We start from the raw sequence: 129011 nt of genomic DNA, 5'->3' as shown, positions 1-129011 counted from the left end.
TAGCTAAACAATTAATGTTTCCCCTCAGAATGTTGTGAAGTAATGCAGACCTTCTGATGAAACAGATCCCTATCAACACCATTTTTTTCCAGGACTTGGGCTTGACATCAGGGCCTGGGCACTCTCTCTTAGCTTTCTCCTCAAGGGTGACACTCTACTGCTTGAGCCACTGCTTTTGGGTGCTTAAAGAGTTAGAATTAAGTTGGAAAATAAACCAAAGATGTCATATTTTAGTCAAAAGAATTAGACCTAGTGTGACAAGTGGCAGTGGCAGTCTCACTAAAGCCCTCATCTCTTTAGGTCTCCTCTGACAGCCAGCAGCTCTCAAGCTGGTGACTCCCTGCATCCTGTGCCTCTGGGTTTCCCTATGATGTGCTTGAGTACGCTTCTATTCTGTCTTCAGTCAGGATGCCATATTGACCCACATGGCTTTGTGAACGTAAAGGATCCCAGGAAAATGTTTTATGAACCTATATCCTGTCACTGTGGAGAAAGAAGGCTGGCTTGCTTTCTTTCTTCGCCCCTATTACAACCTGATCTCAATCCAGGAGTACGGAAAAAAATGGACTGTTGGTGTAACACAGCGAGCATAAATGGAATCTCCTTGAAATCACAAAATCCAAAGCTAAAAGTGGATCAGCCCTTCAAAGTACAGTAGAACCACTCATTATCTAACCATCCCTGAAAACAAAAGGCAAATGAAAGAGCTAAAATTATTGTCCACGGACTGGGCACTGATGATTTCATTTCAGACAAGTTAGTCATGCACAAGTCTAAATAAAATACAAGCCACAGACTCTACCAAACTGCATACCTATTTACACTGAGTTCAACGCAGGATGTGGGTTGATAATCCTAGTTCTGAGGAGGCTGAAATATAGAGGTTAATGGTTCAAGGCCAGGCTGAGAGAAAAGCCCACTAGACTGTCTCCAAAAAGCCACCAGAAATCAGGGCAGGAGGCAGAACTCAGGATGGTAGAATATAAATTGAGCAAGTAAGCATACAAGCTGAGCAAGCTCAAGACCCTGGGTTCACCTCCAGTACCACAGAGAGAGGGGGCAAGGATGAAAGAGAGAGAAAGACAGACAGAGACAGCAAAAGGGAAGGAAAGTGACACAGAGAGGAAATTTAGATCAGGGGTAATAATGTCTTTCACCTCAGCTCAGTGCCCAGCTAAGCTCAAGTCAGATGAGTTGAATCAACCTCATAATATTCTTCACACAGTGTGGGTATTTGTGATCCAAGTAGAAATGTTTTTGTCTGGAACTAGGGGAGGTATCTCTATGCCTCTCCAAGGAGATGTCTCTAGGGGGGTGGGTGTTGGGGGAGTCGGCATGGATGTGAACATACCAAAGCCTTAAGAGCAGAGGGGTTTCTGGGCATGTGCTAGGCTTCCTTCTTACCAATAGCTCTAGAAATAAGCAAAACAGAACAACCACAAAACAGAGATAAAATTTGAGAAATCATTTGTTTTTGTTTTTGCTTTTGTTTTTTAAGTGAAAAGTGAGTATTCAAATGAGGGTACTAAAACCAAGCTAAAAGGAGCCCACAGAAACAGTTTATGGGTTAGTTGGAGAAATCAGCCAGTCTCCTCCTCAGGTAAGAACTGATAATAGAAATAACTTCATTTAATTTTCTTTAAATAAAGTCCTGGCGTCCTCTAGTGGGGAGTTAGAGCATTCCTATGTCTATAGCCAAGTGTGTTTTTCCCAGAGGACATGTGCTTTTGTATCCACTTTCCTTGAGTACCATGCTTCTTTATTACATTTTTAAAAAATCTCCTCTGCTTTAAAGGCACATCCTATTAGTCTCCATAAGTAAATAACAGGGTTCTGTATTGCCCCAGAAGTAAGGACAATTACTCTATGTCTAATATACTTTCACTTCAGTTTAATTCCCACAGTGAAGAAAGCATTACACAACTTTTAAGTACTTTCTTAGAATGTAATTTGTATCATTTAAATGCCAGTTGGTCTGGCATTTAAATAAACTACCACTTGAGAAGCAATTCAAAGGGTTTCCCCCACATTCCTTTAGAAAGTTCATTAGAAATTATGTTTTCCATTGACCTGAATAAGACCTGATAAAGAATAATTCAAGGGGTACTCCTGAATCAGCTCCTCTGTCCTCCAGTACACACACACACACACACACACACACACACACACACACACACACACTCACACAAGAGTGTGGGTTTTTTAGGTGATCTGGGAGCTTTGATAGAGTCGTTAGATGAGATTTAATGATCGCAATTATATGCTCTGAGTAGCTGCACTTCACAGAATATCCCATCCCACAGGAAACACTGGACGCCTGCCTTCTGCTGCGTGAAGACCTTTGACAATCCTCAGACATCAGCTACGTGGCAAGGAGGAGGACTTGAGTGGGTGTTGAGGCACGAAAAGAAGCCATTTCCGTTCTTTTTAAAGGGGGTAGGGGCAGGAGATGGAAGAGTGTTAGAACAAGTCTTTATCCAAAGGATAATTTCAATGATGAAAGAAAAAAAAACCCTCAAATTGTGGTATTTGACAGCAACAAAGGAAGAAAGTACACAAACCAAAACAGATCCTTTTTTTCCTGCAACATAAAAAATCAGCATAAAATAAAAGTCTGTGATCATTTCCTTCTGAAACTTTGAGGAGGAAGGGGAGGCCGCCGGGGGGCCTCTGTCTGCATCGCGCCCTGCAGTCTCCCCCACGTCCGGCGCGGTGGGGTTCAGCACCTCGGAAAGCACCCCCTCTCCTTGAGTGGGGATTACGCATGCTCCTAGGAGCCGGCTGCTGTGGGTGCAAATAAAACTCGGGGAACACGCCCCTGATCGCTCACCATCACAAGAGAACCGCAGCCGAGACGCAGCAATCGCTCCACACCTCCAAGCAGTGGGAGCGGGAAAGACCGAACCTCGCCATCTCCGAAACAACGGAAACCTCGCCCAGGCAACAGCAGCCGCCGAAGCCCACCGAGGTGCTGGGGAGAATAGGAGAGGACCCAGAATCTCGCTCCTGAGTCGCCAGGTGTGTTTGGAGCCAGTACCTGAGCGCCAGCGACCCCGGGAGCAGGCGAAAGGGAGGCGGTGAGTCTCAGCCCTGTAGCGGAGATCGTGAACTTGACCTGAGAATCCCTGGACACCAGCTTGCCCCTTCCGCCCTCGGGGCTCTCCCCTCTGGAGCAGATGGAGCTTTACTCCTGAGCCCAAAGTAGCGTTCCGTGCGCGGGACATCACGCTCCCCCTCCTTCACCCCCGCCCCCCGGTTTTCTAAGCTTTATCTTCCAAGGCTAGGTTGAAAGCTGGGGTGCTCGTCCATTGCGCTCTCCTGGGGACCAAGCTCCCCCTGTTCGATGATCTCGGGGTCCTAGAGCACGCAGGCGGCTCCTGCAACCACCATGAATAAGACAGCTGGAGGCGACAAGTTTGCAGAACTCTTGAGGCTGATCCCAGACCTTCTGGAGCCGCCTGCTAACACCAGCGGCAACGCATCGCCACCAACGTGGTGGCGGGAGCTGGGGCTGGAGTGGGCGGACGGCACGGCCCCTGGGCAGCCCCCGGGCCTCGCCGGGGCGGGGAGCGCAGACCCAGAGTCCTGGGTAAGGATCCTCCTCAGCGCCGTGTACTGGGTGGTTTGCGCCCTGGGCCTGACGGGCAACCTGCTGGTGCTCTACTTAATGAAGACCAAGCAGGGCTGGCGCCAGTCCTCCATCAACCTCTTCGTCACCAACCTGGCGCTCACCGACTTCCAGTTCGTGCTCACTCTGCCCTTCTGGGCGGTGGAGAACGCGCTGGACTTCAAGTGGCCGTTTGGCAAAGCCATGTGCAAGATCGTGTCGGTGGTGACAGCCACGAACATGTACGCCAGCGTCTTCTTCCTGACTGCCATGAGCGTGGCGCGCTACCATTCGGTGGCCTCGGCTCTTAAGAGCCACCGGACCCGAGGGCACCTCCGTGGTAACTGCTGGGGCGAGGGCTGGGGGCGCCCCGGCTGCTCGTCGGCCACGGCACTGTGCGTGTTGATCTGGACGTTGGCCGTGCTGGCCTCGCTGCCCAGCGCCATCTTCTCCACCACGGTGAGCGTGCTGGACGAGGAGCTGTGCCTGCTGCGCTTCCCGGGGCGCTGGCTGGGCCGGGACGGGCAGTTCTGGCTGGGTCTGCACCACTCGCAGAAGGTACTGCTGGGCTTCGTGCTGCCGCTGGGCGTGATCAGCCTGTGCTACCTGCTGCTGGTGCGCTTCGTCTCCGGCCGCCGCGTGGCGGGCGTGGAGGCGGCGCCCACCGCGGCCAGCGCGCGCAGACGCGCCAAGGTCACCAAATCGGTGACCATCGTGGTCCTCTCTTTCTTCCTGTGTTGGCTGCCCAACCAGGCCCTGACCGCCTGGAGCATCCTCATCAAGTTCAACGCCGTGCCCTTCAGCCAGGAGTACTTCCTGTGCCAGGTGTACGCCTTCCCCGTGAGCGTGTGTCTGGCCCACTCCAACAGCTGCCTCAACCCCATCCTCTACTGCCTCGTGCGCCGCGAGTTCCGCAAGGCGCTCAAGGCCCTGCTCTGGCGGATCGCCTCGCCCTCCCTCACCAGCATGCGCCCCTTCACCGCCACCACCAAGCCCGAGCCCGACGACCAGCACCGGCTGCAGAGCTTGGCGCCCTCCCCGGCTGCGGCCCAGCCCGACGAGCTCTACTACCCGCCCGGCGTGGTGGTCTACAGCAGAGGGCACTGCGACCTGCTGCCCAGCAGCTCGGCCTACTGACCCGGGCCGTGGTTGCGTCTGTCTCCATCCGGCTCGGGAGCATAGAGGCCGTGGAAATCCGGGGAAGCGAGGAAGCTGGTGACCCAGTGGAGATCACCATCTCCGCAGGCCACGCCGGCAGCCTGGCTCCACTCCGTTCACTGTCTGCGCGGGCAGACAGGGAGGAGCTGAGAGACGCCAGGAAACTGGGGGCTGGAGCCAAACGTCTGGGGGGAAAGAGTGATCAGAGGTCCCAGGGGAACCGGTGACGCTGTGGTGTGGTTTATCCCCTTGAACAGGGGACACGGTGACACGGTGAACCTGCTCAGGCCCGGCACCATCTCTGAGCACAAATGTCACCAGGGCTGGGAGCGGCATCACCACAGACAGGAACTGTGTGGTGAGCCATGCTCCTAGTGAAACCGAGCAGGAAGTGTCCTGGGACGCCCACCCTCCCTCTGGTCTGCTGCAGCTGGTGAACTGGTCCAGGGACGTCGCGAAACACTCTCCTGAGAGCGAGGGTGACCACAGGCCTTCCCCCCCCCCCTTTGGGAATGCAGATGTCTCTGGGTCTGCTAGCAGAGGGGAGTGCTTAGTGGCTTTCCACAGACTTAAGAGATCAAGGAATATTGAAAAAAAAATGAGCAGGGGCTTCCTGTAGACCAAATTTCTGGAAGCTTAGGTCTGACTTTTCAAGAGGGGCATAGGATGAGAAGAAAGCAAGCCTCAAGTAAAATCTGTCCCAGTAGGAAAAATAGTCCAGAGAGGCTGTGCTGAGCAGATCAGCAGAATTTTAGATGTGGGATCCTTTATTGGGTTAGATGAGGTAAGAAATAAGAATTCCCACAGACTCCCTTCACCAAGTTTGTTTTTATCTAGAGTTCATATTGAATGGGCATGATTCGTTTCTCCTAATCTCCAGTCAGTGAGCCTGTCTCTAAGGACTATCCACATATCTCATGCCTGCTCTGTATTTGTAGCAGTTATGTTATTATGATCCCCACACAGTCCTTTCTTCAGGTTCTTCTGAGTATGAAGATCAAACGTCAATCTGCCCATCTATCTGCCAGTATCCAGAGAGGTGTTACTGTTTTCTTTGTCAGTTTGTTTTGAGGTCAGGAATCTGGTAATAAAGGCACCTTTTGCTGTGAGTATTTTAATACAATAATCATTAGAAACCTATGTTCAGGTAAGGGATCTAGAACTATAGAACTGTTGCAATATTCCTGTAGATTTAAAGCTCAAAATGTAGGATCTAGATGTCTGCCATTCCTTGTCCCAGTTTTTGGTAATATAATACTAGGCAATTACTCAACATTCATAAACCTTTTAGCAAAACTTAAAGCTGTCAGACTTCAATCCTGACATGTATTAAGAAGTCAATTCTTTTATAAAACAGTGCTTCTGTTACAAATTAGTCATATCTGCCTTTCTTTTGCATTTGAAAAGAGAAGTTCTTGGTATTAAATATATAAATCAGGCTAACAAAGATTGATATGTAAGGCTTCTAAATCTCAACAATACAAAGCAAATGGAGTAAACAAAGAACAGTGAATTTACTTGCAATCCTCAAATAGACTCCTACTGAGGGATTCCTGTTAAAGTAACATGCTATTTCAATGTTGGCAAAAACAAAACTTGTGGATAGCTAAGGATTCTTTGGGCTGTGTATTAAAGTATATGTTTCTGCTATTCTGGGCATTAGAAAACTAGAAGAGAAGGAAACTAGAGATAAGGTTGTCATGAAATTGTCTAAATACAACTAACAGTTGCTGACAACATAGCAGGAGGGGTCAGATACTTAGATTTCTTTCCACAATCAAGATACAAGAATCGACAGGAAGAATGGATCAACTGAAACCAGCAACTGCTGAGCGAATATTTTAGGCCATATCTGTACTGGATACTAAGATTATATTCATGAGCCACATAGTCCTAACTTCTGCTTTTAGCAGGACAGACAGGCAGAGATACAAGCAAGATAAGACAGTGAACAATGAGGTGGATATCATAGGGAAGCTAAACATGCAATGGAAATTAAAAGAAAAGATCAGTTCTGCTCAGGAATCAGAAACTTTGTGGCCATAAAAATACTTCAGAGGGGCCTAGAAATATGGCAAGATTAATTTAGGGGCAGGGTGAGGAGGCAGATATAACCTGTGAAGCCAAAGTAATATGATGGCTGAAGGACCATCACTACTGTGGCTTCTCCTCCTACAGAATTTCAGCAGAAAATATCTGATTGACGTATTTGGGACAGATTTTTTTTGAAAGATAGAACATGTCATTGGTAGCCTGAAAACAAATGCTTAAGTCCCTTTGGGCAATTAGAAAGATTTTTTTTTTTGGATTGGATTCTGTTCACTCATTTAAATCATTATGAAAGTGAGTTCAATTAGCAAAATAGTTGCATAGTGAATCTAACTGTGAATGTACATATGTGTTTCTGTATGAGAGAGGGAGAGAGACAGACAAGACAGACAGGCAGGCAGAGACAGAGAGGGAGAGAGAAGAAAGAGGGGGATAGAGGGAGAGAACTGGGGATGGAGAGGGAGCAAAAGAGGAAGAGAGGTATGGGAGAGAGAAAGACAGAAATCAAGGTTGTTAAAGCTCTCTTCCTTAGCCCAGTAATCTACACAATGTTCCAAAGATGGATGCTTTCTCTAATGGCTCCACTTATAATAAAAATCTGGCAATTACAATACTATATATATATCACCATCCATATGTCAGCCACCTGGTGAATAAATCAATCCCACAAAAGAAGTCATCAATAGTGTTTTGATCATTTTTGGGTTTGATTAAATATGTCTCCCTCTTCCCCACTGTTTACTGATGGCTGTTTGTTTGTTTGTTTGTTTTTAAATCACATTATGGAATGGAATCAATATAAGTAAGGAAAGCAGATTCTGACTCTCCTATGCATGCACTGAGGGGCAATGCAGGTGATGCATGCAGCATAATAGGGTGTCAACTGCAGATGCCTCCCCCCACCCCACTGCAGGCAGACACAGCTCGTGTTGTGCATGCCTGGTGTGAACAGATAACCCCAGCAGAAATCAGAAGACAAACCATCTACCAGGGAGATTCCAAAGGTGCAGAGATTCAGAGAAGTTGGTTGCCGGTCTTGAATGTCATTCCTCAGAGCTTAGGTTCAACATGTCTTTATTGAACTAATCCACATATCTAACAAAAAGTGCCACAAAACAACAGCCGATCAGTGCCACTGCAGAGGCGGTGATTACCACCACTATGACACTCCCGGCTGTGTTGACCAGAAAGCCTAGGCCACCTCCCACCAGGATCTGAGCCAGCTGTACCATGCAGGTGAGAGCAGCGCAGTCCACGCCCTTGCCTCGCCCCCTGCTGTCCAGGTCTCCTCCCTGGATCTGCTGCCTCTGCAAGGGAAACACAGGAACAGCTGTTGATTCAGAAGGAGCTGGCGCCTTGGGCCAGGGGTGGCCTGTTTTCTGAAAAGCGCCAACAATAAACAATTATGGGTCACAAGATCTTAGTTTGAATTGCTTGGTTTTGCTGTTAAAGTATGAAAGAAATTACCATATGTAAACAAATTGCATTCTAACAATCTTATGGCCACTTGTGTTTGAGTTCATGTCATTTAAAAAAATTTAGCACAAAGTATTATTGTCCTTCTTGGGAAAAGTTTCCATCATGTACAAATTTTAAAGAAATTCTTTGCTCGTGGACTATATGAAAACGAACAGCAGCCTCCTTTAGCCAGTAAGCTATAGTGTGCTAAGTACTAGCTAATGACTACTACTAGAATATTCTGCTTTCTCCCTTTCATTATCTTCTTTTTCCATGAAAAAGTCTTAAGTGGTTAGCATATGTAAAATTATCCCTTTCCAAGAAGTTAAAAAGAAAGGAGATGCAATGCAGTAGGAAAAAAAATCAGTAAAGAACAAATTCCATTCTTTCTCTTCCTTAGTGTTCAAAATTCAAACATTTTCAAAAGGACTTGATATCATTATAGACTTAGAATCCACCAAAATAATTTAACCCCTTCAAAATAGGATTATTTATTTCTAGTTTGGTTGATACTTATTTGCTCTGAACTGGTTTGTATTGTCAGTTACTGGATGAGTTGTAGTTATTGGATGCATAAGCAGGTCAGCTTTAGACAAGTTTCTTTGTATTTAATTTAATACTGTATTCTCATCTGCTGTCTAGGTGTATGGATTATCATTATTCTAAGGAAGCAACAATACTAGCTGTCAATTTTGTCAGGTAGGATTGCACAAACGCAATCTTGTTTAATTTTCTGACTTATTTAATTATTTAGTAAGTTGTGGGGTTTGAACTTAAGGCCTGGACATTGAACTTAAGGCCTGGGCACTGTCCCTGAGCTCTTTCGCTCAAGACTAGTGCTCTATCACTTTGAGCCACAGCACCACTTGAAGTTTCTGAGTGGTTAATTATAGTTAAGTATCTCATGGAGACTATTCTGCTCTGGCTGGCTTCAAGCCATGATCCTCAGACCTCAGCTAGGATTATAGGCATAAGCCACCAGCACCTGGCCTTCCTGACAAATTTATACAATGAGTATTATTCTTATTTGTCTAGTGAGGATATGGAGGCTCTGAGTGTTTGAATGGTAGTTTTACTACTATTAAGAAAAATAAGCATTGTATAGAGAAATGCATATAAATTTTCAAATAAGTTAGAAAAAACAGATTCACACTGCTTGTTTTTCATTTTAAAATACTGTGAATAGATATAGAGCGCAAGCTGGAATGATATTCTACCATGCTGGGGGAAGACAGAAATAACATACTCTTTTCTATGTCATAGTGGCTACTGAAGCAGGTGAGTGTATCACCTTATCTAAAATAGACTTCTTTTTAAGAGCTATTTAGTAAATAAATCAGTAGCCCCACTAGTGCCACACAGTGATGGGAGAAGCAGAATTTAAATCCAAGTTTCTCTGTGCCCAACGCATGGGCATGTCTTTTTCCTCTAATGCACTGGCACCCATGTCTGTCGGTGATGAACACAGACACCATTACTGCTTTCCTTTGAAAAGGTGTTCATTCCTCTCACAGCTCTGCTGTGCAGCTTCACTGATCACACAGGATGATGATGCAAGAGAGGTTGGAATTACAGTCACACAGATGCATCGTGTGTGTGTGTGTGTGTGTGTGTGTGTGTGTGTTTTGCAGTTCCTTGCTGAGATAGATTAAACTCAGTTATTTCTTTAGTACCTAGCTAAGGAAGCACAAACCTATTTGCATGGAGAATGAATTGCCCATTTTGATAATAACAAATGATCATTTTGAGAACAGTCCCCATCTTGGTGTCCTTATAATGACTGTTTCAAGCCTTGCCCTCTAGTCTGAATGCTAAGCTATAGAAGGGAAAGACACCCCTCTAGGTAGCAGGGTGAGGATAACCACCTAGGATGCTAACCTTTCTCCCAGCACATTTACTAAAGCTTGCGTTCCCTGAAAGTATTACTTAGGAATTTTCTGCTCATAGCCCATAGCCCCCCGAAATTCCATCACACTCTTCATCAGGCATCACTGAGTAGCCTTTTCCTCACCAGACAAATGGAAGTAGGACTCAAAATCTGAAGCTAATCAGGGCTCAGCGCAAGGCTTGGGGCTGGGCTTGTGTTACTGTGATTGGTGGGAGACATCCGTCTGTTGTTGTAAGAACCCTCACTTTCCAGCTTGGCTCCTCCCTTTTCTAGGAAATCCCACGCCCAGCCCCACAGCTTTTTGGTGAGTCAGGTTGTTACCCTGGGCAGATAGGTTCATGAAGTACACACCTCCTTCTCTTCCTCTTGGTGGTATTCGGCGAGGAGGTTAAAGGGCACTGTGTACAGGGTACTGGACATTACGCCAAACAATGCACATAGGACCAAGGTGGAGTAGACATTGGGGAAAAGTCCAATGAATCCGGTCCCCAAGCCAAACAGCAAATACCCCATGAAGTAAAGCCCCTTTAATCCAATGTAGGATACCAAAGCTTTCTGAAAGTCTGTGGGGGGAAAGAAAGGGAAAAATTACAGCTGGCAGTGCTTCACAACATTTAATAATTTCAGACAACCCTTTCTTTTGAAGATTCACTATTTTAGGAGACTTCCTTTGGTACTGAGTCAGGAACAAAAGAATCTCCTTATCAGTGAGTTGAAAGCAGATGGCTTTGGGGATCCGTTTTAAATCCTTTACATAAAAGACCGCTTGAAATTGCCTTGCTAGGCTGATTTTCCTTTTCATAGAGGAAGACCAGACACTGTTTAGCAGTCAGCTAGATAGCAAAAGAGTGTAAGCATGGAGGCTGAGAAGCACACCTTGGCTATGGGACACTGGGGCTGTAACAGGTAGAGGAAAAGCCAGGCTTATTCTAATTAGAGATGTCTGGTCCACTAGGAAGAAAATGACACTACACCCTTATCCTGATCTGGCACTCAAAGTCAGGATAAATATCTAGATTTTATAGAATGATCCAAGTCATTGATTCATACCTCCTTAGCCCCCACTTGAGTATATATACAGATATATACATATATATCAACATTATATATATATATACATATTTTGATGATGATGATGATGATGATGATGATGATGATGATTAGAGGGTCTTGACAGTTCCCCATAGCAGGCTCTCTTACTGCACAAGTTTCTTTTATGTTTGGTCAGTTGTGGGTCTTGAACTTGGGGCCTGGGCACCGTCCCTGAGCTCTTCAGCTCAAGGCTACCACCCTATCCCTTGAGCCACAGCACCACTTCCAGTTTTCTGGTGATTAACTGGAGATAGGAGCCTCATGGACTTTAGTGCCCGGCTGGCTTTGAACTGTGATCCTCAGATCTCAGCCTCCTTAGTACCTAGGATAATAGGCATGAGCCACTGTGCCTGGCTACAAGTTTCTTATTTTAATTTCTTATCACCTCAGCTTTCTTACCTGCAAAATAAGAAATCAGCCTGCCCAATGCTGAATATATTTTTTAAATGCCCAATTAATGTGACTGTTGCTCTTTCAACAACTACAGATTGGATTATAGTTGGCTCTGGCAGGAAATATGGTTTGTTCATGTAAATGTAAGCGTAGAGCATTTCTCTTCTACTTCATGCTACTGGAACACATAAACCAAAGAATTAACAACAGACAGTTGAAATGTGTCTACTCAGGGAAGGACCTGAGGATTATTATGCTAACTGAAAAAAAAAAAAAACAACCCCAGCCTAAGGGAGAAAAATGTCTCCCTTAGAAAGAAAGAAAGAAAGAAAAAAAGAAAGAAAGAAAGAAAGAAAGAAAGAAAGAAAGAAAGAAAGAAAGGAATGAGGGAGAGAGGGGAAGGAGGAAAAGAGAAAGGGGAGAAAGGAAGGAAGGAAGAAAGGAAGGGAGGAAGGAAGAAAGGAAGGGAGGAAGGAATGTCAATGTATTTGGGGAAAGGAACTCCTGGAAGGAAGGAGAGCAAGAGGAGAGGGCAATTCAAAATATTTCATATTTATGTATGAAAATAGAAAAAGGAAACTTGTTAAAAATTGATTTGGCATTGGCAGGAATGAGAGGGGAAAAATGGGGAGAGAGTAAAGGAAGAGGTGATATTGTCCAAAAATAAATGTACTCTTTATATGACCTATGCAACTGTACTCCCCCTGTATATCACGTTTATAATAACAAAAATTCTTAAAAAGATGTGAAAAGAAGAGGTGACAAGAAAAGGAAATAGAGGGCATAAATTGTATCACATTTCTAGACAGACAGATAGATAGATATAGATAGATAGATAGATAGATAGATAGATCACAATGAAATCCCATCATGCAACTAATATACCTTAAGTAATGAAAGAAATATTCCATAGCTATTCAAATAATTTCTCAACTAACACCTCATAGATAAGGTCTTTGTATTACATTTGAATCAATTATGAAACAAAACACTGTCTGAGGTCACTGGATGAAAGACAAGCTCTGGAAATGCCACTGTTTCTCTATTCAAAGCATGCTATGCCTGCAGTGCTGTTGCTAAGGCCACGAAGAGAAGCAGTGCAAGGCTAGGTCAGTTTCATAATAAGCCTTGACAAGCCTGTTTGCTTAATGATTGTATTTATGCCGAAAAATGTAACCTCAGGTATCTCAGTACTTAAAAGCTACCATCAATACCCAGTTCCTACCCATGCTGTGTAGACCAGCCAAGAAGTAGGCAAAGATAAATATTAAAAGATAGTTTAACACATAAGTAACTTCAGCACAAAGACTGAAAGTCTGCAAACATTGCTTTGTTCAGGAGGAGAAAGTGCTAAATCTCAGAACCAAACATTCCTCAGCACCCACTGGGTCTGACACCCAGTTGAGGTCACGACCTCACATAGTGTGTGAGTGGGTGGGGCTTGGACAGAAATGATTGATTTGAGCATCAGCCATTGAGAGCAGCACACGACAGGAGAACTGGATTTGCCTCAGTACTCAGTATTGCGATTCCAACTGGCGTTCTGGTGCTTGCTCTACAAAAAAGAGCTTAAAAATAAGCTTTCCTGCCATCATTCCTCATGCCAGTATCTATGATGACCTGCAGAGCTCTGTCTAGATGGAAATGCTGGAGCTGAGTCGGGTGTCATATGATGAGTTCACATTAGAGGTTAGTGGAGTGTACTCTAGAAGTGAAGGAATTATTTGCTTCTGTTTAAAACAGGTTAGAGTGCAGAAAGGAAAACTTGAATGTTTTCAGAAGCTCTATTTTCTCCATCTTTTCCAACATTCCCTTCCATTTTTCAGGAAACCTTGACCTACTGGTGAGTTCCTATGCTAAATCATCACCGGGGGAAATGACACCTAGAATTTGCTATGCATATGGACACAGTGTGATCCTTCCTACAGGAATATAATTTGCCATATAATTAAGCCTGTTTGTTGTTGTTTGTTGGTCATGGGGCTTGAATTCTGGGCCTGGGCATTGTCCCCGAGCTCTTCAGCTCAAGCCTACTGCCCTTCCCCTGGAGCCACAGTGCCACTTCTGGCTTTCTAGTGGTTAATTGGAGATAAGAGTCTCAGTGCTGGACTTTAGTGTCCCGGCTGGCTTTGAACCATGATCCTCAGATCTCAGCCTCCTGAGTAGCTAGGATTACAGGTGTGAGCCAACACACCGGCTAAGCCTGTTGTTTTAAAGAGAAGAAAATTGGTAAAGACATATAAAATCTGGGCTCTGTTGGGCCAGTGACATCCAAGAAACACATTTGGGAAAGGGAGACTTACAGGAATAAAGTGAAGAAAACACGGAGTTGATGCACAATCCCCAACATCCAACCTCTACTCCTCTTTCATAGATGAGAAATTCGGTGGAGTTGTGCATGCTGTACGGATCTCCATGGTATACAATCTGAAAGGGAAGGTTGGATCTGTTGAGCCACAAATTCAGTGTGGTAGGATCCCATTTTATGCGCTCTGGTTCTCCACTCACATGCCCGTCCAAGGAGCCACTGAGAGGTACTAAGCTCCTTCTGTCACCACCAAGTCATCTCTTCTTCAGAAATATTTGAGATACAGAATGCCATTGCATCAAGTCTAAATGCCATTCCCCTGAATCTTTAACACCCTTCTTCCACCAAATGTCTGGTCCCCATCTGTCATAGGCAATTCTGCCATAGTCAAGTTTCTGATATAAGCAATGGGCTTCTGATTCTTCTCTATGAGTGCCATTTTTATTCTCAGGGTATTATTTTCAACCTCTTCTGTATCTCTTCAACTCCTGTTCACCCTTCAAATCCAAATGATACTGTATTTCCTTCATGAAGCCATAAGCCATACCGGTGTTTCTCTATTTGCTGTATTTTATCAATATTGGTTGGTCACATGATGTCGTCTAGTTATATACTTCTAGAACTTGTCTGTAAGCAAGCTCCTTGAGGGTACTCTTTTGGTATGCTCTAACTGGGCTCATTCTAGAGGCAGTCCAGGAGGAATCTTAACAGTCACTACTCAGTGGATTCATGGGTGAGCCAATGGATGTTTGCAACGGCCAGTTCCTTACCTGCCCCATGAAGTCTGTGAAGAAGAGCATGTTGGACAAGAAGGCAGTCCATCCGATGAGATGGCTGACACACAGGCAGCGGTAGTGAGGAGGCATATGGACCAGGGCCCTCAAGAGGGACCTCATAGACATTGCCTTCCGAGTCTGAAAGAAAACATGCCACAGAGGTGTAACTTTTGGTATAGATATCCAACCAGCAACAGGAGCCAGTGCACACAGCTCCGTCACTTGCCAAGCACACACAGTCACTTATTTTTGAACACTGAACATCGGCTTCTGTGGAATGGATTCATGGAAGATGTCCTGTTGAAAAGAAATGCTGCTTAGAAGTTTCAGGTTCCGTGAGGACTTTCATAACCAAAGGGCAAAAGATGAGAATGGACCCACATTCAAGATGAGATTTGGACCCACATTTAAGAGATAGACAATACCTTTTAATAATACTGATATTCAAGGAAATAGTTCAAAGATGGAAACAACTGGCCCTTAAATTATTATTATTATTTTTTTTTTGCCAGTCCTGGGCTTGAGCTCAGGGCCTGAGCACTGTCCTTGGACTTTCTCAAGGCTAGAGCTCTACCACTTGAGCCTCAGCACACTTCCAGCTTTTTTCTATGTATGTGGTACCGAGGAATCGAATCCGGGTCTTCATGCATGCTAGGCAAGCACTTTAACCACTAGGCCAAACTCCCGGTCCCAAGGACCTTAAATTATTTTAATTCTTAGATTTACTGACTCTGATAGCATGATAGCCAGATGGCTTTCATGATCTCTACCCCTCGATGTTTCCCCCGACAAAGGGATTTTAAAGTAATAGTTCAGGTTACTGATTTGTTGGCCTTGAATCTAAAGAGAGATCCCCTACATGGCCCTGGCTGAATTACATGAGCCCTTGAAAAACAGTTTTCACCAGCTGGTAGCTGCAATGAGTGCTGGAGAGGTTTGAAGCACGAGGATTACTATGAAGTAAGAAAGGGCCACATAGAAAGTACTGGAAGTGAATCTTAGTAACTGAGAGCAACTCCTAGCCAATGACCAGCAAGAAAATAGGGGCCTCAGGGAACTCAGGGAATTGAGTTTCACCAACTGTTTGATTGGACTGGAAAACATTTTCTTTCCCAGTTGAGCCCTCAGATGGGAACACATCTCAGCTGACATCTTGATTTCATACTTGTGGTACTCTGAGTAGAAAGAAGAGCCTACCAAGATATCTCACCCACAGAACTGTAAGATAATTAATGGGTGTGATGGATGCTGTTTAAAGTCGCTAAGTTTGTAGTAATAGTTATGCAATAATTGAAAATTGATACAAACAGCAGTCAGTCATCTCCCAGCTCTTGGCTAGGTGCCTGCAGCTCGCTCTTTCTTTCTTTCTTTCTTTCTTTCTTTCTTTCTTTCTTTCTTTCTTTCTTTCTTCCTTCCTTCCTTCCTTCCTTTCTTTCTCTCTCTCTCTTTCTCTCTCTCTCTCTTTTTCTTTCTTTCTTTCCTTCTTTTTCCAGCCCTCCCTCCCTCTCTTCCTTCCTTCCTTTCTCTCTCTTATCCTTCCTTCCTTCCTTCCTTCCTTCCTTCCTTCCTTCCTTCCTTCCTTCCTTCCTTCCTCTCTCTTCTTTCTTTCTTTCTTTCTTTCTTTCTTTCTTTCTTTCTTTCTTTCTTTCTTTCTTTCTCTATTTCTTTCTCTTTTTCTTTTTCTTTTTCTCTTTCTCTTTATTTCTTTTTCTTTTCTTTTCTTTTCTTTTTTTGTCAGCTGTGGGACTTGAGGCCTGGGCTCCATCCATGAGCCTTTTTGCTCAAGGCCAGCACTCTACCACTCTGAGCCACAGCTCCACTTCCAAATTTCTGGTGGTCAATTGGAGATAAGAGTCTTGGGGGCTTTCCTGCCTGGGTTGGCTTTGAACCATGATTCTTAGATTGCAGCCTCCTGAGTAACTTGGATTACCAGCGTGAGCCACTGGCATCTGGCTTAGCAGTAACTGTCCTTACATGGGTTCACTCCCATGTGAAAAAGCCGTGTATTGAGAATAAATGCGAACAATGTAAACACAGACGTCTGAATAATGAGTATATTCCCTCTGGTCTTTAGTTATGAGGAAAGCAGAGGCTACAATGATTTGTTTCAGAAATCATGAGAGAATTAACCTATTGAGAACTGCTTTGAAATATGAAGTATAAAGCAGGCTTTAACATCTTGTCATACAAAAGAAGAAAGAAACCTTCGAATATTAAGCAGTAGGCTAATCTGAAATATAAATACCTGAAATATAAATTGAAAATATAAATACCAACTGTGGTTCAGGGATAGGTCTTGTCAGTTTCTTATGTATTCTGTATCTTGACACAAAGAAAATGAATCTTAGTGAGTGTACTTTTAAGACAGGCTCCTGAGATTTTCTTTTAATTTAACTCTAACAGTATATTATTTTATAACTCTTAACCTTTTATTAAAATTCTACTTACTTCTTTGCTATAGAAAATTAGATTTACACATTTTATGTTTATTTTATGCTTGATATTTCAAAATTTACCCATCTTGTAACCTAGTATAGAATTATTACTTTTCTCTCAAAGTCAGGAAAAGCTAAGTAGAAAGATTCTGCAGAAAGAACAAATGCTCTAACTTCTATGCTTCAAATTAAAAGATTTATTTTCATGCTCCTTCCCCTCTTTTTAAAAATATACATAAAGAAAATTAATCTGGCATGCATACATTCAGTCTCATCTTACATATCGTTATACTTCTGTCTTATACATAATTTTCAGCCTGCTTTCATTGCTAATCTATTTTTTCTTTCTTCCAAGAGTAAATATTAGCTTCCAAATTTCTCCTAATATTTCTGTAAAAGCTATGAATGTAAATATTCCAAGTTCCATTGGGTATTTAACTCAGAGTGAAAATTCAGCTGGCATCTTACCTCATCAATTCTCTTGGCAAAGCCCCTTCAGTGGGTCTGAGCCCCAGGAGTCTTTTTACTGCATAGACTCTGCATTATTGTGAGCTGGAGACCCAAGGTGATGAATTCGTAAGTGAACAAGGCACATTTGCAGGAGAACAAAAATGCCACAAATATATACTAAACTGTTTAAATGTTTAAAAGAAAAAAATAGTTTTGGCATGGAGGAACTGGAGATGGATTTTATGGATCCACTTTGAAGCCTAAAATAGTTCCGGCCATTTGTCTGAATTATAAAGAAAAATCCCAGTCCTCAAATTGCAGAGCCACCCCTCACTTTAGAAATCAGTAACTGAGGAATAATGACTGCCTTGGCCCTTGCCCTGCTATGGGGTATATTTGCAGATTTCCACTACTTAGCTACAGACCTCCCAAGATGTGCATTTGGAAAGAAAGTGCCATTTGTTTGGCTTTGAGCCTGAAACTTTTTACTCTGCTTTTAATGCCTTTCTTTTGTTTTGTTTTGCTTTTAAAGACACATAACAAACTATTTATAGCCTACAATGTTGCATATGTGACACATAATATGCAGCTTGTTGTATTTTTGCTTATTATTGACTTATTAATTCACAGAAGTTATACGTGTTTCTGATGTGTTATGCAATATTAAAACGTGCATATTGTTGAATGGCTAAATGATACTAACAGGCGCTACTTGATGCTTTTGTTATTTATTTCTCATTAAAGCAAATTTCCAGCATCCATTACATTAACTGTACACTAAGTATAGTCATCTTGATGGACTAGAGACTCATTGAAATATTTCTTCCTGACTGAAATTTCTGTACACCTTGATCAACATTCCTTCACCTCAAGTTGCAACTGATGTATCTGTTTTCTTATTAACACGCCACCCAATACTTCTTTTTTTTAAGTTTTCACTTAATTACATTTGATCCTAGTAACATCTTCTGAGTGGAAAGTGTATCCCATGCTGGTAATTCTTCAAGGGAGAGTCACCATCTATTACAGGGACAGTCAACAAGTCATGATAATCTATCAAGGTATTTATCTACTTACAACTAGTAAAAGTTTATCTTGTTTTGTTCCTTAAACTTTGACTTGTTCTCTATTATTCATATTTATTTATATGTTTGTTGTATAAATGTGCTAAGGCTGAATGGGTTAAAAAAAAAGAAAAAATAGCTCTCAAGACAATAGAATGCTCTCTTCCTTGTTTGCTGTGTGATCAAGAAAACAAAAAGGCACCATCCCTCTAATCTCTCCATTCCTTCCCGTGCTTTCCAGCTGTAAGAATATGGCAGTCTTCCTAAACTGGGAGCGATGAGTGGAATCGTGTGAATAGATTATCCCCTATCAATCAGGTGGCATGGTGGAAGGCAAGCTGTATTGCTGGGGGAACTAGACTCCAAGACAGCGATGTCCACAGCATGAGGCCTCCTCACAACAGACCTCCTTAAGTAAACATTTTGCCAGAGCAAATGTAAATATTAGCCATGCTGAGTTTTGCATTTGTATTAATTTTGAAGAGATGCTTAAGCAAATGAATAGAGCAAATAGTACTTGAATTAAAAAAATGAACCCTAGCCATATAATGAATGATTGTTGTTCTTAAGGTACTATGTTATCTCTCATCTCTTTTGCTGTCCCTTGGTTATCTCATATTGTTACAGTATCTCACTTTGTTACCTGATATATTGGATATATTTGTATTTGGTTATTTGAAATTGGATAGGGAAGGGGGGAAAATGATGAGGGGTGTGGGGGAGGGAAATGGGGACCAAGACAGGTGGAAAGGTATCAATGTATATAAATTAATGCACCCTCTGCCTGGCAAATATCAGGTAACCCTTCTATTAATTACAATAAAAATATATGAAAAAATGAACCCTACAGACTTCTAGAAAGAGCAGTTAGATTACTGCTTTTATTTATGCTCAAAATTGAATAAGCAAAAATGAGATTTTTCTACCGACTATAAGCAGCAAAAATATTCCTTAAAATACTACTAAATGGGGTTTTAAATGTTAGAAACTACTGAGCTAAGTACAATGTGGTATCCAGTAAAATAACATTAGTGAGGGAAAACACACTGATGAAATCTAAATAATTCTGCTGTCTGTTTAATACTATTGCACTAGTATTAATTTTCCAGTTTCGACAAATGTGTGTGGTTATGTAAGCTGTGAACAGCAGGAAATGCTGGTGAAGAACAGACAAGGACTCTGTTTAATATCTTTTTAACTTCAGAGTAAATCTAAAATTATTTTAAATTATATATTAAGAACCTAAAATAACACAATTGTAATGTGACAAATGGCAACCTGGTGGGAGGAGATAGGCATTCTTTTAGTCATTACAATGTCCTGGTGCCCAGAACATTGGGTCTGGATGCAGTCACTAGTATTAATTGACTGAAAAAATAAATGACCCAACATACAATGTGGCTTACTCTGATAATCATTATTCTCACAAACAAATTCCAGTAGAGGACATAGTTCATACCACAGTCTTTGCTGCATTCATCAACAAATACTAAATGGAACATTGGTTGCCAGCATGCTGAATGGAGGAAGACATCTAGAACAGGGAGGAGTCCAGACCCCATCTCTGCTAATTTTTCTTTTTTTTCACTCTTTAAAAAATTTTATACAAACACTACCTAGATGAACTGTCATGCCTGCTATCATAGCAACTGAGGAAACAGAAATCAAAAGGATCATACTTCAAGAGCAGTCTAGTAAAAAGTTTGTGAGACCTCAACCTTTCCAACAAATAAGCCAGGAGAGTGCATCAGTACGTGCCTGTCATCATGGTGCGGGGGGCGGGGATGGTTGGAGTGTGGCTCAGTGATAAAGGACCTGTATAGCAAGCACAAGGCCATGAGTCCAAACCGCATGCAAAGATGGAAGGAAGGAAGGAAGGAAGGAAGGCAGGAAGGAAGGAAGGAAGGAAGGAAGGAAGGAAGGAAGGAAGGAAGGCCAAACCAAACAATTCCTGAGGTCTTTCTTCCCCAGGACATCAAACTTACCTAAATTTTAATTTTTTTAATCAATGTTATTTTTAATTCTTTAAAAGAAATTTTAACTTTTAAAACAATTTTTAATTACTTAAAAGAAGTTTTAAGATAAAGCAACTTCTGTGACTATTATTTGTAAATCACTGGATTACATGTTCTCACCTCCAATGTTCTACTTAACTCAGAAATCTGCTACAAGGGATATAGCAACTATCTTCAATTTAAAGATGAAAAACTGAGCTCAGTGGGTTAATGGACCAAAGATCCCACAGATATGCTGATAAGGAGCTAGCAAGTTGCCAGAGATTAATATCCTTTCCTATAAGTAAAAGAAGTGTCAGTTGAGTGGATGACTTCCCATTCAGGGCAATATTCATTGTCTTACTTGCAGATTTGAGTTGCCATAAAAGTAAGTTCTGGCCAGTTGTCTAAGCAGGCAAGCAGAATTTATGTTTTCTACTTGAATTATATCCATAAGGGAATGTGGCATGCTCAGCAACAGAATAGAAGTTGAATATAGAATCATTCCATCGTCGCAACACCACTACCTGGATCTTTATAGAGGAGAAGTTACATCTTGTACAAACCATTACTGCTTGAGATAATCCACGCACTAATTCATTCAGGAAACATAATGGGCCTAATTCTCCCAAGATCCCTACTGTTTACTACTGTTGCCGACATTTTTTAGGAAACCCTAGAAACTTTGGTCACTACTAAACACACTGTCTTCTCCCAGGTTTTTTTTTTTAGCCAGTTTTCCTACAAACTTCCTCGCAACTTGTATCTCAAACTATCAATATCCTGAACTGATTATCTCAGAGCTTTCACACAAGCTCCTAATTGGCAAACCCAAAGATTGACCCAGTCCTCTGACCACTCCTGACTGAACTTTTTTGCAGACGCTCACTGTATATTCAAGGTCATCACCAACCAAGGATACTGCCATCTGGAGGCATGCATTTATAGATTACAATGCTAACTTAAACTATATTCTGGGCAGAGGATGCTTCCAGGCTTTTCTTATGGTCTAACCTTTCACAACTGGCATCCTATTTTGATGCTCTGAAATGAGTAAACAGAGGGCAATATACCTGAATTATTTTTTGAGATATAAAATTTTCATTTGAAGGGATAATAGCTATTGGATTTTGAAGATTCAACTAGACTTTACAAAACTCTTCACAAACAAGCAAATAGAAGTTTAAAAAAAAAGAGGAAGAGCAAAAGCAGGACTATGTTTCCCAAGTCAAGAAAAAAGAAAGTGCCTTTTTACCTGCTGGGTGGTTGTTTTGATTTTCTGTCTGCACATTAGCAGTTCTGGATTTACAGAATCATTTCTAACTTTCTCAATGGAGCCATACTTGTGCATCCCATCTGACGACAGTGGAGGATCTCCAGAGGATTGCTGTGGGACTATATCTTTTGCAACATCTCTAAGAGAGGCTTCGGGGATGCTGCATAGATGAATAATAAGGCTCAGAATGAGTACCAAGGCTGAGAAGAAGAACATGACCTGGAATTCTGTGCCCAGCAGTCTTCCCAGCTTCAGATGGGCCCAGTCTATGGCACCTAAAATGTAACCCAGGGCGCCTCCGAAACCTGGAAAGCAAAGAAGAGCTACATTAGCATATTTAGCAGACCTCCTTCCCTTTCTCTCATGTACATATCCTCCTGCTTCAGAAGAAAAGCATTCTGACGGCAACAGGGGCAGCTGGAGATGACTGGAGAGACAGTACAGTGAGAGGCTGAGATACCACCAGTCAGCCAGTATTCAGGTCCTGACTCTACTATTTCCTCATTATGACCCTGGAGTTCCTCAGCTGTAATGTGTGAACATGGTAAGCAATCTACTAGTAGGTTCATGATTTGATAACGGAGTGCTTGTCCTGAGGGCAGAGCCACAGGACATGCTTCGTCAGTTACCACTATCAAAATACTCTGGCATTTCCAAACTACACTATACAACTACTTTTTCACTTAAAATTTGACCTGAAAGAGTCCCAAAGAAAATTAATTTTAGGCCAGGCAGAGTGGCTCACATGTAATCCAAGCTACTAAGGAGACAAAGATCAGGAGAATCTCAGTTTGAGGCTAGTCAGGGCAAAAGAATGCCATGTCAACCAACAAGTCTGGTGTGGTGGCACAAGGCTGAGTCCAGCTACATCTGCAGCTATAGAAAGGAAGATTATATTCTGAAGCCAATCCTAGGCAAAATCATTAAACTTTACCTGAAAAAAGAACTAAAACCAAAAGGAGTGGTGATATGACTATGTGCCTAAGAACGTGAAGCCTTGAGTTAAACCTCCAGTACTGCTTGGCACCAGAGGCTCACGTCTGTAATCCTAGCTATTCAAGAGGCTGAGATCTGAAGATCGTGGTTCAAAGCCAGCCCAGGCAAGAGAGTCCATGAGATCCTTATCTCAGAAAAAGCAGGAAGTGGTGCTGTGCTCAAATGGTAGAGTACCAACCTTGAGCAAAAAAGGGACAGAACCAGGCCCTAAGTTCAAACTCTAGGACTGGCCAAAAAAAAATCTCAGTGCTAAAAGAAAGAGAAAAAAAGAAAAGGGAAGAAAAAAAGAGGGAGGTGGGGAAGGGAGAAGGAAGGAAGGGAGGGGAGGATGGAGGATAAAAGAGTAAGAAGGAAGGTTTGAGCTCTAACAAAAATACAATACTTAATTGTTATTTATGTATTATTAGGCTCCTTAAGGAGATACAAAGCAAGCGTGGAAAAAATCACCGCGATCTTTCCTGTGGTAGAAGCTCATGGTGGTACTTGTTTGCAACTATAGAAATAAATCCACACACCAAATCTGACACAGATCTGATCCCAAGAACACAAGCCGGACTGCAATTTCTATGAATCCTAATACTAAGAGTTATATAAAATACTGGGAGAATAAATGATTTTAGTCACTTTATATTCTGTTTAATTGCAACTAACACAGAGACTATGTACAGGTGTCCAATTAACTAATAAATGGATTTTTAGAATAAGGCATTATTATTTATACTGTCTTACGTGGTGAAGTGTTTTGAGGCAGGATTTTAAAAGGCTGTACAGCCAATAGAAGGCAATGTTCTCTGGCAGTCAGGCTTGTGTAATGTAGTTATGGATATGGGAATATACATAGTAGAAAAATTGTAGATACTGTGCATTGTTCAGGGTCTGATAGGACGGAGAGGTCCCTCTGAAAAACGCCGGCACATTTATAGGAACTGATAGGAGAAATCAGTCCTCCACTGTACAATGAAATAGCAATTTTACATGATAAATACAAATATGAGGATTCATTCTAGTCGATGTTGATTTGAACAACCCAGTCCTACAAAAAAAGGATTTGCCACTCTGGCTATATGACTGGTAATATTTAGTTAGTGGTAAATAGTTATAAAAGATTCAGCTTTGCAGATGGTAACCATAAATAAAACAGTGCCTCTCTTAACTGTTAACCCATGTTAACAGTGGGAAGAGCAGGTAAATAAATATCTATTTCACTAACTGGTAATAAATCATAGTCAGGAGTGTGAATTGAACACTCAAAGAATCCAGTGGAGTTTTATGGAGTGTTTAGCTGATGGTATCGAGATACTTCAGCTTATTAATTGTTAATCATAGAATTCCTTTTAATAGGCAATAAAGGCCATACAGTTAGAGGTACCAATGGGTCCAAAAGTTTCAGAGGAGAAGGGTGCTTGAAGATTAAGTCAAAAGGTTCCTCAGCTTCAGTGGTTCCATGATGGGGGATGACGGGGAAGAAGAGGGGATGCAGACTGTCCGATGTCAAATTCCATCTCCAAGCTTTCTTGCGGTGAGATCTTGGGTACCACTTCTCTGAGGCATAGGAGTTGAAGTTCTCTTAATCTGTTTTCTATAACAAATCCCTGAGGCTCTGTACATAAAAACTAATTCATATAGCTCATGATTCTGGTGGCTAGAAAGTTCAAATGGCATGCTATTTGTGTCTTGCGGTGGACCTGCTGGCTGTAGCTCACAACATGGCAGAGAAACAGGAAGTGATACAGGTACACAAAGAGGGGGTCAAGCTCACTTTAATGTGATCCCACTGAAGACCAAGCTTCTAGCGTATGAGCCTTTCAGACATATGCTCTCCTAACCACAGCAGTGATACATCTTTGTAAGAATTCAGTGAGGGTGTAAGTAAAGTACTGCCACAAATAATGGCAGAATTAGGACTCACTTCCTAGAAGAACTCTAATTGAGAATTCCCCAGAAATAGGAGACAACTGCTATCTAGAATTAGAATTTGAACCCATTAAAATTAGAATTAGTATATCACCTCGTGAACTGAGACCCGAGTTGACTTCTTGACTCTAGTATGGAAAAAGAAATGTATCTCAAACTTCAGAAGAGTAAAAATTGCGAATGCCTTTAATAATAATAATAATTGCAATACCATTCTTAAAAATGTCACCTTAAATCTTAATATTCACACAGTCTCATAGGCCATCTTGTTAAGACATGGGTTCTGATATTGTGAAGGTGCAGGATGGGGTTTGAGACACTGCTTGTTTCAAATTCCTCATGATACCAGTGCTACTCTTGGAGTAGCTGGAAGCCAGGGAGTTTCCAAAGGCCTGCTCCCCCACACCATGACATTTCTGGGGACAGGGACATTATTATCATGGGAAGGATGAGCAGTAACTTTCTACTAGAATGAAATGCAGCCCTATAAATCTCAAGGTTGATTTGCAGACATACATATGGTTTTACTAAGTCTTTGTAGCTTTGTGCAGAAGTTACTCCTGTGTTTTAATGACTTATATAAGATCAAATAGGTTTTATTTAGCCTCGTGTTTTATCTTTGTAAATCACATGCTTACATTTACACACACACACACACACACACACACACACACACACACACACACAAAGAACTCACCTCTATGTCTTCCTCCATTAGTTCCTTCACTAATCATTAGATAAAAATCTTAGCATACCATTTCTTCTCTTAGAGAGGGGGAAAAATAGACAAAATTGGTTTGTTTGTCCCAAAGCTATGGTGGAATGTAATTATAAGTTACTACAACAACGATATAATGAGATGTGTCTCAGTGGCATAGTGGTCTAAGAAGGAAATTCTTCTAATACAATATTAAAATCCCAGAGGCAACATTCAAGTCAGATTTATTGATACTTTCTTATAGGACCAGGGCCAGTAGAAGGCTGTAGGAAATCACTGACGTCTTTCCTCTTTGCTTCCTCTACTTAAAAAGATTTTTATCTTCCACGATAGTCTCCCCCACACAAAGCTTCCTCATCTTAGCTGTAACAAAAGCTAATAATTTTTATCATTTACTGCACAAACATCTGGATAGAAAACTGCATTTATTCTATTATCAAGATCAGATTCGTTTGGGGATCTGGGCAAGCCAAAACCAGTGTCCAGAGGGCATCTGCTCCCACATTAGATAACAGCTTTTCATAACAAGGGCCAATTGGTCCAGCTAGCTTTGCACACACCAAACCAGTGTGTGTCATCAAACTCAAGTCAGGGCCAATGTCACAAGAAAAAATTTTGGCATTAGCACACAGATGTCCTCTCTCATAACATACGGTACAAGTTTAACAACTGCTCATCCTGCAAAGCCAAATGTATTTAATCTGCAACAAAAACTACACTGGAAACTAAGAAATCCAGAAAACCAAGAGAACCCCCCACAAGTCTCTCTTTGTCTCTACCACAAGTCCATGTTGGCTTCCCTGTATAAAGTATGTAACTTACAAGCCCAATCCCCCAGTGGTGACACAACTCAAGAAAAGAAAGCTCTCAAGGGCTTGAAGTGTAACTTAAGTGGTAAAGCACCTGCCAAACAAGTGCAAGACTTGGAGTTCAAACTAAAAACGCAAAAACAAATCACAAAAGAGAATATTTGTCTGTCTATCTATCTATCTATCTATCTATCTATCTATCTATCTATCTATCTCCCTTAGCCATCCAGAAGCTGCAATTGTTAGTATTTGCTAGAGTCATGGTTCAAGTGGTTGGACATCTTCTTAAAAGTGAAAGGTCCTAAGTTCAAATTCCAGTACTGCCAAGGAAGCGGGGGAGGCAGTAGACAATTATTTTACTTCTAAAGGAGGACAGACTAAAGAGCCGCCTGTCTGTCTTTGGGGCTAATATGGGTCATTTTGACTCTTTTCTACTAGTAGAAGACAATAGCACTGAATGTGTCTGATGAGGTCTGGTAACTACCTATCTATTACAACCTGGACAATTAACCTAAATATCAGATTATCTATGTGATTTATTAGAAATTGGTGAAGCATCTACTTCAGCCAAAAACTGTGCTAGATGTTTGAGATACAGCAATGAACAGGACAGACAGATACCTGCCCTCCTGGAGACTGAGAATACAAGGAAAACCAATCCGAATGATACACATACTGTGGTCAAAGAGGGCAGCATACTAAAGCTAACCTGGCATTTTAAATTTACAAAGCAACTTTTAAAAGTTAGTGAGATCATATATTAAAATGTTTTCCTCTGCTTCTTCTTTCTACCTCAAAACCTAGTATTTCCTTCTCCCTTTGGATCCTTCCTTTCTTCCTTCCTTCCTTCCTTCCTTCCTCAAGGATGTGACTACAAAGAAAAGAGAAATAGGAATATTTTCCTTGTTTCTGAGTTTCTAAAGCCCTATAGCTCCAAAGACATTGACTGTAATTTCAGTAGAAGATGTACTCTCCAAACAAGATGGCCCCAAAATCACTACTACACTGTTGGTGGGAGTGCAAACTTGTTCAACCACTATGGAAAGCAGTATGGCAGTTCCTCAAAAGACTAAACATAGAGCTCCCCTGTGACCCAGCAATTCCACTACTTGGCATTTACCCAATAGTCCATAAACAAGGACATACTAAATCCACTAGCACCACGATGTTCATTGCAGCACTATTTACCATAGAAAATATATGGAACCCAGATGCCCTTCAGTTGATGAGTAGATCAACAAGATGTGGTATTTATGCACAATGGAATTCTATGCTTCTGTCATAAAGAATGACATTGCCCCACTTGTAAAGAAATGGAAAGACTTAGAAAAAATAATATTAAGTGAAGTAAGCCAGACTCAAAGGAACATAGGCTCAATGGTTTTCCTCATTTGTCATAATCAGTAGAAACCTTGGGCTCTCCTAGCAGAGATTTACAATAGAACAAAATGTAGATTCATAAGGCCATATAGTATGATGTTAAATGAAAGGACCTCCAGGATATAGAAACAAAAGCCATATAATGAGTGATTGTTGTCCTTAATGTACTATGTTATCTTTCATCTCTTTTGCTGTCTCATGGTTATCTCATATTGTTACAGTATTTCTCCTGGTTATCTGATATATTGTATATATGTGTATTTGGTTATTTGAAGTCGGTTGGGAAGGGAGGAAAATAAGATGAGAGGTGGGGGTTGGGGGAGGGAAATGGGGACCAAGACAAGAGAAAGGGTATCAATGTATGTGAAATAATGCACCTTCCATCTGGCGAATATAATGTAACCCTTCTATTAATTACAATAAAATATATGAAAAAAGACTGCCCACAAGAAACAGAACATCTATGATAAATGCACACATATTAATGGATCACTACAGCAGTGGTGGTTCTGCTCCTTGAGATACTTACCAAGGTTTAGAGGGGAGAAAACAGGGTGCAGATTCACCCCCAAGTAGCTATCATGTGGCCAGAGCATGGATTAGATTTCGAGTTTAGGAGTCACACCCAAGTCAGACACTTAAAACAATTCTTTCTACAGTGTCCTATCATCATCGATGCAATTCACTAGAAAAATGTGCAGAAGACCAATGTGAGAACTGTATCTTTCGAAACTACACGTGGACATGATAAACTAAACAGGACTCTACGAATTCCCACAGTGAGATCCAAGGAGGATATTCTTAGGAGAGGAGGGCAAGGATTCCATATCTATGTGCAAATGATTATACAAAATTATTCTTATTGAAATGAACTCTAAGAAGTAGAAGCCAGGGGTTGGCTTACTTTACTTTTTGCAGTTCTTTTTTTTTCTTTTCTTTTTCTCTTCTGTCACCATATTTGATTTCTGTACATCTTTTTTTCCTTTTTCTTTTTTTGGCCAGTCCTGGGCTTGGGCTCAGGGCTTGAGCACTGTCTTTTGACTTTCTCAAGGCTAGAGCTCTACCACTTGAGCCTCAGGACCACTTCCGGCTTTTTTCTATGTATGTGGTACCAAGGAATCGAACCTGGGTCTTCGTGCATGCTAGGCAAGCACTTTAACCAGTAGGCCAAACTCCTGGCCCCTGTACATCTTTTCTTGTACATAAGTTTATCTGATTTGGGGAGCGAGAGGGAAAGCACAGAAACAGAGGGATAAAGGATGAAGTCAGTCAGCAGTGATGCTCATTATGTGGGAAATGAACTATAAAACTTGCAGAAGGGAGGATCAAGAGCGAAAATAATGGGAGATGATGAGGGAAGGGGTGATACGGTTCAAAAGAAAGGCACTCAATACCTGACTTAAAGGCTACTTAGGTAACCCCTCTATACATCAAGCTTAAAAAGTCATACCATTCTTACTTAAATAAAAAAAAAATGTGCAGAGAGCATTTGAAATGTCCTTGCAAGAGATACCATATGCCCTGATTCCCTGAAAGTTTCTAATTTGTGCTAATGTGCCTAATGTAATAATAGTTCCCACAAAAGCAATCACCATAATTATACCATCATTTTTTTCCCCACAAAACCAGGTTTGTAAATGGAGTGTTAGTGATTATTGCTAATCCAGTTCAGATAAAGTTCTTGAAACTTCCCGTTTTCTGACATGAAGTCTGACTTTTGTTTCTCTTCTTGCTTAGAGATTAGAAATGGGTATAATTTCAAGTCACTGATTGATCTGCATCTGGGGTCATTTGTGGCTACCTGATGTTAATTCTTGTCAGTTCACTGAACTAATGCTTTCAGCTCTGGGTTGCAGCAGTAAGGTTAAGGAAGTACTTTACAAAATGCTTTAACTCCTCCCAGTGGTGATCAGGAAGCATGGAGCATATATGCTGGAGGTTAAAAAAGTTCAAACTAAAAAACCAGAGGCTGGGAGTTTGGCCTAGTGGTAGAGTGCTTGCTTAGCATGGGCAAAGATGGGATTCAACTCTTCGTTACCACATACACAGAAAAAGCTGGAAATGGTGCTGTGCCTCAAGTGGTAGGGCTCTAGCCTTGAGAGAGTCCAAGGGCAGTGTTCAGGCCCTGAGTTCAAGACCCAGAACTGGCAAAAAAAAAAAGAAAGAAAGAAAGAAAGAAAGAAAGAAAGAAAGAAAGAAAGAAAGAAAAGGAAAAGAAAAGAAAAAAACTACTCAGAACTAGAAATTACCAGCTAGGTAGGAAAGCCATTTGGAGCCATTACAAATCTCAGTTCTCCTCTCTTCTGTCCCAATTGCTGTGGTAACCCGCACTAAACTAGGTCTGTCCAGCACAGATGCATGTGGACCTCAGGCTGTTTGAGGGAATTGCCATAGAAAGGAGAACATTCAGCATACACATTCTGTACTTAGTGGAAATGATGGACTTATCTGATCTCCCTCATAGCCAGATGGAGAACTCTGAGACATGCTTCTATAATGCTCCTCTAGGGCTGTGGTAAGGTGGAGGGTGACCAAGTAAAGTGGAAATCAGCTTCAGGAAACCTGTCATTTTCTTCTTCTTGCATTCTGGAGTCACTTCACAAATAAATTGTACACAAGTCTTTTTCAGGGCTCTAGAGGAATCCAGAATAAAACTGAAGTTATATCTTTGGTTAGCTGGTTAGTTGGTATGTAGGTAAGTTGGTTGGTTGGGGTTTACCAATCAACTACCATAACAAGCTGTGTGACATAGCATTGGTCACTTTACCTATCAGTAACAAAGCTTGATCATTTGTAAAATAAGGATGTTGCAGAATATTAATTCTACGAATATTCAGGAAGTACCCTTCATATTCCAGCACTATTCATAGAACTAGTTACAGAATAATGAATAGGAAAAAAACAATTTCACAGCAAGTGCAGCATTTACAGATTGGTAGGAAAAAGATAAATAATAAGCAAATAACAAACAACTGAATATGTAATACAATGACAAGCAATGATGAGTGCACTTTTGAGGAGGAGTTCTGTGATCAGAGGTAATAAAAATGTAAGGAGTCAAATCAGGTTGACTGATATACAGAGAAAGGGCTTTCAAGTAGAGAAAAGAATGAGGGCGAGCCCCTGCCAAGGACATTATGTTAAGTCAAACAAGTGAAACATTATGTTAATCGAAACGAAAATGATAAATATTGTGTGATCTCACTCATTTGTGGAATAGAGTCTCCAAAATGTTATATGGCAAGAAAACAGAGAAGCCACACTTTGAGAGGTCAGTCGGGAGTCTTTATTAGAAGGCTAGTGACCACAGGAAGACTTTTGTCACAAAGGCCTGCAGTTCCATGAATCCATTTAATACTACCAAAAAACTCTGCCATGAGAGCAGGAGAGGACAGAAAGTGCAGAAAAACAGTATTGACAAATCGGATCAGCTTCGATGGAGAGCTGAAGTGGGATGATGCCATGTTGACTGGAGGAGAACCAGGAGCCAGGACCCGAGCAGACAGGAGACACGCGGCATGGTATACCCACACCTGAGCGGTCCAGGCCTAAGTAGTGTCTTGAAGACAAGATGGTGTCATTTGAACCCCTGTCATCCACCAGGTGGCCAAGATGGCACCAGTTACACTCGCATCCCGACTTCATTAAGTAGTCACTAAAGGCTAGGCAGGATAAGGGGTGAGAGAAGAGTTAGCAAGAGTCAAACTGTAGTTAGATAAGAGGAATTCGTCTTACAGTACAGGCAAGTAATAGTATTCGATAAAAATGTATTATATATTTCATAATAACTATAGAGTTAAATGATTCTCAGCACATAGAAATAATGAATTAAAAAGGTGAAAATGTTTTGATCACTACATGTTGTTAATTCTCCTGATTTAACTACCACATATATTGAATATACAGCCATACCAATGACATTGTTTGTACAAATATTGTAAGTCAATTTTCAAACTAAAACTGAAGGGGAATTGTTCTTTCCTCACTGCCTTTAAGGTTCTTTAGGGGCTGGGTTAACAACATTTAACTGGAAAGGAGATGTAAGCTAGGAAACACTAGCTATGTTGTCCTAAGTCATTCTCATCACTCACAAGCTGAAATTCCGGTGTCTTTGGGTTTTCCCCTAGCTACATCCTTTTTGAGCCGCATGGATGAAGAGATGTGAAAATTTTCCACAGGCAGAAACTTCAAAGAGAATCTAGTTGATGAAACAAAACTACTCATCAAAAATTATTCATGAATGAGAAGGAGATAAAACAGCCTCAGTCATGAAAGGTGGTTCTTTTCTACCATGCAAAAAGTTAGGTCAAAAGGTTCAATGTCTCTGCTTTTTATGTGAAACTCGTTTTCCTAGTCTTCAGTTTGTTTGCCAATAAGAACATTTTTTTAACATGGTAGTATTTTTGTGCATACTTTGAAGTATTAAAAAAAACAGAAAAGTTCAAAAAAGGTTGAGCCTAGCAAGTTTCTCATTCTTCCCCAAACACACAGGGGACAAGTCTGTCATTGAGCCATTCATTATAAATATGACTATTTTCGGCCTGAAGGTGATGGAGGAAGTCAATTGAAATATTTGGTATTTTGATGTTTCCTTGCTCTGGGTTTGTTATCTTTTTCCAGGTCATCGATAATCACCATCATGTAGAGTCATAGCCTATCGGGAAACAGTTTGAAAACTGCTGCTTTGTCTGAAGTAAACCAGTAGAGCCAGGGATTTCCCATGTTCCCTTGCTCAGAACAGCAAGGTTTGGGGGCCAATTTGGAAGGAATATGCTTGGTTAGAAGCTTCTGCCACAAAGGAGGAATTGCCTACCAATGAGCATGTATTTGGACACACTGATTGGTTTCAAGGCCTTAGATGATTCCTAAAGCAAAGGACAATGGTGTGAGAAAACATGGACATATTCACCAAACCCAACCTGGCTGCCAAGAATGGAGAGATGTCAGTTAATTTTAAACAGAAACTGGAAGAATGAACTATCTCCCAGGACCCAGCCACATCTTTTCTAAAGGAATGAATACTATCCAAATATTCTGAAAAATATTTTAGCAATGAACCCTTTGACACTTTTAGAAATATTGGATTAGAACTATGGCTTTGCCACAAATAAAAAGAATTTCAATTTTACTGGGATGATCAGATTCCTTGGGTGAATGCTACTTGCTTTAGATGAAAATCAAAATGGGCCCCGACACTGAATACACCCTTGTCAGAAAAATACTTGCTTCATGACTCGTTGTCATCAGTTTGCCAAGTCCATGTACACTAAAAGATTTTGGCAAGCAAAACAGAAGGATAACATAGAGCACTGTCTGCTAGTGTTTCACTACACTTTTCTTTTTTGTGGGCCATGGGGCTTGAACTGTGGACCTGGGAGCTGTCTCTGAGTTCTTCAGCTCAAGGATACACCCTACCCCCTGAGCCACAGCCCCACTGCCTGTTTTCTAGAGATTAATTGAAGATAAGAGCCTCAAGGACTTCAGTGCCCGGGCTGGCTTAGAACCAATATCCTCAGCTCTCAGCCTCCCGAGTAGCTAGAATTACAGGCGTGAGCCACTGCGCCCAATCCCTACCCGTTTTAATGTAGTCTTCCATTCACAGAAAGAATGCCTCAATGAGTTCCAGACCTTTAACTTATCTAGAATGCAGCTATTGACATTTTGAGAAATAATAGAGAGGGCAGAGGATGAAACAAGAAAAATAAGACTAGCATGAAACATCTTAAACAGCAGGGTGATCTTCACAGCTGTCCCTGCGCCGAGCTCATTTCTGGGAGTAAATACTAAAGAAATGAATCTGCATCTATAAGTTTATATGGGTTTATGTACAAAAAGCTCAGCATGCTGCATTTTGAGTCATGTGGTAGATGTTTATGAATAGTGTAATATTACAGTATTTGTAGACATGATATATAAGGAATAGTTAGTTATGGTTAAATAAGACCACAAAGTAGAGATTGATGTTTTTACAAGAAGAGACATGGGGGAGTGATGTATGCACATGCAAAGAGGAAAAGCCACACAGAGACAATAAATGAGTTAGTAGTAAAGGAATTAGGAGATTTAATGTTTGAGAATGATAGCTTGGATATTGATTTTAAAACTAAGCACATCCTGGCCTGCTGACATGAATGCAATAATCTGTGAGAAACAGCATAAGACACTGTTTATCTGAAGCCTTCAACGACTATAAGAAAATGAAAATCTGACCACCCAAAGCTAAGAACTCCGCCAAAATAATGACACACAGATCAGTCTCTGGAAGTTAATAGCATGTAACACAGTTTTTCAAGACTGACCATGCCTTCAGAAGCAAATAAAAATGTGAGGTGTTAGGATCTCAGAGCAGAATTCTTTCTGGGGTCTAACCACTCTCCTATCTAAGGGTATACTTTAACCTTGTTTTTGGCATTTTAAAACATACTCCTGCTTGAGCCTACTCTGTGTCTGTCATTGAATTCTTTCTCTGATGAGAGTAAAAACTTTCAGAACCCCAACTTAGTGATCCAAATCTGGTAACAAGGGCACAGCCAAAATGCAGCTGACCTCATAGCAGGATGCTTCACCAGAAAATAACTCTGCCAACAACTTGATGTTGAAATTTTCCATCTTCTGGAATAGCAGTCGTTTAACATAGCAGCCAAGAGTGACTTTACAGACCCTAGAGGCTACAAATTCAGGATATAAGTGTGGTCCACTGAAGCCTAACTCTTCCTGCTTGTCATCTATCTCTCAGACACCTTTACATCCACTCTTTCATTTAGCTTTTGTGCTTTGATGATTTTGTGGATTAAGCCCAAGGCTAAATTAGATAAAAGTCTCCCATGACTCAATTAATCTGAGCAACTTAGAAGATGAGAGTTAGAGACCTTCTCCCTAGAAAACTGGTGAAAATCTCAGCGCAACTTTGATCTTCACAGGAAGAAAAGTGGAGGAATGAGCAGACCAGAACCTGGGGAAGAAAGAATAGGCTCATTTTGAATAAGAGCAAGAATGAGTCAGATAATTTCCTTCTTGAAGAAGAGAATGCAATGGTAATAGACTGTGGAACCTTTGACTCCTATCTAGAAAAAGGTTTTCTTTCCTTTTCCTCTTCTTTTTTAAATCCAGTAGCCATAAAGGGATGTTGGCCAATAAGCAAATGAGTGCTTTGGTTAACTCAGAAACTATCAATGGCTCCTTGAATGTAGAAAATTATAATAAAAAACCAGGTAAGAAAGAAGTACACAAGTTAGATGAGATAAAATCAGAGTGTGAACTAAAGTAATATCAAAATTGCATGTGCTTGCTGACACCACATCATAGGCTGATGCAATGTCCAAGTGACTACATTGTCGTAACCCCTGCCATGTGTAAACCTTGATAAAATTTCTGAAATACAGAGGCTGATAATGGTAGTATCAGAGGCAACAAAACAGAGTTTATTTGGCCTAGATTAACACATCTATAAGCTGGAAAAATGAGAGGCCACATGTTCCAATTTTTAAAGCAATAAACCTTCAGTCCATTAGGCTCAAAAGCCAAAATGTTTCCCATGTCTCTGTTGCAGTTAACTTTAGTAAATATGATAAATCAGATGGAACTACACAATTCAAATTAGGAAGGTCCCAGATTCTATTCTAGCTATTGGTCATAAGTAATGTATGTAAATACTTCAATCTTTTCTGTCTCAAATCAACAGGCTGAAATCACAAACATTCCAGGAAAAAATATGCTGAGTTCTATAGTTCTGATATTTCTTTGAGGATCAATTTCAATCCTGAAATGGAATGCTCGGCATCTCACTAAATTTCGAAACATTTAACAATTGATTCTGACAAGCCAGCATATGCCACTTCTAATACCCCTATTTCTGAGTTCTAATACCTCTGTTTCTGAGGCTCCATATTTGAAAATGGAAATTCTGTCTCCTCTATAGATCTGGATTGAGATCAGTGAAAATACTTAATATGGGATTATTAGTAGATAGAAACCATGAGATAAATATTTGTTCAATAATATTTACTAAGTACCTATTAAGTAGCTGACCCTGTTCCAAGAACTGAAGATTTGGCAGAGAACCAAGCAATGAGTCTACTAACCTGGAGAAAATAAACAACAAAAATAGATAAATGACAGATGGTAGACACACTAATAGATGCATGATAGATAAATAAGACATAGATAGATGGATAAAGGAGAGGCAATGATATTGATGCTGATTACAATGAAGACATATAGACAGTTTTAGTTAAAAGTGGTAGGCACTGGAAGGAAAAATCAAACAAGGTAAGAGGAGAAAGAGGAGCAGTCATGCCATGTGAGCTATGGTAGTTATGGTAGCCTGGGATAACTTTACTGCGGAGAACCTGAGTGGAATGGAGGATTAAGCCAGGGAATTACCAGAGGAAAAATGTCCCAGAAGGAGGAGAGATCAGAGTGGAGGAGACACAGGTGTGGAATACTTCAAGGACTGAAGCACACAAAGAAGACACAGGGGAGTGGAGAAACAGGCAGAAAATTCAGTGAGAATGCAATCCCAGGTAAGTAAGAGAATAGAGTTGTGAGTAGCAGGAACAAACTTGAGACAGGGAAATTATCTCAATGCCTCGCTATGCTTTAAAAGGGCCCAAATCCTGCCATCAACCTCTAAAACTTGCTTGGTTTGTACTATTTTAGTTTTTTAGTTTGGTTCTTAAGACCCAATAGTACTTTATAATATTTAATAAGTTAACTAAATCAAAAACAAATTTCTGGGCTCCTCTCCCATTTTGGACCCACTGAATCAGCATAACTAGAGGGAAAGCTCAGGAACCTGGATTCATAGCAAACTCCCAAGTAAGGATGCTGGAACATTACTGATGTCTGCAAGATCCACTAAGTTCAAACCAAAGTGCAGAGGCTTCTTTTCATTTTATCTTTAATGACTCCACAAAGAGTTCTAAGAAATCTCTTGTGTAAACTTCCTTTTCAAAAACTCTGCAGCCCCAGTCACAAGCTGACTTTGTTTAGAGAAAGGCCCTGAGTCACACAGCCCTCACAGACCTCATGACGGGAGCATCCCATCAACTAATGCATTCATTCAAAGTTCATGTGCCGAGACACTGGATGGCTTCCATGAAGTATCTCCTTATCTAGAGAAATGGAAAGGTTTTGAATATTCCCTACCTGTAAAAAGGGCATGGTAGTGGAGGCCCCTCTCCTTGTCCTTATGGGAGCAGACATCAAATAAGTAGGCTTTGATGGGCCCATCAATGAAGTCAGCAGCAAAATCAAAGAGAACCACACCTATCATGGTGACACTTATGGCCCACACCAGCTTCTTCCTTGGGTGAACAATCAACGCTAAAAGAGAAAAACATTGGTCTCCTAAATCCTCTTTAGAATGATGCAATTTTTTTCCATTTCATCCTAATTTTCTCTAACCAAAACATCTCCCACTGTTTTCATTTTGCCTTGAATATTTGTACATGGCTTTGGGGAGGAGGTCAGGGGAGGGAAAGTGGGAGAAAAACATGGGAAGGGGTATCAGTGTACAAGAAGTAATGTACCTACTACCTGACGAATGTAACTGTAACCCTTCTATACATCACCCTGGCAATAAAATTAATTATTAATCAATTAATTACTTTTAAAAATAAAAATGGCTTGTTTTATCAGGTTCTAAGACTATGCCACTATAGAAAGAAAGTCAATGGTTATCTCTTGTAATGATAAAAAAAACCCCACTGGATTCTATACTTCTAAGTGAAATGTCTGAGATGTGAGTTATAGCTTTTAAATAAAGATGCATGTGTAATTCTTGTTAACAGTTTCAACAATACAGAAAAAGCTGAAGAAAACACTTCAAGTCACATCCCAGTGATGCTTATCCTCTGAGACATTGCTTTATGTACTTTGTTTTAGACTCATTTTTTACTTTATTTTCTTCTTTGTATCTCTCTATATTTAGAAAGAAACTAGTGCATACTACTTTTTAAGTTAGGAAAGAAGAAAATATTTCAATCTGCTCTCTCCACTCATATTAACATAAGTTCCAGAAGACAATTCATTACCTGCAATTCTGCAAAACAGGAGAGGTTTTTCACTAACCATTCTCTATAATTCCAGGCTTCTGTAAACTATTCCTTCTCTAAACAGTTCTAAATAAATGGACATATATAGCTATTTACTGCATTTTCTAACTGCAAATTTAATACTATTGCTTCTGCTTAAGCTCTATTTAAGTGTTCTCTGCTTTGCATAAGATAAATGCGAGTACTTATGGTCAGATATTATGCACTTCAGGATGTACAGCTCCAGCTCTACAGCAGCGCTCACCTCACATGCAGTGCTTCTCAAACTCTACCACATTTAACCATCTTGTTAAAACACATCAATGGTCTCATTTCCTAAGAGTCTAATTTGGTAAGTTAGAGGGGCCTGACGATTTGCATTTCTAACAGACCCTAATGATGTTGATGCTACAGGTAAGGGGGCCACAATTGGAAAAACCCTGGCAAATGAGATCACATAGTGATCCGCAATCAGCTTTCCCCATGTGTTTACATTTCAGTTAAGGATGGGATATCTTGTAGGGTTTTTTTTTCTTTTTTCCTTTTTTTTATAATTCATTTGGTTTATAGTTATTATAGAGGGAGTGTACAGAGGGGTTCCAGTTATATGAGTCTGTAATCAGTGCATTTCCTTTGGTGCAGTATCTTCTGTTCCCTCACTCTTTCCCAGGCCCTCCCTCCTGTCCCCATCCACCATGTGTATGGTTCACTTTCCTCAGTGTCTAGTGAGCTCCACTGAGGCACTTTTTCACCCTTTTTCCCTTGAGTTCTGTACCTTTCCCCTACCCTCCCAAAGATATACTCGTGAATATACCATACATCAAGAAAAGAACAAATCAAAAAACATAAAAAAATTAAACTATATATATATATTAAAAATATATCTATTGCTTCCACATCTTGGAGCTCTTTTTTATATATGTATATAATTTTATACAAAGAGGCACATAGGCATTGCACCTTTGTGTTTCTCTCTTGAGTATCCTCTTTTGATCTCCCTGTATGTGACTATGTAGAGTCCTCACAGTTTTTGATAGCTAAATAATATTCATTCTGTGAATTTGCTGCCATTCATGTACGTAGGTTTTTGTTACCTTCTCAGAAGTTATTTTTTAACCCAAGGATAGTATGTAATATATGCACACATTTTTTAAAGTTCCAGTATAAAAATCATTGAAAAACAAACCTACCCTTCCTTTCTAACCTCCAGTCAGAAGGAAATAACACTTACCAGCTTTTTATTAATTCTTCCAGAAACATCATATTTATGCATTTATCTCTTAACCATATATAAATAGTTCCTCCTTATTCTGCTTCGTAATTATCCATTCTGCTGACTCAAGAGTTCATGGCCTAAAAATATATGCCTTTCTAAACATCAACACATTTTTTTTTCCCGATATACCACCACCATTAATCATTGGCAGCTGATTAATGGCTAGCAAAAGTGCTTTGCCATTCCGTTTATCATCATTCAGAATTTGCAATGCAAAAATATGCCCTTTAACTCACAGGCTGATGCCCTGTCCTCACTGAGAGGCAGAATTAAGCCTTATTTGCCTGGGAGAGGTGATTTTAAGTGCGTGGCACGGATAGAGCCATGTGGTAGCTGGACAATTCAACAGAACGTGCTGCCGGGGTGTAAGGGCTCAAAACCTTCCACTGATACCCAAAGGAAACTTCAGTTTCATAAGGCAGATCAACATTCACAGCCCCCAGTGTGGCGTCCATCCGAAGCTGGAGACCCGTTGTTCCAGCCGAGTCTGGTCCCCTTCTGCTGCAGGAGGCTTACCTGAGACCACGGCGTCCCCGTTGAGGTAGAGGGTCAGGCCCAGGAGCATGAGCAGGCCCAGCGCGAGGATGTAAGGCCTCCGGCGGCCCCAGCTGGACCGGCAGTGGTCGCTGGCCGAGCCCACCACGGGCTGCAGCAGGAAACCCAGCACCGGGCTGAGGAGCCACACCGTGCTGTACAGGCTCTTGGGAAGGCCCACGCTCAGCAGGACCGGGGTCACATAAGCTGCCTCCACGGCGTAGCAGAACTCGCGGCCAAACATGGCCATGCTGTGCATGATGAGTCTCCCCGTGGGTCTCCTGGGTGGCTCCCCAGAGCCAGCAGGGCAGCTGTCAGCCAGGGACTGGTATGTGTGAGTGCCACTCTGCCCAGGCCCACCCATAGCCTCTCAGTCAAGTAAGTGCCTTCCTGCTTGGTCCTCCGGGTTCGAGCTTCAGGCGAGCTCTGCCATGGAGCCTGGCTGAGCAACCAGCAGAGGTGGGCAGGCTGGGGGAGGGGCTGGAATTCTTTCATGCCTCCAAGATCACAAGTTATGATGAGAGGGAAAGGGGGCCGGGGGAGGGGAGTTGGCACTGGGCAGCATGACAGAGATTAGCTGCTGTGAGCCTCTGGCTCTTTCCAGTGGTTCTGCCTTACTCTTTCTCCTCTGTCTGTCTCTCTTTCTCCCTTCTTCCGGTTCCCCCTCTCTGTATGACCCATGATCACACACACATAGCTCTGAAATGAATAAAAAGCCTTATTGCACTTGGAGTCAATGAATTCTTTTACAAACTTTAATAAAAAAAAAAAGATACCGATATTTTCTTCTCCTGACAAGTTTTCTATGCATACAGCTCTGAAGCCAAAGAACTAGATTTAAAATGGAAGGTGTTATCCTTCCTAAATGATCTGTGGGTCACATAGTACTTTGCCATTTCCCATTTTCCCTAATTGCACTTAATGAATTTTCTAATTAAGACAGTTCTGTTTGGTCAGCTTTGCTAATTAGCCTTTGACTTCCTTAAAAGTAAAGATCAGGTCTATTATTTTTACTATGGTATCCCTAGAATAATATATGGCTCCTTGTAGGTCTTCAATATTTACTAAAGGAATTATTGGATGAATAAATACAATACCATCAACTACCTAGTTTGTTCAGATATATTCTCTCCTGTGCTTTTAATCTTATGAAACTACATTTCTCAGGCTTCCTTGCCCTCTGACTTCCAGGCAGAATTAACTAGGGGAGTAAGAGGGGAATAGTGAGCAGAAGGAAGAATCAGGTGTCCTCAGCATGAAGTAACTTTTGGCAGTGGCTATGCCTCCTAGATCAGTTCCTCCACCAGCAGGCAACCTTGGCTTCAGGGTCCCAGTAACACTACCTTAGTTCTTGTAGCCATTGGAGTATTCTTTGCTTCTGTGTCTCCTCTGGACTATTTCTGCTCCTTTTACCGGTATAATTCTTTATAGTTCCCTCTGTTTTAAAGGCTTCGAGTCATATATTCCTAGGACTTTGAGCTATGTAGAAAGTTTTAACAAGAGAAATATGGTCTTATAGAAAAGCCTTAAAATGACTCAAGAGAGAAACTTGGAGTCAGAGTCAGAAGGCAAGTAGGAAGATAAGAAGGAAGTGAGGGAGGGAGGGAAGGAGGAAGGGAGGGAGGGAGGGAGGGAGGGAAGGAAGAAGGAAGGAAAGAAGGAAGGAGGGAAGGAAGGAAGGAAGGAAGGTAGGTGGGTAGACAGGCAGGCAGGCAGGCATGCAGGCAGGCATGCAAAGCAGTGACACCAGAAGAGCAGACAGGAAGAGAAGTAATTCTAGAAGACAGGTAGGGGAACTAGGCAGTAATCCAGGGGCCCCGAAGGAAAACAACCGAGGCAGTACACAGAGGAGGTGGATCCAGAGGTGTAAGCTAGAACTACTAGAACTTCAATATCTAAATTTATTTGTTTAAAATGAGTGTGGCCACTATTCTAGAGATGCAGTCATGAGTACCATGTCCCAAGTCCTTCAAAAGCTCCAATTCTCTTTTGTGTGGAGGTAGAGGATCCAATATGATATGAATAGGAATAGACAGGGTGGAGAAAAGTAAAACAGGATGAGGAACCATCCTCATTTTGTAGTGAGATGGCTGTGTCAGACAGGGTCAGGAAAGGACTCTCCCTGAGTGCTGTGAGCACTGGGGTCAGCGTGCAATGACCCATCCATGAATTCAACCCAGAATTATAAAAACAAAAAGAACGTATTTGGGGCTTAGATATTGCCCTTGTAGAAAACGAAGATTCAGAGTTCTGAAGAAAACAGATACTATACAGGGATTTTCATGACAAGGGAATTCCACCAACTCACAAAGCAAATTCCTCAAGTGATATGTAAAAAGAAACTAATGCAGAGAAGTCATCCTCACGAAGCTGTACATCAGTGCACTACAGGATTGGTAACTAGGGCTACTTCTAGGTGACAGTGAATTTATTGTTTGCAAGTTCAAGGGCACTTCAAAAAATAGTAATGGCTTTACAGGCCTTGGCCCAGGTGAAAGGCTGACATTTTCTCCTATCTAGTTAAGAGTTCACATTTCCGAATGGACCCTGACACATGCTATGTACTGCACCTTCAACATCTCCTCACTCTATATTGAAATGCTCTTTAAAATGTGGAGCTTAGGAAACGAATCCCTCCCGAACTTAATACACCAACTATAAAAGGGGCAAGAAAGCTAAGAAGAGACTTTCTCAGAAGAAGAGGTAAGAATGGCAAAGAAACATGAGGAAATGCTTATCATCCTTGGCTATAAAGGAAATGCAAATCAAAACAAACTTTGACATACCAACTCACCCCAGTTAAATTGGCCGACATTTTGAATTCTAACAACAACAATTGTTGGAGGGGATATGGGGAAAAAGGAACCCTACTGCACTGCTGGTGGGAATATAAACTAGGACAACCACTATGGAAAGCAGTCTGGAAGTTCCTTAAAAAACGAAACATAGACCTTCCCAATAATCCAGCCATATCACTTCTAGGCATCTGCCCTGTGCATCACGAGTCAGGATACCATCAGGACACTGCACAGCCATGTTCATGGCCAAGATATAGAGACAGCCAAGATTCCCCACAGGGAACAGAATTGGGTGAAAAGAGCAACAGTGGAGTTCAACTGGCTACACTAGACATTGATGAAACTGGACTATGCAACTTGGGGTGGTGGTGAGAATGAGGGAATAGGAGAGCATGAGGAATAGGTGACACTCTGCAAAAGGAAAGTGTCATTTACAGATGTATATACAAGTAACTCTGTGTATAGCACCTCTAAAATAACAGCAAATTGGGGGGAAAACACTTGCTGACTCACTCTACCCCACTCCAATGTGCCTGAGGCGGGGGGGGGGGGGGTGTAGACAACCCTATAAGATAGAAGCATCCTGAGTTCAATAGCAAGATACTATCTCAAAAACAATAAAAAAGTTAAACAAAGGAAGTTGTCTTTTATCATGATTTTCACATGGTTAAGCTGAGAGACTTCCAGGGCAGAGAGACACTAATGGAGATGGGAGTGGTGGGAGATAGGAGAACCCAAGCAGACGTTTAAATTGATGATGGACAGAAAGCTCATTGAGGAACAAAGATACAGCACAGCCAGGAGAGAATAGGCCAACAAGCCTCAAGAGGAACCCAGTGCCCAGCAGAGCAGTCTAGGGGAAGTTTTCTGAAAGAAACCTCGAGAACATTTGCTAACATTCAGATACTAATAGAGTAATTTCATTTCTTCTGAAATTAAAAGGGTCAAATTTTTCTAAGAGCATTCATTTTGATAACCCGTAAAGCTAAAGATATTCCAATGCATCAGAAAATGCTATTTAAATGACACTTAAAGAGCTTTCTTGAAAAGAAAGTTACAAAAAAAAAGTTACAATCTTTTTTTTTTTTTTTTTTTTTTTTGGTAGGATGAGGGGCTTGAACTCTGGGCCTGGGCACTGTCCCTGAGCTCCTCAGTGCAAGGCTACTGCCCTATCTCTGGAGCCACAGTGCAGCCTTTAGTTTTCTAGTGGTTAACTGGAGATAAGAGTCTAAAGGTCTTTAGTGCTCAGGCTGGCTTTGAACCGGGATCCTCAGATCTCAGCCTCCTGCGGTAGCTAGGATTACAAGGCATGAGCCACAGCACCTGGCAAAAGTTACAATCTTAAAAGCAGAGTTTATTTCCAGAAGGTAAAGACTTTATTTAATAGAAATATATTACACTAATAATTTTTAAATGTTATAAGCATTTTAATATCAACAAAATATGTTTTTTCAAGTAAAAGGCAGGAAAACAGCCACAAATTAATATTAATTTTTAAAATCATGCTGGAGTCATGGTTCAAGTGATGAGTGCCTGCTACCAAGAATGAGGCTCTAAGTTCAAACACCAAAGTTGATAAAAACAATTTTTAATTCTAAATTAAATACTGATAATCGTTCTTGGAATGCAATCATGAGTGTAGAATCAGTCTCCAGTTGTTCCTTGATTACAATAATTGATCACCACACATACAATTGTATGAATTACTGTCCAGTGTAAATGTGACATTCAAATTTAGTTCCTAGAAGTTAGAGTTTCGTTTTCATCTTATTTTCAATGACTCTATCTGAGCAGAGCTGATTGATCTCTTTCTGGCTGAATCCAATTTCTTTAAGTATCTCTTCAGTGTGTTCTCCTACCAAAGGATCCCTTTTGGCAGAAGGGACAGCCGGGGTTCTGGTCAGCAGGGGTGCAGGACGGGGACTCACATGCTGCTCCTCGTTGGTGATGAATGAACCCCGTTCTCTGTTGTGACTGTGATGGATGACCTCTTCAAAGGTCAGTACAGGGGTCACACAGGCATCTGTGCCATCAAAGATCTTGCACCATTCCTCTTTGGTCTTCTTTGCAAATGCCTCTGCAAACTTCTTTTTCATTGCTGGCCAATCAGTTGTGCTCATCTGGCTGGGAAGTTGGTCAAACTTTAGTCCAAGTCCTGAGAGAAAAACACATTTTTTAAAATTGTTATGCTTTGATGGGGGAAGGGGTGACACTGTCCAAAATGATATGTACTCATTGCCTGACTTTTGTAACAATAGCCTCTCCATATAACATCTTTATAATAACAATATTCTTTTTTAAAGTCCATAATTTAAAAAAAGAACTAGTAGCATTTGGGTAGAGTGATCATATTCAATGTAACTGAATTTTGAGCTTGCCATCATATCCAAAATAAGATGTTCTGTAGGGTTTCTCAAATAAGAGAAAAAAAATTTACTGTCTGTTTGAAGTTGGAACCAATGGCCAACAAAAAAAAGAACACAGGGATGAGGGCAGCCAAGTGGACTTCAAAGCAGTTGTCACTGCTACATGTCATTTACTGTCATTTCAGCAAAAGGAATCTGTTTTCAATGGCCTCATTTCTGAGAAAATGATATCTCTAAGGTTTTCACAAATAAAAATTTCTCATGATAGAATTATCTTTCTTACTGAATTAAAATCATTCTACCTTTTATATAATGTGCCCAAGCCCTATAAAAAATAACATTTGAGCAATGTTACACATAGCTATCTCAGCCAAGATAAATAATTACATTCAAAATTGCAACCCCTAAGTACAATCCCTTGCACTTTTTGTGAAGTAAGAGCTTGACAGGGCCTAGTAAATGGGTAGGCAGCCAAGACTAAGATTTTTAGTCTTCATGCTGCATGAAAGCCTATCCATATAACTATTATTTTTCAATAGTTAATTATAAAATAGGCTTTCAAATTATTTTTTCCTACCTCTGATCTGATGTAAATGATCTAAGCATGTCTGTGTCTCTCTGTATTTGATTCTACCTAAGTAGAATCAGGCAAAATTCTCTGAGTAGTGGGTAATGTTAAGTAGAATAATTTCCTCAAGTTTTATCCAGGTTGGTTCATGTCACAATTTCATTATTAAAGCTTCATAATATTCCACTTTATGTGCACACTACATTTTATTTATCTATTTATCTGTCAATGAACTCTTAAACTGTTTCTGCCTTTTGGCTACTGTGAATAATGTTGCTATGAATCCAGGCTTAAAAATGTATGTTAGAGTCCCCGCTTTCAATTCTTTTTGATTATATGCCCAGAAGCAGAATCCTCAGATATAATTATATAATGATTATCAATATAATTACATAATTAAATTTTTAGATTAATTATGATAAATGTAATTCTACATTTCACTTTTGAGGTACTGACATATCTTTTTCTACAGCACATAGCCATACAGATGTTTTCAATTCTCTGCAGCTTTGCCAATACGTGTTATTTTGTGTATTGTTCTTAATAATATTTTTGAATTAAAAAACTTTACAAAGTTTCCAATTGCTTACTTGATTGTACTGCAAGTCTTAATCCTCAAATGTCAAAAAATTCTCACTGTTTTCAGATTTATTTGCCACACAAAACAACAGCTGCACAGTACAGTGAAGTTTGTGTTTTTTAAAAACAACTTGTGTATACATGGTTAGTTACGGAAGAGCTAATCTGCAGTACAACCTCAAAAAAAATCCTCAAATTTAAGAGTATATAATTAGTACCACTTGACACACACACAGAAAAATTCATTATTAATCTGGAGTTTATGCAGTAAGTTTGCCTCAAGGAGAAGTTAAAAGTTAAGATATTATTTATACTACAATAAAAGGAAAATAATGCCAGGACATTTTGGCCTGGACTATGTGTATTACATAAAAGCTTATTTAGCACACCCTGCCCCCTAAAACTGAGACTCCTTGGGAACTCTGAAGAGAGCAGGTCAAGTCAAGGCTACCACAAAAGGTCAAGGATATAAAGAGAGGGGATCTGAAAGAATCCAAGCAGTTTGAGCACGGAACGACACCAAAATGTGTTGCATTTGTGGATAAGATAGCAAAACTCACTGAAAGCTGTAGATAAGGAGGGTAGTAGGGACTGGGAAGAGGAGAGTATACAAGGGGTTAATCTGATTAAAATACTGTATTTTCATGTGAGAAATACCACAGTGACATTCCTCTGAGCAGTTAGCATACACTGAAAAAAATGAATGGGGGCCGGGAGTTTGGCCTAGTGGTAGAGTGCTTGCCTAGCATGCACAAAGATCCGGGTTTGATTCCTCAGTACCACACATGTAGAAAAAAGCTGGAAGTGGTGCTGAGGCTCAAGTGGTAGAGCTCTAGCCCTGAGAAAGTCCAAGGACAGTGCTCAGGCCCTGAGCTCAAGCCCAGGACTGGCAAAAACAAAAACAAACAAACAAAAAAACCCTGAATGATAGGAATGTAAAACGAGTCCTTCCTATAGTGTGACGGGAAAAGGTGAATGCGGAGGCTGAGGGTATGTGACCAAGGTCAGAAGACTGATGTCCACCTGTGAAAACGGAACAATGAGGCTTGTTGAGAACAGTTTGGCAAGAGAGTGAGGGGATGGAGGAGAATGACAGAGACAGTGAGTGTGTCAAAGTGCATTGTAAACACGTATGGACATGTCATAAAAGAAACCCCCCTCTACAACTCATTAATGCCAGTACAAATATGGGGAAATATGAAGAGGTTATAAAGCTTAGGCTCAGGAGTAAAAGAGTTTGAACAAATAAACTATGGGGGGAAAAGTCTAACATCATTTTAATATTTTTGTGATGTTTATTTCTTGAGGTGGAGTATAAACATTAAAAATGGACAATCATATATTGTAAAATCAGAGGAAGATACAATAAAGAAAGGAGATCACGTCTGGAATAGCAAAGTAGGACCTTCAAACATCTGTGCCCTTTTTAATAGCAACGAGAACAGAAATTTAAAGAAAAGACTGTCAGATGCAACTTTTCCATTACTCTTCCAAGCCTGCAACAAAACCTAAACACATCTCAATAAGGTGTGTCCAGTGAAATTTGTGGTGGTTCCACTCCTGCTCTCTAGATCTTGGCCTTCTGCGTAGCGAGGATTAAAGGTGTGGGCTACCAGCGCCTAGCTACTTCAGTATATTTTATTTTATTCTATTTTGTTGTGCTGGTTCTGGGACTTGAACTTGGGGCTTAGATGCTGTCCCTGGGCTATTTTGCTCAAGATCAGCTCTCTACCATTTGAGCTACAGTTCCCTTTCTGGCTGTGTGTGTGTGTGTGTGTGGTGTGTGTAAATGAAGATAAAAGTCTCACAGTCTTCTCTGCCCAAGTTGGCTTCAAGCACTACTCCTCAAATTTCAGCCTTCTGAATAGCTAATATTACAGGTATGAGCCACCAGCACCTGGCTCAGAAGATACTTTGAAACTTCTCAGGTATTAAATTATCTGCAGAGGGGCCGGGAGTTTGGCCTAGTGGTTAAAGTGCTTGCCTAGCATGCATGAAGACCCGGGTTCGATTCCTCGGTACCACATACACAGAAAAAAGCCGGAAGTGGTGCTGAGGCTCAAGTGGTAGAGCTCTAGCCTTGAGAAAGTCCAAGGACAGTGCTCAAGCCCTGAGCTCAAGCCCAGGACTGGCAAAAAAAAAAAAAATTATCTGCAGAGGAAACTTCAAATTCAAGCATATCACAGGGACAAATAAGACCAGTTCAATTATTGTATTTTAGGAAGAGATGCCAAAATTTCCTACTAACTGGAGCAGCATACCATGAAGACAAGAATTTTTAAGACAAGTAAATGACAGAGGCAGCAAGCAACCACAGCACTGTTCAAAAGACTCTCACTAGTCCAAGCCACCCCATGCTCAAGTGACATCTGACACTATACCATAACATAGATCTATTGAAGAAAAGGAGCTGGTGGAAATGGCTGGGCACTTGTGGGGAAGAATAAGAAAGATCCTGGCATATAAGTACAAGATAACTATCCATCATTCCTGGTATGAAATGTAATAAAAGCACTGAATATCCATCCCTCAGAGGAGATCCTTTAAAACTCTGAGTTATTTTCTAGATAGAGGAACTGACCCACAATACACTGATCATTAACATTGATTAGAAAATCAGATATGCATGAACAGATATAAATTTTTAAAGGTCCACAAATAGAAGCTAAATAACACCCACAGAATAAAGGGAGATGAGAGCATGGAGATTACCAACCTTCAATCATCAGCTTGTAGAACTTGGGTTCTATAGCTCCAACAGCCATGTAGTGCCCATCCAAGGTCCTGTAAGTTGTGTAGAAAGGTGCCCCACCATCTAACAAGTTCTGACCTCGAGGCTGTTCCCACAATCCCATTCTTTCAGTTTTCCACAGAAAAGAACTTAGATACGCTGCGCCCTCCACCTTTGAAGAAGCAGAAAACAATACAAATCCAGGTAACTCTAGAAGTGAAAATCAAGTTTTAATGTCTATTGAGAGTTTGTAACTTGAGGGTAACAACAATGTTTATCTTTTTTTTTTTTTTTTTTTTGGTCGGTTAAGGGGTTTGGACTCTTGGCCTGGGCACTGTTCCTGAGCTCTTCAGTTCAAGGCTACCGCCCTACCCCTTGAGCCACAGCCCCTCTTCCTGTTTTCTAGTGGTTAATTGGAGATAAGAGTCACATGGTCTTTAGTGCCCGGGCTGACTTTGAACTGAGATCCTCAGAGCTCAGCTTTCTGAGTAGCTAGGATTACAAGCATGAGCCACCATGACAATGCTTATCTTGAAGTACAACTTTATCCCCTCCAAAAAAGTACAACATGTGTCAAAAATCTATAATTTCTTTAGTGTTTCCACGAATTGAGTTAGAGGGGTTTGGTAATAGAATGAAAATTTTCCGATCAAGAAACATTTTGAGATTTAGCATTACTTTTGTTCTCAACTAAGACCGGTGAAACGTTGATGACTTTTGAAACTACATAAAGGTATATTGAAATTTACTATATTATTTTTCTGTATATTAAAAACTGCCAAGAGCATACTCCCCTAGCATGCACAAAACCCTGGGTTCAATTCCCTGGAATCTCAAAAACAGAAAAAGCTAGAAGTAGCACTGGGGCTCAAGTGACAGAGTGCTAGCCTTGAGCAAAAATTGTCCAAGGACAGTGCCCAGGCCTTGAGTTCAAACCCCAGGACTGGCAAAAAAAAAACACAAAAAAACTGCCAGGATAAAAAGTTATAAATATATCAAAGGGATTTTAAAAATCTATCCATCTTCTGATGTGCAAATACAATTTCTATAAACAATATTCAAAGAAATGTATCTTTATAGGCAAATAAAATTGCAGGTAATTTTAGCTTTTTCTAACTAGATGCCAATCCCAAGAAAACTGTATGTCGGTATTTACTACATCCAATCTTTAATGATCACTAACAGGGTCACTAATAAGCATTACCAGTATGGGGGCAGGTGCACAAGCATGCGCACTTCTCACTGGTGAAGTAAGATGACTGGAAGGCATCTACAGCTATGGTTACTCAAGACCAAAGGCCAGGGCTCTGGCCTCATACACAGGAAATCTTCTGTCCTCACAGATTTTATAATTCTCAGGATTCTAATGTCAAAGGTTGATGATTGTTGTTACTTTACTGTTCCTAGGGTTGAGTAAGCACGGGATTTCTCAGTTACTGGCCGTGGGATGAACACAAAGTGCTTCTTTGGGTTCATCATGTTTTCTCTTTTTCTTCTGTCTTGAAATCTCAGGTGTGCCACACACATACACACACAGAGTGACATATATATTATATATGAAGAACATGAATATGTGCAATGTTTTAAATATATATTATGTTAAATTCATAATTAGATGTGTGTTAGACTAAATTCTGACACAACAAAAACTCAGCTCATTCACTTTCATTGCTAAACTCATTTGCCTGCCTATCCACTCCTCACACACTGCTGTTCTGTCCTGTCCCCATGGGACCACAGAGTCACATCTGGTTCCCAGATCCTTCAGATGATGCCAGAATCTGTTTCCAGTCTCTAATCTTAAGTATTCCACCTGGCTATCCAAGAGTCACTGTAGACCTGAAATGAGCAAGCCCGAATTTCTTTTATTTTAAGACAAAAAACAAGTCATAATGATAAACACAGAGTGTCTTCTCTGGGCAGTGTTTTCACAGTGAACAACATATGAATTCATTTAATTTTCTAGTAGTGCTGCAAATATTATTATTTGTTTGGTAAAAGAACTGAAGTATAGAAATGTTTAAATGTTGTTATCTGTTTTATAAAAGAAGCTGAGGTGTAGAGAATTAAATCTTCCTCTCACGATCGCAGCTGACAGATGACAGAGTGAGGATGAGGGAAGCCAGAGACTGGCTATGCTGCTGACCACGACTCTACAATGCCTCATCCCTCTGCAGTCGCAGTCTTCCCTCAGGAGACGAGCCGGCCTCCATCACCTCATCTGATCCATAAATCCAGACGCCACGTTTGATTCCTTCCTCCTCCCTACCTGCCAATTCACCACTGACTCCCCATGAATTTACATCTGGAATATCCTTCAAATCTACCATGAGATTAGAGATGAGACACAGAGCATTCACAGCTAACTCTGCGGGTGACTGCAATAGGATATTCTGATAGTTTGGACAATGTGAAGATATTTGAAAGGAAAAGACACCTTTGCTGATGAGAACCCCAACTTGAAACCTCATTTGTCTCTTTTCTTATTCAGAAGGAGATTTGAGACAGCCATGTATCACACTCAAAGACAAGCAGCGGGCCGAGCCCTGTTCCCAATTAATACCTACCATGTTCGCATCGATGACCTGACCTTTGCCAGAATGTGTGCGTTCAAAGAGCGCCAGCATGATGCCCAGTGCACACATGAGGCCACCTCCACCGAAGTCTGCCAGGAGGTTCAATGGCGCATAAGGGTTCTCACCACTTCTGCCAATCCTTGACAAAACACCTGCATGTCAAAATTCAGTGTCTCTTAAATAAAAATATACATCTTACAGGAATAGACAATGTCTAGTCACTGATCTGAGTGAAAGTATAAAATGCTTTTTTAAATTCAAACCCATGCAAGTCTACTTTTAAGCAAGCTTTCCCTTCAAAGAGTCTCTCATGCCTATTCAGGAGCTGAGGTCTGAGAATCGAGGTTCAAAGCCAGCCTGGGCACCAAAATCTGTGAATCTCATCTCCTATTAACCACAAGAAAATCAGGAATGGCACTGTGGCTCAAGTCTTAGTGCCTAGCCTTGTGCTGAAGAGCTCAAGGACAGCGCCCAGACCCAGAGTTCAAGCCCCACCACTGAAAAAAACCTTTTATTCAAAACCTTTACCCCAATTAATATTCTCAAACGGTATAGCCAAGTTTTCATTCACTAATTTTAGGGGGGGAAAATAAAAAATTAACTATAAATTTTTTGTGTGGATTTAAATAGATAATGCATTTTCATTCTCACTAAAAAGAGATGTCCGAAAAGTCATATATAAAATGATTCAATTTTTTAAATTCATGCAAAAAGCAAAAGCAAATTCAATATTCACTTACTTTCCTCACACTTTGAGTGAATATTCACAGAAAATATGAGATTACTTGCAGTCAGCAACATACTGTTCTTGGAACTCTGGAATTAGGGCATCCTAGGACATGTTCTCAAAGGGAAAAATCCTAGTAAAGTAACAGTGGGACCAGAAAATCATGGGCTTTATCTAGTGTCCACAGAATTGGAAGACAAGGACTCAGAAAATAATTCTTAGGAAACAGTATCTGAATTAAATGATATCAATGTTTCCAGACTAGAGAGTCTATTTCTATTAACACAGACTTGCTTGTATCCTTATAGGGGCTTCACAAATGAAAACTGACTTCACAAATGAAACAAATAGCTTTTTCTAATGACCATCTATTAGTTCTCAGACATGTTGAGCTGGAGGAAAAGCTTGAGAATGACTTCTAAGAATCCAAATCAACCACCATGCACTCCTCATTAATTCTGGTAAGTAGTTAAACATTCACTATTAGAAATTCTCTATGTAGGGCCAGGAGTTTGGCCTGGTGGTAAAATGCTTGCCTAGCATGCACGAAGCCCTGGGTTCCAGTCCTCAGTACCGCATCCACAGAAAAAGCAGGAAGTGGTGCTGTGGCTCAAGTGGCATCGCTCTAGCCTTAAGAAAGCCCAAGGACAGTGCCCAGGCCCTGAGTGCAAGCTCCAGGACCAGAAAAAAAGAAAAAAGAAATTCTCTATGTAACTCTAAACATGATTGGGAACATATTTAAAATGTAGAAGAATTGTTTTTCAACACACCTGACAAAGCCAAATAGTTGATGTCATGGCCGGCACACTTAGAGTGGCTTCCTGACTGGCCAAATCCGCTGAGCCTGGCATAGATGAGCTTTGGATTTTCCTGTAGCATTATGTCTGGCCCAAGCTGGAGGCTTTCCATAACACCTTAAGAGAAATAGCACAATTTTTTAAGACTATAAATTAAAGACAGGAATGATCCCTTCTCCAAAGTTACCTTAAAATGGTACTCTTATCAGTAATACTACTAAAACACTCATTGTAGCTTTATGAAACTTGCTATAAATGGACAGATTTTCATTAAACTTTAATGAAGCTCTAGAGAAACTAGGAATCCATGGAACATTCCTCACTATAATAAAGGCTGTGTATGACAAACCCCACAGCTAGCATTATACTTAATGGCGAAAAGCTAAAGCCATTCCCACTAAAATCAGGAATGAGACAAGGATGCCCACTCTCTCCACTCCTCTTTAACATAATATTAGAATTCCTAGCCAGTGCAATAAGGCAAGAAGCAAGCATAAAGGGGATCCAAGTAGGGAAAGAGGAAGTAAAACTTTCCCTCTTTGCAGATGACATGATTCTGTATTTAAAGAATCCTATAGACTCCACTCCCAAGCTGCTTGAGTTGATTCAAAACTTTGGCAAGGTAGCAGGGTATAAAACCCTCAAAAATCAACTGCCTTCCTATATGCCAACAACGAGAGGGACGAGGCTACAATCAGGAAAGCAACTCCTTTTGCAATAGCCTCAAACAAAATAAAGTACCTAGGAATTAACTTAACTAAGAATGTAAAGGACCTTTTTGATGAAAACTTTAAAACCCTGAAAAAGGAAATTAAAGGAGAACTGAGGAAATGGAAAAACCTCCCATGTTCCTGCATTGGAAGAATTAACATTGTTAAAATGACAATCTTGCCAAGGGCTATCTACAAATTCAATGCATCAATATCATAATGTCATTCTTTAAAGAAATAGAAGAGGCAATCAAAAATTTCATATGGAATAATAAAAGACCCCATATAGCAAAAACACTTCTTAGCAGAAAGAACAGCGCTGGAGGAATTTCAATACCAAACTTTAGACTCTATTACAGAGTTATAGTGACCAAAACAGTTTGGTACTGGCACAAGAACAGGCCCAAACACCAATGGAATAGAACTGAGGACCCAGATATTAAACCACAGACCTATGGTCAACTAATCTTTGATAAGGGAGCCAAAAAAATAGAATGGAAGAAAGATAGCCTCTTCAACAAGTTGTGCTGGAAGAACTGGTTAAGCACCTGCAGAAAACTAAAGCTGGATCCTTCTTTGTCACTCTGCACCAGGATTAACTCCAAATGGATCAAAGATCCCGAGGTAAAAGCAGATACACTGAAAACTTTACAGGAAGGAATAGGAGATATACTATGTCTCCTTGGTGCAGGTCGAAACTTTCTTAATAAGGAAAGAAACACAACAAATCAGAGAAAGTCTGGATAAATGGTACTGCATTAAACTTCAGAGCTTCTGTATGGCAAAAGACATAGCTAGCAAATTACCTAGAAAGCCTACAGACTGAGAGAAGATCTTCATTAATTATACAATGGACAAAGGCCTCATATCTAAAATATATCAACAACTCAAAAAATTGAATCACTCTCAAACTAACCTGCAAAGTAACAACCATCCCATTAAAAGATGGGCCAAAGACTTAAAGAGAGTCTTCTCTGAAGAAGAAATAAGAATGGCCTATGGACACATGAAGAAATACTCGACATCTCTGGCCATAATAGAAATGCAAATGAAAACAACTCTAAGATTCCACCTCAGAATGGCCAGAATCAAGAAATCTAACAACAGATGCTGGAGGGGATGTGGCCAGGAGGGATCACTACTACACTGTTGGTGGGAGTGCAAACTCGTTCAACCACTATGGAAAGCAGTATGGCAGTGCCTCAAAAGGCTAAACATAGAGTTTCCACTACTTGGCATTTACCGAATCATCCAGAAACAAGGACATACTGAATCTACTAGCACAACGATATTCATTTCAGCACTATTTACCATAGCAAAGATATGGAACCAACCCAGATGTCCCTCAGTTGATGAGTGGATCAACAAGATGTGGTATTTATACACAATGGAATTCTATGCTGCTGTCAGAAAGAATGATATTGCCCCATTTGTAAGGAAATGGAAAGACTTAGAAAAAATCATATTAAGTGAAGTAAGCCAGACTCAAAGGAACATAGGCTCAATGGTTTTTCTCATTTGTCATAATCAGTAGAAACCTTGGGCTCTCCTAGCAGAGATTTATAATAGAACAAAATGTAGATTCATAAGGCCATATAGTATGATGCTAAATGAAAGGACCTCCAGGATATAGAAACAAAAGCCATATAATGAGTGATTTTTGTCCTTAATGTACTATGTTATCTCTCATCTCTTTTGCTGTCCCTTGGTTATTTCATATTGTTACAGTATTTCACCTTGTTATCTGATATATTGTGTATATGCATGTTTGGCTATTTGAAATCAGATAGGGAAGGGGGGAAAACAAGATGAGGGGCAGGGTTGGGGGGAGGGAAATGGGGACCAAGACATGAGAAAGGGTATCAATGTATGTAAAGTAATGCACCTTCTATCTGGTGAATATAATGACAATTATATTCTTCTATTAATTACAATAATAAATATATGAAAAAAACTTTAATGAAAAATAAACCTGTGGAATTATGAAGGAAGGTGATTGCATGTACTACAAACCTCTTCACAGAAGACAGACTTATATAACGAATCCAAAGGCCACTGCACTCTTACACAAATAAAACTTTTGTAGGGACATTTTCCCAGCAATCGTTTCACTATAAAGCACCAATATGTAGTAAAAGATGAACATTTTACAATATTTTATGTAATATCTTCATTGGACCTTCATAAACCTTCCCCTTGTAAAAGTACGGCTGTGATTCAAGTGGTAGAGCACTAATCTTGAGCACAAACAGAAGGCCACACAAAAACCCTGAGGCCTAAATGCAAACCCCAGTTACTGGCCTTAAGCTTTCTGAATATGCTCAGTATACGTTTACATGATCTTCTCCTTGCAATGTTCTGCTATTACTTGGAGCTCCATCCTTTAGGTTGACAGCTTACAGCAAGTTTCTAGTAGATCAGGACCCATAGCATGAAGTCCCTACTCCAGAATGTGGGGCTTCTGGTCCCTGGATGCTGTCTTCTGGCACTGGAGGCATACCGAAGCATTCTCAAAGAAATTTTCTTTCTTTTCTTTCTTCCATGCTTAAGCAAGTGCCTACCACCTCCTCTCTTATGCTGTCCCTGCTTACAGACATAGCCATCTTCTCTGCCAGTTCAAGAGCTCCTGCCACAGGAATGAGACCATGCTGGTTTCCACAGATACCTTAGCAAAAGTCTTATAAAGTTCCAAGAAAGAAAGAGTAGTTACAAGAGCACTCAAAAGCTCATAAACTATTTATAAGTATTGCACAAAATGAAGATAAGTAACATCTGAAATATCCAGGGGATTAAAGTAGTCAGAATTGCTTGGGAATGGTGGCTCCTATAATTTTAGCTACTCAGGAGGCTGAGATCAAGGCCCAAACCTAACCTGAGCAGGAAAGTCCATGGTACTCTTAACTCCAATTAACCACTGTAGCTTAAATGGTTGAGTGACAGCCTTGGTCAAAAAGCTCAGAGAGAGAGTATAAGCTCTGAGTTCAAGCCCCAGGGACAACACATTTCTCTCTCTCTCTCTGTTTCTGTCTGTCTCTCATATCCACACACAGTAGTCAGAATCACATGATACAATAATTGTGTAGAATTAGTAAGTCTAATAATATGATGAAACATAAAAGGAATCTAATCATCCACCAATCTAGATTTTATGGGTAATACATGGATCTATCTTATACCTATGTATCGACCTGTAACTAGGTATCTACATCTATGGACATGTATGTGTAGATAGATAAGTGTGGATTGATTGACTAATGCCATTAATAAGAACCATTTCCCTGCCACTGAGGCTTACTCATGACTAAAATTACAGGTTTGAATTACCAACTTAAGATGAACCAGCTTCATCTTCAGCCTGGGTATGTTCTCATTTGTAACATGTGAAGTACCACATGAACGTTTTGCTTTTAGTCAATATGTTTACCTGGAAACTGCATGTGTTTTTCAGCTGTAGTTTCCAATTCATTACAAGACAAATTAATTATGCGCGTTCACCTTCATCTTTAAATAGGACATTATGGTATAATACTAATTGTGTTTCAAGGGCTCAGATTATGGCTGAAGGCTAAATTGGTTGCACTTACAATGTCTACGGTCCTACTGTTATCTCACTCATTGGTCAAATTTACTGCCTCTCTGTTATCTCCAGGGCCATCCTTTAGACTTGTACTTCAACAAGATTACTCCCTTTGCTAGTGAAAATGGACAAGCCTTGAAGCAGCATCAAGGTGGTTGTAGTAGGATGGTCAGAAGAATCCCAAGACCTGGTAAGGGGGAACAACGAGTAGCTTGCTGACCAGTGCCAACCAGTGTGAGGACAAGAAGACTGGAGATAGGGTCCTAATTCTGACAGGGAGTGGGCATCTGCACTTCCCGAGGTTATACTCTATACAGAAAGCGGGAGAGGCACCTTAAAGGGGAAAGGAGGGCCAGACACCGTGGTTCAGCCCCTAATCCCCAGTAACAGGCAATTCCAGATCAGCAGATCGAGGTTCCAGTCCAGGCTGGAACGGGCTGGGTGCATGGCTCAAGTGGTTTGAGCTGTTGCCGATCAATAAAAGTGAATAAAATGTGAGCAATGGGAATGGATCAGGTGAGCCCTGGGAGCAGAATGGGAAGTAAATAAAAATGAGCGTGAAGCTGGCGCATTTGAGGTAGAGGATGTAATGGCAGGTCCTGAGTGCTCTGGAGTTCAACCATCGCCCAGAGGGCGAACAGATACCACCAAGACTGGCGGGGCGCTCCAGCAACGTGGGAGGCAGAGGGGAAATGCAGGTGGGGAAAGAGAGGGGAAAGAAAGAGGAGGAGGGGGAGGGGAAGAAGGAGAACAGGAGGGCAGGGAGTGGGGAGGAAGAGGAAGGGAAGCACACGGAGAAGCGAGGCGGCCGCGGTAACTCGAACTCCCGGCGCTGGAAGAAGATCGTCTCCAGCGGGGAGAGCCGAGGCAGCCGGCGCAGCCGCGGAGGCCCTCGGCGAGCCGCGAGGGGCGTCCCGGCGTTGGGGACCCGCAGTGAGCGGCGGTGGGCAAGCAGGCCCGCCCCTCCCCGGACGCCCCGCCCCACCCCATGCCCCGCCCCGCCCAGGACGCCCCGCCCCATGCCCCGCCCAGCCCCGAACGCTCCGCCCCACCCCATGCCCCGCCCAGCCCCAGACGCTCCGCCCCTCCCCGGACGCCCGCAAGGCCGCGCTCCGCTCACCCCGGCGGAAGGGCTCGAGCAGCACGTCGGCCCTGGCGCATAGGCGCCGCAGCACCGCCGTTCCGCGCGACTGCTTCAGGTCCAGCACCAGCGAACGCTTGCCCCGGCCCAGGCCGCTCACGTCGCCCTGGGACCCCGGGCGGTCGACGCGCACCACCTGCGCCCCGAAGTCCGCCAGCACCATCCCGCAGAACGGAGCCGGGGCCAGGCCGGCCAGCTCCACCACCCGGACACTCCGCAACGCCATCGCGCCTCGGGGACCTGGAGGAGAAGACCGAGCCATCCTGCTCGGGCCCGGCCTATAAAGGCCTGGCCTCTGGCCCCGCGCTCACACCCGCACAGGCGCCGTCCCCTCCCCTCCCCCTCTTCCCACCCCCTTTCGCCTTCCTCCTGCGCATGCGCGCGGCCGCAGGGTCGGTGCCCGGCCGCCCTTCCCTGCTAGCGTAAATCCGCCCTCGCTGCTCTCCAGTGCTCAGCCTTCACCTGCTAAGTGTTGCCCTTGACTTGTCACCGGCCCCTCGGGATGCCTTCATTCTCACCAGGCGATCCTTGGAAAAGCACAGTGCCCTGGTGTTTCTGCAGTCCAGGTTGTGCGCTTCAGGGGTCCTCAAACTTACATAGGTCTGACCCACTGTGTCATCCAGAGTCACTTGGAATTCCTACATGCACTAGGACACAATCTTAATAGGATGTCATTCTTCAGAGCTAAATGAGAGATTTTGTTTTTTTTTTTTTAAAGAAAAATGATTGTTGTCAGTTGTCACTTAGGTGAACATTACATTTTCAGCTTTAATGCTGACCTTAAATAAAGCCCAGCCACTTTTACAAATCATACTTTCTATGCTTGATATAGTTTGTGTCTGTAGCCTGACAGAATTGTTGTCAGTCCTAGAAAATTAAATAGAGGTGGAAATAGGTGTCAGAGAAATCTCTGCATTTAGCCTTTGTAAGTGAGCAGATTATATTTTAAGGCAGGTGGGGAAAAAAACAAAGGCAGAATCCAGCACAGTTGTAGTGCATTTGAGGCTGCAAGTTTCATTGGGGACAGAAGTCTGTTCACAGTCACCAGCTTTCTAATAAAGACTCTTGATTCAACCTCTCAAAATGTGGCTTCTCTGTTCTCGTGATCCAATTCCCATATAACGATATGCTCTTACAAAATTCTTTTACTGTGTCAAATGCAAAAAAACATATAGTATGGGTTCTTTTCCTATGCACACATACACAAATGTAAAGCCTTTCCAGCCTAATGAGCATTTACCATGGACTGTAGCCATGACTAACATGGCTTAAGATGGATGAGCAAAACTAACATGAATTTATTATTCCTTTATAATTCTGTAGACAGAAGATTCATTGTTTACTTTAGCTTTAAGCAACCTGGACTTAGCAGGTTTAAGTTAACTTTTGCCTTTGCATGTAAAGGAAGAATTTTTTTTTTTGCCATCCCTGGGCTTGAGCTCAGGGCCTGAGCACTGTCCTTGGACTTTCTCAAGGCTAGAGCTCTACCACTGGAGCCTCAGCACCACTTCTGGCTTTTTTCTATGTATGTAGTACCAAGGAATCGAACCCAGGTCTTCGTGCATGCTAGGCAAGCACTCAACCACTAGGCCAAACTCCCGGCTAAAGGAAGAATTTTATAACTTCTCTTTGGCATGTGCATATAAGAGTTGTCCATAATTGCTTTTAACATCTTAATAATTTTTTTAAAATTTTGTATAAGTAAAATTGTGGCTTCACAGCATTACTGTGAGGGGATATTCAATCTGAAAGAGACAGCTAGTGGCTCACTGGCCGGTAGATTCTAGGGTGTAGCTAGATACGTAATGATGCATAATGTAATAATTCATATTCCTGGAGGATTAAGACAGAATGTGACCTCATTGTACTTGAGGGACAATTCAAATCTTAGGCATTGTTCCTGGAATGTTCTCTGCAATCTCTCAAGATCTCATTTGATTGCATGTAGTTGTAACTTTCAGGAATCAAAAGCACAAAGAAGAGTAGACTATTGGGTAATCATGGTCATGGGTAAAACGTGAAACATGGTGGATTATTTGAGCTGTCTTCCATCTTCTTCATGAATCATATTTCTTTACCTCTGGGATTAATTTGTAAATCCAAGATACTTTCCATCTGCTTACAATTAAACCTTGGCGGTCTATTAGGGTGAAAACTAGAATTTAAGCATGACTGTAGAAACACTTGAAATATGTAATGAAGACCAGCTGAGAAATACTTATATTCCAAACATAATTTCTTAAACATTAGAAGTTATAACCGTAACTTTAAAATGGAGCTATTGGTAGACATATGACCATATCTAAGTTCTCATCACTGTTTTGTAACCATTCACATTGTCTACATGGAAAGATTTTGCTTTGTGGCAGTGATATGACTACTGCATTTTATTTTTAAAAAATAGAAAACAATGAGTTTAACAAAGGTGAATTTATTTCCATGTGTGCTTATTACATTTTTCTTGCTGCACCTAATATTAGGTAGTGTACAGTATTTGGACAGGAAATCTCTTAGGTCAACAGGCAACACTGGGAAATCACTTCTGAGAAATATTTACGGTGTTCAATCACAGTAAACCTCAACTTCATGACTCCATATCCTTCTGGGGAGGAACACATAAAATTATACAAACATTTCAGATGAAACACATTACAGCAAATATTCATTTGCTTTCTAAAGAGTACTATATGTGGTTAGTGAGAATATTTAAACATCTTTGTGGATTTGAAAGAAAAGATCACAGGATGAACTAAGCCTGGTAGTCTAGTTTGTTTGCTTCTAGAATTGTAACTGAGTTTGCTGATAAGTTAGTTCTACTTTAGTCTCTCTGCTGCCAGCACTCAGGAAAACAAATACCAATCCATACTTTAAAAGCCTGTGTGGAAATTCGAATTGTTGGATTCATTATTCAGAGGAAATCAATTATGTTATACTTTCCACATAGACATATTACCATAGCATTTTAAATTTGCTTTAATATCAGGATAAACAAAAGCTGCAATGCAACTTTCTTTGTCAAGAATAAATGCATTTGAGTACTGGGGGTGGGTAGGGGTTGAGTGCTTCTTAGTATGTGAAAGAGACTGGGTTCAGCACTGAAAAAATATAAGGTACTATCTGAGGCAACATCTTCAGAATTTATGGCATATTACTATGATATCCTTAATCCTTTCAGAATTGAATCCTCTCAGAATAGATTTTTGGATGGACAAAGACTAAAGCCAAATGGAACCTCCTACAGTACCTGGTATACAAACTATTTTGTGAACATTAGATACAATAATAAAGGAAGTCCTAAGAGTTTTTATTGACTAGAAGCTTAATGTATTTTTGTATGTGTCTTGAATGGCATACCCTTATATTTGTATACATTGGTCTGGCTGCAATTTACAACCCCTTCAGCATAGCAAAGTATGTGTAAAATATAAATATACCCAAATAATTTCCAAACTAAAAGAAAATATTGTGACAGCATCTATCCTATATCAACCTATGCAGGTTCTGCATCCTGGAGTCAACAAAAATCTATTACAATCTAAGAAATTCCATTACAAAGAGAAAAAAACCTGATGTCTACATCTCACAATTCTGGATTGTGAGCATATTTTGGTGCTCTAACTTCAAGCCATTACAAGTAAAGGTTTATAGTAGAAGTATCCAACTATATATAAAAAAACAAAAAGGGAAAATCAATTACTTGTGATCATCATCAATACTTTTACTATCCAAAAAGCTCTTTGGAATTACTTTTTTTTAAAAAAAGATCTCTACTTCACTTGAGAATATTATTCCCTGCCCACCCCCTACCCAGATGAAAAGTCATCTAAACATGCCTGGGAATAGGATGATCACTGTATCCTATCCTCTGGAATGTTACAAAGAATAATGAATCCAAAACTTCAGAAACTATTGAAAGCTGATACGAAATCAAAACAGGAACCCCAAAACATTTTACATACGCTTTTTCTGATAAGAATACTTATTTCCAACATGCATCAGGGCATAATTCTTTTCTGTAGGTACCTCAGGAAATAAGGATAAAGATGCTGAGTACTTTCTCAAGGTCCTCTGGAAAGACTCTTTGGTACTTCATCCTCCTGAGTCATCCCCCATTGCCGGTGTACCTGTAGCCTGCCTTGCAGTGTTACTGGTGTTTTTAATGCAGCCTTTACATCCTCAACATCGACATTCCCCAGATCACAGCCATCCCAGCTCAGCTACAGGTCTTCTCCCACACGGCGCTCTTCTGTTCCTCTTATTTCGTTTCAAAGAGCAGGAAGCCTGCAAAGGTGGAGAACCGCTGGTGGTCCCCGTGGAGAGCACCATTGCCCATGCGTAGCCAAACCTCATCCCCTTTGGCCAGCTTCAGCACTGCATGGTTGCTGGATGTGTCTGACTTCCCCTTTGTTTCATAGCTAGAAAACAAAAAGGAAGCAGCATGGCTTAGTTTTTGCATTGCGCAGTTCTCTCTTCACCAGAATCTATGAAGCCTTTCTTTTATGTATGGTGGGGTCATAGATTTCCTAAGTAACATCTGAGAAGAAATAACACGTTTAAAATGGCTCACAAAGCACTCCTTGTTCCAACTATCTGAAGCATTTGTTTTTGTGTTAGTAGTGGGACTTGAACTCAGGGTGGGGGCACTGTCCTGTAGCTTTTTGCTCAAGCCTAGCACTTTATCACTTGAGCCACAGCTTCATTTTGAAGTGTTGGTTCCGGAAGACCTCTTTGTAGAAGAGAGCTGTCTTTCTCTCACCCTGGTTTTCACCATCTACTCCAAATTACCTGCCTTGCCCTGCCCTGCCCTGGACTATTGTATGAGAAGGAAAGAAATCTCTACTAGGGTAGAACCACTACTTTGAATCTTCATTACAGCAGTTATACTTCCCCTAAATAATCTACAATTTTGTACTCAAGAATGCTCTTTTATTAATTACAATAAAAAATATTTTAAAAAAGAATGCTTCCATAATCTAAAAGAAATACATTTTTGTTTATTTGAAATAGGGAAGGGAAGAGGGAAAAATAAGATGTTTTGGAGGGGCTAGTGGGAGGGGAAGGGGGACAAAAACATGAGAAGTAATGTACCCACTGTAATTTGATGAATGTAACTGAACCCCTCTACACATTACCCCGATAATAAAAAAAACAAACAAACAGAAATTCGAACTAAAAAAAAAAGGATAGAAATAGTGCTGTTTTGAGACTTTTCCCCCCTAGTATATTGTATTTAAAATTCAAAGTGCCTTATGAAAGGAAAAAAAAAGAAAATATGCTGTGTTGGCTAATTTTAAGGTTCGAAAGCTGGAATAATACTCTGGATCCCTCTCAGCACTGTCACCTATACAAAAGAGTTACATTGTTTTCCTCTGCCATCTAGATACATCTTCTCCTGCAAGCCAGGCTCCAGGAGCAATCATTGCCAGAGATTTAAAAAAAAATACATGTCACTGATGAATTTTCTCCACAAACAATCTATAGCCTATATAATTATGGGAAAGGTATTGGATTACTGCCTTTATGTCAAAGCATGTTTTGCCACAACCCAGAAGGCCAGATTGCTCAGATAAGTATCAGACTAGCAGTGCTGACTGAAAAGCTTGGTCAACCTTTCTCAACTTTCCAAGCTCAGCCATGTTGGCCAGGCCATGAGGAAGGCCAAAGTTCCAGACAAAATGGGTAAGGGAAGAAGGATGGCAAAAGAAATGAAAAGACACCAAAGGACAGAATAATGAATTAAAAAAGAATCCAAATGATCTGTCTGGGGAATTCAGCTAGGATTTAGCCCAAGATGTCATCTACCTGCTGACACTCAAATTCCGCCTATGATAACTGGTGTGTGGAGGTTCAGGTTAGGCTCCACAGAAGTCACTGGGCCTTCCTCTGCCGATGCAACGGCAACATAGATGTGACCTGTGACAGAGAAGACCACCCACCTGTACATGCTGAAGACTGTATTACCATTGTGCATTAGATACACATACACCTCCTCCACATCCTCGTGTTTCATCATGCTGAAGGTGAAGAAATACACACCTGAAAAGGCAAGCATTTACCTTCTCACTTATCAATGCATCATCCATAGAAGATCAAATGAAGTCACGCTTCTTATGTTCGTTTTTATTGGTGTAAGTTAACTGAACAAAGGAATTTCATTGTATTTACTCACATGCATATGATGTTAGTTAATAAAAATAAACCCTCTTTTTTCTTAGCCCTTACTCTCTTTTAGTATTTAGTAGGGTTCATTATGCTATTTGCACACACACGCACACACATCTTTTGAACTCTTCATCTTGCTATCACCTTCTCCTGCCTCTTCTTCCTCCCACTGCTTCTTCCCCAAATCATCCCCTTCTACAATCTTGACAACTTTTCTTTTAGATCTAGATTCAACAAGAATTGTGTGCAATATTTGTCTTTTTGAGGTTGGCGTGTTCCAACATGATGACCTCAGTTCAATCTACTTTCCTGCAATGACATTACTTCACTTTATTTATTTTGCTGAGTTATACTCCATAGTCTGTATTAGCACATTTTCTTTATCCATTCATTGATTGGTTAATCCTAAACTGATCCTGTAGCTTGGCTCTTGTGGATATTTTGTAGAACATATTTTCTTTTTTGGCCTTTATTTGTATAGGGACCACTTTATTTCATCTCCAAAGCCTTTTTAAAAATTGAGTCTTTCTCATAAAGTCTATATATTCCTCGTGAGATTTATATAAAGTCTTTAAAAGAAGATGTCTACCTCACCTTAGCTGTGCCTCTCTCATTGCCTTGTCTCCTGGCCAAGGACTTAGGGCAAAGTATATCCCATTCCTAGCCTTGGATCTTATCAGTATCGATTACAGGGTTTATGTTGACAAGATACAGAGAACTGTGGGTAAGCTCACGGTGTTCTGAGGCCTAAGAAAATAAGTCAAGTGTGAAATTAAAGTAACAGCCTATTTTTTTAATGAAAGGATAGATTAGGACATGGAAATATGTTTAATGAAATACTTCTAGTCATTTCTGTTATTACCAGTTGTAAATCAGTTAATTTAGCAAAACATCATATTAATTCTGTACCCTATTAATCTGAAAAAGTAATATATTTAAAAAGATGTATTAGAATATGTTGGAAATGAACTTTACAGCTTGGGGGGTGTTGGAAGGAGGATAAGCTTCTACTTCTAAATAACAAGGGAGGGGGTAACAATGAACTCCAGGATATTGAAATAGAGGTTTATTTTTGTGATTGTTGTTCTTAATGTACTATGTGAAGCTATTTCTTTTTTCTTCTTTTCCCCTTAAGGTATATCTCATGTTGTTACCATATCTGACTTTGGCATCTGGTATATTGTATATGTGTTTATTTGTTTATTAGAAAAAGGGAAAGGAAGGAAAAACACAAGAGTGGGAGGGGGTGAGGGATGGGAAAATGGGAGAAAAGCATGGGAAGGGGTAACAATGCTCAAGAAATAATGTACCTACTACCCCTCTGTATATTACCCCAACAATAAAATAAAAAGAATGAAGTCAGAGAGAGAGAGAGAGAGAGAGAGAGAGAGAGAGAGAGAGAGAGAGAGAGAGAGAGAGAGAAAGAGAGAATCCTTCATTTCCATTGAGAAATGGGAAGCATTTCAATATAACCTAATATACTTCAAGTGCCAATGTAGAAGAATTTTTTATTGAATGAATAATAATCCAATAACAGGCAAAAAAGAAAAAAGTATTCCCATCTCTAAATGATATTGAATTTGAGAGTACATTTTGGAATGATGATTAAATGTAAGTCATCAAGTTCTGAATAATTTCTATCTTAAAATTTTAACTAATAGCCAAAGATTTACAGTGGAAGAAACACAGTCTATTCAATTATTGGTGCTGGCAAAACGGGGCAGCCACATGCAGAAAACTAAAAATTGACCCTAGCCTTTCACCATGCACAAGCATTAACTCAAAGTGGATCAAAGACCTCAATGTCAGACCGGAAACCGTGAAATTGCTACATGATAGAGTAGGAGAGACACTGGAACTCATAGGCACAGACAAAAGATTCCTGAACAGAATCCCAGGGTCACAACAGATTGGAGAGAGACTCGATAAATGGGACTACCTAAAAATAAAAAGTTTCTGTACAGATAAAAGCATAGCCACTAAAAGAAGAGAGACAGCCAACCAACTGGAAAAAGTTATTTATCAATAATATAGCTGATAAATGCTTAATATCCAGTATCTACAGGGAACTCAAGAAACTAATCCCCCCCAAACCCAACAAACCATTTACTAAATGGGCAAGGGAACTAAAGAGAAACTTATCAAAAGAAGAGATTAAAATGGCAGAAAAGCATATGAGAAAATGTTCATTATCCACGGTCATAAAGGAAATGCAAATAAAAGCAACCCTAAGATACCACCTTACCCCAACAAGAATGACCAAGATTTTGAACTCAGACAATGACAGATGCTGGTGGGGTTGTGGAGAAAAAGGAACCCTACTGTAGTTCAGCCACTCTGGAAAGCAGTGTGGAGGTTCCTTAAAGAACTGAAAACTGACCTTCCCTACGATCCCACCATACAACTCCTGGGTATCTACCCTGAACATCATAACCCAACATATGATAAGGTCTCCTGCTCAGCTATGTTCATCTCTTCACTATTCACAATAGCCAGGTGATGGAAACAATCCAGATGTCCTACTGCAGATGAATGGATACAGAAAATGTGGTATATATACACAATGGAATTCTACATAGCCAACAGACAAGACAAAATAATGGCATTTGCACGGAAGTGGATGAATCTAGAGAGAATCATGTTGAGTGAGACAAATCAAGACCAAAGGAACAAAAGGCGCATGGTATTCTTAATATGTGGTTATTAGATCCAAACAGTGCAAGAGCCAGGACTCAATATTTGCATACCCAATGCTATGGACATGGTACTGGAAATATAAACACAACTACATAGACATAAAAACTTATGACTCTATAGACATAATGTTTTATTACATTGATTAATACGTATGTATGATATACAAACCCTTAGCCTAATTTTGATTATGTTCTAAAAATTAAGAGCCTGTGATTGTATATAGAGATTCCCTTCTTGAATACTTGTTTGTTAAACATGTCATTTGAAATATGATTTAAAAATCAATGTTAATAAATTATTTTTAAAAATTTAACTAATAGCCTTGCAAGAGAGAAACTCAGAAATATCTTTTAAAAAAGAAAAGAAAAAGGAAGGAAAGCATGGCATAGCTCTACTTCTTTACAAAGATACAACCGAGTCACATAGAAATACACCATCTAACTGTGAGGCAAGTCAAGCCAAATTAACAATGCTTTCTATTCCACCTGCTGGAGACAAGCACATGGAATCATAAGCATAAGGCATCAAATTTAGTCATTTTATACATGTGCATAAGATTGGCTCATAGATTAAAAGGTAAACAACTTAACGAAAGTACTTTCTAAGTGTTCAGTTATGAATTTTTTTGTATTTTACATGCATACACACATAACAATTTTCAATGTCTTAAAAAGGAAATCAAAATTGACAGGGAAGATAGATTAGTTCCCCCTCCAAAAAAAAAATTAATGCTATAAAAGTGGACTAGAGAAATCACTTAGAAAGAATAGCCTAAGAAACCAGGAAATGAAGATGAAATCCCCATCACTGAAAATACAGAAGTAGATAAGCATCTACTGATTTTCTTCTGCAACAAGATATGCTTTGGCAAGGCTCACACTTGTGATTCTATCTACTCAGGAGAACTAGGTCTGAGGATCACGGTTTGAAGTCAGACAGGACAGGAAAGCCTATGACTCTTATTTGCCAATTAACCAGCATACACCAGAAGTGGAGCTAGCATTCAAGTGGTAGAGAGGGTTAGCACCCAGGCCCTGAGTTCAAGTTCCAGTACTGGTCAAACTCACGTGCATGTGCGTGCGCGTGCGCACACACACATACACACACACACACACACACACACACACACAGAGGTGCTGAAATCATTGACAATAGAGATGCATTAGAGTTTTCAGGTCATTGCATTTGTATAATTAGAATATCGGCTTTCTGTATCTGAACAGCCCCAGATTTGAAAAAGACTGAATTAACCATTTCAGAGTCTATTATTGAGGTTTAATCAATAAACTGTAGAACTCAAATGGTGATTGTTCTAATCACAGTGACATCCAACCAAAGGCAGTCTACAATACCAAATATTTAACCTTTGCTTACAAAGCCATTGAACTCCCTGAAACCATTAGCTGGGTATATCTATGCAGTTATTTAGCAAATAAATGACAGAAAAAAACATAACATAAACCTTCAGAGCAGAAAAATCACAAAAGTATATTAAAATGCATTGAGGTACATCAAAAGATTGCATCTGTCATCTCATATACTTAGTTCATTTTAATTCACACTAGATAGAATAACCAATCCAGGCAGATTTTAAAGCATTTGTCATAAACCTGACATGACCATTCCAGCTATCAGAGCCTAGCTGCTGCTCCTGAGCTATTTTGCTCAATGCTAGTGCTGTACGTCTTGAGCCAAGGCTCTACTTCCAGCTTTCTTGTTGTTTAATTGGAGTTAAGAACCTCATGGACTTTCGTGCCTGGGCTAGGTTTGAACTATGATCCTCAGATCTCTGCCTCCCAAGCAGCTAGGATTACTGATGGAAGCCATTAGTGCCAGGCCTGGATTTTTTTTTCTTAAAACAAAAACAAAAGTTCCGTTGGAATGTAGAGAATGTATTTTAGGTAAACAGGAGCAAAATATTTGCATGAACAAATCATTTGGAGTTTTAAAATATGCATTACTTACTCCATGATAGTTATAAAAACAATTGAATCAGTCACTGGGGTAGTGATAAGGTAAACATGCAGGGATGACCCAAACTATGGGAAGTCAATTCTGCAAGCTTTAATATCAGAATTACTATGCCATCTCAGGAATTGTTTTCACTGAAATTAAAGTTAATGATCTTAATACCTATGAAATTTGAAAATAGCGTTCTCTTTTCACAGTCTAATATATTTACTTGAAATTCAGCAAATGTATATGATCTATTCTTACCTGAGTCAGAACAAATTTTAACTGTTTTTTTAATTTTGCTTGCCTTCCTTCAACACTTTTTCCTTCTTTCTTCCTATCTTCTCTCCTTTCTTCCTTGCCTCCTTCCTTCCACCCTTTTACCTTCCTTTCCACCCTTCCCTTTTTGTTCTTTTCTGTTCCTTCCCTTCTTCCCCGCTCCCTTTTTTCTTTCAATCCTCTTTCTCTTCCACCTCCTCTTTCTCCTTCACTCATTCCCTCTCTTTCCCTTTCTTGATTGCTCGAGTGTTTAATTCAATGACTTACTTATTTTTACATCTCACCTGACACAGGGGCCCCAAATCTACCAGTCATGACATCAAAAAAGTTTCCGATGTTGGTCTCTACGCTGCTGAAGATAATTCCGCTGTTCTGATTGGTGAAGTGGGTTGCTAGAGAAGCCATGAATGCAATCTAAGAAAACATGAGGGGTCAGTTAATAGACGATTTCTTTTAAACAAAGAATATTTCCATATAGGTTAAATTTATCACAATGTTATTTGTAATGGCAACTTTGGAAATAATTTCTACTCATATCTGTGAACATAGAGGCAATTTCTAAACGTTAGAAATAAATTTTAAAAGGTTTAGGTTATACAACAATTGAATATCAACAATTTCAGATGTTAAAAATTATCCTTTAAAATACTTTGTGAAGGGGCCTGGAGTTTGGCCTAATCGTAGAGTGCTTGACTAGCATGCACGAAGACCCGGTTCAATTCCTCGGTACCACATACATAGAAAAAAACAGCCAGAGGTCGTGCTGAGGCTCAAGTGGTAGAGCTCTAGCTCACAGTGCACAGTGTGAGCTCTAGCTCTGTGCACAGGCCCTGAGCTGAAGCCCAGGACTGGCAAAAAATACTTTTTGAAAATTACATTACCAATTAGTTTACATCTAGGATTCTCCTAACAGAGTATCATAATAGCTCAAAATCTATGTTCGTTTGTCCATATAGGACGAGGCTAAGCGAAATGAACTCCAGGATATGGAAACAAGAAGTTTATCTTTGTGAATGTTGTTCTTAATGAACTATGTGAAGCTATTCTTTTCTCTTCTTTTCCCCTTAAGGTTTATCTCATGTTGTTACTGTATCTGACTTTGGTACCTGGTATATTATATATACATTTATTTGTTTATTTGCAAAAGGGAAGGTAAGGGAAAAACAAGATGAGTGGGAGGGGCTGTCACCCTTTTATGATTCTCCTCCTTATCTTCCAACCCAATTCCTGTCCTCAAGTTTCTCAATTTTATAGGATACCTATTACATATTGATTCTCCCCACCTTTCTCACTACATTGTCTACCTCCTCCTTTTAGCCTCCCCCAGTTTCCTGGTATTCATTTTGTTGGGCTTGGAGATTGTTTTTCTAAGGAATTATATCATTTGAATTCTCTCCTACAAATACATGTTAATTTCTTATGAAATAATTTTCTTGAATGTACTTGGAGAATCCTGGATGTTGAATATAGATAATGCTAAAAAGTCTTTGCTTGATTAAAATGTAGCTGACTCAAGATTACTATGACTTGATACAAGACTTCATCAGTGTTCTGTGTAGGTTAGAGCTGAGCCATGGAAAAATAGAAACATAAAACCATCAAAAATACAAATCATGGGCCAGGAGTTTGGCCTAGTGGTAGAGTGCTTGCCTAGCATGCACAAAGACCCAGGTTCAATTCCTTGGTACCACATACATAGAAAAAAACAGCCAGAAGTGGTGCTGAGGCTTAAGGGGTACGGCTTTAGCCTGGAGAAAGTCCAAAGACAGGGCCCAGGCCCTGAACTCAAGCCCAGGGCTGGCAAAAAAAAAATACAAATCATTATCAATAAAGACTACACTGTAGAGATTCATGGGAAACTTGGCTCTTCCTTCCAGCTATAATTTTCACAAAGGCATCTGTTAGTTTTATGTTCAGAAAAACATTAATTTTAAATTTAGAGAGTTGTATTTATATACATGAATAGATGTTGAAGACATGTGATTATTCATAAAAACAATGCCTCCTGAATCATATTTCCTTATCAAACTCTACCATACATTCTTATCATACTTGGTAGGCATATATCTTTTTTAGGCACAAATCTTAAAGTTATATAATCATATGCTAATCATCTGAGGACATGTTTTCTTCTGCACAGATCTTTTCTTATATTTTTACAATGTAATAGAACTATGTGAATCCCATTTCTCTTTAAAAAGAAATTTGTGGCTCCGGGAGTTTGGCCTAGTGGTAGAGTGCTTGCCTGGCATGCACGAAGACCCAGGTTCAATTCCTTCATACCATATACATAGAAAAAAGCCAGAGTGATACTATGGCTCAAGTGGTAGAGTTGTAGCCTTGAGAAAGCCCAAGGACAGTGCTCAGGCCCTTAGTTCAAGCTCCAGAACTGGCAAAAAAAAAAAAAGGAAATTCGTATTTATTCAAAAATTAGAAAAAGTGGTTTGATAAAATTGGACACTTATACAGTGAAAAAGCAAAAATATGTATGCGTGATTAGGCATTAACAATGTTATATTGGAGCAGATATCCGAGATTTAGGAGAACCAGATAATTCAATAATACTGGCAGCTATGCCTACAACTACTAACAAATACTTTCTGAGTAATAGTTTGTGAGTCTGTGAAAGCTTCAGCTCTGTTAGTAAAGGATCAGTAGCAAGAATTAATTTAAGAAAACTGTTCATTTTCCAATCAAAAGGGCCTGTGAGTTTGAGAATAGACTTAGCTACTTAGGTTCAAGAAAAACATGAGATTGGCTCTCAGTTCCATTAATTTTGTATGGATTATATTTGAAACTCGTATTTCTCTATCACTTAAGTTGAGAATGAGGCATTATTCCTACTCTTTCTACCTCTACTGACTTATGTTCCTACTGTGATGTTTGAGGACAAAAACTGAACGTCAAAATACAATATTTTTTTTTGCCAGTCCTGGGCTTGAGCTCGGGGCCTAACCACTGTCCTTGAACTTTCTCAAGGCTAGAGCTCTACCACTTGAGCCTCAGCACCACTTCTGGCTTTTTTCTGCATTTATAGTACAGAGGAATCGAATCCGGGTCTTTGTTCATGCTAGGCAAGCACTCTACCACTAAGCCAAACTCCTGGCCTTACAAAAAAATTTTTATAAGCAATTTTTTTTTGCCAGTCCTGGGCTTGGGCTCAGGGCCTGAGCACTGTCCCTGGATTTTCTCAAGGCTAGGGCTCTACCACTTGAACCACAGCACCACTTCCGGCTTTTTGCTACGTATGTGGTACCGAGGAATCGAACCCGGGTCTTCGTGCATGCTAGGCAAGCACTCTACCACTAGGCCAAACTCCCGGCCCCTATAAGCAATTTTTTATTAAAGAATTTATTAACATTGATTTTTACATCATATTTCAAATATGTTTAACAAACAAGTATTCAGGAAGGTAATCTCTCTATATAATCTCTGGCACTTAGTTTTTAGAATATGATTAAAATTAGGCTGAGGGTTCGCATGTCATAGGTACATATTAATGTATGTAGTATACTCTATAGATATAATGTCTTATTACATAAAAAATGCAAAATTTTAATAATTAAAAGAATCCAAATAATCCTACCTGTCAAGATTTACTTTTGCTTGAAACCACCATTGGAGAAGGAAATGTGAAAGCCAGTGTTAATCTCTTGCCTAAAACTGAATGTGGACAAAACTCAGAGATTTTTTAACATGCCAAGATTACCTGGCTTCAAAGAATGTGAAGTCTCTCAGTGTGCCTAAAACCAGCCTTCTCTCTTTTGTAAAGCATGTGAGAAGTACTTCTCTTAAATGAGTGTACTATGGAATCAGGATAAGAGAGCCAACAATGAAATTTAATGATTGCCAGGGTATTTTCCATTAAATTCACTACTCTAGAACTTCTTAACCAACATATAATCATGCACGTAATTTGTGTGACAGTTTCTAGCTTTATTATATTTACAATACACCTAAGTAAATGCCTTGGGCTAACTAGATGTTCTTTCTCTCTTGCTCTTACTTTTGTTCTCTTATTCTCTTTCTTCCTCTCTCCTTCATTCTTTCTTTCTCTTTCTCCTTCCTTTCTTAAAATTTATATTGCCACATGGAGGTTAAATTAGTAAATTTACTAAGCATTAAAAATTATAGAAAAGAGTCAAAGTAGAGCACAGGACAATTTATTTTACATGCCTGCAGTCCCAGCTCCTCAGGAAGCTAAGATCTGAGGATCATTAATTAAGAATTTTTCAACTGAAAAAAAGAAAGAGGTAGAGTCCAAGCCTTGAGTGATATCAAAAGGCTTTGCAAGATCAATGCTAGCCCATACCCAAAATAAATCTCCATATATGCCAAGCAAAGGTCAGAATGGCCTAATGGATCTTACAGGTAGGAATTGTTTTATTAACTAATCTGTAAATTTCTTATCCTGTAATGGGTTTTCTGAAATACATTATTTTAACCATAAACTACTCTTCCTGAAAAAAGTATTAGCTAGAAACAACCTTAACAACAGCAACAAAAAATATTTTACCTTTCACTGTCAACAGGAGAATTAAGTTTAAAATACTATCAAAACAATTACAACTACCCCAGACTTAATTTTTCTTGGTGACTAACCTCATATTTGTAAGTTTGGGATGTTGCAATCAGAATTTAAAAGCGAAATGAGATGGATGAATGACATTTCAGCTTGGAGTAAAATATAGAACTATATCCTCTTAAATGGATTCAAAACTATCTCAACTGAAATGATGTTGTTTGGAAAACTATGAGTGGATGGCTCCAAAAAAAATATTTTCCAAGTGTAATAGAGGAGATTCTTATGGGAGAAGTTTCAACAGAACTTCAACTAGAAAGTCTGAGTAGATAGAAAACATTATATATGTCAATATTGGTTATGTAATTAATCCAACTATATAAATATGGCAAAATCATACACACTATACATAAACATTTAGCAACTTCATTTGTATGTCTGAAAGTTAATTTATTCAATGTGGGCTGTGCTTTTACTTAAAATGTCTTCTCATCTGGAAAATAGCCCATGAGCTTGCAGCTGCCGTGGGCTTATATGTGGTAATCTGAGTACACTGGATTTCACTCTTAAGGAATGCCTCTCTTCCCTAAAGATGATCAGCACAGGCCTTGTACAAATGTCCTGTGATGTGGATAAACAAATTGAGATTCATCTCTGAAGGCTTCAAGCATTCATACTTCTGCTTCCTGGTCCCTAAGTGGTCAGGACCAGTAGTTGCCATTTGGAGATGTGCACAGAGAGAACAGATTACCTGCAGTTCTGGTGGAATTCCAGGGTAGCCCTTCTCTCCTTTTGGGCCATGCTGTCCCCGCTCACCCCGAGGTCCCAGGTCACCTTTGTCTCCTTTCTCACCTTTGGCCCCCTCATGGCCAGTGGCTCCATTATTTCCATTGTTTCCATGGTTACCTTGAACAAGAAAATCTTCCTATGAGCAAATCTAGTCACTTCTACTTACTGGCTACTTTTAGAAAATCACAGCCATATTCTCAAAAATATCCAAACGTGGCCATTTCTGGTGGAGTATACCTACAATCCCAGCTACTTGGGAAGTAGAAAAGATCCTAGGTAGGCCTGGCAAAAGTGTGAGATCCTATCTGCAAAACAAACTAAAGCAAAATGGCCAGAGGGTGTGACTCAAGAGACAGACTGTTGCCTAGCAAGTACAAGGCCCTGAATTCAAACTGTAGCACATTGTACAGACACACACAGACACACACAAAGACACACACACACAATTATAAAAGGAGACCATTTGAAAGAATCTCAAATACAAGTCAGGGAGAATCATCACTGGGTCTTTTGTTTTCACTGAGCTGTAGAAAAGTCTTGGAAAACATAGGACTTGACAGCCTGTTTTTCTAGAAAACAAACCTATATTGAAAATGGTGTGGAAGACCATTTTCCTACCCAAAGCAGCTAAGATCAGAAATGATGAAATAACCACCAATATTAGAAGGACTAGGTATTTTAAGTGATATAGTTCAGTAAATGGTGTTATATGGTAATAAGAAAAAGAATGCTGGAAAAAATGCATAATGATATATTGGTATCCATGATGTTTATACATAATTAGGAATGGCATAATTGCCACTTTAGTTTGGAACTACATATATATGTATGCACATATACATATTAAATATATTATGAATTATATATACATTATGTCCATAGTGAAAAATGTGTTGAATAAATTTTGTAAAAATATTGATAGTTTTCCAAAAGATAAAATGAGTGATTTTTGTGTCATTCTGTTTATTTTCCATCTTGTTCATGTTCTCTACTGAAGACAATGTATCACTTTTATAATAGAAATAAAAATTAAACTCACCGATAAAATACAATAGTTTTGAAAGGATGACTTAATGATTTCAGTGCTTCACTTTGCCATGAAGAGACAATTTCTTTGTCTCTTGCTTGTTTAGTTTGCTAAAATTCAGACCACTTCTTTGTTTATTTTGCGTGTGACCTTTGGTCAGCATTCCACCAAGCCTGCCAACATTCTAAAAAGGGATGAACTTTGTCTGGTTAAAGGAAAAATGTGTTTTCCAAAAGAGTTAACAGAGGCCAGCCTGTCCTAGAACTTCAGACTTCTTTGTTCCACCTACCCCCACCATCCCTGTTCCCTGTGGACTGCTGCCCTCAGTGGACAATGACACCCATTCCATACCAGTAATGAAGGTTAGAAATCTAAACTTGAACTCACAGAAGCTTTCCAAAAGCATGGAAAATTCAACCAAAGTTGGTAAACATTAACATCAATCAAGGAAATCCACGTGAAAGCAAGTGGTGGCCTTTGGCTGGAGCCTGAGGAGAAGCCCTGTTCCCAGTAATTGAACTGAAGGAAGAAGGGCAATGAGGCTGGGTACGCTGGCTCACACCTGTAATCCTAGCTACTCAGGAGGCTGAGATCTGAAGATCATGGTTCAATGCCAGCCCATGCATGAAAGTCCATGAAACTTACCTCCAATTAACCACCAGAAAACCAGAAGTGGCTCAAGTGGGTGGTAGAGTGATAGCCTTGAGCTCAGGGTCTCCCAGGACTGACCCAGAAGAAGAAGAAGGAGGAGGAGGAGGAGGAGGAGGAGGAGGAGGAGGAAGGAGGAGGAGGAGGAAGGAGGGAGGAGGGGGAGGAGGAGGAGGAAGGAGGAAGGAGGGAGGAGGGGGAGGAGGAGGAGGGGGAAAAGGAAGAAGGAAGGAAGGAAGAGGAGGAGGAGGAGGAGGAGAAGGAGGAGGAGGAGGAGGAGGAGGAGGAGGAATGAAACCTTGGATACTTTGGGGAAGAAAGTCCTGAGATAGAGGCAACCTGGCATGCCTCTCCCTCAGCCAACCCAGTGCATTAGCAATATCCTAAAAGGCCCTGGATCTGAGAAACCAGAGTAGTATAGCAAAGATGGAAGATTCATGCATCTCAAGGCCCCTGAAGAACTCTGCAGCATTCTCCATGCTGGAACTCAAAATTGTTTCTGGGAACATAGGTATGGAAACCCACAGAGAATCAGCTGAGACTGGGGAGGGGGTGAGACTGAGCTATGCCTACAATGGCACAGAAATTTGTGTGGCAAAAAGGTAACTATAATGCAGCCCAATAAATTTTCTTCACTACCTGCCTCTTTATAAATCTCCTGAAAGTTAGATTGTACTTAAAGTATACTATGGCTGAAATACTGTCTGCTAAGTGTTTTTCCATAGGCCCATATACTAAAAGCTTGCTCTCCAGGGTAGCACTGTTGGGGAGGGTGGTAGAAATGTTAAGAAGTGGGGGCCTAGTGAAATGGATTATTGATTATTGGAGGAATGCTGTTAAAAGGAGTTACTATAGTCTGGCCAAGGTATAAGCTTGAGATCCTATCGAAACAATACCCAAAATGAGCTGAGGGCATGGCTCAAGTAGTAGAGCACCTGCATAGCAAGTTCAAGGCCCTGAGTTCAAACTCCAATATCAATGAAATAGATAGGTAGATAGACAGAAAGACAGACCGACAGACAGACAGAACACATATATACATATACATCATAAAGTATAGGGCCCAATTAGAGCTAAGAATTCTATAGTCAATGTTGAGTATGAGTCTGGTATCCCAGGTGAATCTTTGTGGATTCTTTACATAGCATAAAGAATAATTACTGTCAAATTTATGCTATTCTCCTTAAGCTGACCTAACAAACCAAGCTTCCCTTCTCAACTTTTTTTTTTTTCTCTTTTGTGCTAGTACTGGAGCTTAAACTCGGGGCTTCTTGCTCTACCTCAAATTATATCTCCACTTCTGTCATCTTTTTTTTTTCTGGTTAATAGGAGATAAGAGTCTCTTGGATTTTTCTGCACAGTCTGGCTTTGAACCATGATCCTAAGATCTCGGCCTCCTGAGTAGCCAGGATTACAAGTATGAACCTGAAAACCACACTTTCTTTTACAATTGTGTATGCATATCCTTTGGATCATATACAGAAGATTTCACTATTTATTCATTATTTATTTCAAGTTATTTGCCGCCGGCAACTTTTTCTTGTACAATCTGGTATGCAACCAGCAGTGCTGTGTGTTTATCCTTACCTGGAATACCTGGAGGCCCTGGGGGTCCGGGAGGGCCTTGGTAGCCGCGGAAGCCATAGTCTCCATGACAGCACTTGCTGCAATCCGGGGACATCCCTCCAGTTTGTGAGGGCTTAAGAAACACAGAAAGAAAAGCTTCAAGGAAGGGCACTTGTACACTCTCACACTCTTTCTCCTCTGGCCTTGACCCTTAGACAAGTTTCACAACCACAAGCAAATTAGAAAAGATCAGGTAGGGCTTGGAGGTAGCATCTGTGACCTAAGAATCAGGGAGTAGCTGAGTGGATCGTCAAGGAAAAAAGGCAGAGGGACGGCAACAGAAGAGCACGCACCTAAGTCAAGGCAGGAGGGAGGGAATGGGAAGAAGGGGTATGCCTTTGGAGTTTGCCTTTCCATGTCCACCTGTAACAGAACAGGCAGAAACTCCTGAAGTGAACCTGGAAGCCTTTTTCCTCTCCCAAAACCTGATAGCCACAGGTACAGCCAGACTGAGATGAGCCTCAAAGTACAAAAAACTGTTGATTACAAAGCTGCTCAACACCGTTTTTAATTCTGGCTGAGGAGTTGATAGAAACCGAATCAGGTGGTCTATTTCATCAAATAGCCATAACCTTCTTGGACTAAAACTAGAGCGGTATCCTTTAGTCACATACGATTATTAATCTGGTGACACTGACAATTGAAAATTATGTATGATGATATATGAACCATGTTGTTCTGGGAGCTAATGGGCACGTGCGTTGCCATACCTACATTCTTCTGTGTTGGGTATATCTACTTGGCAATTCTCAAGAATACAGTATGCTATTAGGAACTATATATCCAGTATACTTTTATCGCATCCACCTTAAAATAATTTTCATGTCTTCTTTACAGGTATTTTCGATGTTTTACATATTCCACTTGAAGATGTAAAGTAACTAAACAGCTACTTGATAATCAAACACACTGAATGGATACTCCATAAGCTCAAATGAGACACCACACCGAATGATGATTTCTAAAAAGACAAATTTTCAAAGGGCACGACTGCTGTGAAGGAGCTAGTAAAAGTTGTTTGGTAAAGGAGTTAGAGTTCCTTGCAAAATCTGAACTCTCACATCAACTGGCAACATGCCTTTAATTGTGTCATATGAAATACTCGTGGAAATGTTCCTAGACACTAGTGATAACTCTATAGTCTTCGGAAAATCCAATATTGCTGCTAAGGGATTCATTTCTCAATAGAAAAGAGAAGAGAGGGATGAAAAAAAAGAGATGAAAGGGGGACAGAAGGGAAGAAGGAGAAAGGGAGAGAGAGGAGAGAGAGAAAAGAAGGAGAAGAGGAAAAAGAATTTAAAATTCAAGTTTTCTCCATTACTAGAAATTCAAAAAGAAAACTAAATGAAGGCTTCATATGAACATTTGAACCTAATTTCTGGTTATTTTTAATATTTTATTATCTTTAGGTAGTTGTACAAAGGTGTTGCCATTCAACAGAACAGTGCATCTTGGTCAGTATCACGCCTTGCCGCATTCTCTCCCATCCCTCCCAACCCATGCTGTCCTGCACTTTTCTTTATTTTGTAGGCTAGGCATTACATTTTGGATTACATTTCCCCTTCTTTTTGTCTACCCCTCCTTTGGCTCTACCCAATCCTTTTGTTTTTATTTAGTTTTTAAATACAAATGAGTTGATCTTTTCCATCCCCTTTTCCTAAAGTTTTTCATGAACTATTCAGCAAAAAAAGAAATATAGAAAAAAAGCTGTGGTTTAATACTCCCCCCAGCCTTAGCTCAGAACTCAAGTATTGAAAAGTCACAGCTATGATTTTAGCTCTCTCCTAGTTTTTTCTAGTGTCTATCAAGCTCACTCCTAAATGCGTAGTCTATAAAACCCTTTCATCAAATCGGTAGAGGGAAGAAAATCAAGTAAAGCACTTGGTCAGAGATGAGGCCAGACAGTTGGAAAATGAAAAGACACCAGGACTCTGCTTTCTAAACTATGTTCATCATTTCCTGGTTTGGTTTCACTTATGCAAAGTACAGCTTTTAAACCCCAGGAAGCCTAGAGTTCTACCAATGATGGTGGTGGAGACAGTGAAGGGAGGGGAAGGGAAAAAGCACTGAAGTGGAACCACTTGTATAAGAATAGAATGGAAACACAGAGATGCCTAAGAATATAACAACCACCACAGGACTGGAATCAAAGCTCCCATCTCAGTCTCCCATGACCCAAAAGAAGCCTTCACTGTTCCCAGACACCATTCCTCTTGCTTACACGGTTAGAAAGGACAGTCATGAATTTTTATTCCCCACCTCTAAAATGTAAATAAAGGTACTAAATTTTTTGTCAAACCTCAAAAAGAAATTTAAATAAATGGTGTGTGTGTGTGTGTGTGTGTGTGTGTGTGTGTGTGTATGTGTGTGTGTGTGTGTGCATGCTTGTACTGGGGCTTAAACTCAGGACATACATTTTCATGTGGCTTTTTCACGCAAGGCTGGTACTCTGTTCCTTGAGACACAGCTCTACTTTCAGATTTTTGGTTACTATAGTTTTGATCTAAACTACTTTTACTTTTTACTTAACCACCTCCTCTATATGAATCTTAACTATCCATTATATTTATACTTACTAAATTAATTTAATTAACAGTGATCTCTACTACAGCTCTAAAGATAAGAGTTTGGGTACATTTGTGTTCTTAATCTCCATTCTAAAAGCTTGGTACAAAGTATAAGCCAAGAATGTGGAACAAATAGTACTAAAATAAAGTATGTAGGTGGGAAGGAGGGAAAGGAGAGAATGTAAAAGAACCCATTGGTACAAAGCATAAGCCAAGAATGAGGAGAAAGTAGAACTAAGATAAAGGATGAAGGTGGGAAGAAGGGAAAGAGAAAAGAATGCAGAAGAACCTGACACTCAGTGTCTATACCTACAATCATTAGGAGAGAAATCTTACCGAAAGGTTCTAGATATCACTGTCTCGAAGTCCAGCTTACTAGGACTTTGGAAATAATTCAGAAACCAAAGACTAGAACATGGGGTGGAATCAAAATGTGGTTTGGATTTCAGTGGCATGCTGGATATTGGTCACCAGGAAACAACTAGCAAAGACAATATATAGGCTTTCGGCTTTGTCTGGGTGTTCACAACCAAGAAGGAAACCATGTACAGACATGGAAATCCCAATTCAAGATCAGGACAAGAATCCCAATGTCTTTACTAACAAGGAAAACACTATCTCTAAAAGTAAAATTCTATTTATCTGTTATCATTGTGTTTCTTCTTTTTCCCCCGTTTGACACAGCCCCACAGAAAATTTTGGGACACTGGTTCTATAGTTCAGTTATGAGCCATCTGTCTTCCCAGGCATGTAGTTGATTCTATATGTGAACCTGACCTGATCATATAACTAGATAATCAATCCAGATTTTTCAATCTGTGTTAGGGAAGATCTAGATTGCAACCATACGAGAAAACAATAGGACCTCTATTGCATGAGTTCTTGAGTTTTTGCGAAATATATTAGTTCAAAGAACCCACAGTTCAAAGTTACTTTATTTCTTGCATCCCTCTTCCTCATCTGATTTCAGCATATTGCCATGCTTAAGAAGTAAGAGAAAGGGTGGGAGGGGGGGGAGGGAAATGGGGACCAAGACATGAGAAAGGGTATCAATGGATGTGAAGTAATGCACCATCTCTCTGGTGAATATAATGTAACCCTTCTATTAATTACAATAAAAATATATGAAAAATAAAAAAGAAGTAAGAGAAAATCTATTTCTTCCTGTGTTTAGTATTTAAAATTAAACTCAGCATTGCCGATCTAAAGTCACTACCTCAAGTCCTTAACTCACTCTTGCACTGTTTTAAATTTCCTTAGATGCTGAGCTTATGCCCATAGAAATAAAACGAGTCTTCTAAGATCACTGGACATTGAAGTAGACCAGACATTTTGCAGTTTTAATATGCAATCTTTAAAAAAATTAAAAAGCCCTCTTTGATTCTGTTTTAAAAGGGTGGGTATAGTTGCTTGGCCACCTGAGATACCATAAATCAAATAAAAAAAACACCATGAAACATTACAGAAAACTCACAAACCAAATTTTAAAAATCCCTATTTTCTACTTTCAGACAAAATTATTTCTCCACATCAATAATTAGGTTAAAAATTATATCCATTGAAATCAGAAATTAGAAACATAAAATTGTTTAAAAATAAAAAAAAATCCCTATTTTCTGGAAAATTCAGAGGGTAGCTTCTCCATGCTATAAAGAGAGAATTGGATTCTCTAAATTATTGAACATAGAAATTATTACAGCCACGTATCCATCTGCATAGGTCGGCATTCCAGAGCAAGAATGAAATTCCAGATTCCAGCATAGCAAGTAGTCTCTGGTTTTTCCTTTTTGCTGACAACATACCATAGCTACCCTGTCTTAACTCAACATTGCCAGACACTGGCAGTCCTTTCTTGTTTCCCAGAGCAACCCCTAAAGAAACCCACAAACAGCTTAACAAACTGCTCAGTTATAAACAACAGTAACAACAATCATCAAGCTTTCAAAGAAATCCTTAGAAGAGAATTCAGAGTACCTGGCCCCAGAACGGGGTGATCTGGGCTAAGTCATCTACCTCGGGGTGCAGTAGCTCATGTGGTCTCAGGGGTTTTAGGTCTGTAGACGTGTTATTATCCACAGTCCCAGTTTTAGGATGGCTCTGCTCTCTCACTTTCTCCCTCCTGGAGCCAGTCTGCTGGTGGCTCTGCACTATTCGCGCCACAACGTTATTAGTTCTTCTGCTCACCTCCATATATTCATCTTGACCCAGGCAAAATGGGAGGAAAAGCAAAGCCAGCAGGTGCCAACAGACGAACTGCCTCGGAAGCATGATTCTCAACAGAGCCACCAGAGCCTCTTTGGGAAGATGGCCTCTTTGGGTCTCTAGGCACTGTGGTCTCCTCAGGAAAATGCCTCGGCTGCAGATGAGAACTGCAGGCAGCTGGGTGGTTTTATACTTTGGTGTGTAATAAATAAGGCTTGCAGGCATGCCAGAGTGACAGGAACCCTCCTCCTTCTTAGACAGAACAGCTCCATTCATCATTTCCCCACACCACAGGCAAGATGGATTGGTGTGTGCACAGCTCCCAGTTGGTGGGGTTCGTAAATGTCACACCTTGGCACGTTTTCTTTCAAGTGTGAGGAAAACATACACAACCAGCTGGAAACAGACAGCATGTGTCCAGTGGTTTGCTTTCATGATTAGACATGGAAAGGCTGTGCATTCGAGGTCCAAAATGCCTTTTGGAAAATCCTCCCCTTGGTGTTTGCCAGGAAATTTAGGCTTAACTGATTCAATTCCTCCAGAAGTGGCAGCAGGAGCTCATTTCAATCAAGAGAATTCCTGCTGTTTTGGACACAGCTCATTCTAATTTCTGAATCTCCTGTAGCACTCACTTACACAGTGGGTTAGCTGAAACACTGAGTTGAATTCAGGTGCTGGGTTTGGGGTTAGAAGAGGTAATTCCCATAATAGGCTTCATTTCTTTTCCCCTAGTATTTCCAAAAGCCAAAATTAAAGGAGTCCTTCTTTCCACCTGAAGCTATGACCCACTGTCTTGTAGTAAGAAAAGTGAATCTGTAACTGTTCTTCCTAGTGGTAAGTTCTAGATTAAAATCAAGGAAATGTGGTGGCTCAAGTGGTAAAACATGTGCGTAGGAAGAACAAGGCCTCGAGTTCAAAATGCAGTACCACCAAGGGAGGAAGAAAAATAATTCAAAGAAACATGGAAAGCATCAAGCCAACCACACCATTCCAAGAATATCATGATTAAGAGTATAATCATTCCCTTTATTTTATTTACTATAATTTTACTAGTTCAGTGAAGAACAAATGGACATTCCTAGCTTCTTGATAATAAATTAAGAAGAATTTATACAGCATGGTCATTAGAAATCAATTCTATTTATTTGTTTCATTTTACAATTACTCAGCCACTTACTTTTAACAAAAGTCGGCCCTCTCCTCACAAGACCTGCAGAAGTCTTGGTAGTTTGAAAAGGATGAGTAACAAATGTCTGATAATAGGTGGACAGAGGAGGCATGGAAGAGAGCTGGGACTTAGAGAAATGCAGGTTGTGACAAAGAGACAGAGCAGCTGTGGAAACAATAAGGAGTAAGAAATCTGCCCACAGCTGCCCTGGTCACTCAGCAAAAAGCCTGACAACCAAAAGCTGTGCCCTGAATTGGCCCAAACTGGAAAAAGCCAGCCTGGCCATCTTGCCATTCACTGCTCCAGCAGCTCATGCAGAATCACTTTAAACTGAAAGGTGATGGGGAAAGTTATTCTATGAAATAAAGCTTCCGAGGCTACATAAGGGGATTGGTGTCATGTTTAATCCAGTGGACAGTTCCCTTCTGGTAGACGCGAGGGAACAGTGTCTCCATTTAAGGGGTGTCTAAATATCTTCCTTGGAGAGTTGAGTTCTGTGGGAACACTACTCAAACTCAGGCAGCTTCTCAGGCTGGAGTCCACCATGAGGTTTCCTTCACAGAGCTGGAGCTGGAGCTGGCTATGTAGAATCTGAGGTAGAAGCTGTGAATACACCAGTGCAGCCTGCTAAGCTAGGGGACAGAAGGAAGTTTCTAGAATGCATCCTAGTGAGATACTTACTTCTCAGCAAAATCCGAAAAGCAAATTACAATGCAAGAAATGGCTAAGAAAACTAGGTCAACTAATTCACAGTTTTTCCTAAAAGCTGCTTCTAGCTTTTGCCATCAGGCATCCCTCACAGCATGGGTATTGTAACTACAAATTTGGCTATGTAACTACAAATTCTTCTCTGGCTTCCAACCACATCAGGACTCTCCATGACTATTTCAATCCTGCCATCCATTTTGGTGGTTCCCTATTCTGCCTACCCATTAAAATAAACCAGTGAGTATCTAAAAATATCAGCATCTGGGTCCTATCCCAGACCAGTTCAGGCAGAATTTCTGGTTGAGTTCCCTTACATGATTCTGACCTGCAGCTAGGATTAGGAGTCATCAATCTGTTCTCTCAAGAACGCAAAAGGAATTGATAAAAGTATCATAAACGGTTGACATCATATGCTGGTTTAGCTCACTGAGAAAACAAAAGCCCAGTGTAGTAAAATGACTCTTTGGTATGCAGAAGACTGGAAAGATGGTTCCAGAATCAGGCTCCAGCTGCTCTCCAAGGCTCTGTTCTCTCCTTTCCCACAGGTAAAAAGTGGGCTGACAACAGAGAAGAGAGAAGCTCAATGGATGGTCAGAAAGCAGCCACAAGACTTCTGGGTCCAAGAACATCATAGGTTGAATTGTCATCCCCCTCCCTTCCCCGGAAATTCTAAACTATTTATCCCTAAGCAGCCAATCACAGTAAAGGTCATCTGCACCAGCAGCAAACAAACATAGAAGAAATCTAGCGATCACATTCTATCCGTAAGCATGGAAGAAACAAATCAACAAGTGCAAAGAAACTTCTTGGTCAGCAAGTACTGACTCATTGGCGAGCTGCCAGGTACCCTCTTATAATCTTATTTCCTCAGGAGGCTGAAAGCAGTGGTCTCCAACATTCTAGAGTCTTTATAGTTGATCAATTTAGTAATACGATCATTAAGATGGATCTTAGTCCAATATGCCTGTATTCTCAGAAAGAGGAAGTTTAGACAGGCATACACACAGGAAGAATACCATGAGAAACAAAGGCAGACATTAGACCCAATATTTATAAACCAAAGAAAATCAAAGATTCTGCCAAAGCTCAGATGCTAAGCAGAGGCAAGAACAGAACATTCCCCAAGAAAGACCCAACTCAGATGCCAGTTTGATATCAGATTCTAGTCTCCAGGAATATGAGAGAGTAGATTCCTCTCCATACACTTTTCTAGCAATGTGACTACAGAATGTATAAACTTAAAAAAGAACATTCCAAATAGCAATAACTTCTTGTTCTACATACAGCAGAGTAGGGTAACTGAGCTTGATAATATTTAAAGATGTATTTCAAAATAGCTAGTTGAGAAGACTTTCTGTGTTCCCAGTACAAAGAAATCTTAAATTTTTTTCATGATGAATATGCCGTTGTCCATGTGATCATTATACAATGTGTGTTTATGTTAAATTTTTATTCTGTATCTCATAAATATGGACACTTATGTATCCATTAAAACTTTTATCTAGGAGCCAAGCCCGCCGTGGCTCACGCCTGTATTCCTAGCTACTCAGGAGGCTGAGATCTGAAGATCAAGGTTAAAAGCCATCCTGGGAAAAAAGGAACCTGAGACTCTTATCTCCAGTTAACCTTTAGAAAATGGGAGGGGGGCTTGACTGAAGAGTAGGGCGGTAGCCTTGAGCTAAAGAGCTCAGGGACAGTGCCCAGGCCGAGTTCAAACCCCATGACCCACAAAAAAATTATCCAGGTACCAGTGACTCACTCACTAGTCAGAGGGCTGAGACCTGGAGGATTCCAGTTTGAATGGTAAATAAAACTTCAAGTAACTCCATCTCCAACTAACCAGGAAAAAATGGACTGGAGGCATAGTTCAAAAGATAAAGCACCAACTGTGAGCAAGAAAGCCAAGCAAAACTATGAGGTCTTGAATTCGATCCACAGTATGAGTACACACAAAAACTAAAGAAAATTAACCCCAAAGTTTACTCTATCACACACATTCATGGAACTTGAACTTGGGAAAGAGACAAAAGTAGGTCAAGGTCCCCCAGTCTCTCACTAGGGGTGTCAGTTACTTTATGCCTGTACTTTCCTACTAAATATATTTTAAGCCTTGGTTTATTATTAAGTCTTACCTGGAATTACTATTCATGCCTTGAAATATCCTATTGTATGTGTTCTTTAAAGATGTGAACAATTGTTGAACATTACTTTTGCCTATGGGTTAAATATTGACGAAGTCTAATCTTTAAGTCCCAGGAGAGGATAGAGGCCTGGTCCAGCACAGCTGTCTCTAACTGTGAATATGCACAGAGGAAGCATCAGGCCTCTATGCTGCACTGAATTGCCTCTGCTCTGAGGCTCCAGCCAGAATGTTGGCCCAGCCAGAATGTTGTCCCAGCCAGGATAGCAAGGGACAGAGGTACAGATACATATGAATGTATGTGTCAAAACCCAGCCCCAAGGCTCAGCTTTATACACTGGAGACAAATATTTGTTTAGCTTTACAAAGAAGTCCATTATGAGATGTGTAGGTCCTTGTGGCTTCGACATTTCTCAAGCATGGCTTGGGCCAAAGGACATCAGCACTGGTCTGGCAAGAGACAGTCAAGAACTGTGTTGGATTGAACATGTCTTTATATCACTGCCAACTTCAGAGTCACTAAAGAAAGCAACTGTTGGACTGATTTTTAGGAGCAGTTCGAGGGGACCCACCTTTCCCCAGCCCTTCTGAATGACAAATACCCTCTGTGTTCTGCTCAGTGAGTGCTGAGCTTCAAAAATCAAGACTTGACTTCTTTGATTTAAGAAAAATCAGATTTTTTAAGGTTCAAGTAAGTAAAATAGTTCCCCAGACGCACCAGTTTAGCTGTACTGGTCATTTATATTGAAATGCAGAGGTATCTTTCAGTTCTTTTGCAGAGAAGCTTTATTTGGAGAGAAAATAAAAGGAACAAATTTGTTTTTTAAAGTGGACATCCCCTTCACATTGGAGGAAAAAGTGATCCACGCTTGCCATGAACATGGAGCAAAATCAGGAAAAGAAATGAGAGGAGGTTGGTTCTTTAGTCCAAATGTTTAGTCAGTTATTGGAATTACATGGTTTAGGGAATGACTCTCATTAGACAGGTGCAGAAAACTCAGTGTCCCAGAAACAGGTTTGTCTCCATGGCAAAGCAATCCTGTCAGAAAGTGAGTTATTAAAATTCACACTCAAGGGCTGGGAGTTTGGCCTAGTGGTTAAAGTGCTTGCCTAGCATGCACGAAGACCCGGGTTCAATTCCTTGGTACCACATACATAGAAAAAAAAAAGCCGGAAGTGGTGCTGAGGCTCAAGTGGTAGAGCTCTAGCCTTGAGAAAGTCCAAGGACAGTGCTCAGGCCCTGAGCTCAAGCCCAGGACTGGCAAAAAATAAAATAAAATAAAATAAAATTCACACTCAAATATATTGATTTATAATGGCAAGTGTAACTCTTAACTACATAAGTTGCACATTTGCTGAACAGCAAATTCTCTTTGGAAGCAAATTACGTTGGAAGCTAAATTCTAATCCGTTATGTGATAACTATGATTGTATGTGTGTGTTTGAATAAAAAAGAGAATTTGTCCGGTAATATTAATGGTTGATAGCATGAAGCATTTGTGGCAGAGTCCAAACAGAAAAAAAAGTAAGAACTATATAAGATATTTTAATAGAGATAATGTAACACAAGAATCATGTTTAGTAGAGGTAGTGACTCAAATGAGGCATTATTGCCTGAATAGAAGAAGAAAGGGAAGAAGACATTGATACTATCCCAATTTAGGAACTGGAAGAAGGGTCAAAACTCAGCTGCCTAAGAGAAAACATTTCCCAGCTAAAGCTGGCCCCTTTGTCAGGGTCCCAGGAACCTAATTCTCATTGGAAACAGAAAGATGCTAACCCAGGGCTAATCTCCATTGATAGAATGAAGGGTCATTAGGGTCGTCTGTCAACGAACAGCCTTCCAGAATTTGGATTCTAGTACCTTTTTCTGGAACTCCTTATTTGTTAACAAAGAAGAAAAGGAAATATGAAGTTCCTGTGTCTTAAAACAAAGGGACAGAATTGGTTTGTGTGTTTTTGTTTGTTTGTTTTGCCAGTCCTAGGGCTTGAACTCAGGGCCTGGGCATTGTCCTGGACACTTTGTTCAAAGCTAGCTCTCTGCCACTTGAACCACAGCACCACTCCTGGCTTTTTCTCCAGGAACCCAATCCAGGCCTTCATGCATGGTACTCTACCACTAGGTCACATTCCCAGTCCCAGGACAGAGTTTTGAGGGCAAGGTCAAAGCCCAAGAGACCATAGCCTCGTTTCACAGATGCCCCAGTCCCTAGGGAACACATGCTGAAATTCTAGGGCAGTACTAGAGACACATTACCAAGTCTGTCCTGTCTGAATTCTCTGTTCATACATTTTATCCCAACTATCTCCATATTTCCAAGTTCCTTCTCTTCAGACAAAGAATAATAGAATTATTCATACAAAACCTTTATTTCCCCAGAGAGCTGGCATCCTAGATATCTGAATGGACGTGAAGGTATTCACACATAATCTGATGAATGACCTGTCAACTATCAACTGGACACTGACGTAATCATCTACCTAAGGCTACCTTGCCCAATGTCAATGTTCATTGAAAATTGAGGTTGTACAAAGAGCCCAAAAGAGCTGGATCCAGATCACAAAGCAACCTGAAGCAGAGACTGTACTGACACACTGGATCCTGAATCACCACTGGACCACGTTGTGCTAGTTATTACTAAACCCTCCTGTGGGTTTGCTAGACCTTTGCCCTCCAGTTAGTTCCTCTAGTCTTCATTCATCTTTTAATACGTTGCTCCATTTTTATCTGACAAAACAATAAATCTGTCTTATTTGTGAGATATTCTTCAGGACATTTTTGCCAGACTTACTTAGATCACACCACATCAGGCTCTCTGTATTATAATACATGTCTAACCTGCTCATGTAGCACTTAGCTTCAGCTCCATTGCCAGGAAGAAATCATTTGGTACCCTGACAACTGTCATTTCCTTCCTTTCTTGTCATAGATCTCCCATCTCTCCTTCTGGTTTTCAGAGGAAGCGGGTCCTGCTCCCAAGAAGTCCTTTACAACCAGGCCCTTCTTTCTGCCAGTGATTAGTTATAGTATGTGAGGGATCTGCTGGGAGAACTTTCTGGAAGGACTCCCAGTCCTAAAAGAACACAAAAGAAATGTGTCTTTCCTGTCCCTTTTTCTGAATCATGTTTAGCTGATAAAGGAAGACACTAAGCCAACCCTGAGAACAAAATAGCAGAGCAAAAAGACAGAGAAAGGGATACTTGTTGGCCTTTATTACCCCATTTATCTGTGAGATAGCGTCCTTTCTCCTATGCATGTTTTTGAGGTGGTCAGCAGTATGCTCATCACATTAGTGCTGAGTGGTCTCTGCAGATCTGCCTTTCCTTGCCATTGTTAAGTAGCTGAATACATAGAAATCTTCCAGGATGCCTGTCATTAGTGGAATAAATAAATAGAAAGTACAAGACAAATTAAGAATGAGCCATCTGCTAGTTAAAGATTGGGCACAAATAAACCAACTGTGAGGATGCCTAATGCTTTCTTAGGAAGCATTCGACCGCCCTGCCACCACCCTCACTCCCAGGACCCCTTCTTGCCTTCTTGAATCAGGAACAATGCTTTGCAATTTCCATTTTATTAGCTCTGAATTCATAGTTCCCAGACTCCTCTGTAGTTAACCTGGGACTGGGTGACTGGATTCTTACCAGTAGATGTGAGTGAAGCAATTTCTAGGTGTGACCTTAAAAATAAAAATCCATGAGATTATCTGACATTTTCTTCTTGTCCAGCACTAACTTTGGAGGCTATGTTCCACATAATGGTACTGTAACTCTGTCAGCTGGGATCGTGAGTGACCACCTTACAAGACAAGTAAGGAACTGCACTTTCAGAATTTGTTTGTTTCTATAGGAAATCTGTGTTCTGTCCGGCCTATTACTAGATAATTCCTTCCTTGAATATTCTCAGAATAGTATGATCTCATTTTTGTAGGCATTTACAGACTTAGGGTTGATGGGAACCTGCTTTGTTCTCATAACTCCAAGTGACTCCCCGCTCAGCCCATTGCTTTTATGCATCCAAAGACCCTGTGAGAAGGACTTGCCTCTCCCCGCTAGTCCCATTCTTTCTATGTATCCAAAGATGGAATATGAAGGATTGACCCCCACTCTTTTCCCAGGTTCATATAGATACCAAGCAAACCACTAAAGATAAGTGCAGGTTGCCTGGCTCCAGCAGGGCAATCTATCAAAGCTTGGCTGTAAACATTCCATAGTAGTGGGTCCAACTGAAAAGCGCCCTACCTCCCTGAACCAATGGCTTTTGCATTAACCTCTGCCTCCTTGGTCAGACCTCATGAAAACTCAGCTCCTGACCCAGCTCCCATACACAGTCTCCAAGCCTGTAGGAAGGCTTTATCCCTCACTGCTCTATCTCAATAAACAGTCTTCAAACTACTGTATACCTAACCTAGTGCTAGGATATGATAAATCCAATATTTGCTAAAAAAAAAACCAGATGAATAAACAAATGTATATTGATATTAGCTTCAGATCCATGTGAGTTTGAGTCCCAGTTCCTCAATTTTCTAGCTCTGTCACCTTAACATTTCTAAGGCTCAATTCTCTCATTAATAAAATGAGACACATGATAACTATCTTATTTGCTTATGCTAGAATAGATCCTGGAACCAATTAAGTATCACATATCTGTCATTCTTATAGGTCAAAAATAGAAAAATACAGAGCAGCCAAAGGAAATCATTGGGAGGAAAATATCAAATCAATAAAATACATTGTACTTCCTGCTAATTAAGCAACTTAAAAATAAGATTTTAATTATTCTCCCAAAAATTAAAAATGGTATTTCATTTAATTTACAGATCAATGAAGCAACCTTTTCTGCTTTTTGTTTCAATTGCCTTAGAGAAATTTTATCTAAATTAAACCTAGTTTTAGATACTAGAGCTGCTAAAGTTTACCAACTAGTTTGGGAGGCTTATGCAATTTAAAGATTTTTCCATACCACCTTATAGTTCTCAAAGATTCATTTGAAAAAATATATATATAGCTTTCTAGACAGAAAACAGGGATGAACATCCTGAAGAAATAAAGCTATATAGTTTATGAATAATCCATATGAAACTTTGAGTTGGCCTTCAAAATTAATCATTTCATTCAGCCAGGGTTGGGGATAGCTCTGTCTTGCCTGCTTTCATGGTTTGCCACAGCCAGTTCCAGTATTTTGGAAGCACTAAGGAATAAAATGTTTCCACATGAGTAATGCCGATTCCAGACACTCCACCCGAACCACAAAGGGAGCAGATTTGGGACTGGCATCCCAAATGCATTTCTTTATTCCACACCTTAAGCTAAGCAGTAAAGGAAAGGCACACTTTAATTCTAAACCAGAAGTCAACTCAACTGTGTCTCGTTGGTTGCTGGTGTGACATGATGCTCTCCTCTTTCACAGCAGTTTGCCTCATCTGTCTGCATGACTTCCCACAAACCCAGTGAAATGCTCCAAGCTTGGATTCCTGGCTGACTCCCCTTAGGATGGGCTTTGATGTAAAACCAGGAGATTTTTCTGCATCTCACCAGGGCATGTATTGGTGGGGAAGCTGAATGCTTCATGAGCAGTGAGGGTACCCCAGAATGTCAATAAAAGCAAAGCCAGCAGCAGCCTATTTACTTCAATCCCCCTACCCAACTATGTCTGGGCAAACAAGGGGCCAATCAATATTCAAGAGAATGCAGCCAGTCAGAGGACGCATAGAACAAAAACACAGGCTGGTGAATCCTGGGGGAGCTGGCCTTCCTGCTTTTAATATATGAAATGTTTTGTATCCATGACAGCAAGATGTGGCTCTTCATACAGTTGTCCCGAGGCATTTGCAGAGCACTTCTTCCAGGATTCTGCCCCTCCCCAAATGCTAAAACTTCCACTCTGTGTGTAAAATATTACATTTCACCAGGCCTGTCCACATCATCTACATTTTAAACCATCTCTAGATTACTCATACTAGTTTATACAATGCAATGCTATATAAGCCAGTGTAGTATACTCTGGGGGAAATTGTGATAAGGAAATTATGTGAATATTCAGAATTTATGTATATAAATGTACATATACATATTCAGAAATGCGTGTGTATACATATGTACATATGTACATATATACATATATATGTATATGTATATGTATATGTATCTGAACATACATATACATAAACATGTACATGTTTTTTTGGGGGATGCTGGTCCTGGGGCTTGAATTCTGGCCTGGGGGACTGTCCTTAAGCTCCTTTTGCTCAAGGCTAGTGTTCTACCACTTGAACTACAGCTTTACTTCTGGCTTAATTGGAGATTCTCATTAACTTTCCTTGCAATCCTCAGATCACAGCCCCTTTAGTAGCTCGGATTATAGGTGTAAGTCACCATATCAGCTTTTTTTTGTTGTTTGGACAGCACCCCGGTGACCTTGAACTCACTGTCTTCCTACCTCCGTCTCCTGGGTGCTAGGTTTATAGGCATGCACGACTACACTGGGCTTTAATAACTTTGTTTTTGTTTAGTCGCTCCCTTTCTTCCTTTCTGTGCTGGGAATTGAACCAGAGTTTTGAGAATGCTTCAAAAGTGCTCTCCCACTGGAGGCGAACTTTACCCTGACTCCCTTTTCAGTAGTTTGTCTTTGAGGTAGGGTCTCACTAACTTTGCCCTCAACTGACAACAAATTGGCAGTCTTCCTGCTTCGGCCTTGTGATTAGCTGAGATTACAGATGTGCCACACCATGCCTGATTCAATGTCTTTAAACATTTTCTATCCACAGTTGGTTGAGCTCATGGGTACAGAGAGACAAATATACCTAGGAAGGGAGATAAGTTAAAGGCTCATTCTTAGTTAGAGCTCACTCTAACTAAGAGCCAGACTCAAATCCCATCGCTTCCTTCATGACTCTATTCATCTGGGCTGTTTCATGTCTTGGCTAGTGTAAATAGTGATGAATATAATCCTAATAATCTATGCATACATGTGAAACTGGAATTAGGTAATTTGATGTCACTGGTTTGGGAAGAAGGATAAGAAAGGAAGGAGAGTGAAAGAGAGATGACTAATCAAGATGTGTGGTTTACATAAATGGACATATAAAATAAAAACCCTTACACAAATAATTATGTTGATAAATAAAAGATAGATAGATATAATTGATAGATAAGAGTTTACTAGATAACAGCAGAAAGAGAACCTGTGCAGAAACAGGAAAACCTAGCCTATGGGTTTTTGTTCATTCATTCTTAACATTTTTTAAAGATCAAGTTTTTATTCAGCATGAAACAATTACCCACTCTTTAAATAATAATAATAATTATAAAAGAACTATCAATGATCAACATTTAATCCCACTACTTTCAAGGAGACTGAACCTTCATTTGGGATTGATTTTTGTGAACTGAATGCACTATCCTTTCTAATCAATAGTGTGGCAGTGAGCTTTTGGCAACACACCACCTGTCTCCAGAGAGGGTCTCTCAGCATCCCTTGCAGGTGACACAAAAGGACAGTGTGGCTGCGGCTGCTTTTAGCTTCTCTTGGGATTTGTTTCTCTCCTCTGGGAAAGTAGATTCTCTGAGATAATGCAAGCCCTTTTACTAGTGTGCAATATGGGGAAATGTTAAGACAATGTCCCTCAACCAGAAAGAAAAGGCATCTATGTGAAGAGACAAGAACATAAATAAGAGGCATTTCTATATCACCATCTCAGAGATTCAGATAGTCAAACTGAGGGGTTGAACACTTTTCTGTAAATGCTTTTAGGAAAAATTTCAGACTTTGTGGATGCTATAATTTCTCTCAGTTTTCTATCCTGTAGCTTGAAAGCTACATTGAGAATCCAGAAATGAAGAAGCATGGCTGTTTCAAGAAAACTTTACTTTTACAAAACAGCAGCCCACAGTTGTTTTAATTTGTGATCTCTTTACTATTCAAAGACTGCTCTCCACGTCTTCTTGAGTGAATTATGAAGAAATTTTCAGGGAAGTCACCATTGCGGAAAGACAGAAAGGGAAGAATGGGGCAATAAAACAACTGCAAGAATCTGAATATTTACATCGGCTTCATAATCTTCCAATTTGCCTTCTTTTGAATTTGCTTATTTTGTCACCTTCTCTGTCTCCTCCTACTTTCCTCCTTTCTCTATGTTGATTGTTCTCATCACTGCTGTCTGCCTAATTCAAAACAAATGCACACCCATTAGGCTCTGTAAAGTTCCAAGGTACTTACACCATTGACTGGTAGTTAGAGGGCTAGACTTCTTATGAAACATCCAAAGGAAAAAAAAGTGTCCCCTGTGGGAAGTTAATTGATCTATTTTCCAAAGAAACAGCCTGTTTCTAAACTCATATAAGGAGTAATACCTTGCATATGGCTGGGCATTTATGAAGCCATCGTGACTAATTCTGACTCATTGTTCTTTGTTGGTTTTTCTAAATGAAAGTTCTGAACCATGTGTCTGTGCCATGGCTGCCATAGAATAGAAATGAGAGGTACTCTCCATCTCTACAGAGGACAGTAAACTGTGAGTACAATGGAACTATTGCACATAATGCAGAATCCTTGCATGGGAAGGATTTAGACAGCCGGCAGCCAAACACAGTGACAAAGGCATGAGCACAGGTGGGGAAGCTAACATCAAAGTTGCCCCTGAGTTCCTGTTGGGAGCCAGAGTGGAATCAAACTGTACCTTGACTTGCATCAGACGATGGCTATATTGTCTTATTGCTTTCTGGCCCTATTCTATGTAAATGACCTGAGAATTACCATATGAATGTAACACCTGGAGGTTCCCTGGGTCTGGAGGAGGGAAGAAGGGGGAGTGGAAAATAAACGCGGCAGTCTCTGGAGTCTTTGCCTGGACTGCGGACATCCCGGACCCGGTGTGTCTGTCTCTCTTCTTTTTCTTCCTAGTCCTTGTCCCCTATTTCAGGAACCCCAATCTGCGAACCCTGGTTTGCTGCCGGTTGGCCCTGGCATCTGGCACCCGAACAGGGACCCTGAAAATCTGGGACGAAGGTGAAGGACCCCTCCCTGTGGTGAGTAACACATAGTAGGACTATTAAGAGAGGATCTTAAGAGAGAGTATAGTCAGGAGTAAAAATTATGGGTCAAGTTAATAGCCATAGGTTATATCTACCGATCTTAACAGGCTTACTTGAAGCCCACGGAACGTGGGTGGAAAAAGGGGTGCTTCAGACCTTCCTACAGTTTGTCGAGGAGTGCCTTGAGCCTTAGGGGGCCTGAAGGCAGAAGGAGTTCTTTGTGCCCTTAAAGGTTTTTCAATTGCAAATAAAGGCTAAGGTGTTAATTGTTTAAGCCAGTATCAGTAAAAGTTATTAAGAACATTAGAAATGGGTTTCTAAACAATATTTGAAGTGAAGTTGTCTTAAATGTTTAAAGAAAGAGAAAAAAGGAAAATTAGGACTACCAAAGTAATTGCTTAATTGCTATTTCAGCTTGCTCTTGTAAGTTACCTTATAGCAACTTCCAGCTAGCCCATGGAGAAGGACAGCAATCCTTATTCAGATGTAACTTTGGCTTTTACCAGGTTCTAGGTAAGCTCATGCTTAGAGACTATTTCTGTGTTGAGCACCTTGTTGCTTTAATTGGGAGTAACGTGGCCTTTTGTAGGACTCATTGATCTGAAAGCCACAGCTTTGAGCCTGCCCGGGCAAAGCAAAGTCCCTGTGAGACTATGGTGTCTAATCTGCCAGCAGGATGCTAGGACAGAGTTGTTTTGGAGCTTGAAGTGGCAGAGTGCTAACTCTGAGCTGAAAAGCTGGGGGGAAGCACTCAAGCACCAAGCTCGGGACTCATAGTGGTAGGGTGCTAGCCTTGAGCTGGAGAGCTGAGAGACAGTACCCAGGCCCCGAGTTCAAGTACAGCAACCAACAAAGTGAAATGCCAATGGCATGTTTATCCCTGTGTGGAGAGACACTACTGGGACACGAAAGCCTCTGCTTGGATGGCAGAGATGGTGTCAGATCTTAGTCACTTGTGCTTGGCCAATCAAATTAATCAGAGCCGGGAGGTCATAGAATAGTTTGTAAGCATGCCTTACTAATGCCCGTGCCTTTCATAACTGGGCAGGAACTTGTCAATCTTCTGTGATAGCGGGTAGTTTAAAGTCCTAATTGAGCAAAATTTTTATTTTTTATTTTTGACACCAGCCACAAATTCAGGAAAAGTTTGTGGATCTGAGGCTTGTGTCTCTATTAATCTGTTTAGATCTGACAACTGAAGCATTGTTAAGGTTGCAGAAATTTAGTTCCCCAGACAATCAAGAAAAAGCCTTTGCAAATGGGTGCTAGGTAAGCTACACTATTGTAGCCAAGGATGGTTTGTGCAGTTGTTGAATGTCAAGTATGATCTCTAGTTTGGAGTAGATTGTTGTTCCTGGTGTCTAATCCTTGCAACCCCTTGATAAAACAGGCTGGGCTTCTTAAGGTCCCTGGTCAAGCGTGGAGACGGCGCCCCTGAGTCAGCTTGAAGAAGTCACGGAAGTTGAATCTCCGCCCATCAAATCTCCGTTGGACCAAGGGACCAAAGTCATTTTTGGAAAATGTGACAGGATAAATTAGGGGTACAGAAAAGAGTAAAAATTGCACTTGTGTTTCTTTTAAAATAAAAAACGGGGGACATGTTGGGAGCCATAGTGGAATCAAACTGTACCTTGACTTGCATCAGACGATGGCTATATTGTCTTATTGCTTTCTGGCCCTATTCTATGTAAATGACCTGAGAATTACCATATGAATGTAACACCTGGAGGTTCCCTGGGTGAGGAGGAGGGAAGAAGGGGGAGTGGAAAATAAACACGGCAGTCTCGGGAGTCTTTGCCTGGACTGCGGACATCCCGGACCCGGTGTGTCTGTCTCTCTTCTTTTTCTTCCTAGTCCTTGTCCCCTATTTCAGGAACCCCAATCTGCGAATCCTGGTTTGCTGCCGGTTGGCCCCGGCAAGTTCCGCCTACAATTTCCATCTGAGGCCCGACCTAAGACAGAGGTGATTCTAAATTCCCCACAGTGCTGTTGCTTGTGTTTTGCCCTTGGGCTCAGGCACCAGAGAGAATTATGGGTGTACTATGAAGCTAATCACACTCCCATTCCCTAGCTGTAAAAAGGATTTTCCATCTGCAGCAGAAAGTGTGAGGTGGCAAACTGATCACCGACATGGATTTATTACTCCCTCCATCAGCTCTGGAAAACCCACATCTGTTTTCTCAATCTGTGGGATTTACCAACAAAACACAGCTCAAGCATGTTTGCCCATTGAAATCTCATCTTTTCCAAGATGCCATGGGAAATCTGTATACATCTGTCTTCAGCTCTGAAGCTCACAGCAGCTGAGGACCAGCTGTTCAGCTTTGGGAAAATATGGTTTTGTGGACCCTTGGTATCCACTCCTTCAAACATGGTCCTGCTGGTCAAATAGCTACAGTTGTAGATACTCAGTCTTAATAACACGGAAAGACTCTCCAAAGATAAACATATAGATTCAGGAGCAGAATTACAATGAGAATCAGTGTAACCTGCTAAAGTCTTAGCCTATCCAAAGAAAATGAGGCATTTGAGAAAACAAAAGTACAAGGACTACATAAGTTATTATAAAACAATAATCTGTGGTAACAATGATAAGTATCAAAAAGATGGCATACATGCACACACACACACACACACACACACACTTGCAGTAGTACTAGGTTTTGGATTCAAGGCCTTGTGCTTGCTAGGCACTCTACCACTTGATCTGCGTGCCCAGCCCTCTTTTGCTTTAATTGCAGCTAGAATCTCCAGGTGCTTTTTGGTTTGGTTTGGTTTGGGTTGGGTTGGGGTTTTTTGGGGGAGGGCGGGGTGGTGGGGAGAGGTCCGTCATGGGTTTTGAACTCAAAGCCTGGGCACTGTCCCTGAGCTTTTTTCCTCAAAGCTAGTGCTTTACCACTTTGAGCCACAGCTCTATTTTTGGATTTCTGGTGGTTAATTGGAGATAAGTATCTCATGGACTTCCCTGCCTGGGCTGGCTTTGATCCACAATCCTAAGATCTCAGCCTCTTGAGTAGCTAGGATTATGAGTGGGAGTCACCCATGTTCAACTGAATCTCCAGGTTTTGTGAAGAGATATCTTCAGCCCACAATCCTCCTACCTATGCCTCTTACATAGTGAGGATTACAAAGAATCCACGTCCAAAAATATAAAACAAAGAACAGCATGAGTTAATAAAAGGTAAGAATAGCACGCCCAACCCCACCTGGCTAGCTCTTACATCATGGACCTCTGAGCTTTGTTCCTGAGTACTTGACTTCTGTCTCCCAATGAATATAGGTGGTTGGTGTACTTTTTTCCAGTTAGATGTACAATGCAAGCAGAAGAACCAACAAGGGGATAAAAGCAAAATTGGCTAGCATAGAAAATAACTTACTAAGGTTATCCGCAGTTTCAAACCACACCCTTAGAGGAATATGAGCAGAATCCAGCTGACTAAATATGGGTCTAGGATTCCCTTAATGATAGAACATTTTCATGACCATTCTACACTGAGATAATCATTCTTAACTTTTTCTCTGAAAGCATCAAATCATCTAGCCACTAGTTCAATGTAACACAAAGAATGGCTTACGACTCAAAAAAGCATTCAGCCTTCACACCACATGGAATGTGATCAGGAGGACGAGGGCTGTGGGGATGTTAGAACCCAAGAATTGCTAGTTTGCTTGCTTGCTTGCTTGCTTGTTTTTTTGGTAATTTTTGGGCATGTAATTAACTAGAACAATTATGAAGGTATGGATAATGTTATCTGAGTCACTAAAGGTGAATGAAATAAAATAAATCAAGCAGAGGACAGAGGCAACTATACACATAATACGGAAGAATTAGAGAAACAGCTGGTCTTGCTTTTCAGGAAATAACTTCCATTGAGACAGATGGAAGTTGGAGATATTCATCATCCTGCATATACCCAGAGGACCAAATATCTGCTTGTATCTCTGACATTTCTCCCCAGCTTATTTCTTCCAGTCCATACCCTACAATCCTTCTTTTCCTAAAGCCTATTTTCCAAAAAGATATTCCTCTCCCCGTCCAAATTTTAGGATATTTAACATATTTTCTATTATTTTCACAACACTCTTCTTAGATGGCTTTTTTTTAATGACTAGGAAAAGTTTCTCTGAATCCAGGAGACCAAAGTGAGGAGGGCTGAAAGTCAGAACCAAACACAGTGCACACTGGCTAATGTCATTCATGGATCATAAGGTATCCCTACCTGTGACACAAGCCAAGAGGTACTTTGAGTTCCTGGAGCCCATCAGCAAGCAGAGCAAGGTAAATACTTTTCTTGCCTCTGTAAATATCTTGGTGTTAATGGATGCTTCCAGTAAAAGAGGCCTTTGGGTGAAATTCCTGGGTTATTTTACTGCACAGGAGGCCTGCCTTTCTGTTTGGGCTCCTTCTCTTCCTGAGCTCCAGGCCTGGACCAGTCTTGGTGAGATGATGGACAGCTTTGGTTTGTCCTTTATGAACGGACTCTCAGTCTGCTCAAGAGCATGTCTGCAGGTTTGCAGTGCTTTGTTAGACCATGAGGAACACTGTTCAGGAGTCTTCTGGGGCTTGAATCAGGATTTATTTTCCCATCATATGTATTTCCCCTCTGGATATCATTTGGGGCTTATTTTTGCTTCGAGTGTACTTTCCACCAATCCAGCTCCGTATGTTTGCTCCTTTGCTGGGACGTGCTCTAATGAACATGGGCTCTTCTTAAGTTTGAATTCTGTCCCTCTCAATTGAAAGTACTGGGCTTACTTTACTTAATATAATTTGAGACCCAGAGAAACATAGGCTCCATGGTTTCCCTCATTTGTAACAATTAGTATATATTTAGGATTCACCTAACAGAGGATCATAATAACCCGAATGCAATCTGACTGCTGTTCACAGCAGGAGACCCGCCTAGCCCCTCCAGCTTCTCCTCTACTTGCTTGCGCCCACTTCAAACCTAGTGGCCTAGTGGTAGAGTGCTTTGCCTAGCATGCACAAAGACCCGGGTTTGATTCCTCAGTACCACATACATAGGAAAAAAAAGTTGGAAGTGGTGCTGTGGCTCAAGTGGTAGAGCACCAGCCTTGAGAAAAAGTCCAAGGACAGTGCTCAGGCCCTGAGTTCAAGCCCCTTGACTGGGAAACAAAACAAAACAAAAACCCTTCAGCCTTTGTCTTCAGAAAATTATCTTGACCATGAATCCCTGGAGGGAAAGGGCTGTTTTTATTGTTGTTGTTGTTCTTTTGTTTTGAGGGCTTGGGGCTTGAACTCTGAGCCTCGGTGCAGTCCCTGAGTTCTTCAGCTCACGGCTACCACCCTACCCCTGGAACCACAGCTCCACTTCCCCTTGCTGATGATTCATTGGAGATAAAAGTCTCTCAGTCTTTAGTGCCTGGACAGGTTTTTGAACCTTGATCCTCACATCTCAGCCTACCTAGTAGCTAGGATTACAGGTGTGAGTCACCATGCCCAGCAGAACTGTTTTTTGATCAACTTGTATTTTTGCTGCTCAGCACTCTGATCCCAATGTAAAGACTCTGAGGAGGCATCCTTGGACACCTTTGTGGCCCTATTGCTGAAGATATGACCATTCATTTATTTATCTAATCAAATATGTATCTAGTGAAAGCTGGATTTGTGCTGTATTCTTGGCAAATAAAATAGATAGCATGAGTTCTGTGTGTGTGTGTGTGTGTGTGTGTGTGTGTGTGTGTGTGTCCTGGGGCTTGGACTCAAGGCCTGAGCACTGTCCCTTGGCCTCTTTTTGCTTAAAGCTAGCACTTTACTACTTGAGCCACAGTGCCACCTCTGACTCTATTTATGTGGTGCTAAGGAATTGAACCCAGGTCTTTGTGCATGCTAGGCAAGCACTCTACCCCTAAGCAACATTCCCAGCCCCTAGCATGAGTTCTTGACTGAAACAAATCTACAGTTTTAGAGTAGTATTCATATAGACATGCACATACGCACACATATACATGCATACATAGATAATATAACCTATTAGTGTGATAAGTGTGATATCTCATTAGGGATAGAACAAATTATTATGACTAGATGGGGAAAGAGAATAGACCATTCAGTCTCAAACTCAAAAGGAGTTGCATAAACTTGTGTGTTTGAAGACCTTCCCCCTTCAATTTCCTCTGTCTCCTGCAGACAGCACTTAAAGGCTCTCTTGATCTCCTTAGAAAAGGGGGAAAAACTCCAAGCTTGGTTGGCGAGTGACATTTCCACCTCCTCTCTGCTCTGGTATGCACCACGAGCCAGCCAAACCTCTCTTGACAGCCCATCATTTGTCTTACTCAGACTTTTGTCAGGGCTAGAAGCTATCATATTCTGATGAGACTGACATTTCCTTGGCCCACTTTGTATTGAGTAGCATCCCAGTGAGACATGGAAACAGTCTGCAGTTAAATACATCAACCTTAGTAGGAAATCAGATGGGAAAGCAACTAAACTGGTATCCACTGTGCTACTAGCTTCTCCTCCTCCTTTCTCTTGTCCAAGCACTTTCTTTTTAAAAAAATTATTTTATTGTTGGAGTGATATACAAGAGAGGTTACATTCATCAGGTACACTACTTTTTGAACATTGTTATCCCTTCCCATGTTTTTCTCTCACTTTCTCTCCCCTACCTCCTCCCACTCATCTTGTTTTTCCCTTACCTTCCCATCTTCAAATACACAAATATCTATACAATATATCAAGTACCAAAGTCAGAAACAGTAACAATGTGAGCTAAATCTTCAGGGGAAAAAAAAGAGAAAAGAAATAGCTTCACACCGTACATTAAGAACAATAATCACAAAAATAAACCTCTTGTTTCCATATCCTGGAGTGTCTTATGAATTCATGTTTACTGTAACAAACTAGGAAAGACTAGATGGCTTACAGAAGGAAGAATTTCTTTCTCACAGTTCTGGAAACTCAGGAGTCCAAGATTAAGGTACCAGCAGATTCAGTTTCTAATGAGGGTCTGCTGCTTAGTATAGACATTTTCTCTCTGTGTCCTCACAGGGAAGAAGGATCTAGAAAACACTCTAGGATATCTTTTACAGGGCTACTAATCTCATTCACTAAAGTCTTTCCTTTATGAACTCATAACCTCCTAAGGAAACCACCTTCTAAAACCGTCATTCTGGAGAAGCACAAATATTCAGTCCATAACACCTCTTTATAAGACCTGTTTCCACACCTAGTCGCATTCTGAGGTACAAGAGTTAGGTCTGTCATTCAGCTCTGTAGGAGATGTAGCTAGGAGGACTGAGATCTAAGGTATGCTTCTGGAAGAGGCCGTAGCTTCAAAATAACCTAAAGCAAAAAGGTCTAGCGGCATGGCTCAAGTGATAGAATGAACATTTACCAAGCAGGCTCAAAGGTGTGAGTTCATTCTCTAGCACCACTCAAAAAAGAATATATATATACATATATATGTATATATATACTTTTAAAGACATAGGAGTGAGTAGAATGTGATTATATTTACTAATTTGACCACATAGGATTCTTACATAAACATTTCCTCATTTAAATAACATCACTGGTTCTCAGGGCGACACATACTTATCCTAGCTCGCGGACACTAATAGTTCTCAGTTCTTAGTTCTATTAGTTCTCCTTTCTCCACTAAGTTAGGTGTTTCCAAATGGTTTTCTTCTTCCGAGGGGACAGAACTCTTGTGTTTGCTGGTAATCCAGGGCTGGGCATTAATTAATTGTTACACGCTTAAAGAGGAAAGGATACAAGAACTTGTAACTCATAATGGAATCTTACCCATTAATTCCTGCCACTTATTAAATATTTAATAAATAGTTGCCAAAAAAGGAATATGCTCATTCCTGGTATATTACTATTCGTATAATAATAGGCCTTTTGAATTTGTGCACCGACCCTAGTCTAGTACTCCAGATCAAAATAATTCTCCCATGTGCCAGAGTCATCTTTTATTCTAAAATTTAGAATTGATAAAGTATTAATCAAGGTTCTCCAGAGAGACAGATCTGATATGTGGTATGACATGTAATTTAAGGAATTGGATGATACACTTGTATGGGCTGGCAAAACTGAAATTGATTGGAGACCAAGGGGAAATTCAAGTCCAAAAGCAATCTGGAAGTAAGACTTCTCCCTCTGGAGGCTCCAGGCTTTGTGTCATAAAGCCTTCAACTGATAGTCTGAGGTCCACTTATATTGTAAAGGAAGATCTTTACTCAGCCAACTAATTTAAATCTTAATGTTGTCTAACAAATATCATCATAATATTAGATTGGCATTTTACTGAACATGTTGGAACCATATCTTAGCCAAGTAAACTTTTACCCCAGCCCCAGATACCTCCAAGGACTTCCTCTTCAGAAAATGCATTGGCTGGGGGCCGGGAGTTTGGCCTAGTGGTTAAAGTGCTTGCCTAGCATGCATGAAGACCCGGGTTCGATTCCTCGGTACCACATACATAGAAAAAAGCTGGAAGTGATGCTGAGGCTCAAGTGGTAGAGCTCTAGCCTTGAGAAAGTCCAAGGACAGTGCTCAGGCCCTGAGCTGAAGCCCAGGACTGGCAAAAAAAAAAAAAAAAAAAAGAAAAAAGAAAATGCATTGGCTGGTCTGCTTGCATTTCCACTTTAGTGGTGAGTGCTTCTGCCTCATAACTTGCATGCTTGGAAGGCTAGGAGCAGTTTTTCTGTAAAAAGCATCCATTTATATAACCAACTTAGTGAGCAAGTACCATGTGACACTTTCAAGACTCCAGACATCACCTAGGCACTGAGAACACTACACTCAAGAAAAATCCCATGCCTCATCTCAAAGAACTTACATCGGTTGCTCTTATTGCTATCACTACATTCTATGACAATTTCTGCATCCAGGTATTTCTCTCTTCAGACAGATCTTACACATCTGGCTGACTCTACAACAACAGTCCTTGACCAGACAAGAAACAAATTTGGACATAAGCGCTCCTAACTTATTTCAAAAAGGAAAATTCATTTCAGAAGTCTGTCGTTTCCAGTAGTTTTCACAAGGTGATATCAAAGTTATTGTAGGAATTTTTATACCTGAAGATGATAGCTAAGGTGTGTTCTTTGAAGATTAAAGGAAAGACATAGGAGCTGAGTGCCCATGGTGGCTCATGCCTACATTGCTAGCTACTCAAGAGGCTGAGATCTGAGAACTGCAGTTCAAAGCCAGCCCAGGCAGGAAACTGCGTGAGACTCTTATCTCCTACTAACCACCAAAAAGCTAGAAGTGACATTGTGGCTCAATAGGCAGGAAGGAAGGACGGAAGGAAGGAAGGAAGGAAGGAAGGAAGGAAGGAAGGAAGGAAGGAAGGAAGGAAGGACAAGACAGAAAGAGCAGAACAGAATAGAATAAAATAGAACATCATGTTCTCTTGAGCTCTGGGACCAGGAAGTACTATGGCCCCTCAGGCCTTTGCTGCCTGCACAAGTCTGACAGTCATTACTATGTTCTGTCTTTTATTCTTCTCTTTTGGTTTGCTTCCTCCAAGTACTATAGGTGCAGAGCCTGACAGAGTTTCTCCCTGCTTTTGAAGGCTCATGGAAAAGATATGAGATGCAAAAGCTGAAATCTGAAGTACAATTCTAGGAAGGTGGACAAGGCCGATGGGGAATCCTCCAACCTAAATCATCATCCTAGGGAAGAAAAAGCCTGTCTCCTATCTTGGCCATGCTTGGCCAGAGGCTGAGAGCCACATGAGGAATCACTAGTCTCTATGGGAAACTGGTGATGGATTTATGAGCAAGGAAGCTGAGACTGTTGGTCACTTACGAACAAAAGTGACAAGATCCATAATAGTTCCAAACTATTGCATCACTCAGATTGAAAGAGAGGTCAAGATTTCTTGAGGAACTGCCAAGAAAAATAAGGAACTAGAAATAAAATACATTTTAGTTGCTGAAAATTGTTTGGTAGGAAAAACATTACCTCATTCCAGAATCCAGGAGACATTATTCCTATATCCAAGGTATTTATACTTTAGAGGACAGAAATTAATTACCAAACAAATATATTCTGACATATATAGTAGGAAATGCAAATGTGAATGTGTAACATTTTTAAGCTAATTGAGGAGACAGACAAGTCATAATTCTATTCATTTCATTACTGAATCTTTGTATTATGAGAGAGGTTATATATCCAAGAGTTCTGGGAATGACAAATGCCTCTAGTTTTAGAAATTATTTAAGATCTATCTAATGCATATTTCAGGTATTAGCTTTCTTATGACATACACTTGTAAGGTGCTATTACTTGTTTCAGTTCCATGGAAGCGAAATAAAGGGTAAGGATGGATGAAGGCAGCCTAGATAGCTGAAAGGTTCTGACTCTACCATTATGAATAATGGGTAGTTCACAAATAACTAATGAATTAATCACAAGAAGAGGAGTAATTTTTTGCTACATTGGAAGCTGAAGGTTATTGGAAAACTGGAATGGATTGGTTCTGGCATTTCAATGTGAGAACCAATGTCCTAACATGTTGGGGAATTGGCTAAACTTTGGGCTTATGTGAGACTTGAAATCTGGGGGTTTGTCTGACCATACACGTGTGCAAACAGGCTACGGTTGATATATGGTGGTTTGGTAAAATGGGTGTATTCCAAAATGTACAAACTTCCCATCTGACTGTTTCTGCTTGTTTGATTAATGGGCTTTTCTGCAGTCTTTAAGGGCGCAAAAGGGTATGAGTCTTTCTGGGTGGTACCCTCTACTTGAATCTTTATAGGAATAGATCCTCCTTGGTGGTTTCTCAGAAGCTAGCTCAGTAACCTCCACTGATTATTACCCATTGACCATAAGGGTCCAGTCACCAGTGAAAGATTTGCTCTCCATAGTTACATTAAATCAAACTCCATGCTAGGCCTTATCAGAGGAGACGTTCAGCGCAGTTTGAAAAAGGAGGCTCCATACAAATGGGCTTTCTGGCACTGACTACTGTCATGAAGTCAGCTCCCAACTGCAAATCACAGCTGCTCCCTGTCTCTTGACCACAAGCCACATGCCAATTGGCTACCTAGTTGTGGAGCCAAGCCATTCTCAGGAGCTCATCTGTGAATCTTATTCTTCTGGTATTACAAAAACATCTGCAAAATTCATTTTCTCCCGCAGACGAAGGAAAAGAAAAAAATGCACCATACCGGTTTATTTGTTAAAAATGGAAGACTTTCCATTGAACTGGGCCATTTGTTTCTGAATAGCAATGTAGATGAAGTCATTCTGCAGCTGGGGTCCCAGCAGTCAGAGAAATCCAGGCTTAGAGACTGGCCTGTCTTTGCCAAGTCTCATCTTGCTGAATAGAGGAAATTTAAAGATGAGTGTTCTAAGCACTTAGTGTCTTTCAGAAATCATAGGCTTGTTGTCTTCATAGGACTAAAGAGGACTTAGAGACTGAAAGTATTGCACAACCCTGAACTAGATAGGAAGTTAGAGAGATCATTAATATTCCTTAGCAACGGAAGCTCCATTTGTCCTCCATGAAAAGGTAACTACTAGTCCACTGAAGACATTAATTTCTACATCAAAGCTTTTGGTCCTTCTCTGGGGTTCTTATTGGGGGTTCCCTTTAAAGAATTATTATAATCACAACAATCCAGGTATGAAATGTACAGAGCTAACAGTGGCTCTGTGTGGAATTATTCCAGCCACTAGATAAGCAAACCTCTAAGTAAAAGATTTTTCATTATGTATAATAAAAATGAAGATTGTTCCTGATATGAACTGAACAATGTATCACATATAATCCTAAGTACATTCAAATTGATTTCTCTAAAAAGAAAGAAAAAAAGAAAGAAGTATATAGAAGTACAAAATTTCAACCAGGTGCTGGTAACTCACGCCTGTAATCCTACTTATTCTGAGTCTAAGATCTGAGGAATGAGGTTCAAAGCCAAGCCCACCAGGAAAGTCTATGAGACTCTTATCTCCAATTATCTATTACAAGTGAGAAGTGGTGACTCACACCTGTAATCCTAGCTAGTTGGGAGGCTGAGAGCTGAGGAACAAGGTTCCAAGCCAGCCCAAGCAAAAAAATCCCAGTGAGACTTCTATCTCCAATTAACTATTCATTGAATTGATGCTGTGGCTCAAGTGGTAGAGTGCTAGCCTTGAGCACAGAGGCTCCTCGACTACCTGATAGAGTGTGTCTGTTTTTATTTGATCTGTTGGGGACCACTGCAGTAAAATTCATCCCAAAGCAAAGGCATCCCATAACCTTTTATTTATTATGTTCAGCACCCATGAACTTGGTATTATTTGGGAATACGGTCATGATTAAGGCTTAAGATGCCTTCATATTAAAACCACCTAATAAATCTAGATTAGGGTGATTTTAATCCAATGACTGACGTTGAGTGTTGACCTTAAAAGAAAGGGGAAATTTAGACACATGTACATGGGGAATGTTGTAAGATGTCACAAACAAGGCACTAGGATAAAATGTCTTCTCTAAAAGACTAATAAAAGTACCAGAAACTAAGAAGAAGGGAGGAAGAATTTTACCTAGAGTCTGGTCCATATTTCATCTTGACTTTAGACTGTTATCTCCATAATTGAATCATAATAGAATAAATGTTTTTGTTCAAAACCGCCCAGCTTGTGATTCATTGTTAATGGAGGCCTAGAAAACTAATCACATGCCTTCTCTATTTCCTTCTTTTTGATAGAAACCTTATGAAATAAGTTATCAGAATCCCTGGGATTGTTAGCACAGACCCACAGTGATACAAATAAAAATATACACAATGGAAAATTTTTATGCATTCTCAAACTATCAGTCAGAATACATACATTGAGAACACTGTGGAAGAATAAACATTGAAGTCCTTCCAGCTGTTTCTACAGAAAATGAAATTACCAATCATTGTCATCTGGATAGGAAATTTGAGTATTTAGCCAAAACTAATAGGAAAAAGTAATCAGGTGCTGCAGTTATTTAATACAAAATGTATGGGTTTTATGACAAACGTGGTATTTATTCTATTTTTCAGTATAGACAGTTAAATAGTAGCTTATGAAGCATATCTTGAGTCTAAATTCCCAAAACTTGTGTATATTACCTTATTTGGAAAAGGAGTCTCTGTAGATATGATTAAGTTAATGGTTTTGAGATGAGATCATGCTGGCTTATGCAATAAGATCCTACAATCTAGATGGGGTTTTTTTGTTGTTGTTTTGTTGTTGTTGTTTAAAGAAATACCAAGCTGGCACCAGTGGTTCTCGCCTGTAATTCCAACTTCTCAGCAGGTTGAGATCTGAGGATCATGGTTCCAAACCAGCCCTAGCAACAAAGTCTGTGAGACTCATCTCCAACTACCAGAAAAAATGGGAAGTAGTGCTGTGGCTCAAGTGGTAGAATGCTAGCCTTGAGCTGAAGAACTCAGAGGCAGCACTCAGGTTCTGAGTTCAAGCCCCACACTGATGACAAAAGAAAAAAAAAAAAGATATACCAGTGAGACAGACAGTAGAGACTGGAGTGATATGGCTGCAAGGCAAGGAGGCCAACAGATTCACGGGACACCAGAAGCTGGAAGCTTCTCTCCTCAAATTTCAGGAAAGGTGTGGTCTTGCCATTATGTCAACATCAGACTTCTGGCCTCCAGAAATGTAAAAGACTATGTTTCTGTTGTTTTAAGCCACCAAGTTTGTGGTAACTTGTGAATCATAATGCAGTTAGAATTTATTTTTCCAATTTATCGTGATTTCAGTTCTCACTCTATACAGTTCCATGCATACCTATTGTTACATTTGTGTAACAGAACAAAAAACAAAAAAGCAATTATGTATTGCTGATATTGTTAATATTTTCAGTATGAATTTAGTACTAAAATGTCAAGATAAAATTATTTTACTTGTGTTTGCTTAACGGTGGTGTGGAGTGTCAATTCAATCGTATCTGAGAAATTCTTTTTCTTCCCTAGGATCCAAAGCACTTACCTTTAGAAAATAGAAACAAATTAAGCATATTATTTTTTGGTCATCATCAACTCTAAATGTATTCTTTATTGATTTAAATTTCAGGTGATTTTATCCCCCCCACCCCGGACCAACAAAAGAAATGAAAATATTTGCCTGTCACAAAGCTATTGCTTCATCTTTTCTTATCTTCTTCCCTTTGTTGCTGTTTTTGTTCACTGTACCTTTTGCCTTATATGTAAGTTTATCTGTTTCAGGATGGTGAGGAGGGGCACAGGAATGTAGGTGTAGGAGGTGAAGAAATGTAGCAGTGATACTCACTAGATGCTATGTTGAAAATGAACTATACAGCTTGTAAGGGGAGAGAAAAACCTGGGAGAAAACAAGGGAAGAAATGACACTGTTCAAAAAGAAACATACTCATTACCTGACTTACATAACTGCAACCCCTCTGTACATCACCTTTACAATAACAATAAATATTTTTTTCAAAAGGCCCAATTTCCAAGCAATGTTTTCCTTCCATTAAAAAAAAAAACAAAAACATTAGCTTCGCCTCATTTGTTCCACCTGCTTCTGCTAAAGCTTGTAACAGAGCTACCTTCAGCCTCCACGTGTACAGAATGTCTTGCTCTGACCTTTATTTGACCTTCTTGGAGTAGTGGTCAGCTGCCTTGTCATCTCCCATTAATCACAGCACAAATGTCCTCAACACATGGGAACAGACCACCAGGGTCTGCAGACCTCTACATCCAGAGCAAAGATTAGCTGAGACAAGTACAGAAATCCCAACCCATGTGTTAACAGCCACAAGTTCACCTGCATAGACAGAAACCAAACTACCAGAACGCAGAGCAATCTCTTCACCAAATCCTGTCTGTTGATTCATTTGTATAATTCATAATTCGTAATAAATCTCATTCACTTGGTATTTTTTACCTCTTTATGATTTCTATCTCTAAGTAAGCAACAGATTTATATTTCCTAAGCTAACCGATAACAGAATCAGCTCTGCTACTTGCTGTTTATATGGTCCAAGAAAGAGGCTTATCTTTCTCTAGTCTTCAGTTGTAGAAGTATAATAGTAGCAGGTACAGTCCATATTTGCCCTGTGTGTCCTTGCCTCATTCTTGTCAAGGCACATCTGCTAACTTCATTGCTCAGGGTTCATCCCAGGTGTTAAAACTCCCTTATCATGCCCATCACCATCTCAAAAACAAAAGGTCGGATGCATAGCTCAAATAGTAGAGTGTTTACAGCATTTTATTAGCATTCACAAGGCCCTGGCTAACACACACACACACACACACACACACACACACACACACACACACACACTTGCATTCCTGAGCATACTCAATTTAAGGTCATACTTACAGAAAGAAAGAAAACAGACACATTCCTGGCATGGAGCACATGTGGAGACTTAAAATGATGAACCAGAACATCTCTGGGGATGCTTGGCTTACAACATTAAGATAGTAGACAGGAATATTTCTGGGCACATTCAGCTTCTTTTCCCCAACGTGATTTTTGCTGAAACTATAGAAAAGAGCATTTGGAAGATGCATAAATTTTTTCCTTAGGAGTGCCTGATTCACTTAGTTGCTTTCTCTCCCTCCCCACTTCCCCCCCCCCATGGTGTGTGTGTGTGTGTGGGATGTATAGTCATCATTCTTCTGATTCCAAATTCCATCTCCCCTCTTGGCCCAATATGAAGTACTGATCCCCACCCTGTTCTCCCAGGTGCACATAGACATCAGAAAAGCCACCAGATATGTGCAGATGGCTTAACACAGGCAAGGCAATCCACCTAAGCCTGGCTGTAAACATTCCATGGTATGCCAACTAAAAGCCCCCACCTCCCTAGACATGGCTTTTCTGTTAACCTCTTCCTCCTGGCTCAGACCCTATAAAAGCCCAACTTGAACCTGATCTCATTGCACAACCTTCACACCTGTGGGAAGGTTTGTGCCCTTTGCTGTTGTGCCTAACAAACAGTCCTAGCCGTTGGGAATTGAGCCCAGCCTATTCCTTTTTCCATTTTCCTATTATCTGGTGCTGAAACTTGGGAGAGGAAAAGCTCCAGGAGTAACTGGGTCCCTTTGTCCAAGAGGACACCAATCTCCTGGCTGTCTCTCATCAAGCTTTATGCTACCCTCCTGAGCTTTCCAAGACCTTTCTCCACCAGGAGCACAGCCCTGAGCTTGCTATTGGACCAAACAGCTACCAGTTGCAACCTGGAACTCACTTAGTTCTTGTGGCCTCTCCTGTGCTATAGCCCACACCCTTCTATGTGGCCAGATACCTCTAAAACCTAAATACTCTTCACTAAGACCCTTCTAGGTTTCAACTCCCCTGAGGACATCCTACTCCTTTTTCCACTTTCTGGGTTAATCTGCACCCAATGTTAAAAAAAAGAGTTATAGTGCCTATAAAAGGGACCTATGACTCCCCAAAGTGACATCCTAGACTTGGCTTTTAAGGTTTTTAATGGCAGGGAGGAGGAAACAAAGAGCCTCCCAGCAATGCCTGACCCAACTATAGACAAAAGGAACACTGGAAAATAGACTGTCTGGTGGCCTACCCTGGTGGCCCTGCCAATGCCCCTGGTGGCCCTGCTGCTATTCTTCCCCTCTACAGTCAGTAAACTCTGTCCTCTCTATGCAAACTCCTCCTGTTGACTGCCACTTTGCCTGCTAGGCTTGTCTGGCTAACACTGGTCTGTGTGAGGGTTGCGGGAGGGGGGGGGAGGGTGGCATGATCCTCCAGAGAGGTAAAGCAACTTTCTTTGTCTTGTAAATGTAGTAACATCAATGAGCTAGCAACAGCTGTACTTGAATCCCAAAAGCCAAAGCAGGACCCCCCCAAACTTCCCAGTGTCTTCCAATATCTTTAACATATTTAGCAGGGTAAAAAACAAAAGAGGGAAAAAGAGATGTCCTAAAATTAGATACCAATTCTTGGTCACTGCCATGCAGCTCCAAAAATCAGCTGGTCCATGTCAGGTCATTGCCAAAATGGGCATCTGCTCTGCTCCCTTGATAATCTATCGTTGACAATGGCTGGCTGATAAACACTCCAGGGCCAGTTTCTCTTAACAAACTTCCCTTTTGTATCTTTAGGACTCAGACACCAATCCATTCCTTTCCTCTTTCCCTAATCTACTCACTTCAGAATATGAGTTCTCAATTTCTCCCTTAAGGCAAAATTCCTCCAGGAGGCTGCTGAAGGCTCCATCAAGAAATCTCCCTTCTTCCCCCTCCCTATTGCTTTCAAATCGCTCAAGCATTCACTCTTTAAGCCTTTTCTTTAGTAACTTCATTGTGCCACCTCCTCCCCTTAACATTTTCTACAGGAATTTAAGAGAAGTGCCACCTCCTCCCTTGAAAATCTGGTTTGGGAACCTCCTCCCAATTCTCTTTACAGGACCTGTAGATTCATATCTAAGACAGACAAAGGCCAGGTGGTGAGACTCTTACCCTTCCACCAAGCTTACTCCTTAAATGTTCAAAGGTCAATTCATGTGCTAATGTACCTCACTATCAAAATTGTTTTGTGATCTTACTATCAACTTTGTTTATGCATGGAGATTCTGTTAAAATCTGTTTGCTGTTGGCAGAAGTCTTTCATCTTGACTTTTATATTTTGTTTGGTGTTACCATTGGCAATGTGGTTCTACCATGCAAGGGGCAAAAATATTGTTTGCCACTGGAATTCCAGAAAACTTACGGCCAATTTTCATTTTCTAAACAAAAAATTAAGTGTGCTTTAACACTTTTGTACACAAGTGTACAAAATGCATAAAATCTGTCATCACAGTGTGAGAAAATCTTTTCTACCAAACTAACATTCTTCTTCCTTGAGTATTAATATTTTGGGTACTGATTTTTCTGAAATTATTTGTTTTCTGAAAATAGTAACTATTTTCTGTGCTGCCTGTGACCAGCAGCAATGTGATGAATGTAAATATTGTGTTAAAGGAGTTAGCTACCAGGTGTCTTCTTGTTAAAAGAAGTCTTTATCAGTCAAAGTAGTAAGAACCAGCCCTGCACCCAGACAACTGGGATGGAAAAAACAAACAAACCACAAACTGTAACAGCCCCCTTTCTAACCTTGGTAATCAATTATACTTAGAATGTGAATCTAATTCTTTGACAAGGAGGAAGGACAGTTTGGGCTGGCACCATGGCTCAAGTGGCAGAGCACTAACCTTGAGCTGAAGAGCTCAGGGCTAACACCCAGACCCAGGCTGCAAGCCCCATGACCACCACCAACAACAAAAATCTAGTAAACTGCTCTACTCCAGCAGCCTGACTATGGGTGGAATAACAGTAAATTGCCTTGAGGAAGGTCTGAGATCATTCGGCTCCACAGGCAAAGCGGGAGGGGGGGAGGGGGGACGGGGGGTGGGGAGGGAGGTCAGTTGAGTCAGTTGTAAGCTCAAGCCACAAAGAAGCTTACCAGATCTGGGTGGGAACCAATGTGTCTAAGAAAAGAGTCAATGCAAAACACAAATGAAAACACACACACACACACACACACACACACACACACACACACACATACACACAAAAGATAAATGGGTAAGGAAATTAGGAAATGTGAAGAAAGAGGAAACTTAGTGAAGAGAGCCTTGGGAAAGGAATTGAGAAAATGAAAAATGATTTCCTTTGGATAAGAAAGGATTTGGAAAGTAAGAATTGTCTGAAATTTTTGTTCCAAAATGGAAACGGGGAGAAATTAAGACAAACCCAGAAGGTTAGAGTAAGTAGCAGATGGTAGAGTATGTCATGAAAGAAAGAGTTTATAAGTAAAACTGGTAAAATTTGTATGTAGTTATGTTGGTTATGACTCAAATAAGGTTTAGATTATTACACTGATGTAAAACCAACACCTCATTTTTATGCCCATCTATAAAAGTAATTGTGTAAACGGAAGTTTGCTTAAGTGTTGGTTTTTGTCAAAGTCCTTCAAATAAATACCTTTTAACTGTAATGCTGTTTTCACTGTCTAATGTCTGTTTCCCAAGTATGTAAGTCACCTTGGATACAAAATTGACAACTGTTTCCATCTTAATTGGTATGCTAAAGTGCTGTATTTGGTTAAAAAAACTAGATTAATCCATTGCTATTTTAAAACTCTCATGTCAACAAATTAACTACTATTGAGCTTTAACAGATTTCATCCTCTATAGCATTTATTCAGTTCCACTTGCTTGTAACTCTTACAACTATTGGTGAACCTAATTTTTGTTCTTAACAAGATCAATGTAAGCCCTGCTTAACAACATGATTTCTATCTTCTTGTTGCTTCAGTTGCAGTGAAGGGACTGTTGTCAAAGACTCATTTGATCTGAAGACTGTGGGTCGAAGCAGAAAAGTCCCTGTGAGACTCCTATCTCTAAATAACTAGCCGAATGTTTGCAGTGTTGCTGTAGCTCAAAATGGTCAAGTGGGAGCTTTGACAAAGGAGCTCAGAGACAGCATCCAGATCCTGAGTTCAAACCCTATGACTGACAAAAGAGATGCCAACAGGACAAGCCATTCAAGCAACAAGCACCTAGCCCACCAGGACAAAGCTAGTCCTAGAGTAAGAGAGGAGGGTTTCACATCCTAAATGGAGTCTCTCTGGACTTGTCCTTCCAAAATTAACTAGAGCTGGGAGGTCAAATGAAAATAGTTAATAAACATGCCGGTCTAATGTCCATGACTGTGTCCCTTTTAATTCAGCAGGGACTTTCATTCTTGTCTTTGTTGCCTACTATTCTATTTATAGTGAGTCTTGGACTCGTCCAGTCTGCCTTAGCACCTTCCCGAGTCTCCTATCCATACTCTATATTCCATACATCTATAGCCCAGACATTTATAGTCTAGTTATAGGAAATGATCGAGGCCTTTTCCCAGACCCTTAGCCGCTCAATCTAGCCCCAGTTTTGAACTGGTTATTCTTAACCAGTCTACCACGTTCTCCTTTGCCCAGTTGCCAGAAACCCTAGACACTCCTTTCCTGCCCCTGGCCCAGTTATATGGAAATTCCTCCTTCCATATAATGGGCCACAACTGGGTTTGTGCTCCAAACAGAAGTTTTCTGGCTTGTGCCCAGGGTGTGTTCTCATGTGCCATTCCTATCAACTGATCCTGCCCCCTGGGCAGCCTTTTGCTCGAGCTCAGCTTAATTGCAGGAACATCTCAATAGATGATAAGATTCTCCCCAAAGAGCACCTTGGTGGGATTCCCTCTCACAGTGGGCCCCCTGGCTGACTCTTCAGTTAGGATCGTCCTCTTACTCCGGTTTTCTCAACTTTCTTCAAAAGTTTCTCTTTAGCAGGGTAACAACCCTCACTCAGCACCCCACCTGGGAGTGAGTCAAGGCCATCCTATTGCTGCTGACACCCACAGGCTTCACTTACACTAGTTTGCCCTGCCCAGTGCGGACTCGGACCTTAAAGACCCCAACCCCAGTAAATCCTCCATGCCCCACTCAGTAGGAAGTAGCCAGAGAAGACCACGACATCCCTCAGCTCTTACACCCATTCAGAGTTTCAAAGGATGAGAATCTGCTCTTGCTCTGTTCTCATAACTGCCTGTTGATCCTGTGGCCCACGGACCGCCCTCCCCTGAGTGCCTCTCCGTGCTCTCAGGAAAACTTTACTCCCGACTTGATTTTCAAGCTCAGGACTGCCAGCAGTAGGATGAAATCTCTACCATAAAACCCCAGATGGGACTGGTTGCACTGTAAATCCCCAACAGGACAGGACAAAGAATTTCCAAAGAAGAATCCAACCTCTTTCCCAGCTCAAATCTTTTTATCTACCTGTAGACTTTCTATGAAGGACTCTCCCTTCTTGGCCCAATCTTTTTATATAATTAAAGATGGATTTTTCTAGGTACACCAGATATCAGAAAAGCCATCAGATATGTTCAGACCACTTGACACAAGCAGGGAAATCTGCCTAAGACTAGCCATAAACGCTCCACTGTGTGCCCAACCGAAGCCCCCACCTGTCTAGTTATAATGGCTTCTTCATTAACCTCTGCCTCCTTGCTCAAGACCTCATAAAAGCCCAATGCCAACTCCACTTTCATACCTGAAGGAAGGTTTGTGCCCTTCACTTTTGTGCCTCAAGAAACAGTCCTAGCCTGCTGAAAATTGAGTCTGGTCTTCTCCCTTTCTCCTTCATTTTCCTAACACCTTTCATGTTTGTGTATTTGCCTCCTAAAACCAAGAACCATACACATTCTGTGTACAAGAAAATAATGCTGTGAACATTATCAGTTTAATGTGTATCTTCGGGCTCAAGCAGGGAGTTCACATACCTAGGCTCAGCAGAGACGATTGTAAACAAACATCACCACAGCTGATCTGGAAGCTAAAAAATCCATCTCGAAGTGTGTGTGTGTGTGTGTGTGTGTGTGTGTGAGTGTGTGTGTGTGTGTGTGTGTGTGTGAGAGAGAGAGAGAGAGAGAGAGAGAGAGAGAGAGAGAGAGAGAGAGAGAGAGGTTCATAGACTGAGGTGGGAAGATTTTAATCTAATGGGGAGAGGCTTTGAATACGTTTTGTGCTTGGCCATAGCACCCTCTGTTGGCTCTTTTGAAGAAAACAGTACTTTCATTTGAAAACTGTGTGTTGAGAAATCTATGCCAAAAGGTCCTAATGGAAGAATACCAATAGTTCATTGGGAGGCACTTGTCAGGGTGATTTTGCAAACCATCTGTGACATCCGCATCATCACTTAGAGCTGGCTTTCCCAAGTCCATCATTCGCTGCTGCTCAAGAAGATAAAGTTTCCCTTTTCCCTCTCCCTGCCAGGACTGCCTCCGTATTGGAGCCAGTGACAGAGCAGGAACTCTTTCAGGACCAGCAAGGTCACCTGGTGAGTTCCAGTGGTCTTCAATACATCCTCACGACAACAGAAACTTCTTTGAGAATTACATGGCACTGGCTTCGACAGATTCTCTTTTACTAAGTAAAATCTCTCTCCAATTCGTAGCTCAGTTAATCTCTAGATGAAATTTCTGGATGCTTGCCTACAGTGGACACTGAAGCTTTCAAAGAGGTCAAAAGACTGGTTTGTCATCATTTCCAGTTAATTCCAGGACTAACCAGGCTCAGTCCTGCTAGAGATCAACACGTGGCCCTCAGTGCTGAGGACGGTACACAACGTCTGCCGGCTGATGGTTGACGGCGGTCTGCATGGCCTGCAGAAAATTCTTTCTTTCCCTTTTTAAATCATCTTTATGAAGTTATGCAAAGGGTTTCAATGCAATATGTTAGTTTTGAGTGCTACGCAGCTCAGGCAATGTCACCTCATCTGGACTGTCTCCTAAACTTTCCTTGTTCCATTCTTATGGAATATGCTAGAACCTTTATTTTTGATATGTATTTTTATTCTAATTAATAGAAGGGTTACATTATATTCGCCAGATAGAAGGTGCATTACTTCACAAACATTGATACCCCTTCTCATGGTTTTATCCCCATAACCCTTCCCCACCCTTCCCCTCATCTTGTTTTCCCCCTTTCCTATCCTACTTCAAATAAATAAATAAACATATATGCAATATATCAGATAACAAGGTAAGATACTGTAACAATATGAGAATAACCAAGGGACAACAAAAGAGATGAGAAATAACATAGTTTGTTAAGAACAACAATCACACATTATATGGCTTTTGTTTCTATATCTTGGAGGTCCTTTCTTTTAGCCTCATCCTGTATGGCCTTATGTATCTAGGTTTTGCCCTATTGTAAACCTCTGCTAGGAGAGTCCAAGGTTTATACTAATTATGACAGATGAGGGAAACCATTGAGCCTATGCTCCTTTGCGTCTGGCTTACTTCACTTAATGTGATTTTTTCCAAGTCTTTCCATTTTCTTACAAATGGGGTGATGTTCTTTCTGATAGCAGCATCAAATTCCATTGTGTATAAAAATCACATCTTCTTGATCCAATCATCTACTGAGCAGCATATGGGTTATTCCATATCTTTACTATTAGAACCTTCATTTTTATAAAAGCCTTTCAGAGTACAATTGGCCACCATTTAATGTTTTGCTGCTGTTTAATAAGGATCACCATGTTTCCAGTCTGTAGTATCTAACCTTTTTTTTTCTCTTCTGTACTATTCCTTAGAGTAAACCATTGCTAATCATTTTGTTTCTGTACAAAAAGTTATTTTTTGGTATCAAATGTTGTATCAAACAAGACATACATTCATGTCTTGCTACAGTAAATCTGGAGATTATGTGTAGGACTGAGATAGCAATTTAAGGATTATCGAGGATGCTATCAAGAATATAGGTCTCTGAATGGCCTCCCAATTGTACCCAACACTCTCCTTTCCTGTCAAAATGGCTCCTTGAGCTTCAGCCATCATGCCCATGTCCCAAGTTGGCAGGAAAAGTCACAAATAAGGGCAGAACTAAATCACAAGGGCTGACCAGCAGGGGAAGCTTGGAAATTGATAATTATTTTTTGTTATTGTTATTGTTGGTTTGCTTTTTTTCCTTTGTGTAGGTCGTGGGACTTGAACTCTGGGCCTGGGCACTGCCTTACTCCTGGAGCCACAGCACCACTTCTGGTTTTCTGGTGGTTAAATGGAGATAAGAGTGTCACAACCCGGGCTGGCTTTGAACTTGGCTTTGAACCTCGATCCTCAGATCTCAACCTCTTGAGTAGCTAGGATTACATAATTTCTACTCGCCTGGAATTTGCTATGCAATTTAGACTTGCCTGGACCTTGAGATCCTCTTGTCTCAGCCTCCCCAGTGCTAGGATTACAAATGTGCTCCCTTCCACCTGGCTTCACGCCATACCACACATTATTATTATTATTTATTGCAACTTATCATTATTTTTATTCTAGTATTCCACACGAGGGCTGAAAATAGAGATGTTAGGGAGAGACCACAACAGAAGGTTGGACTCAGCACAATAGTTGCGTCACCAATTTGCCTGTCAGTTACAGGTATGAAGTTGTAGGGCTGCTTAGTAATTAGGATGATTCCAGGTTTTTAGGTTTTGTTTTTCTTTTTACTCTATAAATGTCACATTTAAGTGCTCCTGATTTTTTTAAAAGCGGAACTAAGAATTACAATGCTTCACCTTCAAAATCCATGCATACTATTTCTATGCCATGGGAACCTTCACACTGCATGTTATTACTACCTGGTGTATTTCTCCTCTTCTGCATTTACGCGGCAAGGAACCAAATACAGAGTAAGGCCCTTCACAAGCTTTATGTGCGCACCTGTGAGCACTAGATGGCGCGCGCGTCCGAGGTGCCAGAAATCCTGCTGCCTTGACCAGGGCAGTCTCAGCCTCCCTCACCAAGTCTCTTCTGAAACAAGGAGCGAATGGTGCCTCTGACCATGAGAAATTCGAGGGGTTTTTACTTTCTACGAGTCAACTTAGGTTTTCCCTGAAAATCCAAGGACACTTCACACCTGCGTCCTCCTTCTTGGCGCAGCCATTTCTTTCATTCCGTCCTTGGAGAGGGAAAATCCAAGCTTGGGTGTCCTGGTGACTCTGCTTGTCTTCCCCGGGCAGCCGTGGATGCGCTCTGTGCCCTGCTCTGGCGCCCAAGGCGGTTGCATGACTTTAGGGTCGTGATTGGATCTTAGGCATCATGGCTAAAACTGAGGACCCAGGAATCTAGGCCAAGGCTCCCGATGGCCCCAAAGAGCTCAGAGGTCCTTTTCCACCTTCAGGGAGATTCGGTGCAGGTGCTGGGGACTTATTGGACCCACGGGACATTCTTTGCCCTAGATGGGACTCTGGCGTCCTGCCCTATCCTCCAAGCTTCCTCCAGAGGTCCTCTCTGTCATTCTCTCTCTCTCTCTGGCACTCTCTCCTCAAGCTCGTGAGGGAGGAAAAACGTCTCTTGGGGAGAAGACGAGTTTCCACTGAGTCTGGGATGTAGGAAAAAGGCAAGAAGCCAAGAGAGGGAAGAAAAGTCTTCACAGGAAAGACAAGAGAGGTAGGGAGAGATCCATGCTGTCGTCGTGTATGGTAAAGGACACACAGGTGGGACACTGAGTCAGAGCACTGGGAAAAAATGAGGAAAGATACTACTATTCACTGATACTTTTACTGTCCCCAAATAAAAGGATATTTGTAGTAGGTAATTTAATTCGTTTTCCAACTAGGACATGTAGTGAACTAGACAATACTTCACAGACAAAAACCAGGACAATTTGTAAGGACAAAGAACTAGAGGTTAGCTTTCATTTCCGATCTTTACTACTAATCAAATTGGAGAGGTTGAGTGATTTCTCTCTCTCTCTCTCTCTCTCTCTCTCTCTCTCTCTCTCTGTCTCTCTCTCTCTCTCTCTCTCTCTCTCTCTCTCTCTCTCTCTCTCATAGTATTTTATTGTTGATGTAATGTATAAAGGGGCATTATTTCTTGAACATTGATACCCCTTCTCATGTTTTTGTACACTTTTCCCTTCCTCCACCCTCCCAATCATCTTGTTTTCTCCCTTCCCTATTCCAAATAAACAAATAAATGGATATACAATATACCAGGTAACAAAGTCAGATACAGTAACCACAAGGAAAAAAAAAGAAAAGAAATAACTGTCCATAGTACATTAAGAACAAAAGTTACAAAGATAAACCTCCTGTATCCATATCCTAGAGTTCATTTTGTTTAGTCTCATCCTATATGGCCATATGTACATATCTTTTAAGCTATTGTGATCCTCTGCTAAGAGAGTCCTAGATGTGTACTAATTATTACAAATGAGGGAAACCATTGAGTCTATGTTCCTTTGGGTCTGGCTTACTTCACTTAATATGATTTTTTCCAATTCTTTGCCAATGGGGTGATGTCATTCTTGCTGATGGCAGTATAGAATTCCATAGTGTATAAGTACCACATCTTCTTGATCCAATCATCTACTGAGGGGCATCTGGGTTGATTCCATATCTTTGCTATGGTAAATAATGCTGCAATGAACATTGTTGTGCTAGTAGCTTTAGTATGCTCCTGTTTCTGGATGATTTGATGAATGCCAAGTAGTGGAATTGCTGGGTCATAGGGAAGCTCTATGTTTAGTCTTTTGAGGAACCGCCATACTGCTTTCCAGAGTGGTTGTATGAGTTTGCACTCCCACCAGCAGTGTAGTAGTGATCCCTCCTGGCCCCATCCCTGCCAGCATCTGTTATTAGATTTCTTGATCGTGGCCATTCTAACTGGAGTGAGGTAGAATATCAGAGTTGTTTTGATTTGCATTTCTTTTATGGCCAAGCATTTCTTCATGTGTCTATAGCCATTCTTATTTCCTCTTCAGAGAAATCTCTCTCCAACTCTTCAGCCCACCTTTTAATGAGATGGTGGATTTGTTTTTGAGAGATTCATTTTTTGAGCTCTAAATATATTTTAGATATGAAGTCCTTGTCTGTCGTATGACTAGTGAAGAGCTTCAGAAGTTGGGAAATTTCTTGACAGTGTGAGACTCGGTTTCCCCTTCTATAAAGGCATGAGGTTCATAATTGTCAGCACTGATTTTTCCAAAAATTGAATATTAAAAATATCAATATAAAATATAAACTTACTTCTGTAAACAAGTCTAAATTACAAAGAAATAGAGCAATGCCATTTATCTAACTTCATTTGCCTGGCATTTCCTAAATCCTGCTTAATACAAGTGAGTGTTTTAAAATGCTAACATATTTTCTTCTTTAAAAAAAGTTCTCTTGCAAGTTATATAATAAATAAATATTGCTCTTAATATACAATGTTATTTCTCATCCCTTTTGTTGTCCCTTGGTTATTCTCATATTGTTACAGTATCTTACTTTGTAATCTGGTATATTGTATATATGTTTATTTTTTATTTGAAATAGGAAAGGGAAGGGGGAACACAATATGAGGTGTGGGGGTAGGGGGAGGGAAATGGGAACAAAAACATGAGAAGTGGTATCAATGTGTGTGAAGTAATACTCCTTCTATCTGGCGAATATAATTGTAACCCCTCTATTAATTACAGTAAATTTTTTTAATTCTCTTGCAAACTCAAGGTACTTTTTATGTATTTATTTTTTGCTTATGTGGTACCAAGGAATCAACCCCAGGGACTCATGGATGCTACCCATACAATCTACCCCTAAGCCACATTTCCAGCCAAAGTGCTTATTTAAGTGGAACTGAGCAAGCTTTCATCTGATATATACCATCAAAATAAACCAATAAATAAAAGCTAGCACTTTTTTTGCCAGTCCTGGGCTCAAGCTCAGGGCCTGGGCAATGTCCTTGGACTTTCTCAAGGCTAGAGCTCTACCACTTGAGCCTCAGCACCACTTCCGGCTTCTTTCTGTGTATGTGGTATCAAGGAATCAAACTTGGGTCTTCATGCCTGCTAGGCAAGCATTCTACCACTAGGCCAAACTCCCAGCCCCAAAAACAAGTACTTTTTTAAAAAAAATTACAGATGAAAGTATATTTTTAAATGAAACAGAGCTGGGCACAGATGACTCACACCTGTAAGCCTAGCTATTCAGGAGGCTGGGGTCTGAGGATATGAGTTGAAAGCCAACCCCAGGCACAAAAGTCTGAGAGACTCTTATCTCCAGTTAACTACCAGTAAACCAGAAGAGGCACTGTGGCTGAATGGGTAGAGTGCTAGCCTTGAACTGAAGAGCTCAGGGACAGTGCTCAGGCCCCCAGTTCAAGCCCCACAACCGACAAAAAAAAAAGAAATTGAAACAGAAATAAAACATTTGAACTGCTGTTAAAATTACTGTGAAGAGCCCCAGGATTTGTAGATTGTAGAATCCTACTTCCTGTTCTCTGTGATTGCCCCCTTTTCTCTTGATGTTGGTGTCTGGTGCCTGCCTTGTTTCCCCATGCCTGGCCCAACCTTGCACTCACTGGGAAAATAGTTATTGAGCTTTATCATGACTCAGGCATGACGAGGTCCCTGAGGCACCTCAGCATCTCCCCAAACATGTACACAGACCTGCACAACAACTTTGTCCTCGTGCTTGCAGGTGTTAAGTTCATAGCTCTGAAGCCCCTTAAGGTATACACAGAATCAGACATGAGCCAGTTCTTTTCTGCTCAGTGACCTGACCCTGGGTATTGGCAGAAGACAGAGCTGGGGAATCAGACCTAGACCAGCTAAGAGGCAGTCAATAAAGGCAAGTGGTCTCTGTGTGTGTTCTCTCTCTCATTTGCTGGGTAATCTAGGGGAATAGCTCTTTATCCAAGCAAGGTTCCTGCCACAGGCAGTCTCTCCTCTTGAGATGGATGGATTAAAGAAATCCATAAACACTTAGTTCATTTTTGTATTTTGTTTTGCATTCTTTTAAGATGAGCTCAATGAGGTTGGAAAGTTCTTGAGAATACAGTGTTTCATTCAGAATATAGGCCCTTCCATGAATTCCGCACAGACTGGAGCTCTGATGGGTAGCAGGAAAATAATGTGACATTGGAGTAGCGTGTTTATGAGCAGTTTTCTACTCCTTTCAGACACAACTCTCAGTAGCCTCCATCCAGCTGGTGTTATGCTATGTAATTCTTCCATAGTTTTAGAGCATGGTAATGAGAGTTCAGATCATGGCAACTTGGATTTGGTGATTTACCTGCTCAACAAGTTATCTGCAAGTTAAGGTTAGGAAAAATAAATACGATTGATACGCTCAATCCAACAGGTGGCGCTGTCCTCTACTTCTGAGTCTCCAGCAGGCTGGGGAGCTGGGTAGGGCTGTCTCCATTAAATGCAGTTGAGATGTCTCTTGGGAACAAATTCAACTGACTGCAAAGAGTTGGTAACAGGATGAGGCAGGCAGGCTTGTAGGAGGGGAAAAGTGACTCTCCTGACAATACAGACGAGAACTAAAGCTTTAAGTCCTCCAACAATTTCAAAATGACACAAACTCATTCATATCTTTGAGATATGAAAACATCCTTTTTAAGTTTAATGTTAATCGAATGACTAGAAGTTAGCATGATTCCCAAACTGCTGTCTTCCTGAAGTCTTGAAGGAACTTCTAGAAGTGTGTGAGGCTTTCATTCTGAGGAAGCAGCAGACCTCAGTGGTGACTAAGAGGGAAAGGTTTAGGCCAGAGTGTTTCCACAAAGGCAGGCTCTGGAAGCAGCCATGTTCAACACCCAGATCTCTTACCACAACCCCCTTCACCAGCTTGCACAAATGTGCATAAACAGTTGCAGGCGTCCAGGAGTTCAGCATTGCCCAAGGCAGTTTTGCCTGTCTTAGGAAAGATCTGACATTGGGCCTTTCCACATTTGCTGAGTGACAGCTCATAGAACAAATCCAGTCTGGTTTCTCGACAGCCATTCCTTCAAATACTTGCCAAGAGTTGACTTGTGCACTCTGTAACTTCTCTCCTCCAGAGTAAACCCGCCATGGTGGCTTCAACATGTCTGCATGGATTAGTTCGTTCTTGGCGATTTCATGGAGACTCAGGCTCTGGATCACTATGCCTGAGATAGCTCACAGAACTTTAACAAGTAAGACGTGCACCACTTGAGTTCAGAGCAGAATCCATGGTCCTCTTACTACCACCTTGCCATTCAAAGAACCCACTGGCAATTCCCATCTCTCAGTCTCTCAGTTCCAAATGTCATCTTGCTTGTCAGCCTCTACAGATTTATCTGAATGTCAAAGATCCACCCTGGTGCCTCACCCTGGACGACGCTGAGCCCATGGCAGAAACAGTACAGTGAAGGTAGGCAACACAGCTAAGCGAGGAAACACTAGTTCTCCAGTTTGTTTCTTATTCTGATCGGTCTTCTAAACACTGAGAGCAGGCTTTGCCTTTCTGTAGACTCTCCAATGGGTGTGTGGGAGAAGGAAACTCTGATCCCATTCAGGCTAAGTTAGAAGTCTCCAATGGCCCAAGGAATGGCAAGTCTTTTATATAGCCTTTCTCAGCCCTGGCCATTTTTACCTTGGCCTTTCCCAGACCTTCTCTTTGGTTTTCTAAACCAAGGAGACTCATTTACTTTCTTTAAAAAGAAGCCATCTTTAATTGCACTCATTTTGGTGCTTGTCCTCTGAGATCTGCCTGTGTAAATAGAATTGTTAATCAGGCATGCACAGAAGGCCTACAGTGAGCCAGGCTCTGGTGGAAAGCCAGGAAACACAAGAATCAGGCAGCTAGCTATCTTGGGATGAGGCCCTGGGGAGGCTTCATTAGGCCCTACCATGAGCCCTTCATTTATTATCCCACAAACATCTGCTTGGGAGATCGGAAGTACTGGGGAGCTATGTGGCGATCCTCACGGCATTCAAAGGGAAAGCTTTGTGAATCTGGGGAGGTGTATCTGAGATGTGCAGAAGATGAAGCCAACTGCAATTGGAAAAGGGAGGAAAATAAAGATGGTGGAATGCAGTGAACTTGGCTCTGTAGAACATCCTTTTCCTACCTTCACAATCCACAGGTACACACCTGGATCCACTGGGTACACGTATGAGTAAGCAATGGAATGTGAACAGAGCCCAAAGGCAGAAATGGTTTGAACCAGAGCAGAATATTCAGATCATGGCTCTTCTCTTTTTCTTTCCTTCTTTCTCTTTGTCCTTTTTGCTTTCTCTTTCTATTTGTATTTTATGTTAGGTATTGAGCCCAAGGCCTTTCACATATTAGGCAAGCACCTTACCACTGAGCTATATTTGCAGCAAGGTCAACTGTTTTCACAGAGAGGGTAAAACTGGAAAACTGAATGTGGCATTAAAGTGATCATCATGATTTTTTTTTTTGACTCTGGGCCTGGGCGGAGTCCTTGAACTCTTCAGCTCAAGGCTACTGCCCTATCCCTTAAGCCACAGGGCCATTTCTGCTTTGCTAGTGGTTAACTGGAGTCTTATGGACTTTAGTGCTCAGGCTAGCTTTGAACCACGATCCTCAGATCTCAGCCTCCTGAGTAGCTAGGATTTCAGGCCACTGCATTTGGCTGAATTTATTTTTTATTTTTTGTCAGTCCTGGGCCTTGAACTCAGGGCCTGAGCACTGTCCTTGGGTCTTCTCAAGGCTAGAGCTCCACCACTTGCTCCACAGCACCACTTCTATGTACATAGTACTGATGGATCAAACCTGGTTCTTCGTGCAAGCTAGACAAGCACTCTACCACTAGGCCAAATACCACTAAGCCTATCATGAATTTAAAGAATAACTTCTTTGCAAGCAAAGATCCAAAGATGAGTCTCTTCCTAAATGTAATGCTGAATGTTCTGTATGTATTAATCTTTTTTTCTTCACAAGGTACTTAAAGAAAATGTATTTAAAAATGTAATGCTGTTCTAATTTTCCTGCATCTTCAAAGATCAGTATTTCTCATGAAGATTTAATTTGAAGCCATGTGGCCATTTTGCTGAATTTATGTGCTTGTAGTAGTTTATTTCCTTAATGAAGGTATAGACCAACCTTTATTGAAAGGATATTGACAACAAAGAAGAGATGCACTTTTTCAGTATTCATTTGTGGTTTGGATATGAAATGTTTCCTCAGATATTTTGTGTTGAAGACTTGGTCTCTAGCTGGTAGCAGAGAAATGACTTGATGAGCTCACTGGTAAATTCGTAGCTGTGTGGCATATGGGAAAGAGTAACTAGTTGGAGGAAGCTGATGACTGGGTCCTGTTTTTGAAAGATACAACTTGTCCCTGCTCCTTGTCTGTCTCTCTCTACTTCCTAGCTCCCAGAAAGTATGGGGCTTTGTTCTACTGTAGCCTGAATTCCTGTCTGTGTTTTCCAAATTTACATGTTGAGAATCTAATTCCCAATGTGGTAATATTGAGAGGTGGAATTTTGTGAAGTGATGAGATCACAAGAATGGGAGCCCTTATGAAAGACAGAGCAGCTGGGGTAGCCTTTACACTGTGTAACCTCCCCACAGTCTATGAATTAGAGAGCAATGCTCTTAAACATTTGTCTTCTGGATCTTGATTTTGGAATTCCTAGTCTCCAGATTTGTGACAAATATATCTCTGTTGGTTGTGTGGCACCCAGTTTGTAGTATTTTCGTTATAGCAGCTCATAGAGAACGAGACTCTCCATGAATCTATTTTGAGATTCGTTATTGTAATATTTTAATGGCATAGGAAATGGGAAACTTTCTCTTCTACAATAGCATTCTCCTACAACTCATAAAATTGGAGAAAAACACATACTCTCTTATGATGAAAGTAGATATCTGTGGTCTCTCTCAGGAACTTGGGAGAAAGCTGCTAAACATACTGCAAGTCAAGCAGGAGTGTGGAGAGGTGCTGAGAGGGATGATGGGTAAAAGAGTTGTGATAGCCAGATTTGCTCCTGAGATTTTTATGAATGTGAGTATGCTCAGATTCACTGTATTTGTAGGAAGCTATCTATTGGTGAGGAGGATAGGAGCTAGAGTTTCCACACTGCACATATATAGCCCCAGAGCTACAGCCCTAGTTAGCTGATGAGAAACAGACTATTCTCCCACCTACAATAATCCTGTCTTAAATTCCACTGATTTGCAGAGAATTCTTGTTAGTTCTGTTGTTGCGTTACAAAGCCCTCTCAAAACAATATCTTTTTAAGGACAAAATAGACTATTTTTACTTGCTAAAGACTCTATGGATAAGCAATTGGGACTGGACTCCCCTAGACAGTTCTTAGTCACTCATGAAACTATCATCTTCTCTCTGTTTGGTTGTCTCTGGCTGTTAGGACCTTTTTTAACATGTCTGGCAACTGAAGCTAGAAAAAGAAATTCAACTGGTGTCAGATTTCTTTCCATAATAGCTTGCAAGATAGCAGACGACAGAGAAATGCCTTCCAAGTTTAAAGAGGAAAAGAAAATGTGATCTAAAAATAACACTAGACAAAAATATGTTTCTGAATGTACAAGAATTCAGGGTATATGGCTTTCATATGCTTTCTTTGGATTAACCAACCACCAAAATAAATATGGAACTCAGCCCACTGTGATAGATAGATGGTATTATATCACCGCAATCCACGTATTCACTCCTGTGTTAGTCAGCTTCCAACTGATATGACTAAGTGCCTGAGATAATTAGCTAAAAACGAGAAAATATTTACATTGGTTCATATTCAGAGCATTCAGTCTGCGGTCAGTTGGCTCACTGCTTCAGGCCCGTGGCTGCACAGTACCTCCCAATGGCAGCACACAATAGAAGGCAGCTTGTTCAGCTCTGGACAGCTTGGAAGCAGCAAGGGAGAGGGAGGGTCTGAGACTCTGCTAGTCCCTTTAAAGGGATGTTTCTAATAACTTGTCTCATTTTTTACAAGTTCCACTGCCACCTCATACCACCATAGACTGGTGACTAAGACATTAATGCATGGAAGTATATTAGTTTGTCTCGTTTCCCTCCCACCTGCCCCAAAGACTTGTGCCCATCTCACAATTTAACATGTACTTAAT

At 40.8% G+C, this 129011-nt stretch overlaps 4 protein-coding genes across 5 annotated transcripts; 1 reads left to right on the top strand and 3 right to left on the bottom strand.

Moving 5' to 3' along the window:
* Positions 1-3331: 3331 nt before the first annotated feature.
* Rxfp3 (relaxin family peptide receptor 3) lies at positions 3332-4744 on the top strand. The gene has a single exon (XM_090331174.1). The coding sequence runs from the start codon at positions 3389-3391 to the stop codon at positions 4742-4744; it is 1356 nt and encodes a 451-aa protein (XP_090187300.1). The 5' UTR covers positions 3332-3388.
* A 3152-nt stretch (positions 4745-7896) lies between these two features.
* Slc45a2 (solute carrier family 45 member 2) lies at positions 7897-39988 on the bottom strand. Of its 2 annotated transcripts, none has more exons than XM_090331173.1 (7): positions 39592-39988; positions 36913-37089; positions 21928-22253; positions 14724-14867; positions 13949-14072; positions 10512-10723; positions 7897-8121 (listed from the first exon to the last, which is right to left on the bottom strand). In XM_090331173.1, exons 1-7 carry the CDS (start codon positions 39971-39973, stop codon positions 7897-7899), a joined length of 1590 nt encoding a protein of 529 aa, XP_090187299.1. In that variant the 5' UTR covers positions 39974-39988. The 2 variants fall into 2 exon arrangements, with proteins under 2 accessions (XP_090187299.1, XP_090187298.1); XM_090331172.1 differs by having other exon boundaries at positions 22168-22253; positions 39592-39973.
* A 4167-nt stretch (positions 39989-44155) lies between these two features.
* Amacr (alpha-methylacyl-CoA racemase) lies at positions 44156-58497 on the bottom strand. The gene is made up of 5 exons (XM_090332078.1): positions 58159-58497; positions 52725-52868; positions 51219-51379; positions 48637-48823; positions 44156-44562 (listed from the first exon to the last, which is right to left on the bottom strand). The coding sequence occupies exons 1-5, from the start codon at positions 58439-58441 to the stop codon at positions 44156-44158; spliced, it is 1182 nt and encodes a 393-aa protein (XP_090188204.1). The 5' UTR covers positions 58442-58497.
* A 2125-nt stretch (positions 58498-60622) lies between these two features.
* C1qtnf3 (C1q and TNF related 3) lies at positions 60623-82717 on the bottom strand. The gene is made up of 7 exons (XM_090332077.1): positions 82424-82717; positions 77844-77955; positions 74544-74698; positions 69555-69684; positions 64116-64215; positions 62203-62594; positions 60623-60781 (listed from the first exon to the last, which is right to left on the bottom strand). Exons 1-6 carry the CDS (start codon positions 82715-82717, stop codon positions 62435-62437), a joined length of 951 nt encoding a protein of 316 aa, XP_090188203.1. The 3' UTR covers positions 60623-60781; positions 62203-62434.
* Between the last annotated feature and the right edge of the window lie 46294 nt (positions 82718-129011).

The sequence above is a fragment of the Megascapheus bottae genome, chromosome 4, assembly GCF_031878675.1.
Source record: "Megascapheus bottae isolate mThoBot1 chromosome 4, mThoBot2.hap1, whole genome shotgun sequence".
Taxonomy (NCBI): domain Eukaryota; kingdom Metazoa; phylum Chordata; class Mammalia; order Rodentia; family Geomyidae; genus Megascapheus; species Megascapheus bottae.
Note: the sequence above shows the minus strand (reverse complement) of the source record. Positions and strands in the feature narration are given on the sequence as shown.

Excerpts from the sequence above, each read along its gene's own strand:
- Slc45a2 (XM_090331173.1), bottom strand. The coding sequence starts at position 39,973 with ATGGGTGGGCCTGGGCAGAGTGGCACTCACACATACCAGTCCCTGGCT. Across the intron at positions 14,073-14,723 it reads TCACAGACTTCATGGGGCAG|ATTGTATACCATGGAGATCC; the intron begins GTAAGGAACTGG and ends CTTCCCTTTCAG. Across the intron at positions 8,122-10,511 it reads ACCAAGAGGAAGAGAAGGAG|AGGCAGCAGATCCAGGGAGG; the intron begins GTGTGTACTTCA and ends TTTCCCTTGCAG.
- Rxfp3 (XM_090331174.1), top strand. The coding sequence starts at position 3,389 with ATGAATAAGACAGCTGGAGGCGACAAGTTTGCAGAACTCTTGAGGCTG.
- Amacr (XM_090332078.1), bottom strand. The coding sequence starts at position 58,441 with ATGGCTCGGTCTTCTCCTCCAGGTCCCCGAGGCGCGATGGCGTTGCGG. Across the intron at positions 52,869-58,158 it reads GCTCGAGCCCTTCCGCCGGG|GTGTTATGGAAAGCCTCCAG; the intron begins GTGAGCGGAGCG and ends ATTTCTCTTAAG. Across the intron at positions 51,380-52,724 it reads CAACTATTTGGCTTTGTCAG|GTGTTTTGTCAAGGATTGGC; the intron begins GTGTGTTGAAAA and ends TTTGACATGCAG.
- C1qtnf3 (XM_090332077.1), bottom strand. The coding sequence starts at position 82,717 with ATGCTTCCGAGGCAGTTCGTCTGTTGGCACCTGCTGGCTTTGCTTTTC. Across the intron at positions 77,956-82,423 it reads TCACCCCGTTCTGGGGCCAG|CCCTCACAAACTGGAGGGAT; the intron begins GTACTCTGAATT and ends GTGTTTCTTAAG. Across the intron at positions 74,699-77,843 it reads AGGGCCTCCAGGTATTCCAG|GTAACCATGGAAACAATGGA; the intron begins GTAAGGATAAAC and ends TTCTTGTTCAAG.